Below are 144,179 nucleotides of genomic sequence, written 5' to 3' on the forward strand. Positions count from 1 at the left end.
CTGTAAGGTGTCAGCTGCCCAGGGATTATATCTGAACCTGTAACTGCTGAATAGTACCTACCCCGACCTGGCCTCTTGGGATTCTGCGCTAGCACATGTTGCTGGGGTCTTTGAGCCCAGCAATTTAGCCCCACTTGCTTCTGCTGGTCCCCTGACCTTCTCAGCACTGTTGCATTCCCTACCAGGGCATTTGGCTTCACATGGATCCTTTGCTATGTGTGAGCAGACCATGGAGAGCCAGGAGCGCATGGTCCATCTAACTGCCTATCACCTGCCAAACCTGTCTCAGGTTCTTCCATGCTCAAAGTAGCCACAGGTAGGGTTTCTACCCTACCTGTATTGTGTCCAGGGAAATGAGCTGCTAGCCCTGATGTCCTTGCACTTCCCAAAATCTATTTAGATGTGTAAGTGCCTGCCTGGCATATGTGGAGAGGAAAATAATAGGGATCCAGCACCTGACCTTCTTGCACTGCGTCAGTCTTTCTCCTTTGTTCTTTCACCTGAGCAGGAAAGGTCTGTCTTTGGATGTTCTGCTGTCTCTATATATGTATAAATATACACAGACGATATTATACAGAGACAAACAAAGGCAGATATTATATAACAGATTATATATTATATGTTACATATTATATAATAGATTATATATTATCTATATTTGTCTCCGTATATCCTCTGTGTATATATGGGCATATATATAAGTATATACAGAGGATATTATATGTATTATATTTTATAAATATATTTATATAAGTATATTTACATATATAGTTATATGTATAACTATATATGTATATAAATATATAAATTTATATATTACATTAAATATATTAACATATTTATATAAATATACTTATATATTAGATATATATTAAATATATTTACATAAATATAATTATGTATTATATGAATATATTAAATATATTTACATAAATATAATTATGTATTATATGAATATATTAAATATATTTATGTAAATGTATGTTTATGTAAATATATTAATAATAATATATTAATATTATGTATCTATTTGTGTTTATATAATATCCTCCTTGTCCCTTCTCTGTCCTAGACTATAAGGTTAGCAGACATCATAGTTTAACTGTTATAGGCAGAGTGAAACTTTCTTCCACAGTGAAAGAGACTACAGAAATTTAGAAATCCTGTTTCTTCTGAGAAAGTCTGTCTCTCCATGCTATAAAACCCAATTTTGGAGATCAGAAGCAAATTATTAACTCTTGTTTTTTGTTACGGTAAGACTTCTATCTGCCCCACCTGACAGCCTCCCACCCCTAATTCCTCTCCTTTCCCTTTACCCAACACAGATAGATTTTGTAGGCTGATCATGGTAAGGCCAAATGCATAGAATCATTGGCGGCAGGGCTGGGTGGGGGGAAGAATATTAATGTGCTTAGAAATATTACTCCAGCTACAACATCTTTAAATTGCAATGTTTTGGTAGTGACTAGGAAGATTAAACATTTTTTAAAACATCTCATGTTTTATAAATATGAAATATTTTATTACTTTATAACAGTTCTGTATATAGTAAGGCTATTAACTCTGCTTGGTGCACATTTTTGTCTATACAATGTTTCTGGTCTTATAAAATTTCCATTTCTTTCATAATTTTATGCTTAGAAAACTTGTCCCCAAACTATTTTCTTTCACATTTTTTAGTCACTAAAATTTTTATGATTTTATTTTTTCTCTTTAATATATTGGGAATCTATTCTAGGATATACTGGAAGGAGAAGATCTAACTTGATTACTTCTAAACTGCCAGTTTTCCCGGAATCATTTGATGAATATTCTAGAAACATAAGTATTTATATCACCGTATCTCATGCAAATGAACTTGTTTGTGCTTTTCATCACTTAACCGTTTTTGAATGGCAAGCATATGTATAACCTCTTCTTTCCTTTCCAAATGAGTGGTTCCCCTCCTGTGTAATCTTTTTAGAAGGTTACTCAATTATTCTAAGGATGCCTCCATTGATGGAAATTCTTTTCTGGTTTCCTTTGAAAATTATTTTTGGCAACAGCTTTTGAGCCATATAGAAAACCAGTCTTATAGCTTACTAATACTTTTTTATTGAACCCTCAATTACTGCAGCTTGATTACCTGATTTGCCAGGTAATGTGGCTCCAGATGACTCCTTCCTATTTCCAAAGAGCAAACACATTTTTAAAGCATGTTGAAGGAGAAAAGGATAACCTCAGTTCTGCTATGTTTGTTTTAAAATTAGTCTTATGACTTTTTAGTTGCATGTGATCAGGTGTATGTATGCACATACATGAATTAGGTTTAATCTTCCTGTTCTGCATATTTGGCTGTAACTACAAATTAGAGTCATGTGCACTTGGGAGGAAGATGACTTTCTAAAGTTACTGGCCTCTAAGCAAGCTCAGAGGGCAAGAAGAACTCTTCCCTTCTCCCTGCAAGAAGAGACTCATTGGATTCACCTCCTATGGTGGGATTCATCAATGGGGATAGTGAGTGATTCTTGGAAACAGATTAGCTCTGTATGTCAGTGGTAGAGGCCATGGTTCCTTTTAATTTTTTTTTCCAGTGCCCTGTGTATTTCTAACAACAACACTGACTAAAGGAAAGAAATGCCGAAACTGATATCCCTCTGGATTTTATAGATTTCCTAATTTTCTAATTGCTACACTCCTGCCAACAAAACACAGTGAAAGAATGCTCCATGAGGAGAGGTCTCAGAACACACCACAGGATGGGACTACAAATTTCAGTGATTACAAACAATTAAAGCAAGCAGCCAACATGTAATTTTCTTTTTGGGCATGGACATAGAATGAGAAACGACTTACTGGGTTGGAATAGATAGACACAGAGCTGTTTCCCTTTGTGTAAAAATCATACTTGATCAAGTAGAGATTATAGCTAATGTGCCCTCCCCCATTTGCCTTTAAAATTGAGGGATGTGGAAATTAGTGAAATTAAATTCACAGCTGCATTATTTGCAAATAACAAATATTCTATTTGATCCTGCAGACGCCAAAAAAGGAATGTTTTGGCTTGTGGAAAAAAAGAAAGAGTTGAACATCCAAACAATGGGAGAGGAAAGGATACACTTGAGTCTCTAGGAACAACTGGAATCATGACCCCAAATATAACTGGAACTATCTCCCTCTGTTCTGCATTTTGGCTTCTTTCCACACATTGACTTCATCCTGTCTCACTGCAGACCAGCCTTTTCCATGTATCAGAGTGGATGTCTGCCCTAAGCTCCTGAATTTTATTGTCTCTGTACTGGAGAGATACTGCCTGTCACATTGTTGGTAGTCTGAAGTTCAAAAATCCTGCTGTTGGAATTACTGCAAAAACCTAGGGGTGCCATATGCCCCGTAAACATTGTAGATTTCAACAGTTTCCTAACACAGGGTATAAAGCGTCTTGAGGAAGGCCACTTTTTTTCTAATTTACACAAAGGTGCCATATGGGCTCGTGGTGGCCCTGGGTAGAGTTCTGATGGACACAGGTTAGGTCAGATGCCCATTCCTGGACCAATCACTTATGGCCATACGGTTGAGGTCCTCTAAGAATATGGTAGTCCCTATAAGATTCTTATAAGCAGAAGAGGAACAGTTTATAGAGAAGGGAGACGTGGTTCCCTAAAGAAAGGAATGTGCTGGCAGGCAAAATATTAATTGTCCACTATGCCACAGTAGGAGTTTGGTGAGCCTATTTTACATTTTCTTTCTCCTTTGAAAAAATTTCTTGCTTCTGTTGTCCTTCTTTGCTAAATTTAAACTCTGATAGGGCAATGACTGAGGTTCCATATTTTTCCAGAGCCAGGGCAAATACTATTTGTTAAAGAATACACTAATTTATTTATTAGGTGGTGCTATGGTTTGAATGCTGGTGTCCCTCTAAAATTCTTCTTGAAATTTAATCTCCAATGCCATGGTATTAAGAGGTGGGGCCTTAAAGAGGTGATTAGACCACCTCCTTCTTAAAAAATGGCATGAACTTGAATACACTTTACCTATTGAACACTGTTCTCCCAATCTTCTTATTATTATTCAGAATATTAATTTACTCTCCCTTTTATAAGCATGGATCACCAGTTATTTTGATTTTTATTTCGGTCAATATTAATTAAATTTATGGAAACATATTTTCTTATTCTGTCCTCATAATATTTTCTTCTGCTCCATGTCTCTAGTTATCTTTCATTTTCTTCTTTTTCTTCTTCCTTTCTTATTTCTTTGGATTAAAAGGCTTAAGTGTTCTCTTTTAGTGAGGTTTGAGGGTGGTAAACTCTCTCAGGTTATGTGTATGTACCTATATTTTGCTATCTGTTGAATGGCAGTTTAGCTGTGTATAAAATTCTAGCTTGCCAAATATATTTCCTTGCATTTTGAAGATATTATTCCATTGTACTTTGTCCTGATTTTTTTTTCCAGTTAGAAGCCTATTATTAGTCTATCATTCATTGTTAGCTGATCTGTTATTTTCGTTACTAATTATTAAAGATTTTTGTTTATGTTCTGCAGTTTCACTATAAAGAATCTAAGTGGGGATTTAGTTGTATTCTTCCTACCTGGTACTTAGAACACACTTTCAAACCAAGGACCTATATCATTGCTTAATTCTGGCAAATTTTCAGCTACCACCTCTTCAGTTATTACTTCTTCCTTATTCCCTCTATTCTTCTGGAACTCTTATTAGATGTATTATGTGGTCTCTCAATTTATTCTCCATGTCTTTTAATTATTATTTAAAACTTTTTATATATTTTGTGCTGCATTCTGAGTGAATTTTGTAATACTGTAATTCAGTTCATTAATTTGTTCATCAACAGTGCCCATTTCTGGTCTATTAAATTTTTAAATCTGTATTTCTATTTCAAAATTTATAATCAATGTTTTGTCCTATCTATAGAGTTCTTATTTCTGCCTGTTTGCTTGCTTTTTTTTTTTTGAGATGGAGTCTTGCTCTGTCACCCAGGCTAGAGTGCAATGGCGTCATCTCAGCTCACTGCAACCTCCACCTCCCGGGTTCAAGCAATTCTCCTGCCTCAGCCTCCTGAGTAGCTGGGATTACAGGTGTGCACCACCATGCCCAGCTAATTTTTGTATTTTTAGTACAGACGGGGTTTCACCATGTTGGTCAGGCTGGACTTGAACTCCTCACCTCATGATCTGCCCGCCTCAGCCTCCCAAAGTGCTGGGATTACAGGCGTGAGCCACCACACCTGGTCGCTTGCTTTTTTAAATGGATTTTAGCATCCCAAGCATATTTTTTAGTCTTTCTCAGAATAACCCCTAAAATATATTTCTAATAAAGCAAATTGTATTTGAATAACTGACTTTTACTCTGGTCTTTCTTAGCGTTTTAGCTTTCTTCAAATGCCTTATAATGGTTTTAGTTTGTAAGATCATTTTGAAAGGGAGATTTGTTTCTATCTCTCTTCCCTATTTAGTAAGTTTGTGATAGCTTCTAGTTAGTTTCCCCCACCCTCATGCCAGTATTTCATTCTAGAACCAAGTCTTACATTTGCGGTGGGGGATTCCTGCCCTATAATGACACTGAGGATGCTTCAGATCCAGTCACTAGGCCAGAAGGCAGCTTGTTCCATTTCCTAGTTGTGGTGTTATGTTTCTGTCTTCTGCCTCCCTAGGCTTCCCTCCTGCTTTTTTTTTTTTTTTTTTTTTTTTTGAGACAGAGTCTAGCTCTGTCGCCCAGGCTGGAGTGCAGTGGTGCCATCTCGGCTCACTGCAAGCTCTGCCTCCCGGGTTCACGCCATTCTCCTGCCTCAGCCTCCCCCCCTCCTGTTTTTATAAAAGCTATAAGTTCACATACAAGTCAAGAAGAGTTTTCTTTTTCAGCTTCCTTTCATGACCAGGCAAATATTCCTGGCTTTAATACCCCATCTCATGTGGGATCCACTTGGTCCCTATTATTCTACAGGACTGAGCTCCTAGACATGACTACTGCCTCTGCACCAGAAGCCCCGAGCACCATGGTTTTAGCCCTATTTACTTTGTTTCTGGGTCATGGAGATTTTTATCTCGTTATTGAGTCCAGTTGTATTACTTTGGTTTCTTTTTTTAAATCATTATCTATTACTGCTATATTTTTTAGTAAAAGGAATGCTTCTGAATTTACCATTTCCAGTAAAAATTTAAACATTTTACAGTAAAGAATCATGCAAAAGGTGAAGGGATATTCCTCAAGTTGAATACTAGTGTGTGTACTTATTCTTTTCTTTATCTTTTATTTTATTTCATAAAGACAGGGTCTGCATATGTTGCCCAGGCTAATCTTGAACTGCCAGGCTCAAGCAATGCTCTCATCTGAGTCTCCCAAGTAGCTGAGACTACAGGCATGTGTGCCACCATGCCCAGCTTGTGTGTACCTATTTATTTATACTTTTCTTTATTCCATAAATAAGGATTTTTATACAGCATTTATAATAAATAGTAAAATTTAAATAATATATTAAAATTGAGTTTAAGGAAAATATAAATTAGAATAGATTCCCAAGATTAGGATGAAAACGTAAAATTTCCATACTCACATTGCAGATGATAAGATCCCACATGTTGGGCTGTATATTTGCCTCTGAGCTTCCATATAGCCGAAGTGAATAAACACAATTGATTCCTTAGTTCTCTTTTCACAAAGAAAACCCTTCCCAGTTCTTTGAGAGAAGTGAAGTTCTTCCGGCAACACATGCTAAAATAAATTTCTCCTGTGCGTATCATAGCGAGGATACTGACAGGTGAAGTACATGATGCCTTCAAAAAAGTAGCTACAATATGAGTTAGCAAGGCTGACTTTTAGAGATTCTTCAATGAAACCCTAAGGCACAATGCCCACTTCGTTAGCACATGGCAGAGTTGAGACAAACTCAGGTATGAGTCATTGTCAAATGTTCTTTAAACCTCACAGCACTCCCTCCTCTCTAGGGCTTTAAAGGATCTCCACGAATGAACCCTGTATTAGATCACTTTGGCCAGCCTGAGGCAAGAGGTGAATTCCCTTATTACTCATTTGATTGTTTTTATTGTTGTTGCAAATGACAGGAACTCAACTCAAATTAACGAAAGCATAAGAAAATTAAAATTTTTAGTTTTGTTAACTCTAAAACCCAACTGAATAATTGTAGGCAAAGGGTCTCCTGGCTGTAGAGACAATTGACTGCAGGGAAGTGAACACTGCCACGATCTTTTCCCCATCTTGTGTCTGCTTCCATCTTTGTGTTGCACGACCAAAGAGAAAAGAGAGCGCTTCTCCAATGGATCAAGTTACACAATCCTTGGGAGGGTTTGGTTTGGATCACATGCCCATCACATTTATTAGGCACATACCGTGTACCAAGCTCTGTACTCAAGCTCTTACATGAATTATATCATTCAATCTTCATGATAACTCAAAGGGAGAGGTAGAAAGCAACTGACTGAAACTAATCTCTGCCATAGGTGGTTTTGACCTTGGCCTTTCAGTTCTTTGATTCCTCACCTGCAACGATCATACCCTCCACCTCACCAAGTCACACAATCCTATGGTCATACCCTAAGGGTTGTCTTCAACAACTGCAGATCCCAATTTCAAGTGTCCTACTCTCCAATCACCACTGCCAGTACCCTAACTCCAACATTCATTGATCTCATTGGGTTTGCCAATCCACTGATCCCATCATTTTTCACTGTCTATCAACCCTCTCTTTTTTCCACCCCCACCCACACCATCATGTACTTAATACTCTTCTCACCTGGCTTGAAACTATGGTTCATCTGTGTCCTAGTTTAGTTCCCTCAGAAGCTGACCTTGAGACAAAGATTTGAGTGCAAGTCATTTATTTAAGAAGTGATCCCAGGAAGCATTGGGAGGGGAGTGGGAAAGTCACACAGGAAGAGAAGGAAGTGAATACAGGGAATTTATTAAGCAGGTGTGTGGAACAGTCCTTAGAATTATTCCCCCCTCAAGAGCAAGGAAATTGTAGTATCCCATCCATTGTTAGCTAAAGGTTATTCCTAGGGGCTTCCTAGACTTCTGGCCTATTCTAACACAGACCAACAAGAAGCCCTTCTACAGAGAGCTGCTGGGGCTTGATGTGAGAAGCCAACAACATGTGCTGTTATGGGGAGTGCAAAGTGAGGGTAGGGAATTGAGGACCATTATAGCCACTCTGTTGGAGATGCCCTTGCTCATATTTCCAGCCATTGTACTCCCCTAGTAAAATCCCAACCTTGGTGAAACCCAACTACTGCCTAATCTGAGCATCTGAATGCAGTTAGAGAAAAGCACACAAACATACTGACTGATCTCACCTTAAAGAGTCCATCAACATCAGGTGAGTCTTTAGTCAATTCTCTCTCCGACTCTCCAAGACATCAATTTCAAACTTTCTCATCTCTTGTCAAACCTGTAAAACTCCCTTTCTCCTTCTCATATTTGGTTCTTCGGGCTCCTTATTTCACTGGGAAATAGATGATATCAAAAGAGAGCTTCCACATGTTTCCAACATCTAAACACCTGCGCATCAGAACACTGATATCTACTCATATACTCTCTGCCTTAACTCTTGAGTTACCGTAGATCAGTGTTTCTCAACCTTTTCTTTTCATTATTGCCCCTTAAAGAGTCTTTTTAGATACCTTTTTCCTAATTGCCTCATGCCATAAGATTACGCACTAAATGTGTATCTGTGTTTTGTACATAAAAAGAGTAGGAGCCAACTTTTGTCCTTATTGAGGATACGTGCAATAGGTGAACTCTCCAAGTTGCTGTGTTAGGCTAAACCCTCCCAGTGCACTGGGTCCCATCTCCTTTCACCAACTCTAGAGCGCCATTCTCACTGTTATCTGTTCTCTTTCCTGTACTATCATTTCCCCCTTTCTACTGGTTTATTCCCTTCAATCTATAAAAATATTCTATGTTCCATTTGATTAAAATCTTCCCTTAACTGCATATCTCCCTTCACTGGTCTTTCCTGTTTCTCTATATCCATTCCCCTTTACCAAAGACTCAAAAGACCATGTGTAGGTGTGCTGGCCAGCAGCCAGCATCACCCACCAGACATGTGAGTGAAGATGCCTCCAGACAGCGCTAGCCCCAGCCCCAGCTCTCGGAAGGGCTTTTCGTCACTTTCCTTGGAACCAAAGAGTGGAGATGCAAGAAAGACCCCTGAAGGCTAGCTATAAGAGAATTCAAACCCATTTTCACTCAGTGGAACTGTTCGGTTGCCCATGTGACCACATTTGGTATATATTTCCTGGTTTTCACCTCAATTGGAAATGTCCACTGTGGCTTGTTGATCTTGGGTTATTTTACCTCTATGGGGACTTCTGTTATTTATGAGAAAAATATCTTCCTAATGTGGTTATTGGGAGATCAAATGAGATAAAGTGAGCTTTAAGAACCTGGCACAATGACAGGAGACAATAAACGCTCCCCCAACCTCCTTGATGCTACCTCTCGTATTCCCAGTAGAATTGGAATTTCATTGAGAAAAGGAACCCTACCTGCCATTCCTTTATATTCTTCATAGCCCATAGGACACTACTTTGTTTGTAATGTTTAATAAATGCTTTTTTAAGAAAATACCCCTGAATTGGACCAGAGGATAAAAAATTTCCAAAGCAAAAATAATTAAGAGCCTTGTTAGTTGAAGGCCCTTGGTGTAGGGCTCTTTAAAAAATTGAATTAATTATAATTGTGCCAATGAGGGACACTAATGTTGATACACTTTGAATTCTTTGGTGATGCCTCTTCTTCTGAATAAGAAATTTATTAAATATGTATAATATATGAAATATTATTGGTTTCTTTATGCACCAATTATGTGATTTAACACTTAATGCCTTGAAGTGAGGAACCAAGCATTGTGAAACATTTTGTAGCCTCAGAGATTGGAGTAATCTCTTGTACATAGGAGGGTCACACATATATTTGTTAAATAATAAAAAGAAAATAATCTTAAACATTACTATTATTACAAGTTGATACCAAATTTGAAAATTTTAATTAAAAGAGAAACACATTTACTTCTAACACGAAGACTAAAAAGTAGTATTTCACAAATTCCTTTTCATTTTGTACATTTTTCAATAAGTTTTTGTGTTTGTTTTGTGTTGAGAGGGTCAAACATTCAGTGAATGTTTGATCCGCTGATGTTTTTTTAATCCTTCCCCTTCAAGCAGAGGAACTTTTCCTTAGCGTGGCTTTCAAAGCCCTTAACAATGTGGCTCTTCTTTATTGGTTCAGCTTCATTTCTTTCCACAATTCCTCATGCCCCTCCCCTCTCTTTCCTTTCCTTTCTCCCTCCCTTTCATACAAACACGCTCCTCTCACATCTGGAACCTTGCTCATGTGTTTGCCTTTGCTCTCTTGGCTCTTTTCCTGGCTAACTCCCAGCAGTACCGCCCTGCCTACAGTGGCCTTCCCTGACCACCAAGACTGGGTGAGTTGCATCCCCTACAGCTGTCTCCTCTAACAGAATAGAAGATCCTAGAGGGCAAGGACTGTGTTCTAATTCTTGCCCTCACGGTACAGTGCACAGTCCCTAGCAGATAAGACTCTCCAAGAACATGGCTCCTTGGCATCTTTTTTTTTTTTTTGAAACAGTCTCACTCTATTGCCCAGGCTGAAGTGCAGTAGTGTGATCTTGGCTTACTGCAACCTCTGCCACCTGGGTTCAAGCGATTCTCGTGCCTTAGCCTCCCGAGTAGCTGGGATTAGAGTGGGCCACCTTATCTGGCTAATTTCTGTATTTTTAGTAGAGACAAGGTTTCACTATGTTAGCCAGGCTGGTCTCAAACTCCTAACCTCAAGTGATTCTCCCACCTTAGCCTCCCAAAGTGCTGGGATTACAGGTGTGAGCCACCGCACCCAGCCTTCCTTGGCATCTTTTAATAGGTCACAAAATGTCATTGGAGATACAGTTGTTTCATTAGTTCAGTGAAATATTTTCTATATTGGTAATAATTACAATAACAGGAACGCTGAATCTTTGCCAGGCAAACTTTAGGCCTTCAGTAACCATTAATAATCAATAATAAAAAGCCTAGAAGAAACTTGTAAATTACTGGAGAGCCTACTGAGAGACAAGAGCATCAGAGGGGTGGAGGAATTTTTGAAACAAAGTTATGATTTAAAAAGTAGTAGGGAAATATATGTGAATGTTTACAGCAGCATTATTCATAAGAGACAAAAATGGAAACAAGCAAATGCCCAATATGGTATATCCATATCATAGAATATTATTCAGCTATAAGAAGAAATGAAATACTGATACGTACTATAACATAGCTGGACCTTGAAAACATGCTTAGTGAATGAAGCCAGGTCACAAGAAAACCACATACTATATGATTCCATTTATATGAAACATTCAGAATAGGCAAATCTATAAAGACAAAAAAGTAGATTAGTAGTTGGCTAGGGTCAACAGTGGGGGAGAGAAGAATGAGGAGTGAATGCTACCAGGATGGGGTTTATTTTTGAAGTGATGAAAATGTTCTAAAATTAGATTGTGGTGATGGTTGCACAGCTCTGTGTATACTAAAAGCCACTGAACTGTACAGTTTAACTGGTTGAATTTTATGGTATATGAGTTATATCTCAATAAAACTAATTTTTTTTTTTTTTTTTTTTGAGACAGAGTCTCACTCTTGTCACCCAGGCTGGAGTGCCGTGGTGCGATCTTGGCTCATTGCAACCTCTGCCTCCCAAGTTCAAGTGATTCTCCTGCCTCAGCCTCCAGAGTAGCTGGGACTACAGGTGCTCACCACCATGACTGGCTAATTTTTCTATTTTTAGTAGAGACAGAGTTTCATCATGTTGACCAGGCTGGCCTTGAACTCCAGACCTCAGGTGATCCACTCACCTTGGCCTCCTAAAGTGCTGGAATTACAGGTGTGAGCCATCGCACCCAGCCAATAAAGCTGATTTGTAAAACTAGTACGGAACATTTGTTGCAAAGTTAAATATCAAGAGGCCGTGAAAAAAATAATTTTTTACATGACCTTTGCTGATATAGTTCTACTTTCTGCTTCTTGGTAAGTGAAAAGCCAAATCTCTAAAATCTGGGCCTTTGAAACCCTGTGCACACAGGCCAGAAAGCCCCCCACTCAGTGTTGACCAGCCAACTGGGTGAGAAGTCGCAATTACAGGATGCTAAAGATGACAGCAAAGCTGTTGCTGTGTGATGAACTGAAGGAAGAGAGCTGTAAATGAGGTGAGTGAAACGATTATTCAAAGGACATAGCATAATTAAGGGAAACAGCAAAATTACGTTTATAGTGTAAAACGTAAACATACACCTGGAAACTGACAGCTTGTAGAAAACGCAACTGTTTTTGTTGTAGACATCTCTCTGGCTAGCCGTCAGATCTGGAAAGCATTCATTTCTGGCATCAATATAGTTGGGTGTAGTTGGAAGGAATCTGGTCTAGGTCTTGGGACACCCAGGTTCCAGTTCTGGCTCTCTCATTTATTCACCATTCAACAAACAACTATTAAGCCTACTGTGTGCTAGGCACTGCAGCTAGCCCTGGTGACTCAAAGTTCAAAGACACACTTGTTCCTACCTCAAGGATCATAATGTTCAGAGAAAGACAATTCAAAATACAGTAAGTGCGTGCTGTGGCAAGGAGCAAGGTACATCTTCCATCTTGAGGCATGAAGAAAGAAGGAGTAGGTGTGAGGGAAAGGCTTGCCACAACTTGAAGTTGTATTGTTCCTTGTTAACTCTTTTTTTAAATATAGTTTTTGTAGAGACAGGGTCCCACTATATTACCTAGGCTGTTCTTGAACTCCTGGCCTCAAGTGATCCTTCCAGGCCTCCCAAAGCTCTGGGATTACAGGCATGACCAGCGGCCACTGGCAGCCACCTTGTTAACTCTGCTGTCCCACAAGCACGTCAGCTCCTTGAGGAAAAGGAAGCTTTTAAAATTACATTCATTTTTTATAAACAGCTTTATTAAGACATCACTCACACAGCACACAATTCACTCATTTAATGTATATGATTCAATAGTTTTTAGTACGTTCACAGAACTATATAATCATCACTGCAATCTAATTTTACAGCATTTTCATTACCACAGAAAGAATCCCTGTACCCATTAGCTGTCACTCCCCTTCCCACCCCATCTCCACTCCCAGACCTTGCCAAACACAAATCCACTTTCTATCTTTATAGATTTGCTTATTCTAGATGTTACATATAATGGAATCACACAGTATGTGACCTTTGTGACCGGCTTCTTTCACTTAGCCTAATGGTTCAAGTTTCAATATTCATCCATATAGCAGTATGTCTCAAAACTTCATTAATTTCATGGCTGAATAATATTCCATCGTATAGATACGCCACTGTTTATCATTCGTCAGTTGGTAGGCATTTGAGATATTTCTACTTCATGGTCTTATGAATGCCATGAACATTTGTGTAAACGTTTTTGGGTGGACATATGTTGCTATTTCCCTTGGGTATATACCTAGAAGTGGAATTGCTGGATCATGTCGTTACTCTGTCTAATCTTTGGAGGAGTTAATACTACCAGATTGCTTTTCAGAATGACTGCACCATTTTACATTCTTGCCAGCAACAGATGAAGACTCCAATTTCTCCACATCCTTAGGAATACTGGTTATTTTCTGTCTTTTTGATCGTAGCCATCTTAGTGGGTATGAAGTGGTCACTTTATTCATTTTCGTATCCCTGGTGCCTCGAAGACAACATGGCACAGGTAGATGCACAATTTATTTGTTGAGCAATTTTGAGAACATGGTGGATATTTGTCATTTAGGGGCTCCCCAGAACCTGGCCCCCTTTATTTTGTTTAGATAATTATCTGAGGGTTACTGGAGAGAAGCAGATCCCCAATATAATATAGAAGACTACCAAAATGTTGGCTCCTTACTTTCTCAACCCTGCCTGCAAGTAGAGCATGCAACATAGGCTAAGCTTGGTTGACCTAATGGATCTGCCCCGGGCTTCAAAGACAGGGCTCTAGTAATGCAAAATATGGGTGGTGGAGAAACAATTCTGGTGGCAGTAACAGGCACTGCAGTGACATCTGGTTGCCAGGAACAACAGTGCTGATAGTGAGAGTGGTGGGTAGCGAATGGTGGGTAATGCCCAGTGACACTGACTTGGAAGTGAAGGCCATGGCATCCTGTGTTGAATGGTGGTGGCAGTGATGGTTGCCTTCCTCCCCCAGTATGTGGTCCTGTGTCTTGGCTGTCTTCCTGGCTGCTGCCTAGCCTTCCTTGTTTCTTCTGCTTATTGTCTGAGCCTGTTTCTGCAGCCTTCCCAGCAATTGTGTCAGCCACCCAATATCCTTTCACCAAATTCTCTTTCTCCTTAAGTCAGCCAACATCAATTTCTTCTGTTGCTTGCAACTAAGAACCCTGTTACAATAAACACTGAATGGCTGTGTGTGTGTGTGTGTGTGTGTCTTTGTATGTATGAATAGAGAGGTCAATGAATGAATGAGGGTACTGAAGCTCTATACAGAGCTTCGAAGGGTGAGCAGAGGTTGGTCAGGCACCATAGGGCAAATGCTTTCTAGCAGAACAAAGAGCACAGCATAGGCACTGGGGAATGAGAGAACATGGTGATTAGGGAAACTGTCAGGAGTTCAGTCTGGCTGGGGAAAAGGGAGCAAGACGGGGAGTGTTGAGATGTGATGCTACAGAGACTGGCCTGGGATGGATCATTAAGGATCTTTTAGGTTAGGCTAAACAGTCTTGATTTTATCCTGAAAAAAAAAAAAAAAAACAGGAAGGACACTATCAGTCAAGGTAGTGATATTAGATTTACATTTAGAAAATATGCTATTAAAAAAATTCTGGCAGCAGGAAGGAGGATGAAGTGGAAGGAAGCAAGAGTAGAGACAAGAAGACCAGCTGAGGAGCTAAAGCAATACTTCCAATGAAAGACAGTGAAGTCTGAACCGAGGCAGTGAGCTTGGAGAGGAGGCATTGGATCTGAGATATATTAAAAAGGTAGAACCAATGGAAATTTTGTCTTTGATATACAGGAATTAAGAAAGAAGGAAGACCATGGATGACTCCAAGGTTTCTGTTTAAGTAGATCTGACAGGTGGTGGTGTCATTTATGCAGGCATTTATTCAACAGAAATTTAATTAGCACATAGTGTGGTAGGTGCTGTGTATAATGAAGTGGATAAAATAAACCTGGTTCTACCTTTGCTGTAGTAATGATTACCCTATGTCAGCCTTAATTTACATGTCTTCTCAGATTTTCTGGGCCTTATCATCTCTGGGACCCTTGACTTCTTCTTCTGTTTCAGCTGCTACCACTAGAGACTTAGTTAAGTCCCTTGTGGTTTAACTGCCTGAAGCCAACCAGCCACATACCCACAGTTTCCTCCTACCACTCTGAACTCCAGGGCATGGGACCCGACTTTCTGAGTGACTGTTAAAGAAAATGGATAACCCAACTGGGAAGTGAGAAAATGTTAACTCCCTGAGGGAAAAGCTATGACCAACAGGAGACAGGAGACACAAGGATAAAATTCCTTCCTTCTTCACATTGTTTCGTGGTGTGATTTCTTCATACTGCCTGTCTGGAGATGTCCTGTATGGCCAAGTGGCTGCACCTGCCCAAGAGACAGGCTGAATTTCTTTAAGGCTTTTCATGGAGTAGTGTTTAGCACAGTAATGCATTGCTGTAGCTTGTTCCCCATTTTTTCTTGTCTTTTTCCTCATACTGTTGCCCTGGGATTATACCTTCTAAAAAAAAGCATCAATACTTAATCCTTGCATCAGGGTTTGTTTTCTAGGGAACTGGGCTAAGACATACCCAGATAGGAAAACAGAAGGAGGTGATCAGTTCCATTTGGATATGCTGAGTTTGAGTGAACTTGAGTGAAAACTATTCATCCATTCAAAAATATTATATTGAGTGCCTCCATATATGCTTGAATTAGGGATACTATGGTGAACAAAACAGACATATTTCCTGCTCTTTTAGAGCTTACATTAAGTGTTAAGGGTTGACAAGTAATAATTCAGTACAGAATAAGTAGACGTGATGATTCTACAAAATGATAAAAGTTTTTAAAGAAAAAATTTTAAAGGTGATGTGGTAGAGTGTGACATGTGTATGTTGGGAGGGACATGTGTATGTATGACCACCCTAGACAGGGTGTTCAAGGGAACAGAGAGTAAGTGGAGGAAAAAGCTTCTCCAGAGGGATAGGCAAGGCTTTTGAAGAAAGTGGCTGGAAGGGTCGGTCTGGAGATGGATACATCTGTCCATCACTGGGGGTTCAAGCGTGGGTAGGAAATTTGCCTCTATTTTCACCACGAAATAGCTGGTGAGGACATATGCATACAAAGTAATGGGAACTTGGAGTTTTGTAGAGCAGCAAAGGTTCAGAAGTGTTGTTTTGCAGCATGGGTGTGCATGCAGACCAGGAACAGGAAGAAGAGTCAGTGGGCAGTGCCAGAGCAGAAAAGGCGGATACTACCTGCACAATCCATGGCACTAAGTGGTCACAGGACTTTGGAGAAGTAAGCCTGGGCCTCAGTTTCCTCAACTGCAAAATAAGAGCACTGAATCAGGCTCCACGATTTTACAAAGGCAAAGAGGAGTTGATATGAAACTACTATATAGCTATGCAATTTTTCCTTGAAACTCACCAGTGAAGTCTTTAGGACCCAGTAGTAATTGGCTCTCTCCCACCATTAATTACATTCTGGCCACTTGTCAGCTAACACAATTGTCAGACTCCTTCAGTAAAATGTCTGTTTCATAGCAAGGACCATTTACAGTAAGGACAAACAATTGGGACTCATTAATTCAATAATTAGGACACTGCTTATGCATCTATTGTCTACTCTAGTCAGCTATGTTAAGTAAGCTCTTCAGTCTTCATCAGAGCAATTATGCTAATAAGCTTGAAATTTTCCAAGAGTATTATACCTTCATACACTTATCCTGCCTAGCAGCAGCCTGGCTCAGTCAATATTGTCACCCACAGACAATTATAATGAAAGCATAAGGCCCAATTGTTTGCATATGACTACCAAATAATCTCTCCTCACAACAGAACTTCAAACAATTTGTATATTGTTCTTTCAGGGTTTAGACACTGGCCTCTGTTATTCTTTTCTCAAAATATGTAGATCTCAGACATTTAAATGCCTTTATGGGAGAGCTCATTGCATTGGAATTGTATTGTAATTTTCCAAGTAATATTTGAACAGTCACTGGGTTATCCAATGATCTATTCATCTTATCATTACTTATCCATTTAAGTGTAGAGATAAGAAATATAATAGATATTGATAGAGAATGATGAGAAATATAATGTTTTGCCATATATTTTTGTCTTTATCCGAGCCAACTTCTCTTTTAATCTCTTTCTCTCTTTAATTATAAAAAATCCTGTCTTATTTTTTTCGAGTGACTTTGGCCAAAGAGTGAGAATTTTCCACTATGATCAACCAATGCTTCTGTGGTAGCTGCATGACAGACACCTGACGAACGCTTGTTAAATTTGAAGTTTTTTTCTCATATATGCCTTATTCCTGTCTCCTGCATTTCCTATCAGATGTGAAATACTTTTTCTTTTTAGCAAAAACTAACGTGAATAAGGATTGTGTGTTGGGGGGGGCGCATATGTTCAAATCTGCAACATAAATTCATTTGGAACCTGAAATTTCATTGTATCAATATAAATATCTAGCTGATGTTGGATTTCTTCCTTATTATTTACAATAAAAGTAAGCCCACGCATTTGTTCTTTAAAATTTTTACTTATCTCATTTTAATCAGGGTCCTCTCAGTTGCAAATAACTGGATCTTTCCTTAAGATGTAGTAATGCTCACTGCAATTTAATCCCACTAGGATGAAAAGAGACCCAACAGCTGTATGGAGGGCCACTATAAATCGGAAGAATGGGCGCAAAGCTGTGTAGAATGTTTGCAGACCTGTGACATGTTTTTCTTTTATACAAATGCTGTATTTCATCTTTCTTCAATTACTTAGTATTTTGGTAAGGGTAGGGGAAGACAAGTGAAAATAAGTTGTCCTTGTCCTTCAGGAACTTACAATCTAGATGGGGAGACAATATATACACACAGGAGAAGCTAAAAAAAAAAAAACTGCTCAAGACTAAATGAATGGATCAAGATATTAATCAAAATGAAGTAATGGTATGTATATCATTGTAAGTATAAGAGAGAAAATTCATATGTGAATGGTATAGCTTTGGGCTAGGGAAGCCAGAAAGGGCTTTAAAGATTTACCAGAGAAGGGAGAATATGAGTTGTTTTTTTGAAAGATCATGACTGTGTGTGTGTGGTGTGTGTGTGTGTCTGTGTGTGTCTTTGTATGTATGGATAGAGAGTTCAATGAATGAATGAGGGTACTGAAGCTCTATACAGAGCTTCCAAGGATGAGCAGAGGTTGGTCAGGCACCATAGGTCAAGTGCTTTCTAGCAGAACAAACAGCACAGCATAGGCACTGGGGAATGAGACAGCATGGTGATTAGGGAAACTGTCAGGAGTTCATTCTGGCTGGGGAAAAGGGAGCAAGGTAGGGAGTGTTGAGATGTGACACTACAGAGACTGGCCTGGGATGGATCATTAAGGATCTTTTAGGTTATGCTAAACAGTCTCGATTTTATCCTGGAAAAAAAAAAAAAACTGGAAGAAGGACACTATCAATCAAGGTAGTGATATCAGATTTACATTTAGAAAATATGCTATTAAAAAAATTCTGGCAGCAGGAAGGAGGATGAATTGGAAGGGAGCAAGAGTGGAGACAAGAAGACCAGCTGAGGAGCTAAAGCAATACTTCCAATGAAAGACAATGAAGTCTGAACCAAGGCAGTGAGTTTTTTCAAAAAAATCAAACTACAGAAGAAATAATGATGAAATTTAAGTTTTCCACTTATGACCCTCAGGCTCTTTCCAGAAGCATCCACCATTATCATTTTTCTTACGTGTCTTTCCAGTGCACTTAACTACTTTTGAACTGGATTCTGAATTGATTTAGACGTAACTGATTTTGCAGTGTCATGTTTAATGAAGGGTTAAACTTGGTCTCTATCCATATAAAAATAAGACTCATTCAATCTAATTTATACAATAGGGACCTACTGATAGATCTTGAGGTACCCTAGTGGGTTTCCAAGCTGTTGCCATGGCAATCCCTGCTCTATGTGCCTTCAGTTTCTGTCTTGACCCACTTTGGTTTAGATGCATTTCTAGCAGAGGGGACAGTAGGCATGCTCCCATTTCTAAGCCCCTTGGGGACTGCATCGGTAGCCAGATTGTCCCTCCTCCCTCTTCCTCAATTATAGATCCTGGAAGGCTTCCTAAATGGAAGAGTTATGGATCCAAAGTCTGAGACTTTGGAGAAATGGTCTAACTTAGACCTCAAGCGTACTACCCACTTAATCAATGTAACCTCAAAGTACCTAACTCCCATATTAGGAGCACATTCTGGAATCCCAGCCAGGCCTGCCACCCAAATCCACACTCTGTTCACATAGGAGAAAATACTCGTGTGACCAGGGTAGCTTTTAATATGCTACTTCATATTACAACTGTTGACTTGTATTAGCAGGAAGACAGACCAAAAACCAGAAATAGCCTTCCTACTTGTGAGTTGAACAGCCTTTGCCCTGGACCGTCCTCCCTAGTGGCTCTGGAAAGAGGAAACAAGGCAGAGGAGGTGGGACAGCTCCACCAATTGGCTTCCTGGGTGTCCTTCACATACTTTTTTATTTTTATTAAGGGGTTAGTAGAGCTGCCTCTAAACTAACAATGGAAGAAACCACCCTGGAAGGGAATTTTTGGAGGAAGAATTTCTGCTGGGTAGGTTCGTCTTAGCATAAATGTTCGCACGCAATAGAAGAGAAGTTAATGATCACTGACTTTCCTTGAACTTCAAAGCCCTATGCTATTTACTTTCATATTTATTATTTAATCATCACACAACTATATTTAAGTAGGTATCGTTGCAGGTGAGTTCCATTTGCCAAAGATTACAGATCTGGAAGAGTCGTACTCAAAGCTACAACGTGCCTGACTCCTGCGTTTATGCTCTTCATCGCAAACTTCCCGTGAGAAAAGTTCCTCTATGTGTGAGGACAGAGACGGTGGAAAGGACAGAGATTTTGAAAGGACATCTGGAAAACTTGTATGACTCAGGGGATGGCCACATCTCTCTTAAGGTCCATTTGAAGGCACCCTCCTCTGGGACACGTTCATTTCTCAGAAGAAAGAGTATACTTCAAAAACTCTTATTGTTTGGAGTGCTCATTTGGTACTTCCTGATTACTGATTTGTATTGCTAGTGCTTCTTTCCCGCTTATCTGAAGTCCCCAATTAAATCTATAAAGTAAGCCACACATGAGAATGAATTACTGGACAGGCGCCAAAAAAAGTGTGTTCTAGTCTTGTCTCTGGCACCTGTGTGAAACCTGTTTCTTTTCAACTTTAGTTCTACGGTACTCCCTGCCTGTGTCACAGTGGGTGCATAGTAAACACCTGATGTGATTAGTTGGGCTCAATATTTTGTCAGCAGAGGCTTGGGTGTTCCTAAGGGTAAAAGCAACAAGGTTTTCCCTGGGTGCAGTTATGCCCTGGGCAGTCGTAAGTTTAGGGACTTGCTGCCTCCTGTAGGGCAGATGTGCAAGTTGGGGCCAATCGCCGCAACAGTGGAGAAGAGGGGAAGGGAAGATATCCCAGCCATTAAGGGACATCGTGACAGGCGTTTTAGACTTCACAAAGACCCTTCGGGACATGGATTATTGATATCATTTTTACTGAAGACGGAACCAAGATTTAGGTTAAACACTTATACCTGGTATCCCCTACCCAAGCCCTAAGTGCTCTCCAAAGACCCCACCTCTGGGCTTATTTACATCGCGAACCCGCCCTCGTTCGGCAGCACCAGGGCCTCGCCCACCCATTTGCATAGGGCGCGCCCAGTCACGGGCCGGGTCCTCGGGCTTCTCCCGAACCCCTTTTCTCTCCCAGGCGCGTCCTCCCGGCTGCCTGGGGCCTTCCCATGGGATGAGCACGTGTCCGCTGCCGGCCTCACGACGGACGGTGGACTAGGCGGCAGGCCCCCACAGGCCCCACCCCACGACGCTGGCGAGGGATCGGGCGGTCGCCGGGAATCGTCTTAATGCGCGGCAGGGCGCGGGCCTCTCCCTCCCCGCCCCCGAGCCCCGGTGGGAGCGCGCCGCAGCCCAACTCAGGCGAAACCGCGGGCGTCCCGCCCCGCCCGGCCGCGCCCCGCCTCGCCTCACGCTAGACTGGGGAGGCGGGACCAATCAGCGAGCGACGTCTCCCTTCCGATTCGAGGCCCTCGACGCGCGGCTCACACCCCGAGCTTCCCGCGTGCTGATTGGCTGCGGGCGCCGCCGGTCCGGCCGGGAGGCGGGGCGGGCCGTAGGCAAAGGGAGGTGGGGAGGCGGTGGCCGGCGACTCCCCGCGCCCCGCTCGCCCCCCGGCCCTTCCCGCAGCGCTCGGCCTCGTTCCTTTCCTCCTCCGCTCCCTCCGTCTTCCGTACCCGCCCCGCGCGGCTTTCGGCCGGCGTGCCTCGCGCCCTAACGGGCGGCTGGAGGCGCCAATCAGCGGGCGGCAGGGTGCCAGCCCCGGGGCTGCGCCGGCGAATCGGCGGGGCCCGCGGCCCAGGGTGGCAGGCGGGTCTACCCGCGCGGCCGCGGCGGCGGAGGAGCAGCTCGCCAGCCAGCAGCCCGCCAGCCGCCGGGAGGTGGGTGCGTGGCGCCGCGGCGGCCGGCGGCGGAGGGCGGAGGGCGGAAGCGGAGGTGGGCCGGCGGGGGAGGGCGCGGCCGTGCGGGCGGCCGGTAGGGCTGCGGGCGCGCGCCTGAGGGGAGGAGGGGCAGCGCGGGCGCGCGCGTCCTCACCCCCTCTTTCCCCGCGGGCGGCGGCCAGGCTCCCTCCGCTCCGCTCCCTCCCCGCCTCTCCCCTCCCCTCCCCTCCCCTCCCCTCCCGCGCGCCGGGGCCGCCGGCCGGGCCCGGGCCTGGGGCGGGGCGGGAAGACGGCGGCCGGGAGTGTTTTCAGTTCCGCCTCCAATCGCCCATTCCCCTCTTCCCCTCCCAGCCCCCTCCATCCCATCGGAAGAGGAAGGAACAAAAGGTCCCGGACCCCCCGGATCTGACGGGGCGGGACCTGGCGCCACCTTGCAGGTAAAGCCTGGGCGCCTGCGGGCCTCCAGCTAGGGAAGTGTTTGCGTGCGTCCGCGGCCGGGGCGATGGGCCGTGTCACATGGCCGCTGCGGGTGGGGGCTGGGGTGTGGCGAGTTCTGGGGCTGTGGGTGCGCCGGCCCGGGCGTGCGGGTTCGGGGCCGGAGAGCCGGGAAGGGACGGGGCTCGGCTGCACTGCGCTGCCGCCCAGCCTGGCGGGGGCGGGGGCTGCCTGCGTCCCTTACCCTCGCTGCTCTCACACTCCATAGTTTGTGGTTCTGATTTTTGAAGCCGAAGGGCCAGAGCTCTTGTTTCAGGAGTTGTGGGGAAGCCTTGTTAGGGGCGCGTAATACTTTGCTTCCACTTTTTATTTTGGTCTCGTAACCTTTGTTAACCGTGGTAGTCTCGGGTTTTCCATGGCTTGTGTGTACTCACAAACACGCACACAGCTGGTAACTCTGTGATCATCCTTCACTCACTTGTGAAAGTTGTTCTGCGGGTGGAGCTTATTAGTTTTTATCACACGCCTTTGGAAAGCCCTCGAAGTGATTTCTCGTATTTCAAACTTGGTTTTTAAAATTGCAACTAATTTTGTTCTCTTGGAGGGCTTGGGTCAGGTACTTTTGTCTTTTACTTATCCTTACGATTTCCTTTTGATCCTAAACAGAAAAAGAATGCCTGGGTTGGTTTTGTTATTCCTTCCTCTTGACCCTTTAAAAGCAAAATACCACCAGTGTGTTGTCAACCATACCTTTAAAAAAGAAATCTCCAGGTAAAACGAATTTGCAAGCAGCATTTTTCATCAAAGTCATGTCTTGTTTGTTACAGTTTGGACTATCTTAAATTTGGGTGTGTGAAACTTTTAAAACGACATGTGTAAAATAATTGTTAATAAATAGCTTGGAGTAATTACATCTTTTTAGAAATGGTCTTTGAAATGTGATTTAATTTCCAAAATTATTTTTCTCTCTTCTGACTTCATTTGAATTGAACCTGATAGTTTAGTATGAATGAATCGCTGATAGGATGTTTTCCTTGAGCCTAGTAATAAATTTGCTCTTATTATGCTGAAAATTTGCTATTGTACTTTAACACCCTTTAAAAAAGTTTCCATCTTACAGAGAAGTTAGTCAAATAGTTAATTGGAGTTTCAACAGTTTTAATACATTAATTAGTGAAGCAAATGAAGCAGAGATGGGAGAAATAATTTAAAATGGGCTTCATAAATGTACTATAGTTTGAGAGTTTTTAAAAAATTTGCCTTCGGAAAACCCATACAAGATATTTAAAGAATTTCCTCTGCCAGAGGGTCATTTAGCAAACGTTTATATCAAATTCAAAAGTAATACTTTTATTTTTAAAGTTCCTTAGCCGTTGCCGTAAACTTAGCTGTGGTAGTAAATATAAATAGTTCACATCTTTCGGCATTTCTAAAGAGTGTGCCCACTTTTACTATAAATATTAAACGCTACAGGATTTAATTGAGTTCAAGGCTGTTCACTGGCCAGGTTTAGTTAATATAATGTGATTGGAAACGTTCATTTGGGGGTTTAATAAGAAATTGCTCTTAGAGCTTGGTTTTTATACTTAGCCCATCTTGTAAAGTGCGGCCACAAGCATTGTAGGTGTTCAACAAAAGTTTGTGTTTTCAAGGTTGTAACCTACGTTTACTTAGTCATAAGTGGTCATGTCTCTACGCAGTCTGTAAGTTTCATGAAATAATAGTCTTTTAAGAAACTGTGCAGGGTAATTTCCTGTTGTTTGTGGCTTATCAGGCTTGGTATGTGTTTTAACTCTTGTGTAGGAATATTGGGGATGGTTTTGTGTATTTCAACAGAACTTTCCTTTAATAGGAACAAAGGTTGTTTGTATTCTACTTCAAGATGGCCAGAGGTTGTTGTCCCCTTTTCATTTTCACATTGTAAATATTAGAATCATGTTGGCTATAATTTTTACTTCACATTTGGGGGAATATATGTGAATGGAAAACTCAGTTTAGCTGTGTAAACTGCTGGCCTATTGAATTTTTACATTTTGGAAATACTGTCAGTTTTAAAAGTCTTCCCTTACTCTTGTTTGGTTTTGATTCTGTTGGTTTTGTGCTTTAGGGCTCCAAAAACCTCGTTTTGTAGCAGCTTTTTTATACAGGTGTTTTTGTAATGCATATAAAAGCTGTATTTAGTGCAGTCTGGCAGATGGAGATTTATTCATATTCTTAGGACAAAGAGTCATTTTTAGAGGGTAGAGGGGGGCATGTCTTTTAGATTCTTAGTCTTTTGATGGGTGTAGAAGAGCCATTTTTAGGCCCTTAGTTTCTGTGAGAGGTAAGATGTTTTCCCCTAAGTATTCCAAAGGTATGTCAGAAAATGTGAAACGTAAGGAATTTACAACCAGTTAAGAGAGGTTATGCATTTATTTATTTTATTTTAGTTTAGTTTTTTTTTTTTTTTTTTTTGAGACGGAGTTCACTCTTGTTGCCCAGGCTGGAGTGCAATGGCACGATCTCGGCTCACTGCAACCTCCGCCTCCTGGGTTCAAGCGCTTCTCCTGCCTCAGCCTCCTGAGTAGCTGGGATTACAGGCATGCGCCACCATGCCTGGCTAATTTTGTATTTTTAGTAGAGACGGGGTTTCACCATGTTGGTCAGGCTGGTCTCGAACTCCCGACCTCAGGTGATCCGTCCACCTCGGCCTCTCAAAGTGCTGGGATTACAGGCATGAGCCACCGTGCCCGGCCGATGCATTTATTTTCAACAAATACATTTATTCATTTATTCAACAAACAGCTTTTTCTGTGTGTCAGGCTCTGGACTAGGCAATAAAGTCTCTTAACAGCAAACAAGTACACCCCTGTTCCTTAATGCAGTTAGAAAAGTGGAAACTCATGTCCGTTGCCCGATTCTCCAGTGATTAGAGTAAGACAATTGTTAGTGTACAAATCAAGGGCACATGCATTACTGAGCCATTCCTAAAGTGAGCTTGCCTTGCTTCCTATCACATGTAGCAGATAGCACTAGGGAAGATGTGAAGTGTTAACTCAATGTCACTGGGAACAGTCTGTGTATTTTGGGGGGACCTTGGCACCAGTTTTGCACAGTCTATACAAACTGAAGATAGGCCAGTCTTTCAGAAACGTGTTTATTGCTGAACAGATGTACACTTGTAGAGCTAAGCTTCATCTGACCTTAATTTGATCACTTATTGCCCTTTTATTACAGAAACTGGTTAAGGAAAGAAAGCAGAGTTGAATAACTCAGTGAAAGAATCAGTAATAAAGTGTAAAAACAATTAGTTAAACCGAGACCCAGGATTGGACAGCAATCTCATGTAGTGGAAAGGCCTTGGGTTTTGGAATCAGAGAGCCCTAGCCTAATATTTTGTTTCTCAGTTACAGTATTGGGCAATTTACTACCAACCCCTGACCCTTGGTTTTCTGACAGAAAATGGAAGTAATAACCCCTTCCTCTTATTCAGTGATCACAATTAAAGTACCTAGAACATTGCCTGAGACATAAGGGTCCTCCCAAATGATTTCTTCCTCTCTTGTAGTTGTGGGTTTGTTACTTGGGCTCTAATCCAAATGATTTGCCTACACTGTTATTATTGACCTATTGTAAAATGTATTTGAGAAGCAGACAATGAACAACAAAGGCCGGGGATAGCCAGATTGTCCCAGTCCATAGCTTAAAGCTTAGGAGAGCCTTGGAGACCCTTAATAAGAATGTATTGGCATTTATTTAAAGTGTTTCTAACAAGCAAAATTATCTGGCTTCTAAACCTGCACTAGATTAGAAACAAGTAGATTATGGGTACTGTGGGAGGTTTAGAGGGGGTGTGGTGGGGGCTGGGGAGTAGGATGTTAGCCTAGTGTCTCTTGTAAGAAAAAACAGATAACAGCCCGGTGAGGATAATAGAGGTAATCTACAAGACACAAAAATAGTCAAAGCCTGACTAGCATGTCTGGGGCCATTGAGTGCAGGACCAGACCTGAAAGCATAGTAATGAATGTTCATCAATTAGCTTAAATCATGTTTGGGAAAATCTTTTTAAGAGTGCAGTAATCTACATAATATACTTTAGATTGTCACTCAGGATGATTAAGAAATGTTCTTGAAGGGGTTGAAGATTGTGCTATAGCTTATGGCTTATTTCATGAAAGATCCACAGTACCTGTTATGACCAAGATGTTTTTCATTTGTTTTGCCATTCAGACAGCCATTCAGATTCCAAGCTGAAAGGGTAGCCAGCAGTAAAGAAAGGCTGTTTCAGTGTGGTAGTACCCCATGCCACCCCTTTCTTCGGTGTAAGTAATTTTTTGTCAGTCTGCAGGAGTGTCATATAAATTTTCACTTGTGCTTTGACAGTAGCGTATGCTTTTCACTGTGCTTTGAGATAGAGTATGCTCGAGATTTCTAGGATAAAGCAAGAGTGGATAGTTGGCCAGTCTCTCTGTTGAGGGTTTCTTGACTCTTATAATGTGACTTCTGCCCAGTATTGTCATTGATAATTTTTTTGATCCGCTTTCTTGTAACCTTACCTCAGGGTTACTTTTTAAACCATCTACGCCATCAGATAATTATTGGTGACCTTGTAATATGTAGCCTTGGCTGTTTTTAAAAATCTGGGTTTTTTTTTAGCAGTAGTACAAAAGTACTAGCCTTTTTGGTTTAAAAATGCATAGAGGCTTATTGCTTGTCATTGATCAATTTTGATCATTTTTTCAGGTTGGTGTAATTGTGATGTATTTATTCAGTTAGGACATAATTCAATGTTGATTCTAGATTTACATCTCAAAGATAGCTCGCAGCTTCAGTTCAGCAATTTCATGTAGGGAGAATGTAGTTTTTCCAAGCCAGGTGGATTTAGACACTGCCTTTAGTTTGTTCAGATAGCCAGAAATATTAGGGCGATTCTGTGTCTTCTGTGCTTGCCTCACATTGTACAGTGTGAGTGGTTCTCCTTGGCTCCGTGGGTTCCTCTTATTTGTAACTGAGGCACATTGATAGGACAGTTACTTGATGTATCTTTAGGTTTGTACTCTTAAGAAAATAGAAATTCTGACGTGATTAATTCTTATCAAAGTTTTTGAATTTATTGTGAAATTGTCACTAGTTATCCTAGGTAACCCTGTCATTTTTCAAAATCTGGTTTTCCATTGGCCTCAAGGCTGTAGAGTAGTGGAAAGCGAGGATAGACTTTAGTTGCTTCTGTTTAGTACACGTGTCTACCTTAATGTAAAAATCTGCATTTCCTTGAATAATCTACAGTGTCATACTTTCCCTCATTTTGTGGGGAAGGGGGATGTAGTTTCACATTTAATGTATTCAGTAAGAATAATCTTGGGTGAACCACTGGTATTCCATCTGTTCATTAGTTTGAGTCTCATAAGTCAAAAAAGACTCTTGATCTGAGGAAGTAGCATAGTAAATCTGTGATCTTATAGTTTGCCTATGTTTAAAAGTAAACTACATTTTCATATGCTGCTTCAGCTACTTCCAGAAATTCTGTAAAGACATAATGGTTAAGGTCTTGTAAATATCAAGGAAATGTTCCATCCTCATCATGTCTTTCATTTAAGAATGTGGGGTGGTGAGGCCAGAGGCAGTGGCTCACACCTGTAATCCCAGCACTGGGAGGCCGAGGCGGGCGGATCACGTTGAGGTCAGGAGTTTGAGACCAGCCTGGCCAACATGGTGAAACCTTGTCTCTACTAAAAATGCAAAAATTAGCTGGGTTTGGTGGCGGGTACCTGTAGTCCCAGCTACTCGAGAGGCTGAGGTAGGAGACTTGCTTGAACCGGGGAGGCCGAGGTTGCAGTTAGCCGAGATCCCGCAACTGCCCTCCAGCCTGGGAGACAGAGCGAGACTCTGTCTCAAAAAAAAAAAAAAAAAAAAGAAAGAAAATGTGGGGTGGCGAATCTTTTTTGCAGAGTCCCCTATATAAAATCCTCATAAATGATGTAGTGGAAGCTGGGCCCATGAGCCTTCTGCCTTGACTTGAATGAACTATTGAAACTTTTTTGTTGACTAGAGATACTTTATCTGTGGTAGTGAATGCAAATTTTCCTTAGTGAGATCAACTTTTAAAATTCTTGTGTTTTTTTGAGACGGAGTTTTGCTGTTGTTGCCCAGGCTGGAGTGCAGTGGTGTGATCTCGGCTCACTGCAACCTCTACCCCCTAGGTTCAAGCAGTTCTCCTGCCTCAGCCTCCCGAGTAGCTGGGATTACAGGCATGCGCCACCATGCCCGGCTAATTTTGTATTTTTAATAGGGACGGGGTTTCACCATGTTGGTCAGGCTGGTCTCGAACTCCTGACCTCAGGTGATCTGCCCACCTTGGCCTCCCAAAGTGTTGGGATTACATGCGTGAGCCACTGTGCCCGGCCTAAAATTCTTAATAGGTAGTTAGGTTGTAGTTCATGTTAGCTGATCAATTAAACTTTTTTTTTTAAAAATGTTTTAGTTATCAGGAGGGTCCAGCTTTGGCCTGAGGTTGTGCGTTGGCCATTTCTGCTCGAAACCAGTAGTAGTCAGACTTAAAACATGCGCACACCTGCACACACAGCAGCAATTAGAAAGCCTTTAGAGAGAAATATGCAGGATTTCAAAATGTAAAACAGATAAAAAAGGAGTAAAGTTGTTTTGTGGAAGGAAGAATAGGCAGTTGTTGAAGTCCTGCCTGATCAGTTTTCCTCTCATCCTCACCACCAGGAAGCCTTTGAAGCACCACTGAAGAACAGTAGGTCTTGGAGAAATTTTTGCCGTAGACCTGCTCTATCTTAACAAGTAGCTGCCAGCCACATGTGGCTATTTAGCACTTGAAATGTGGCTGCTGTGACTGAGAAACTGAATGTTAAATTTTACTTAATCTAAATTTAGATAGCCATGTGCAGCTGATGGCTACTGTATTAGACAGCACAGATACCCAAGGACATTTACATCATTGTATAAAGTTGTGTTGGGTGGCACTACTCTAGACTTTGCTTTAATTGAACTTTTACGGCCTGAGGACCCCACTCACGTGAATTGACGTGGTATTAGTTGCTGCTTCAGAAGAGGGTCAGGATAGACTTGGGAATTTGAAGAGCAATTAGAGTACTTGTACTTTATATTTGTGCTGATTTGAGTCTGGGCCTGGGTAGTGTCATAGGTGCTTTTTTTTTTTTTTTTTTTTTAATAATCTGGGAATGATAAACCAATACGTAAGTTATATGTTTACAAGTTGATTATAGAGTTGTGGATTCCACAAAACTCATTATAGGTGATAGGAATATAACTCCTAGGTAAGAAAAAAAAATAGGTCGTCTCTTTACACAGCAGTCCCTATTTAATGTGGACTTTTGCTAAAATAATAATTTTCTTGAATTAAATTCAAGCCTGCATTAGGTTTGACAGTCCATAAAGTTGAACACATGAATGTTTTCTGTTTGTTTTTTGTTTAAAAGACATCACCCATCATTCTCCATGGGGACCAACCTAGGTTTCCAGTTGGCAGTGTCTTTCCTTACTAGCTTATGCTTTGGAAAGAACATAGTTATCGTGAGAATTGAAAAATCTGTTTTTAAAAAATTGGCTCTTATGTATTTTAATTTTTTTGAGGTTTTCTATTATCCTGGTTACTAATGAATTATTTATTTGACTAAAACAGTTGTAAAATTCCAGGTCATTGATGCTGCTGCTTTTTCCTCTGCCTTGTAGTATGTTTGAGTGTAGATTGCTAAAAGTCTCGATCTCCAGGAGTCTCTTCCAGGCACCAGAATCTGAGAACGCTGAAGTCTCTTGTATAAAATGGTGTAGAATTTGTTTTATGCACATTTTATTGTTATTCTTTAAATCATCTCTAGATTACTTAATATCTAATACAATGTAAATAGTTGTTATTCTATATTGTTTTAGAAATGATGAGAAAAAAGTCTGTACGTGTTCAGTACCGTCACAGTTTTTTCCTGAATATTTTTTATCCATGGTTGGTTTAGTCCATGTATTTGGAACCCACAGATAAGGAGGATTGACTGTACAGTGATTTAATATTATTTCTAGTGGGACCTTAGATGTTCTAGATGAGGCAGCACCATCATATTTAAAGTATTTTTGTTGAAATAACTGGTTTTCTTTCGAAATAAAAATTCACATAGGTATTTGGGGGAATATTTTGTATTTCCTGCAGTTTGAAGATCTGAAATTTCTCTTCCCTCCATACCTTTTAAAAGTGCAATCTACATTTGCTTTCTACATTTAATCACTATCTGTTCTTGACTTCAACTTTGCAAAAGTATTTTTTAACCATTCTTTTTCACATTTCCCTTCCTACTGGCCTTCCAGATGAACTGCCAAGTTTAGCAGTCTTTTCTCAATGATCATACTTTCTTCAGTGTTTGCTGTTATTGTTTATACTGTCTTTATCTAAATTTCTTAAAATGACACAGACACAAGTTAGGCCCATTCTTCCTACTGTAAACAAATGAAAATGTTGGATAAAATATTAAAGTTTTCTCTTATGTATATAGTTGATCTTAAAGGGAGAGAGAAAGTGCCCACATACTAGAAACTTAGAAAAATCAGTCAACTTTAAGGAAAGTGTGGCCTTGGGGGATTTACTAGACATAAGATTCAGTAGTTGGGGCTGAGGTTATAATGCCATTCAGTGCAAGGAGACAGAACTGTGGGAACTGTGTGCTTAAAAAAATTAAAAAATAAAAACCGTTCTGATATCATTGCAACATCTGGGGCTTCTTGGAGAAAGAAGCCTCACACCTCTCTATGGAGGAACTGGAAAAACAGTAGGCTTTAGATGGATTTTAATATCACAGCAAGGCAAGGCAGGGTACATGAAAACATCTACAGCTGCACGTGGAATAGTGAATTTTTGTATACTTAATACGTGACTGCAATCCAAAATTCAGGGATACGCAGTGAAGAGTCTCTTTACTGGTCTGTTCTTTGCCGTACAGTTGCCTTTTCAAAGGCAAGTAGCTTTACTAGGTTTTTGTGTGGTGTTCCAGAGATTTTATGCATCTATGAACAATTTTGTGTGTGTATTACCTTTTAATACAAGTGGTCACATATGTCACTTAATAGTACATCTTATTTTGTGTCAGTATGTAATGAGTGCCTTTCTTCCTTTTTGGAGGAGTGGGTTGTATAATATTCTTTTGTATGGGTGTCTGTAATTTTTTTTTTTTTTTTTTTTTTTAACAGTGTCTCACTCTGTCACCCAGGCGGGAGTGCAGTGGTGCGATCACAGCTCACTGCAACCTCGACTGCCAGGGGTCAAGTTAATCTCCCACCTCAGCCACCTGAGTAGTTGGGACTGCAGGCACGCGCCTACCATATCCAGCTAATTTTTAAAATTTTTTGTAGAGATGGGATTTCGCCATGTTGCCTAGGTTTGTCTTGAACTCCTGGGCTCAAGCGATTTGCCTGCCATGGCCCCTCAAAGTTTTGGGATTACAGGCGTAAGCCACTGTGCCTGGCCAGGTGTCTGAATATATCATCAGTCCTCTGTTGAACGTTTGGATATTTCCAGTCTTGTGGTATTAAAAACAATGCTACAACAAATAATTTCGTTTATATAGCGTTTTGCTCCTTTGCAGGTATGTCCGTAAGATAGATTTCTAGGAGTAGTTCAAAGAATATCTACATTTGTAATTGATTTTAGAGAATGTACTTTATTCATTTTTTCGAATAACACATGTACATGGTATAAAAGTCAAGGGGAACAAAATAGTAAATACTGAAAAAGTAAGCCTCCTTTACATCTCTTACCTCCTGCTGCCCAGTTGTGCTTTCCAGAAATGTAATCACTGTTACTAGCTTTTCGTTTATCCTTCTAGAGTTGCTCTGTCCGGTATGATAGCCACTAGCCACACGTGACTATTGAGCTCTTGAAATTGAGATGGACCACAACTGTAAAATACACACCAATTTTCTAACAGTACAAAAACAGAATGTTAAATATTTCAATGGTTTTTAATACCGATTGCTAATTGAAATAGTATTTTGGTTATATTGGGTTAGATTAATAAAATTATTAAATGATGATTTCATCTTGTAATTCCCGCTGTGATGGCATCAGGAAAATGGGATCTTTGGGAGATAATGAGGTCAGGAGAGTAGAGCCCTCATGAATGGGATTAGTGCTTTTATAAAAGAGACCCTTGTTAGCATTTTGTCCTCCATGTGTAGATACCCGAAAAAAGCGGCAGTCTGCAACCCAGGAGAGGGCCTTTCTTGGAACCTAACCATGCTGGTACCCTGATCTCGGACTTGCAGCCTCCGGAACTGTGAGAAATAAATTTCTGTTGTTTATAAGCCACCTAGTCTATAGTACTTTGTTATAGCATCCTGAACTGACTAAGGCACACCAATTTTTACTTTTTTAATGTGGCTGATAGAAAATTTGACAATATGTGGTTGCATCCTGTTCCTGTTGGGTAGCACTGGTCCGAAGAAATCCATACATATATAAACATGTACTAATATAAGAATTCCACTTAGGCAAAATTTTTTTCTTTTGCATTGTAATCTTTGGAATCAGAAATCTGCTGAGATGTTGGTAAAGAGTGGTACAAAGCTGTTCTTTATGGCCCCATCAGTCACCCTCATCCATTTATCATTATGGCTCTAATCAGTGAAGGTTATGCTTCCATTGACTTTTACAGTGTTCACTTTGGAGAGAAGGCTGCCATTGTTTTGACTTCGTCTTTTTTAACTTGCTCCGATTTGCACTAGTTGCCTATACACCTAGTACGCAGCAGTCATCCTGAGATTCCCCCTCACTAGCATATTAGGGATTGCCTTCATTTTTTCTTCTTTGTTAGATCTCCTATTTTTTCTTTGTGTGTGTGTGTGTGTGTGTGTGTGTGTGTGTGTGTATATTTTTTTTGAGGTAAGGTCACACTCTTGTCTAGTTGGAGTGTAGTAGGGTGATCATGGCTCACTGCAGCCTTGCACTCCTGGGTTCAAGTGTAGATCGTATTCCTTTTTGTTTTACTAGTATCTCCTTTCGATGAGACATATTCTTCAGGACCTTCCTGGAGAGTGTGTTGGGGGTGGGGCGGTAAATACTTGGAGATGTTGCATGTCTGAAAATGCCTTTGTTCTGGGTAACATAAGTCTAGGTTGGAAATTTTTTTTTTTTAAATTATGAAGCCCAGAATTACGAAGCCATTGCTCCCTTGACTTTATTTACAGTGTACTGTTGACAGAACGAAAGCCATTTTGATTGTTTTCTATATAACCTATTTTTTTTTCCTCCTTGGAAACTTTAGGCCCTTTCTTTGTCCTTGGCATTCTGGTTTTGCTACCATGGGCCTTCATGTAGGTTTGTTTTCATCTATTTTACTGGGGTCTTGATGGGCCCTTTCCATCTGGAAACTCCCATCTTTCAGTTCAGGGGCCTTTTCTTAATTTATCTATTTGACTCCCCTACTCTGCATCTCTTTGTTTGGAACTGCTGTTGGGACATTGGACCTCTGGAACCAGCCTTCCAATTTTTTTCACTTTTCTCTACTGTTTCCCATCTTTCTTTTTTACTTTCTGGAAGATTTCTTCTACTTTATCTTCTAGCACTTCTATTGATTTTTTTCCCCCGTTTCTGCTGTCATGAGCTATCAAGCTATGCAAGAGCTGTTAAGTTCTCTGAATGCTGCCTTTGAGAGCATGCTGCTCTTTCTTCAGGGTTGCTCAGTCTTATTTCTCTGGCCATGTTGATGTTTTAAAAATGTTTTCTTTCTCTGTATAGTCTTTTCTTGAAGCTGAATTTTTCTGGTTTTGTTTGACGTTTTTCCTCAGATAATCAAAGTAATTCTTAAGAAGTGGGGATCTAAAAAGCTGATCAAAAACTGAACATGTGGGTGAAACTTGTCTCCTTTCAGTTTCACTGGAGAGGGATCTGAGCAGGCAGGCTGTTTGTTGGTAAACTCCCAATATTAGCATCTATATGCCTTTCCTCCTGGGTTGGTCAGGTACCCTAGTGAAGTCTTTTGATCTGAATAACTGGGCGGAGGTCTGGCTGCTAGTATTTGGGAGCCAGAACCCAGTGGAGGAAGGGGTTTGGGAGTCGACATTTAACATAGCGTGCTCATGTTCATTCACACCCTCTTTTCTTCCTACTTATACCCAGGCCATCTCCTAGTCCAGGGATGTTGTTTTCCCCTTTGCAGAAAGTAAACGTTGAGGCAGAGGATTAGTTATCCAGAGACAGTAGGGGCGGAAATCTAAGAACTGAATTCCTTTCTACGAAGCTCTTAAGTGCCACCTATTATTCCTTCCCCCGCCTGGCCCTGAGTTCCTGCTGTGGCTTGCTGTTGGTTCCTTAACTTTTTGAGGATTCTGTGTTAATCAATGGTTTTCAGCTTTCCCTACAGCTAGCATAGTTAGTAATTTCTGATCTGTTCAATTACTACTCACCCATTTTCCAGCCATTAAAATTTTGCTTCTGTTTTCTCCTTACCTCTTCTCCCTATCCTCATGAGGTTTCTGGTTTTTAAAAATTCCCTTGGTCAGGCGTGGTGGCTCATGCCTGTAATCCTAGCACTTTGGGAGGCTGAGGCAGGAGCATCGCTTGAGTCCAGGAGTTCAAGCCTGGACAACATAGGGAGAACCCATATCTTAAAAAAAAATTCTTTATTATGGTTTTTAATAGGCTGTTTTCATCTACAATGCAATAATGAGTTAAAGTTTTCCATTAAAAAATGTTTACCAGTAACTCTCCAAAAGAATTGAAATAGAATAACGTATAACTCCAAGTCAGTGGGGATAAGGGTTGGAAATAAAGAGAATTTGATCACTCCAGTATAAGGCAGGGAAGAAGAAAAAAGCAAAGAAAAATGCATAGGTACTAGAAAACACAAAATAAGATGGTAGAAAATAAGCTGAAATATCTCCATAAACCCAATACGTAATCTCAGATTAAACTTGCTGGCTAAAGGAGAACAAAAATTTAAAAAATCCAACCAACTGTATTTTACAAGTGGAGATACTCCTAAACGTATGATGACACAGTTTAAAAGCAGAGGAATGGAAAAGATACACTAGGTGTAATTTATAAGGTAAAATTGGAAGAATTACAGGGATAAATCAAATCTATAATCGTAGTAGAAAATTTTAATATACCTCTCAGTAATTTATGAAAAGGTAGATTAAAAAAACTACAAGGTTATAAAGGATTGGAAGAGTACAATTAGCAAGCACCCAACAATTACAGAAGATACATTCTGTAAGGAGAATCGCTTGAACCCAGGAGGCAGAGGTTGCAGTGAGCAACCACTGCACTCCAGGCTGGGCGACAGAGCGAGACTCCGTCTGAACAACGACAACAACAAAAATAGTATCTTTGATTTAGTGTGTGTAACTAAGTTGAAAAGAGTGCCAAGATTGATAGAGGAGAAAAAATGTACAAATGTATTGGAAATGAAGGGGTGGTATAACTGCAGACAAACTGAGATTTTAAAACTGCAAGAATACTGTGAACAGTTTTATTTCTTTAAATTTGGAAACAGGTAAAGTAGACAATTTCTAGCAAAATAAATTACAAAGTTGGCTTAGTAAGAATTAGAAACTTCACTAGATTATTATTTAAAAACTTAGTCATGTTTAGAAATATACCTTTACCAGGCTGGGCGTGGTGGCTACCAGCGGGCGGATCACTTGAAGTCAGCAGTTTGAGACCAGCCTGGCCAACATGGTGAAACCCCATCTCTATCAAAAATACAAAAATTAGCCAAGCATGGTTGCAGTCGCCTGTAATCCCAGCTAATCAGGTGGCTGAGGCGGAGCCCAAGAGACAGAGGTTGCAGTGAGACAAGATCGTGCCACTGCACTCCAGCCTGGGCGACAGAGTGAGACTGTGTCTCAAAACAAAACAAAACAAAATAAATAAATAAATATACCTGTACCAATATAAAATTTTAAGTCCTCAAGCAAAACACCAGACTACAAATGAAAACCCCGTATGGACAAGTGCAACCAAACGTGAGGGATTAACTCCAATCTTACACAAAATGTTAACAGAAAAATTATTTTGCAAGGCTACTATAATCTTGATACCCCAACCAGATAGTGTGAGAAGGGGATATAGGCTGCATTCTCACCAATGAACATGGCAATAAAAATTGTAGTTTGTAAAATGTTAGCATTTACTCAAAACAAAAATACCATGACTAATTAGGGTTTGTCTCAGGAATGTAGGGATGATTAAGCATTAGAAAACTCGTAAATGAAATTCACCATGTTAACACATTAAAGGAGAAAAGCCATATGATAATTTTCATGGACAACGGGAAAGCATATGATAACATTTAGTACTTGTTCATGACAAAAATTCTTAGAAAACGAATACAAGAGAACTTTCAAAAGGGTGTTAAAAAACACAGAAGAATACATATGGTATAATTCCATCTATATGAGTTTCTGGAACAGGTAAAATTAATACTCAGTAATAGAAGTCAGTAGTTGCCTGACGGGGGAAGGTGGATTGACTGAAAGGGAACATAAGGGAGACATCTGAGATGCTGGAAATGTTGTCTCTTTTGGGATTGTGGTTACATTAGTGTTAACATTTGTTAGAATTATTGATTTCATGCCCACTCATGGTTCATGACCCTCAGTTTAGAGAAATTGCCGAGTGCAGCATATGGTGAAATGTCTCTTTTAGTGTGTGTGTATATACTAGGTTGCGTGTAAAATGTACTTTTCACTGTGGGACTTTTTTTGGTTAAAAAGTTTGAAAGTTTCTGCCCTAGAAGATCGTTTACATAGTATAAAATGATATATACCAGCCTATTCATAGCAGGTTGTGAGAGAGGAAAATTGGAAACCTAACTAGTCATTCAGAGTGAATGGACAGTGAATTGTGCTAGTCATCAAATGGAATGCCATGTGACAGCTAAAATGAATGAACTAGGATTTAGGATTATGTGTGTATCAGCATGGACTGAACAGTATCAAACTTTCATATAAATTTGTAAAATGTACAGAACTGTATTGTATGGATACAATATGTAGCAAAACTGTTAAATGACCATGGGGGAACATCAGGATAATGATAATCTCTGAGAAGCAAGAGGGAGGGAAATGGTATCAAAAAGGAATATATGGGGGGCTTTAGCTGTATCCATATCTTATTTCTTATATCTGATCAAGTACTGCAAATGCTAAGATATGACAGCTAGATGGAAAGTACATGAGTGTTGAGTGTAATATTTTTGTATAATTAAAGTCCCCATTTACAATAAAAACCAAGATACCTGGAGAAATAAGTAAATTTGACAAGATGTAAGATTTTTTATGGATAACATATGCAACTTATCAATAGATAATAATAAATGGAAATACTCATTTGCATAGTAGCAGTACTTGATATCATAAATATGTTCTCCATAAACTAATATAAATTCATTGCACTTCCAATCAAAATCCTATAGGATTTTTGTAGAACATGCTAAACTTAAAGTAACCAGCAATACTACACATCTGAAAAATAAGGAAGGGGGCGTACCCTGGCAAATATCAAGACTAACTAGAAAGCAGTAGTAATTAATATTTTCTTACATTGATGTTCAGTGTGAACAAATAACAGAGTGTGTGTGATCAGACCTTTAGTAGGAATTTGCTATGCAACAGAAGTGGCATTATGACTTAGCGAAAGGTAAACTTTAATACACAGGCTGTCCTTATGAGAGATGGTTAGATCACTATCTCACTTCTTAAAACCAAATTTCTGATCTTTCTTTTAGAAACTTAATATGAAAAGTAAACTAAAGTGTCCATAAGAATATCTGGAGGGGATTCTCTGTATTACGTCAGGATATTTATTTGTGCCTCACATTCCTCGTTTGTAAATAATAGTACCTAACCCCAGTTGGTTCTTAGGATTCGGAATTCTTGCTTACTGGACTCTTAGGCTTAAGCACTCAATAAATGTTTCCTACTATATTTAGAGGCACAGCAAGATTTCTTTGAAAAGAAGCAAGGTTGTGGCATAAAATATTTTTAATTAAAATACAGCTTTGTGTATTCCAAAAGACAACATAAAATGAAAAGTCATTCTAAGGATTTGGAGATTTTTTTGTAGTACATACTTAGTGTGATAGGGTTTATGTCAGAGTAAAAACAGTAAGAAAAGGACCACATAGTTGAGGACTCTGGAAAGAGTATACACTGTTTAATTAAATGTGCAGAGAATGCTATTTGTCAAACCATATTATAGAGTTAATAACTTGAAGGCTTTACTGCAAGTTCAGGATAATTAGACCTCTTACCTTATTGAAACTTTCCGGTGAGTAATCTTAGAATCCTAATTTTACTCAGGTATCATTTGGTAAGCTGACTTATTCAGCTGTAAAGATAGTCTTTGTGTTCTTTTGAAATCTGCGTTATGTAAGTATCACTTATTGCTGGAATTAGAAATAGTGTCTGAACTTAGATTTCAATTCTTGCAGATGTTGAAAATTTATTTCAGTAGAGAACTTGCTGCCACACCATTGAAGGAAATCTGTATATTCTGTAAATGACTCATTCACGTTTTGATAGCAACTTGATCATAAATCTAGTTTCCTTTTTTGTATTTCATTTGTTTTTAACCTGGAACACATTGTTACCTGTTCCTTGTCAGCCTACATTCAGTCTATTTACACTTCAAAAATATTGGCTAAAAATACTTCAGTTTTTAAAATAAAAGCTTAACTAATTGAGATGTATTATCAGCATTACTTACAACAAATGCTATTTTATTACATAATTTAAAAATTCTCTGGAGATATTAGACAGATGTCAGCCAACCATGGTTACTGAGACATGCAAAGGTAAGGCTGGTAACTTTAAGTGTTCACTTAGTTCCAAAATGGTTTTAACCCTTCTTCTAAGACATGGGACACTGACATCATGTGGCAATACCAGGTCATGTGACCATTCAGATGACCCAGAATAGGCCTAAACTTAAGTTAGTTTCATTTCAGTGAAGAAAACATATTGTAAAGGTTTTATAGAAAACTTTTAGATCCCCAGGAATACAGCTTAACTCATAAGAAACATTTCTTCTAACGAAAGTGTAACAGAGGCTGGGCGTTGTGACTCATGCCTGTAATCCCTGTGCTTTGGGAGGCCGAGGCGGATGGATCATCTGAGGTTGGGAGTTCGAGATCAGCCTGGCCAATATGGTGAAACCCCATCTCTACTAAAAATACAAAAAATTAGCCGGGCGTGTTGGCGCGTGCCTGTAATCCCAGCTACTCCGAAGGCTGAGGCAGGAGAACTGCTTGAACCCGGGAGGCAGAGGTTGCAGTGAGCTGAGGTCACGCCATTGCACTCCAGCCTGGGCAACAAGAGTGAAACTCCGTCTCAAAAAAAAAAGTGTGGCTGGGCGCGGTGGCTCACGCTTGTAATCCCAGCACTTTGGGAGGCCGAGGCGGGCGGATCACGAGGTCAGGAGATCGAGACCACGGTGAAACCCCGTCTCTACTAAAAATGCAAAAAATTAGCCGGGCGTGGTGGCGGGCGCCTGTAGTCCCAGCTACTGGGAGAGGCTGAGGCAGGAGAATGGCGTGAATCCGGGAGGCGGAGCTTGCAGTGAGCCGAGATTGCGCCACTGCACTCCAGCCTGGGCGACAGAGCGAGACTCCGTCTCAAAAAAAAAAAAAAGTGTTGCAGAAACTGTTTACTCTCATTCCTCCTAATGCTGGAAATCACTTTTATTTTTGCTGTTTATACAGAAGTTTCATTTTTTATTCTTTTTTTAGGCTAAATTCTTATGAATGGAATAATTGAACAAAAGATATAGACATTTCTAGGGAGATTTCTTCTTATATTTTGCTTTTTCTATCAGTTTTTCACAAGGAACAGAGATATTACTCATGCTAAGTCAAAAAGAGGTTTTGTTCTGAGGATATAATTGTGGAGCTGGAACAGGCCTGGACAGTCCTCAGAAACCAAGCCTAGAGATTGGCTGCTCTGCTTTTCTTCAAGACACCAGTTGTCTCTGCCTAGCTCGGGCTCACACTCTTACTTGTACACTGACTGCTAGCTCCCCTGAGTCTACTATATTTTATGCTGCCTCCTGGCCGTGTGATGAACATAGTTACTTACATAAAGGCATGTATAAAACTGACCCTCCGGCCTTCAGGGTTGCTTCTCTTTCCTCATTCCAAATAGTGATGAATGTACCATTACATGCCACTCAGTTACATTAGGTAGTCGGTCACATTAGTTGTGTTTCAATCCTTTTCCCTAAACTGCACTTCCAGTAGGTCATTCAAAATGCAAATTGTCACTGAAATAAATGAAGTAATACTCCTATCATTAGCAGTAATTTTTGTCTTCAGCTCTTTAATCTGTACTGGCCTTATTTTCCCCTCATCTTCTGCCACAGTGCTTCCTGTGCACCATATTTTAGTGGTAACCTAAATTTTTCGTCTCTCCTAAAACGTTTCCTGTCTTTAGAAAACATGCTGAACTTTCTGCCTGGTGTACTCTCTCAATACTTGCGCTCTGGTGTCAACTTTAGTGACACCTTTCCCTTCCAAAGGTTGAATTAATCCTGTTCTCTGTGCTAGGATAAGACTGTGTCGCATGATATTACGGTGTCTGTAGTTGGCTCCTCTAGAGCATACTTTGTGGCACAGAGTAGGAATCCAACAGGGACCAAAGGTAGCCAAGTATACTTTTTGCTGCCTGATAGTCCCAGGTTATTAATTGGTAGATTATTACATGTGTTTGATGGAGTTTTGTGCATTTGCTTTATTTTATCAAGTTACATACTACCGTGCTTTTTTACGTGTCATATTATAGGTCTACCACTATAGACAGTTTAACCAGGCTACTGTTAAGTTCACTGTTGCTCTTTTATTTGCATTACAGTTCCCTAATTCTACGCAAACCTCACTTTCCCACCATTTCTACTATATTGCTGAAGAAAGTTACATAATCCTATTATTGACTCCTTTCAAATTTTTAGTGTTTGAACCCTAGTTGGATTCCCAAGGTTGCCAATGCAGTATTGGTATGTGGCATTCCATACATCCCTAAAAAGTGTTGACATAGCCAAATTTATGAAATTTATGAAATTTGGCATGCTGTGTTGCCTCTTCCTGGAGGGAGGCCTTTGGGGCCAGTCTCCTGAATTGAGCTTGAGGACACATTGATTTTTTTTCTGTTTTGAGGGGCGTGAGTATGATTATATTAGGTTATGACCATTCTTTTCTTTTCTTTCTTTCTTTCTTTTTTTTTTTTTTTTTTCAGACGGAGTCTCGCTCTGTTGCCCAGGCTAGAGTGTAGTGGCGTGCTTTTGGCTCACTGCAACCTCTGCCTCCCAGGTTCAAGCGATTCTCCTGCCTCAGCCTCCTGAGTAGTTGGGACTACAGGCACTCGCCACCACGCCCAGCTAATTTTTGTATTTTTAGTAGAGATGGGGTTTCACCATGTTGGTCAGGCTGGTTCTCAAACGCCTGACCTCGTGATCCACCCGCCTCTGCCTCTCAAAGTGCTGGGATTACAGGTGTGAGCCACCACGCCTGGCAGTTATGGCCATTATTTTCTAGCAAATTATACCAAGGGCTGAATATCTTCAGTTTGAGGACCTTTTTTGAGAACATTCTTTTGATAATTTAAAGTTCTTTTTTGAGCTTTTACTTAATGTTTCTTTTTTAGTAAATATACAATTGACCCTTGAACAATGGGGTGGTTAGGATGCTGTCCTCCTGCACAGTGAAGAATCTGTGTATAACTTTTGACTCTCCTAAAACTTATGACCTACTGTTAACTGGAAGCCTTACCAATACATAAACAGTTGATTAACCCATATTTTGCATGTCACATGCATGATAAACTGTATTCTTTAAGCTAGAGAAAAGAAACTTACTAAGAAAATCATAAGGAAGAGAAAATACATATACTATTCACTAAGTGGAAGTGGATCTTCATGAAGGTCTTCATCCTCATTGTCTTCACTCTGAGTAGGCTGAGGAGTCATGCTGTCTCACAGGTGGAAGAGGCAGACTGGGAGTCAGGCACATTCAGTGTAACTTTATGAAAATAAGCAATTTTTGCCTGACTTTGCATTTTCATTTCTCCGAAAATGTTTCTGTGTGGTACCAGTCCTCCTTACGCCTTTTGGTTTAGTTTCAGTGCCCATGTCATAGAAGGATCTGTGTTATAAAAGAAGTCAAAAGCAGCCTTGAATAACTAGAACCCTGTATATATATAGCTAGATTGTCCTATGTCAATTTGTTTTCTGGCACTGCTTCTTCTGCATCTTCTTCCTCATCATCTGGAGCTAGTTTAGAAGCACTGATCTCTGTTATGTCGTCTTCTGTTAATTCCTCTGATGTGTGGAGTCTGTCTGTTAGCCCTTGAATTTCTGTACAAAGATCCATCTCTTGAAGCCCTTCACTCCTTTTTTTTTTTTTTTTTTTTTTTTTTTTTTTTTGCCATATCCACAATCTCTTATGATTTCCTCGATAGGCTGTGGTGTAAATCCTGTCAAGTCAGGCACATCTGGACACTGTTTTCTCTAGTAGGAATGTATCATTTTGGACTTGATGGCTTTCGTGGTTTTTTCTATAACAGCGATGGTATCTTCAATGGTGTAATCCTTCCATACTTTGACATTCTATCAGAGTTCTTTTTCGTAGCATTGACAGTCTTTTCCATGGAGTACTGTGTGTAATGAGCCTTAAAGGTCCTTATGACTCCCTGATTTAGAGATGTTATTAATGTGTTCAGGAGCAAGTAGATCACTTTGACACATTTGGTGTTGGAATCATGGGGTTGTGGGTTACCAGCGGCATTGTCCAATGTCAAAAGAATTTTAAAAGGCAGTCTTTTACTGGCAGGGTACTTGACTTCAGGGACAAAGCATTGATGGAATGAATCCAGAGAAAAGGGTTCTGGTTGCCCAGGCCTTTTTGTTGTGGCAGCCGGTGTTTATCTTTTCCCTTCAAGGATTGGAGGTCAGCAGCTTTATAGAGAAGGGCAGTCCTGATCATAAACCTGGCTATATTTGCACAAAACAGTAGAGTTAGCCTGTCCTTTCCTACCTCAAATCTGGTGCTTGTTTCTGTTTTTGCTAATAAATGTCCTTTGTAGCAGTTTTTTCCCTTAGAATAGAGCACTTGGGTCTGCATTAAAAACCTGTTCAGGCAGATACCCTTTCTCCTCAATGATTTTCTTAATGGCGCCTGGGAACTCATCTACTTTGGTTGACAGAAGCTCCTTTCCTGTTACCTTGACATTTCTTAAGCCAGCCTGTTTCTAAATTCTCAACCATCTTTTACTTTCATTAAATTTTCCAGCTTTAGATCCTTCACCTTAATTTTGCTTTAAGTTGTCATATAATGTCTCCGCTTTTTCTCAAACCATATAATAGTCTATAGGTATGCCTTTCTTTATAGCAATCCTGTACCTACATAAAACCTGCATTTTCAATATGAGATAAAAAGTTGTTTCACAAAAGGTGTAAGATCTTCACACCTGCTGGCCTAGCTGCAGTGGCAGCTTCACAAATTTTCTTTTTTTTTTTAACAGTAGTTCTTACACTGGGTTCATTTATCTTGAAATGGCGGGCAACTGCAGCTGCAGACCTCAGTCTGTGGTACATACCAAGCAGTTGGAGTTTTTATTGTAATGTCATGATTTTTCTCTGCTTCTTGGGAGCACTTTCAGCATCACTAGTGGCACATCGTATGGATCTCATGGTATTAGTCAAGGCTTATGGTATTGCACTACACATGGTGAAAATTACATGAGAAATGTGAGAGATCACTTTTTACTGTGATAATTTACTGGAGAGAAGAACTGCTCATGCAGAGATGATTAGCCTCACACGGTGGATACTCGCAACACTTCCGCTCACCATGATAGCAACAGGAGGTGGCGATGAAATTATTACAGTAGTACAGTATATACTACCTTTAATTTTATGTAGTTATGACTTAATACATCATCTGAATGTTTATATTTCTGGACTGTAAATGGCTCCATGTATGGTCTGTGTTTGTGTAAGTTTTGATAAATTTTAACTTTTTATAGTAGATTTTTGTATTTCATGATGGTAAATGATAGACTAGTATCTACATATCTTTTATGCTTTATAACCTACCTTTTTCTTAGTTTTTTTTTTCAGTGTTTCTAGGCTACCTGGTTTATCTGAGTTTTTTTCAGATTGTCTCAAATCTCCAAGACATTTTGCAATGTTTCTTGAATAAAATCTGTGTATAAATGGACCTATGCAGTTTAAACCCATGTTGTCCAAGGGTCAATTCTATAGCTCTGTTACAACAACCATTTTGTCAGTGCCTCATTAAGTTTGTGATGGCTGTCATTTGGGCTCTCAATTTTTGTCCTCAAAACAATACCCCTTCCACTCTCCATCCACGAACATTTGCCTACATGTACTTGCGGAGGCTATCTGCATGTTATGGACGGAAACTTCTAAGCTTACATCTTTGGTCACTTGCAACCTCCTCCCTTCTGAAATTTGCAATGTGCATTGGCATGTTGAAGCTTTTGAGAAGTTCTTCAGTAAAGTCTATTTAACTTAGTTTATTTAGGAACTTCTTAATGTGTTTGTCCAGGCACCTTTTTTTTTGAATTGTAATTTACATTGCTAAAATGCACAAACTTTAAATGTTCAGTTCTGTGAGTGTTTTTGAGATAGAGTCTCACTCTGTCGCCCAGGGTGCTGGAGTGCAGTGGCACGATCTCGATTCACTGCAGCCTCTGCCTCCTGGGCTCCAGTGATCCTTTCAAGTAGCTAGGACTATAGACATGCACATGGCTAATTTTTTTCTGTATTTTTTGTAGAGACAGGGTTTCGCCATGTTGCCCAGGCTGGTCTTGAACTCCAGAAATCAAGCGATCTGTCCGCCTCAGCCTCCCAAAGTGCTGGGATTATAGGTGTGAGCCACTGGGCTTGGCCAGTTCTGTGAATTTTGGTAATTTGTACTCATGTGTGATTACCTCTCAAGATAGAAAACATTCAGGAATTCAACAGTGGATTTACAGGAGCGAGGGAATAAAACAAAGATAGAGAACACTTTTATCACCCTAGAAAGGTACTTTGTGCTTCTGTCCAAACATTTTCACTTCTCTTCCTCACTGCCTCTGAGACGATCATTTTGACTTGTCATTAGATTAGTTTTGCCTGTTGTGGGAAGCCGTGAATGAAATCAGTCTATATTTCTTTGTCTTTTGCTCAGCATGTTTTTGAGACTGATCCATGTTGTGGAGTGTATAAGCTCATTCATATTTGTTCCTGAGCAGTATTCCTTTTTATGAGTACATTATAATTTTTTGTTTTCTTTTGATATTTTGGCTGTTTTTAGTTTTTGGCTATTACTAACATGGCTACTATGAACATTCTTATACAGGTTTCTTTTTGTGGACATATGTATTTATTTTTCTTGAATGTGTGATACGGGGTAGATCTATGTTTAACTTTTTGGAACTTGCCGGTTTTCCAAATGTGCTATACCATTTTATACTTTCATTTCGGCAGTTTATGAATGTTCTAGTTGCTTGATGTGGTAGACTGAACCATGGTCTCCAAAGATATTCGGGTTCTAATCCCAAGAACCTGTGAATGTTTTATATGGCAAAAGAGACTTTACAGATGTGATTAAATTAAGGATCTTGAGATGGGGAGATTATCCTGGATTATCTGGGTGGGCTTTAAATGTAATGCCAAGAGCTCTTACTAGAAGGCCGTAGAGGGAGATTTGAATACAGAAGAGAAGGCAGTATGACGATGGAAGCAGAGATTGGAATGATGTGCTCTGAAGGTGGGGGAGGGAGCACAAGCTAAGGGAAGGGAGCACAAGCTAAGGACTACAGGTAACCACTAGAAGCTGCAAAAGGCAAGGACGAACTTCCCCTCAGACACTCCAGGAGGAATCAGTCCTGCCAACACTGTGACTTTAGTTCATCGAAACTGATTTTGCTAAATTTGTGCTGTGATTGTGATTATTTGTTACAGCAGCGGTAGTATACTAATACACTCCACATCTTCATCAACATTTAGTAGTGTCAGAAAAATTTTAAACCATTCTAGATGGTGGGAAACGGTATCGCATTATGATTTTAGTTTGCGTTTTCCTGATGATTGGTGATACTAAATACCTCTTAATGTACTCCCGTATCTTCTTTTATGACATGCCTGTTATTCTTTTCCTGTTTAACAAAAAAGCTGAGCTTACCTTTTTCTGTGATTTTTAAATTTTGGTGGTTTACGTTACATACACAGGTTTGAGTATCCCTTATCTGAAACGCATGGGACCTGAAGTGGTTCAGATTTTTTCCAATTTTTAGAATATTTGCATTGTAGCTGTATACTACAATGACCATTTTTTGGGGGTGTCATGTTGGTATTCAAGAAGTTTCAGATTTTGGAGCATTTTAGATTTCAGTTTTCAGATTTGGGATGCTCAGCTTGTATTTTTTTTTTTTTTTTTTTTTTTTTTTGAGACTTGCTCTGCCACCCAGCCTAGAGTACAGTGGAGTGATCTTGGCTCACTGCAGCCTCCGCACCCCTGTGCTCAAATGATCCTCCACCTCAGCCTCCTGAGTAACTGGGAGCACAGGAGGCACCATGCCCAGCTATTTTTTTTGTATTTTTTGTTTTTTAGTAGAGATGGGACCTCGCCATGCTGCCCAGGCTGGTCTTGAACTCTTGAGCTCAAGCAGTCCGCCTATTTTGGCCTCCCAAAGTGCTAGGATTACAGGTGTGAGCCACCATGCGTGGCTCAACTGTATTTCTCTTGTGGTTAATGCTTTTTATGTTTTAAGGTCGTGAATGTATTCTGTGTTTTCCTCTAAGAGCTTAAGATTCTACTTTCCCATTGAAGATGGTATGCACTTGTGGTTGAGGCTTGTTCTTTTCCATGTTGTGGAAAAGTTGTTGAAAACTAGATTGACCTTGGGCCTTACTGGAAAATGAGTTGACTGTATATGTGTGGGTCTATTTCTAGACTTGTTCTGTTCCACTGATCTTTTTTTCTTATGCCTACTCTATACTCTTGATTACTAAGTCTTTTTAGTAAGCCTTGAAATAAGGTGGTGTAAGGCCTCCAATTTTCTTTTTCAAGAATGGTTTGGTTATTCTAGTTTTTTTTTTTTGTTACCATATGAATTTTATATCATGAATTTCTTAACTCTGCTGGAATTTTGGTAGGGATTACATTGAATCCATATATCAAATTGGAAAGAATGGACATTTAAGCAATATGAGTCTTCCAGTCTATGAACATGGTCTCTCTTTGTTCAGTGTTTTTCATTTTTCTTAGCAATATTTTGTAATTCTTAGTGTTGAGATCTTGAGTATCTTTCTTTAGATATGTAGAAAATATCTGTTGTTTCAAGCATATTTGTTGAAATTTCATTTTCCAAATCTTGACTCTTTATCTTGAAACCTTGCTAAATTTACTTACTAGTTCCAGTAAGTAGATTACTTGTAGATTCCTTGCACTTTTCCATGGAGACAGTCATATCACTGTAGAATATAAAGTCAGTTTTATTTATTTCTTTCCTGTCCATCTTTTCTTTGTTGTGTAGTTTTCCTGTCTAGAATATCCAATGCTTTACTGAAAAGAAAGGGTAACCGTGGACATCTTTGTCTTATTCCTAGTTGTAAGGGAGAGATTTAACGTTTCTTTATGACATATGCTAGCTCTAGGTTTTTCATAGATGTCCTTTTCAGATTGAAGAACGTTCTTTTCTAGTGTTGCTGGGCGTTTTAAATTATAGATGAGTGTTGAATTAACATTTTCAGATACCTTTTTTCTTGCTCATTTGAGAGAATCATAGGCGCGTTTTCTCTTTTATACTATAAATGAGGTGCTTGATTTTTGAATGTTAAACCAATTTTGCTCCTTGGGATAAATCCTACTTAGTGATGATGACCTTTTCTATTATGTTGCTGGATGTGATTTGCTAATATTTTGTTAAGGATTTTTACATCTAGTAGTAACAGACCTTTGCTGTGTATTAGTACGGGATCTTGGGCCCAAGTGGGTTTGTTGTCCCTTTTTCAATATCAGACAGCTGTTGATTCTCATTCCTCAGCATCTGTGTGCCTTTGTCTGGGACTGGTGGTAGCATTGTTTCCTCCCTTCCCCTGGCAGTAGAATATGGTGTTTATTGTTACAGAGTGAAAGGCATGTTTGTGTGTGGGAGATGGGCAAGTAAGTTGTGCTCCACAAATCCCCCAACTCAACAGCACATGTCTTTTGCTCTACTCTTCCCTTTGAGGCAGGGGATCTTTGCTTTCCCTTGGGTTTGGTAGACTTTCCTGCATCTCCCATCATAGTTGAAGGCATTTGCTTCATACGAGATGCCACCAAGTGGGAGGAAGGAGCTCTCCCATTTTCTGCCTTTTTTCAAGAGCACTCAGTTGAGGCCCTTGGAAAAGAGCTTGTGAATGAGTGCAGATTCTCTTTCTATCGGGGACTCCCAGGGATTCTTAACTGTTATCCTAGCTCGGCCTTTCATCCTTACTTTTATCTTTAATATTCAGCAGGTTGACCATGAATGTGTTTTCTTTCCATATGTGGATTAGTATCTGTCATCTCTTGAAAAGTTTGTGGCCATTATCTCTTGATACATTTTTTTGTTCCCCATTCTCTTTCATCTTTCTCTGGCACTCTAATTAAACCCAACTGACATTTGGTTTTGGATATTCTGAGTTTTTCCCCCCACACTGTTTTTTCCCTCTTTGTGTTTCAATTTGCATACTTTAATTTGGCCTGTCTTCAAGTTCACTGGTCATTTCTGTTAAGCCCATCTAATGATATCCTTAATTTCTAATGCTGTATTCTTCATTTCTAACGTTTTCCTGTGATCCTCTTTTGTAACTTTGATATCTGTGATGAAATTTTTTCATTATTCATGTTGCTATCTCTTCCATCAGTTTCTTTAACATTTTTATTATAGTTATCTGATTTTATTCATGTTCTGACTGTTTGCTACTCCCTGTATCTTGTAATTTTTGATTGAATGCTGAACATTTGTATAAAAACAATGGAGATTGAAGTAAATAATATTTACTTTTAGAAAATGGTCCATCATTTCTTGTGTTGTCCAAGCGTGATTTCGGATCTCTTTTTGGTTTATAGCTGAGCCATCAGCTTTCTGAACCATGAGAGATTTCTCTATAGCTCAGCTGTCAATTCATTGGTCATTCTTTTTTTCTTTCCCCCACCCCCTCTTTCTCTAGTCCTGCCTCCAAGCTTTTATGCCCAGTGAGAGATCTTTCTGCTATTAATACCTTCCAGAGGTTTCTTTTAGCAATCCTACCCTGTCTTCAAGTTCACTACTCATTTCAGCCTTGGTAGGTCAACGTCCTGAGTATCTGGGTGAAAGTTTTTTTCATCTTTCCTGTCCTACCACAGTCCTTGGCAGCTCAATGTCTAGAGTCTCTTGGGATCATCTTTTTCTCACCTTTCTTGCCTGTCCCTCCCCTCATCCCCCATTGATGAGGGTAGATTGTTTGCATTTGTGGGAGATCTTAAGCTCCTTAGGGGATCTCCCTCAGCTTTCCAGCCCTGTTCCCCAACCTTTGACATAGTTTTTGCAGGTACTTAGTGGAAACCTACGGGAATGAGTGGTTGGGATGGATGCACACTTGCTCTGTGGGATCCTTGCAATTTAATATGTCATGTCATGTACATGTAGGCTGGTTGCTTCTTACTTTCATTTATGGCAGGATTATTCCTCACTAGCCACTCCACCAGGAAAGAGACCATCCATGCAGCCTCTCTCCTCTCAAGGCTCAACACTTGGAATTTAGTTTTTCTTAGGCTACTTTGTATCCTTAACTCTCTGGTTCAGAGATACCATGATTTTGTAGCTTATCTGGCTAGTTTTGATTATTAGAATGAAAGTGATGCCCTGTTGTAACTTTCTACATCCTAATCAGAAGTGGAATTCCTTCTATGGAATACTTTTTAAATATATAGTCTGATAATATATACCTGACACGTTTTCTGTTGTTTCATTATGGTTGATTTTCTCAGGGCTAGGTTTCTAAATTTTTTCCTGTTCTTCTCAAATCTTAACTCTCCATCTCTGTCCTCAAGTGTTAAGTGATCTTGTGTCTTATTTTGAAATTAAAGTCATCAACAAATTATTTCAACATATAGGTTTATAGTTGTGGAAGACTCACTACTCAAATGGAATGAGAACGTTTTGGGGGATAGGATGCAGTAGTTCTTGGTAGTCCAAGACTCTTAATAAAACAACTAGAAAAGCCAGGTAATTTACAAAATTTATATATTTAGCGATACAGAACAATGGGTGTAAAAATGATTAAAGAAAGCAAAATTTTGCACCCTGGGGGAATACCTTTCACAAGTGAGCAGAGAGGTCTGCAGCTGATCATTGTTTTTCCTGGGTACAGAGTAGAGGAGGCCTTTGGGCTGCAGCCTGAGTGGCAGATTGGAAATATGAGGGGCCTTTAAACACAGAGAACCCCCTCAATATATTCCTAAATTCCGTAGTTCAACTGGGCGGGAGAGATAAACCAAAATCTCAGAAAAGGAGATTGTGATATTTTCTAGTCCTGTGGTGTTGAGATAAAGATTCTCTAGGGGAAGCGACTTGAGAACAATAGGTGAGAGTTGAAAGCGTTTGAGGAAGTGGTGAATACACACTGATGATTTTCAACACACCCAATTTCTTCCCCCGTAGACATTTGCCAAATTCTGAAGCTGCTTAGGCTAGAGAGCTAAACCAGAAATCTCTTAAAAACAAAGCAATTCTTATAGTATCTAGGTACCTAGAAGATAAGGATCTGCTAGCTTTTGAAATGAAGGCTCTGCAGAGTCTCATCCTAGGAACAGGGACAAACCAGAGGTAGTCTGGTTCATAGCAAAACTGCTACTCAGCAGTGTTCTATGATTCTGGCATTATAGAGGAAGTAGTAAAAGTCTATGTATGAAATTGTGTTAAGTGAAGGATGAATAAGAATATCTAGGGTAACCACTAAAAGAAAAGAATGTGTAACAAATGAATACGGAAAAAAATTGGATGTAGAATATGTGATAAATTCAGAAGAAGACAAAGAAAATGTAAAACAAGCAGACAACTAAATTAGTAATTATATTACATGGAAATGGGCTAAATATTCCAAGTAAATGGCAAAAATAGACTGGACAAATAATAATTACCTAAATATAAGTACCTAGAAAGATTGAGAGAAAATGATGCGAAAAGATATACCATCCAAATGCTAACTGAAGGAAATAAGTGTGGCTATACCAATCAGGCAGAGGAGACTTTAATACAGTAAACAGTAGTAGAAAAAGAGAACTACATTTTATAATGTAAGGGGATTGATCCACCAGAGTTATCACAATCCTTTATCTGTACCCAGTAAAATAGCCCAAACATCTATAAACCAAAAATTTTATTTTGAACTAAAAGAAACAGACAAATAGGCCATCACAATGGATGCAGGTGTGTAGGACATACATACATCACAATTAGCAGGCTTGATCTAATTGTCATACGTAGAACATTGAAACTATTAATGGTGGTATTAACCATCTTTTCCCTTGCACATGGAAATTGTACTAAAATTGACCATAAGCTGGGGACATAAACAAAGCCTCAGCAAATATCATTGATTTTAATAATTGAATATGTTGTTTGTATTATAGTAAATAAAAATAACTAGAAAATTCCTAGCTGCCTAGAAATAAAATACCATGCTTTTGAATAACATATGACTTAAAGAAGAAATTATGATGGCTATTAGAAAATATTTTAAACTGATTGAAAATGAAGGTGAACTACAATGATCTGGAATGCTGCTGCTGAAATGCTAAGATAAAATTTATAGCCTTAAGTCTATGCATTGGAAAAGAAAGCTTTTTTAAGGAGGTAGAAAAGGAATAGGAAATCAAACCTAAAGACAGTAGAAGTAAGGAAATAATGAAGACAAGAGCAGAAATTAGTGAATAGAAAGTAATCTTAGAGAAAATTGACAAAGCTAAGAAAAAGTTGGTTCTTTGAAAAGATTAATGTAATTGACCACTTAGCAAAACTGATCAAAAGAAGATGGGGAGGGGGAGAGACACCATAAATTTACATAATAGGAATTGAAAAATGTCACATCACTACGGATCCTACAGTCGTTAAATAGAGGCATTTATGAACAGTTTATGGAGAATATGGGATAGGGAGAGTATGCAGAAATTTTTAGTTAGGGGTGGACCATTCAATATGGGTAGGCAGTACCTTTGTGTAGCTATTGAGTACTTGAAATGTGGCTAGTCCTAGTTGAGTTGTCCTGTAAGTGTAAAGTACTCAACAAATTTTGTAGACTTAGTATGAAAATTTTTTTTATATTGATTGCATGTTGAAATGATGGCATTTTGGATATATTGGATTAAATACATCATTAAAATGTTGCCTATATCCTTTTACTTTCTAAAATGTCACTAGAGAACTTAAAGTACATATGTAGCTCATATTACATTTTTATAGAGGTTGTTATATTGGCTTTAAGATAGGTACTGTTATCCTTATTTTACAGCTGAGAAAAGTGGGGTATATAGAGGTTGCCATGCAGCTAGTAAGTGGCATCCTTGGGATTTGAACCGGCCAACTGGCTTCAGAATCTGTTCTCTGAAGCATTACACTGTTTATGTGTTCTTAAAGGATATTAAGTCATTTTACTGTTATTTTTTGCAAATACTGAAGGATTTTTAGTAGTAGGGTGACATGCAGTATGCATTTTAGAAAGCTGTTTGCATCAAAGAAGGTAGAAGGTGGTGACTGAAAGACTAGTTAAATGATTTGTAGATTGAGAAAGGAGTTGGAGCTAAATGTGTCATTCTAATCCTATCTAATGGACTAATTTGTCAGGCACAGATAGCTCTGTTATTGTATAAAGAGCTCAGCCTTTAATGGCTCTTTTTAGGTCTCCAGATTAGCTCCAGATTGTTAGGTGCAACACAATACATTGACACAGTTAAGTACTTGTTCTCTGGCATCATGCTGCTTGATTCAAATCCTAGTGTTGGCACTTAAAAGTTGTGTTATCATGTTGTGTTGCTATAAATTGTCCTTTATATTCATGACACCTTTCTCCCTAATCATCTACTTTTTTTCCACATTTGATAACTCCTTTATATGTATTTCTTAGAATTTTTTTTTTTTTTTTCACTGAGCTTGGCGCTTTCTGAGTTCTCTCGTATACCAGCGTTGTGTTTCATTACCACGTGACCGTTTGATCTCTGCTAAGCTCTAAATCTTTGTTTCTAGTTGCTTATCGGGCACCTCCTTCTGGAATTTCATAGTCATAGCAGATTTAGTTTGACTAACACAACACTTATGTTCCCCAAATACTTCATATTTTGGCGAATTGTATTTTCATTCAACTGGTTTTTCAAGCAAGAACCTGTAATTTGTAACTTTTTCTTAGTAAACTCTGTTCCTTCTGTCTCCCTAATATCTATTCTTTCCTTTTGTGTATTGCAATTCTCTGCCGGTTGATCTCTCTGCCCTTAGAAATTTACCCTTTCTCGATTCCTCGCTCCCAATACCTTGCTACAAAGGATTTCTCTTGTCCTACCCATCCCAGCTCAACAGTGTAGTTTGCAGATGAATAACACAGACTGGATTTGAGAATAAACAGGTAAATACAGGCACAATAGATGGGCAAAAAAAAAAAAAAAAAATTGTTGAATGCAAAAAGGAATGAATAAATGGCAAGCTGCCAAGGAAGTGCAAATATTTCCTCAGGAAAATCTTTCCTGACACCTAAGGCAAAGTTAGGTGGTGTTTCTTTGTGTACCTGTAATCCCCATTGCAATTTCTCTTACTTGTCATGTGTATTTTAATCATGGCAGTCTTCTTCACTAGTCATTGACCATCCTGAGAAGAGGGAATATTTTTTAAAAGAAATTATTTTTCCATGTGGTGCAAACCAAAATAATGGAATTATGGAGAGGTTAGAGCAGGAATGCAGTTTGTGTACATTGGAAATGAATCTTAGCATATAATATATGAAAATTAGCCATGTTCTTTGATGGGAAATAAATTTGCATCTTGTGTTCGGATCTTCTTTAACGTTAAAAGTATGTGCAAAGTGTGTTTAAAAACTGTTTTTTTTTTTTACTTTAAAAATGTTTTATCCAGTTTCTTGTACACACATACACACAAACATACACAATGGCCATATCATTCAGCCTTTTTCATCTTTTCACCCCCTTTTCTGCATATTGGTATATCTGCAACCCATATTAATATCCTAGATTTTTGTTTATACACGTATAATCCTGTTACTAGTTGTAACACATGACCCATTGCCAGATGACTTAGAATAAAGCTGTCACATTTGACCTTTTCACTAGCAATGTGGAATGATAACAGTTTCTTCACATCTTCTCTAGCAGTAGGTATTTTAATTAACTCAATTTTTGCCAGCTAGATTGGGCATGAAATGATGCCTCATTATTATTTTAATTTGTACTTCCTCCTCTATGTTTAATAACTATTGTCTGATCATTATGATTATTAAGGAACAAACTAATGAAAATGTAAGCATCATTGTTTTCATAAAGATACACTTTGAAAACTACAATTTCAGTATTTGGGGTGTGTGATGTAAAGACTACAGACCTCTTTACTTTCTAAAAAGGATGCTTTTGGGAACTTTATTAAATATGGCAAATTGAACACATTCATTTTCCTTTTTCCTATATCTCACTAAAATTGAAGGCAACGGAAAGAAAAGCGTAAGAGCTAAGATATTAAGAGCTTCTGAAGCGAAACAATTTTTAAACCCCAATTAAAGGATCAGGAATAAAAGTTATGTGGGACTTACCAGTATCAGTAGTGGAGTCTAGAAAATTGAGGGCACAGTGCTTTCTAAATTCTGTGTGAACTGATAAGGAATGACCTACAGGGAATTAAGCAAAAAAGTAAAAATAAAAAATTTCAAGATATACAAAATCAAGGAATATTATGCTACTTTTGTACAGGAATAAGGTGGTGAGAATGTGGTTAGTTGTATGTACATATGTTTATATTTGTAAAATGACGCTGAATAGACAAAACAGCTTAATAAAAATGATTCCTATGGAAGAGAAAAGACAAGGTACAGTTCCTTAAATTGGGAAGAGAAACTATCTGACTTTACTCACCATGCAAATTGTTATTTAGATGAAAATGAAAAAATATGTGTTAAAAAATTCCTCTCAAGGGCAGGTGAAACCGGACTACAGCTTTTCTTCACAGACTCTGTTTGCCATGTTTATTTCTTTGTTCTTGATTACTTCACACTTGATGCATTTTTCCCTTCTTGTAACTGTAGATTTTGCCTCCTAATAGTTATGAAAGTTTAAAACCTGGCGGAGAGTGGGCTTACAAATTTTCAGTGTATTTTTGTATAGTCTTTTGAGAGTAGATTGAAGTTCTAAAAAGTAAGAAAACCTTTTGTGAAAATATTTTAATGGACACTATTAAGAGTTTAAAATAGTATTGGTAGTGAAAAATCGTTAAAAGTATCTGATTTTACTTGAAAAATCACTGTATTTTCCCACAAGAAGAGTCCTTATAACATTCTTGTTTTTAGAAGGGTTTGTTTCCATCATTCATTTAAATTCATAAAGATAACATTTTCATGGGTGGAGAAGTCTGTTGGGAAAGTCATAATTTGAATTTCTATCTTGTTTTGCAGTTTGCTTTCTGTGATAAGTTGAAATTATTACTTGATGTTCAAGGTAGTCTCTACATCATCCTTTCAATATCTTTGCTAGGTTCGATACAAGAGGCTGTTTTCCTAGCGTGGCTTGCTGCCTTTGGTAAGAACATGTCGTCCATCTTGCCATTCACGCCGCCAGTTGTGAAGAGACTGCTGGGATGGAAGAAGTCAGCTGGTGGGTCTGGAGGAGCAGGCGGAGGAGAGCAGAATGGGCAGGAAGAAAAGTGGTGTGAGAAAGCAGTGAAAAGTCTGGTGAAGAAGCTAAAGAAAACAGGACGATTAGATGAGCTTGAGAAAGCCATCACCACTCAAAACTGTAATACTAAATGTGTTACCATACCAAGGTAAGTTTTGTTAGATCCCATGTTTGATCAAATTATGTCAAGGAATCTGAAGGAAAGTTACTGAATTTGTGTTCCTTTCAAGTCACCTGTAAAAAGTGATGATTGAAATACGACTGTTTTTAACCTTGTATAAATTGTTTTTGCTAGCTGTCTTGTTTTATAAATTTTCTTGAATAGTGAGAAGGTTTAATCAAGCTAAATAAGATACTTAGATTTATTATCTTCATTGCCTAAATTTGTATGTTATCCTCATTTCTGTGATCGAATGATACTTGAATAAAGAATTGAAGCTTTTTCTATCACTAACATAGTAGCAGCCTACAGTTTGCTCCTCCCTTAGTCAAAGCTTTCATCAGGGGTGAAAAGAGGCTGCTCACTTTTTAATGAATTTTATATGGTTTTTCTTTGCATTGCAGCATTGCTTCCAAGAAAGAATAGTGTGTTAGGTGGCTTCTTAAATGTTGTAGGCGTCAGAACCTGTCTTAAAGACCTGCCTCTTAGGTTAGGAGGACCTGTTACTTTAAAAGTCTGAAGTTTTCTGAGGATAAATTTAATCATTTACAGATAAATAGCACTGTCATAAGTATTGTTTTTTAATAAAGTGGCAGGTGTTTTAAAATATGTTTTACTACTTGTGTACATTACAGGTTTTGGGGGGAGTGTTAAGAAATTTAAGAATTCTCTAAAATGATTGTTTGCAGTGTCATACCGTGGGCTAGCATATAGCATGTGAAACCATTCTACTTGACTTTGAACTTTGAGAAGTACACTTTTGATGCTTGTAGATAACAGATCCCAATAACACCAGTGCAGCCTGTCTAGTTGCAAATACTAACAGTAGAATGTTTCTTGCCTTCTTTGGTAGACCATCCATTTCTTTCCCTTACTTGTTTTATGTATATCTTAAAGGTTGCTTTTTTGGTTTGTTGATTTGTTTTACAAATGCTTATTGAGTGTTTGCTATGTAGAAGACACTGTTTCTAGACATATGGGGATACAGTGATTAACAAAACACAAAACTCCTGCCTTCCTAAGGGATAGAAATACACAATAAACAAGTAAACAAATTAATTATAATTTGATATGGTAATGAGTGCAAAGAAGACAACCAAATGCAGTGATAATGATAGAATGAAGAATTAAAAAGCTGCTTTGGGTTGGATTGTGATGCTTGCGTGGAGCTTTGAGAAGCAGCAGCCAACTGAGGGAATAGTCTTCTAGGCAGAGGGAAGAGAGGGAAGAGCCAGAGTGAAGACACTGAGGTGAGCTTCTTGTATTAGAATATTTAAAAGGAGCCCAGTGTAGACAGAGGACAAGACTTTCCCAAAGCTTATAGAGGGCATCCTAGGGTATGGTGACAGTTTGAATGTTAGTCTAAATATAACAGGATGCAAGTAAGTTTATTCTGATGGATTTTAAAGAGGATCTTATGCATTTTTACAAAGATTTTTCTGGCTGTGGGAGAGAGGTATGTGTGTACTAGGGTAGATATGGAAGCAGGAAAATTAGGCTGTGAGGAATCTAAATGCAAGATGATAGAGGCTGGACTGGCGTGGTGGCTGTGCTAGCACACCAAGTAAACAGATTTGGCATAGTTTTAGAAGTGGAACTGGGAACTTCCTGGTGAATGGGCTGAGAAGTCAAGCTATATTTCATTCTTCATTGTGTAGTGTGTGAGATTTCAGTTAGGTAACCATTTATCATATGCCCACTACGTGGCTGGTGTGCACTTCCTCACTGGAGTTAAGATACAGTGTTTGCTTTTAAACTACTTACTTTCTAGTAAGGGAGATAAACTTAGAAAAAGATGGTTTCATAAGGCTTGGTAGATGTTACAAAAGAAGTATACTTGGGGCTATATCCAGAGGAGGCTTGTGGAAAGTTTCCTTCAGGAGGAATACTGGTGCTTTTGAGTTGAGCGGGGTAAAGAAGGAATTAGGAGAAGCCTGTTTCATCACATGTAGAGCGGTGGTGTGGAGATTGGGAGGTTGGGGAGCATTGGTGAAGTGTTCCAAACAAGTTGGGTATCCTTAGAGTATAAAGTAAGGGGTGGCAAATGGCCAGAGTGTGTATAGGTAGTAAGGAGTCACTGCGTGCTTGCCAGCGTTCACACTTAACCTGAGGGTGACTGGTGAGGTTGGGGCCATTTAAGTGCGGTCTGAAGGCTCAGAAGTCAGATTAATTTCAAGTGCAACGTGGGTTGCAGCGAGAAAACTCCTTGTGAGGCTGTCAAGAATGGAGGCCGGGAGACTGGTATCACTTGATTGAAGGGAGCTGTGTGATACAGCAGAGATAGAGCCATGTTTTTGTACGACTTCAGCAAGGCTCAAGTTGCCATTGCAGTGAGGTTATCCACGGAGCAGAGCCTGAGAGAGTCTAATCTTTTAGGGAGGTACAACAGTACTAAAATTGGCCATTGCTGGTATTTAACCTGTGGAGGAGTTCACCTTAGTCATAGCTCTTTTCCTTATTTCCCATTCTTTTTGCAGCCTCTTTTGGAGATAGAGATCTCTGAGAGCTCATATTCTGGAGCTGCTTCATCATTAAAAACATTTTTTTCTGCTCTTTTGCCTGATTAATGAAGTTGAAGTGATAATTATCCATTATCTTGTTTTTCACTATTAAAGTTCCCTTGAAGCGTAGAAGTTTGCCTAATTTGGTGGTTTTTTTAGATGTTCCAAAAATGGAGATTTGTTGTTATTGATGGTCTATCAAAAAAATCTTAACATTTTACACACTGTAGCTTGGTGCCATATATTTTATAAAGCTTGTTTTTAGTAGTAGAACAATTAAATTGTGTCAGATTATTAGTCATTTCTTAACTAAATATTCTTAAACGTAAGAAATTTAGTTGGAATTCAGGGAACTCATTTATATGTAAAGTGTAAAAGATGGGAAGTGGGATGGAAAAGTTTTGTTATAGATAACAATCTTAGCTTAAGCAGAATTATTCAAAATGTGATACACAATGGATTTGTAAGCACGTTTACTCAGAATTTCAAGAAAAATGTTAGTAAAGTGCCTTTATAGTTTTATAAGCCAGAAAATACAAGTAAGTTCAACTGATGAAGAACAGGAAACAAATTGTTTAATTTTAAGAAATGGCAAATGTTTTCTGTTGAAATGTTTACTGAACAGTTCCTCCTCTACTCTCAGCCCCTTAATATTAGAGTGGGGTTAAAGTTAGGGCAGAAACATAGTCCTGGCCTTGTGTCCCTCCCACTCCCCTCATCTCATTACTCTTGTTGCCTCTGGCAGTTTAAAAGCTGTAGTTATAGATAGGTCACTGTTGCTCCCTTCCCACCATTTTCTGTGGTGACACAGCGTAATTTATAGGTAGAGCTTAACCTCAATAAAAGCTGCAGTGAGCTAAATAATAAAAAATTTCAGGAAGCTTTTTCATCTCAAACATTTTTGAGTCCGAGGGATGGGAGACAAGTTGGTCGTGAAGTCAGAATGGCAGTTGATATTTAGGTAAAGAATCAGACATAAGGAAAAAGCTTTCAATATATTATTATCCACAATAAAGTAAAATTGAAATTGCAGTGGGGATGGAGTTCTGTAAAGTTAAAAGTAAGGGACTCTGAAGTGTTAAACATTCTGTAAAGTTAAAAGTAAGGGATGGAGTTCTGTAAAGTTAAAAGTAAGGACTATGGGGTCTAAAATGGCTATTTTATAATATTGATTATACATAAATGTATAGGAATGCAAAATTTATTTTCGTAAGCATAAATTAAAAGGACTTTCCTAAGGTGCTACTCTGACCATGTAATCACATTTTTGATCTTTCATCCCAAGAAAATAATCAGAATATTGTCAAAGATTTCTGATGTTTGTTTCAGTATCATTATTTCTTTTTTTCTCCCAGTCCGTTGGAATCTGTATTGTTTTTAATATGAATTAGAAAAAAACCCAGTCCTAACTTTTAGTTTCTTTAACTCTAATAAAGAACACTTAAGCTGATTTTATACCACAATTAAACAAGAATAGAAAAGTTTATGCCACTCTTTATAAACATAGATGCAAAAGTCATAAAATATCAGAAACTAGAATTCAGTGGTTTATTAAAAACAAAACCACAAAAACATAACTAGGCACGGTGGCTCATGCCTGTAATCCTAGCACTTTGGGAGGCCGAGGCAGGCAGATCACCTGAGGTCAGGAGTTTGAGACTAGCCTGGCCAACATGGTGAAACCCCGTCTGTACTGAAAATACAAAAACTAGCTGGATGTGGTGGCATGTGCCTGTAATCCCAGCTACTCGGGAGGCTGAGGCAGGAGAACTGCTTGAACCTAGGAGGCACAGGTTGCGGTGAGCCCAGATTGAGCCACTGCACTGCAGCTTGGGCGACGAGCAAAATTCCATCTCAAAAAAAAAAATGACTAGGTAATGTTTATTGTCATTCAAGGATGACTCAACTACAGGAAATCTAGTAGTATAAGATACCACATAATCATATTTAAGAAGCACTTTATGATCATCATGGATCCAGAAAGGGCTTTCTATAAAATTTGCTATTAACAAATTAGAAATGAGTTTTCTTAGCTTGATAAAGCATACTTCTAAAAATGTTAACACTTAATTATGAAACTTTTAGAGATTAATTGGCCAAATTTTTAGTAATGAGTATGGGTGACCCAGAAAAGTCTTGTATTTTTTCCTAATATTTATATATAAAATATCACTTTTATAGTCAGCACAATTAAATGTTTAAATAGGACTTTTGGGCAATTCTTGTCTATTTATGACAAGACTATTCTTGTCTTTTTTCTTTGAAGTCAGTTTTTTCTGTTAAAAGGCAATTCTATTTTTTTAGCATTCTCTTGATATTTGCATGTTTATGACTGTTTTTGCCTTTAAAAAGCATATTTCTAGCCAGACATGGTGGCATGCACCTGTAGTCCCCGCTGCTTGGGAGGTTGAGGCAGGAGGGTCACTTGAGCCCAGAAGTTCCAGGCTGCAGTGTGCAGTGATCACATCTGTGAACAGCCACTGCATTCCATACCAGGCAACATAGTGAGAGTCTGTCCCTTTAAAAAAAAAAAAAAAAGAAAAGTTACTTAAAAACATAAAGTAGCATGTACATAACTGAAAAATCAACCATGATTTTACGGTGGAAAAATCAGTCTCCCTCCCACCCCTGTTCTTTCGTCACCCAGTTTTCCTCTGTAGTATTACTAGTGCCTCATGTATCCTTCCAGGATGTTTCTTTTTAATGTTGCCATTAACATTTGGATTTTGTTTTGCCTCTTAGAAACATTTTTTTTTTTTTTGAGACAGAGTTCCGCTGTTATTTCCCAGGCTGGAGTGCAGTGAGGGGGTCTCGGCTCACCGCAACTTCCGCCTCCCAGGTTCAAGCGATTCTCCTGCCTCAGCCTCCCTAGTAGCTGGGATTATAGGCATGCACCACCATGCCTGTCTAATTTTGTATTCTTTAGTAGAGACAGGGTTTCTCCACGTTGGTCAGGCTGGTTTCGAACTCCTGACCTCAGGTGATCTGCCCGCCTCGGCTTCCCAAAGTGCTGGGATTACAGGCATGAGCCACCATGCCCGGCCACCTCTTACAGACTTTTAAACATCAGAGTAATTAGTAACTTTATGCAGACTATCTTGGAATAGAGCAGTGCTAATTAAAAAAACTGTCATCTTTTATTTCTAACTTCATGTTCATACCGTTTTGCTTCTCTAGGTAACCAGGAATAGCTAAAGAGAAGTCTTTTTGAACCCAAACTGTGGTATTCTTCCATTCTTAAGCGAGCGCTTTTTCATAATAGGATAATTCTTTCTTTTCATTCATACATAGGCATGTGTGTGTGTCTGTCTGTATCGTAATGTGTATGAAGCACTGTGGTGGAGGGAACTCTGAATTTCAGGTTTGATAACCTGTTTCTGTGTCAGCTTCTTTAGTATCGATGAGTGTAGATCTGGGGAATATGACTGTACTTTTTACTGTTCACAGCTGTGAAAGGCAGTAGTGCTATCTGAGTACTTCCACAGTATGACTTTTGGGTCTATTGAAATAATCTAAATGAGCTTCATAAACTATAAAACATTATAGTTAGGAATGTGATTTATTGGAAATATTCAGATATTCTAGGTCTTCGTTTTCTATTTTTGTTTTTCAAGAGAACTGACATTAAATTGTAGACATTAAAATGTATTGTCTCTGCTTAGAAAAAGTTTTTGCCAGGCAACATTGCATGATGTATAATTTAGTTTATTAAATGTATAAAATTTGTTGATAAAGTCAGAACAATAAAACTTTACAAATATGAATTAGAACTTTGAGGTTGTGGGGAATAGGGACCTTTTAGCCTTAGCATCCAGTTTGTCATATATTGTTTATAAATGTGAAAGCACTTGTGATGAGGTCAAGTATCATGTGAAACACACTGTGGAAGGCACTTTGCTAAACCCTGGACCTTATCTGGTGCCTACATTTACAGTTAGGTATTTTGAGGGGGCTCTGCTCCAGGACCTCTGGTATTCAAAGTCCCTTGTGTATATGGTATATTGCATGGGACATTTTTATCACTTACTTTATCAGGGAAAATACCTACCTGCCCTAGGACCTTTGTCCCTTTATAAAAATTACTGAATTATACCCAAATTAATCAATTTCTGTAATTTTATCATGTAACACCTGATGCAATGAACAATATACCCGCTTTTCTCGTCTTATTAGTTTAACATATTAGCGTCAGGAAAGAGTCAACCTAGCTAAAATAGGCATTTAGAAAATTACAGTAATCTTGTTTTCCCAACATCCTTGGTCTGTTTCCAGTCTTTTTTTTTTTTTTTTTTTTTTTTTTTTGAGACGGCGTCTCGCTCTGTCACCCAGGCTGGAGTGCAGTGGCGTGATCTCGGCTCACTGCAAGCTCTGCCTCCCGGATTCACGCCGTTCTCCTGCCTCAGCCTCCTGAGTAGCTGGGACTACAGGCGCCTGCCACCATGCCCGGCTAATTTTTTGTATTTTTAGTAGAGATGGAGTTTCACCGTGTTAGCCAGGATGGTCTCGATGTCCTGATCTCGTGATCCGCCTACCTCGGCCTCCCAAAGTGCTGGGATTACAGGCGTGAGCCACCACGCCTGGCTGTTTCCAGTCTTACTTGGAACCATTCTAGGCTACCCAGGCTTTGTTTTTTTTTTTTTTTTTTTTTTTAAGTATTTACCATCCAGCCCAAAATGTGACACCCAGGACATTCTTGTGTGACTACATTCTGGGGAAAAACCATACTGTTTACTCCTTCCCCTTCTCTTGTAGTAGAGTTCTTCCAGGCCTGTGTGGTCCTCACTGGCAGTATAAGTAAATGTATCACTATCCAAAGTGCCTGAGATAGACAGTACCCACACATGGACTATGGAGAGTGGTGAGATAATAGTAAAACAGCAGTTTAGGATATCTTGCTTTAAATCTTCTCTTGTACTTGGGCTAAAATCAAAACGTCTCTTACAGTCTGTTGTTTTCATTTCCTTTTTTTCTTTTCTTTTTCTCTTTTTCAATTTAGATATTTTCTGTTGATCTACTTTTGAGTTTACTGGTCATGTTTTTGTGCTGTATTCAGTCTGTTAAGCCTACGTAAGTTCTTAATTTCAAATATATCTTTCAGTTATAGTATGTTCCTTTGATATTATAGATCCCAAATCTGTTGAAATTCTCCATCCATTTTGTCTGTTTCCTTAATATATTTATAATAGTTACTTTAAAGTCTTCTGTGTAGCAGTTCTAATGTCTGGATCATTATTGGTCTGCTTCTGTTATTGTTCATTCTTTCTCAAATTTTCCTGCATTTTCATGTCATACAACTTTTATTGTATGCCATATGTTTTGTACATTATGTAAAATTCACTCATAAAGATCTTGCAAATAATGCTCTCCCCAGAGTATTTGACCTTTCTTACCTTTACCAGGTAGATAGAGAGGATGCTCATCTTAATCTAATTAGCGATTGAGCTGGGTGGCGCTAGACTGCCATTTTAATTTGGTTTAGTCTGCCACTGGATTATACCTTCCCTGCAAACAAAGTGCTCCAGGGATTTTGATTGAAAGCTTGTTAGACTGTCACCTAACCCCTGAAACACTGGGAGATTCACTTCTACTTTTTCGAAGTATGAGGTGACTTTGAAAGTATGAGCTCTTCAGCCTCAGCTTTAAGATCTGATAAGCGTCTTGAGGGGGAGTACTCATGTGACTGTCAAAAGTTCTGCTGTTTTATTCCTCAGAGCTTCTTTTCTCAGACCAAGCCTTTAGCCTGCACCTAGAATCTGCACATGACCCCAGGGGAGGAAGTGATAGGCATTTGTCAGTTCACCTAGAAAGCTGCTTTGCTGCAGTTTTAGTTCATCTGGATCTCATTAGTTTGATAGCTCTCCATTGTCTTTTGAGCAAGCTTTTTTCTTTTTTTTTTTTTGTTTCCTTTTTTTCCCCTCTAGTAAGAACATTGGACTGCTGTGACCTGCTTATATTTTACTTGGAAGTGGAACTGTAGCAGAATGTTATAATAGGAAATGTTCTAGTATTTACCAAATCTGGTATTTACCCCAAATCTGAGAACAGTAGATTGCCAATAACCTGCATTCAAAATTGAGTTGCTACAGTGTTCATGCAGGACTTGCAGAAAAGATACCCTGAGTCAAGCATTGCTACAGTTAAAACCTGTTACTCACCTGTAGGCTGTATAAAGATTGTGAGTTCAGGAGAAGGACCCCATAGTGAAAAGATTTTTGGCGAGACTAGTATATGTTAAGGTATTTCTCCCTTTTGTTAATCCAATTTGAAGGACTTGACGAGAACTTCTCAGTTTGACATGTGTCTGCTGAGGTTTGAGAGATAAATAGACTGGTACTTGACTTCTATCTGAAAAAGCCTAAAAAGTGAGATCAAGGCTGGAGCTGCCCCTGTATTGGTAGAACGAAGAAAGGGCACAATGGGAGTGGCCAGTACTTTGTCAGAGTTTGATGGGTCAAACATGGAAGAATTACCCCCATGGACTAAGTAGACTTTAGTAAGACGTAATAGTTGAAGTTGGCTTACCTTGAAAGGATCAAGAGGCCATACTTGGTTGGAGGGTCACCGTGATCCAAGCAGACAAGCCTGAGAAGCTCCTGCATCAGGAACTAACTGTAGGTGAGAGAGTCCACATTTAGACTTCCAACCTCCACAGGACTCCATCACACATTACTGTCACATCAGATTACAGTCCAGCCAGCCACATAAGATCGTGCCCCTTTTCTCTCAGACTCCCTCTTCCTGCTGTTTCAGAACCGGGAGGGGCCTTAAAAATAATAGCTAGAGAGTACTGGAAGAGGTAACGTGAAAAGAATTAATGAGATAGTAAGATTTTGGCTTTGCTGTGGCTGGATTTTTAATTTCTGAAGACATCTGTTAATACAAATATCTGGATGTGACTAGAAAGTGTTGAAATCTTTTTGGGATTTTGTGCAGACAGGATAAAAGCAGCTTGAGAAGAGCTTGTTGTAGAGCAATGACCAGAGTGGTTGCGGGAGGGAGCTCACTAAGTCTAGTTTGTTTTATGAGCTGTCTGTATCCTCTTTTTGAAAACTGAGAATTCCAAATTTAGTGGTTGCTGGGGACAGGGAGAATATGTGGGGAGAAAAGAGGGATGTTACGTGTGTCTGCATGAAATATGTGCCATTTTAACAAAAGCATTTTTTTTTGCATATAATCATGATACTGGTTAAATTAGCCAGTGATGCTTTATTTTCAAAGAAATGTTACAACTTTTTATAAAAACTGAAGATTTCGCTCTTTTGTTACCGTTTTCTTCTGTTACCGTCATCGTTTTCCTTGAAGCGGTAGGTTAGTCTTTACTCTCAAAAGCCAACTTTTAACTCTGACTTTGGGTTATTATGGGAAGTGCTATGAAATGGTCTTGGTGCTCTTATGAAACTGTGATCACTAGTAATACATAAATTAGAACTGAAATATATAAGGAGACTTCTCACTAACTTCTTCACCCCAGCCTTTTGTCTTTTAGAACTTTGCTTATCTTTACGGTATATATATATATATATATATATGTAGATATAGTTTCTCTGAAATTTGCTAGGACAGTGGGGATTGGGGGCAATGAAAGAAGATTTTATATTTATATTTAGGATGATAGGGAAATTGAGAGATACTGAACACAAATTTATAATGAAGTTAAGTAATTTAAAAGGGTTTTCCTGTAATTTTTATATGATGCCTTATATAATTTGCATCCACAGGTATAAAACATTAATCTATGTGCTTAAACATTTGCCTAGACATTTTAACATGTTATCTAAACATCTCTTTGCATAAAAGCAGTTTATCACATTCAGAGTGCTATACAAATTTGAGTTGATTTTTATTTTGTGGGATGCTAATTGTCAAAAATTGTCAGATTATAAAAACTTCTACAGTCAATAAGTCAAGCATTATAAAACTGTATAACTTAAAAAGTTGAATTTCATGTAATCACATTCTGTATTGCAATCATTGTTTTATGTTTGATGTAAAGTCATCCCTTGGTATCCTTGGGATACCCTATATCTCCAAAATCTGGAGACACTCAAGTCCCTTATATAAAATGGCATAGTATTTGCATATAACCTATGTACATGCCCCCCATATACTTTGTTTTGGAGGCGGTGGGGAGACAGCGTCTGGCTCTGTCATCCAGGCTGGAGTGCAGTAGTGCATTCTTGGCTTACTGCAGCCTCTGCTTCCTGGGCTCCGGTGATCCTCCCACCTCAGCCTCTTGAATACCTGGGACTACAAGTGTGTGCCACCATGCTAGGCTAATTTTTGTATTTTTGGTAGAGACAGGGTTTCATCATGTTGCCTAGTCTGATCTTGAACTCCTGGGCTCAAGCGATCTGCCTGCCTCAGCCTCCCAAAGTTGCTGGGATTACAAGCGTGAGTCACCATGCCCAGCCTGTATTCTTCATTGTTGTATTGTTATTTTATATAGTTTTTCCTCCAGTATTTTCTATCCATGGATGTGGAGGCCACAGATACAGAGACCAACAATGTATTCCAGATTTTATGCACTTATTTTAAGATTAGAATGACATGTACTTATATTTTATATTTGTTTATTTTGTCATTTACGTTACTATTTTTTTTATAATTGTTAAAAACAGTATATATTGGCCAGACACGGTGGCTCATGCCTGTAATCCCAGCACTTTGGGAGGCTGAGGCAGGTGGATCACTTGAGGTCATGAGTTCGAGACCAGCCTGGCCAACATAGTGAAATCCCGTGTCTACTAAACATACAAAAATTAGCTGGGCCAAGTGGCGTAATTCCAGCTATCCGAGAGGCTGAGGCATGAGAATTGCTTGAACCCAGGAGGCGGAGGTTGCAGTGAGCCAAGATTTTGCCACTGCACGCCAGCCTGGGTGACAGAGTGAGACTGTCTTGGGGGGGGGAAAAGAAAAATATATATATATAATATATATATAAATATTTATATATTTATATAAATTATATTTATAATGTTATATAATATAAGTATATAATATATATTTATATTATATAATATATGACTAAATCTAGAAAATCGATAAGCTATGTTATTAAAGTAAATGTACCTGAACCCTTTCAGTGTTAGCTTTTGTTTTTTTTTAAGGAAAAGGTTTGTATTTGGAAGAGCTTGAAATACTTCAACCATTTTTAGAATTGATATTTAAATCTTTTCAATAGTAGAGACTATTTTATGCGTGGGAGATATTTTGTTTTTTCAGGGGCAGCAGAAATATCAAACAGTATCTCAGAGTAGAGTTTTTAATACAGCATTTGGAGGTGGAGGTGGAAAATATTGAGAAAGTTTTTTTCAATCATCACCTGGTCCTTCTTCTAAGAAAGGCTATACTATGTCAAAGATGAGTAGAAGTGTCAATTTTATTCTTATAGGACTATGTGACTTATAGGAGGGTGATTATGGAAGTTCTGTTGTCTCCCCCTATTTTTTATTTAGTTATTAATATTTGGAAACCTAAGCTGCTTATTTTAATTTGGAAGGGGCTTTCTTAATTTACTTGTCCAAAGAAATTTTATTTCCTGAGAAAATGTCTCTTAGAGTGAAATCTTCAGTTTTTATAATTAAACATGTTCTGTAAATGTTTTACATACCTAGGATATTATACCAGTTTTATTGTTTTAGCTTTGATTTGCTATGTTTATATTACTTGTTTCTTTTTAGTAACTATATGTGGGGCGGAATAATGTTAATAATTAAGAATGTGGCCTCTGTCTCTTCCACTTGCTGGCTGTAGGACCTTAGACGTGTTACTTTGTCTCTGTGCTTCCATTATCTCATTTGTCAAATGGGGACAACAGTGCCTGATTCATGGCACTGTTGAAGGATTAAGCGGTGTAATATGTGTAAGTTGGTGCTTAATAAGTGTGAACTATATGTGGGATGGGATTTTATATATAAAATTTGATTTTGGTGTGAAACTGATGATGTCACCTGTATTACATGCACCAAGAGGGCGTGAAAAGGTTTATTACTCACATAATGATGCTGTCTGAGTAGAGCATGGCAGGCTTCCAAGTTGGTCCAAAAATGACTTGAGAGAGCAGTGATAGGAGACTGGCTTGGGGTTTTATGGTGATTAGGGAATGGGGCTGTGGGCTGGGTTTTACAGTGTACATATGCTGAGACTTGCCTGGTTTGAAATTTCTCTAATAACAACAGGTGGAGCACCTCGACTTTCTTACCAGCTTGTCCAGATTCCAGGCAGAAGGGGAAGAAGAAATGGTGGGGCTTGAAACCTATCAGCAGTCAAATATCAGAAATGGAGTCGGATTTCCTATTCAACACAAACAGGATAAATAAAAAGAAAACCACACTTAGATGTATCATGGTCAAACTAATGAAAGAAGGAATCTTAAAGCAACTGGTGAAAAATGGCATGCAACATACAAATGACAGGTGATCAGCACAGAGAATATTGTAAAGTGACATCTCTAAATCACCAACATCAGGGAGTCATAACAATAAATTGTATCTGCTTAATAAAGGAACTTAAAAATACATGCAGCAAAACTGGGTAGAATTAATGGGACAGAATCACAAATCCACAATTGAGAGTTCAATTAGAACAAAAAAATCAGTAAAGACATAGAAGTTTTAAGTTACAATTATCAAGTTACATTATTAACTACCTGCATGATATTTATAGAATACTAAACCCAACATGAGTAGAAATACAAGCGTTTCAAGTGTTCATTGTAACTTCACCATGGAAAGACTGTTTACAGGGCACAAGTCTCAATCAATTTTATAAGATTGAAATCCAAAGTATGTTCTCTGCCACCTCTGCCAACAATAGAATAAGAAATTAATACCAATAAGACATCTGTTAAGAATCGGAAATTAAAACTTAAAATTCTGACTTACGGGTTATTTAAGGGAAAAATGAGGTAAAATATATTTTAAACCAAATTATAATGAAAATACAGCATATCACATATGTGGGATGTAGCTGAAAGAGTGCCTAATGGAAAATTTTATAGTTTTAAATAATCTGCTAGGAAAGAAAGTTACCTTAAAAGATAAAATAGAAAGTAAGTAGAAAGAAGAAATAATAAAAATAAGAGTAGAAATCAGAAAGCCAAAAGCGGGTTCTTTGGAGAGAGAAACGCTTATTAGACTGATCAAGAAAAAGACAGAGAGCCCACAGTCACAAATGACCTATATTAGTACTGAAAGACGGATTGTCATGGTAGGTCCTACAGACAGTAAAAAGATTATAAGCAAATATTATAAACAATTTTATGCCATTAAATTTGATGACTAAATGTAATGATGAAATTTAGGTTACCCCCAGCTGATGCATGAAGAAATACAAGATCTGGGTAGCCCTGTAACAATGAAAGAAGTTGACTTCATAATCAAAAGCTTTCCTGCAAAGGAAACTTCAGGCCCACATGGTTTTACTGGTAAATTTAAGCATTTGTGCAACAAATATCACCAATCTTATAGACAAAATCAACTCAGAAAAATGTTTTATGAGGCTCACATAACCCTGAAACCAAAACCTGACAAAGATGCAACTAAAAGAAAAGTTAAAGATTAATATATCGCTAACATACATGAGAAAAGAATACATCGTAATTGAGTTCTATTCCAACAATACAAGGTTAGTTTATAACTTTCAAAAATTAATCAGTATAAGCCAGGCACAGTGACTCATACCTGTAATCCCAGCACTTTGGGAGGCCAAGGCAGGAGGATTGCTTAAGCCTAGGAGTTCAAGACTAGCCTGGTCAACAAAGCAAAACCCCATTTCTATAGACAGATAAAATTACCCACCCAGGCATGGTGGCATGCCCCTGTGGTTTTAGCTACTCAGAGGCTGAGGAAGGAGGATCACTTGAGCCCAGAGGTTCAAGGCTGAAGTGAGCTATGATTGCACCAATATGATTGCACCAATACACTCCAGCCTGCATGAGACATTGGGACCTTGTCCCCCACGCCCCAAAAAAGAAAAATTAATCAGGTCAGACGCGATGGCTTGTGCCTCTAATCCCAACACTTTGGGAGGCCAAGGCGGGAGGATTGCTTGAGAGTTAAGGAGTTTGAAACCAGCCTAGGCAACATAAGACTCCGTCTCCACAAAAAAAAAAAAAAAAAAAAAAAAAAAAAAACCAAGCGTGGTAGTACATTCCTGTGGTTTCAGTTATTTGGAAGGCTGAGGTGGGAGGATTACTTGGGCCCGGGAAGTTGAACCTGCAGTGAGTAGTGATCACACCACCACACTCCAGTTTGAGTGACAGAGCAAGACCCTGTCGGGCAAAAAAAAAAAAAAAAAAAAAAAAAACAAACAAAAAAAACTATGTAATTTACTGCATTAACCAAGGAGGAAAACTGTAGGATCACCTCACTTGGTCAAAAGCGTTGGACAAAATTCATCATCCATTCATGATAAGCACTTCCAGCAAATGAGAAACGAAGAGACTTTCTCAGTCTGATAAAAGGTATTTAAGAAACACCAATAGCTAAGGATATACTTAATCATGAAATACTGTGTTTTCCCTCAAGAACAAGACAGGGATGTCTACTCTTGTGTCCTTATTTTAATAGAAGACCTAGCAAGTGCAGTGAGTCAGGAAAACAAAATATAAGAGGTTTAAAGATCTGAAGGAATGTTTCAAAATTCTATTTGTAGATGACATGCTTATTTATGTAGGAAATCCTAAGGAATCTATAAATACAGCCACTAAAGCAAATGAGTAAATTTAGCAAGGCTGCACTTTATAGATTCAGTGTCTAAAAATCAATTGTATTTTTGTAAATACTAGCAGCAGACAAATAGGGGTGTTAAGAAAATTCATGAATAGTAGCATTAGTACTAAAATACTTAAGAATACATTAAACACACACACAACCTCTGCTTAAAATGCTAAAACCTTGCTGAGAGAAATTAAACAAATGAAGAGGGAGTTGTGATTCTCATATGGCCAGGTATGCTCTTACCAGACTGACACTCCCTCAATAACAAACTGCACAAAATTCTAAAAATAACATGAAGTACTGGAGAATAAACAAAAATAGGCATGTTTTAGAGGGGATTGACACTTGGAAGAAGGAAATGGCATAGGCGAATTTTCTTTTTTACAGCTTTTGTCCATGCAAAGTGTGCAGGGTAGCTAAAATTCCAACACAAAACCAAGTCTTCCTGGCCTTGAAGCACCATAGGTCAGACTTGGGAGAATCACAGCTACTGGAGAGTGAGGCATGAATATCAGCAAGGAGAGTTTCAGAAAGAGAGCCCTGGATTCTGCCTACAAACTCTGCCAAAATCACCTGCTGACACCACATGTGTACGGTAGACAGTACAGCCAGATAATCAGCCTGATTTGAATTGCTCCAGGACAGAGTTTGTGGTTTGAATGCAACCAGGTTAACTGTCTGGTGAAACAAAAGTGAAGACTTTTGGAAGATTGTAACAGAACCTCTAACTACCATCAGATAAAATTCACAGTGTCTGGCATACAATCCTAAATTACTTAACATAGAAAGAACAAAGGAAATGTGACCCTTTATATTGAGGAGACCAACCCTAGAAGACCTACATGTTGGAATTACCATGCAGTAAACTGACGGATACACTTGTGAATTGGAAAACCCAGTAATAAGTTAGAGTACTTAAATTACCTGACTTCAAGACTCACCTTGAAGCCATAGTAATCTGTACAGTGTGAGACTGACATAAAAACAGATAAGATAGCGCCACATAGATAAACACTGTGTGCCTATTTGATTTTCAACAAAGTTGCCAAAGCAACCCAGTAGGGAAAGGAAAGTCTTTCAACAAATGGTGCTAAAACAGCTGAATATCCATGTGGAAGAATGAACATGACTCCACCTTACACCAGTGAAAACAAAATAATTCTGGATAAATTGTAGTGTAATTAAAGCTAAAACTATAAAGCTTTTATAAGAAAATATAGAATATTTGTGACTTGGGGGTAAACAGAGAGTTGTTCAAAGTATATAGAAAGCAGTGACCATGAAAGCTGCTAAGTTAGACTCCATCGGTATACAAAGCATCTTATTAAAATACATTGTTAAAAAATAAGTCAGAGTGGGAGAAAATATTTGCAAAACATTTCTGAAAGGATTGAATCTAGAATTTATAAAGATTTCTATAACTCAGTAATGGAAAGATAGCTTAATTTTAAAATGGACAGTAGTTGGCTACTTCACTGAAGATAAAGGTCCAGTAAAGAAATGGAAAAGAGTGTAATATCGGTAGGCTTCAGGAAAATGAAAATAGAAACCACAATGAAATACCACTGCACAATCATCAGACTACCTATAATTTAAAGACTGACCACACCAAATGTTGATGAGTCTTTGGAATAACCAGGAGCTCTCATACATTGAAAGAGGGAGGACTGTAAAATCGTACTTCCGCTCTGGAAAAAGATCTAGCAATTCATTGAAAAGCTAAACACGCATCTACCCACTGACTCAAGATTTTCACTTCTAGGTATTTACCCGAGAAAAAAAATCATATTTCTATAAAATGACATATACTTTCTTGAATGTTCATGACAACTTTATTCACAATAATTAAAACCTGGCAACAGGTCAGGTGTCTGTCAGTATAAGAATGACTAAATAAATCATGCTTGTTCAAGTAATGGAAAACAACTCCACACACACACACAGACGCGCGCGTCATATACATTAACATGGATGAATCTCAGAATCATGCTGAGTCAAAAACCCAAAATAATATGTACCATATTCCATTCATAGACTTTCCAGAAGACACCACACCTATGGTGAAAAGATCAGATTAGTGGTTGCCTCTGGGTATGAGGGCATGGATGCCAAACATTGAGAAATGGACATGGATGATGATCTTGACAGGGTTGAGAAGTGTACAATGTATGCATCGGAGAAAACTCAAATGGTACTATTAAGATATGTGTTTCATGCTGTGTAAATTTCACCTAAAGAAAAAAAGAACAGCAAACTCTAGTTATATGCATTCTTAAGTGTCTAGATTTGTGGTATCTACAACTTTTTTTTCCCCTCTGAGACAGGGTCTAGCTCTGTCATTCAAGGTGGAGTGAGTGCTGTGGTGCAGTCTTACTGCAGCCTCCACCTACTGGGCTCAAGCCTCAGCCTCCTGAGTACTAGGAGCATAAGTGTGCACCAGCACACCCAGCTAATATTTTGTATTTTTGGTAGAGATGGGGTTTCACCATGTTGCCCAGGCTGCCCATGTACACCCTTATGTTTAATGTTCCAAAAAGTAAGAGATGGATAGAGAAGTTAAGTAGATACATGATAGAGCAAAGGAAGACCCAAATTGCAGAATCTAGCTGATGAATAGGGTGCTTACTCATAACTTTAATGGATGTTTGAAATTTTTTATCATACAGAACTCAGGAGAAGATGGAAAGCTTGTTCATGGAAGTATCTGAGAAGTTGGAATAAATACTTGGAAACTGTTGAGTTTTTCTTTTCTGAGATATTCCTCTCCAAAAGTTTGCTTGATTCTTTTGTTTTGTTTTGTTTTTTAAGATGGGATCTCACGGTTACCCAGGCTGGAGTGCAGTAGTGCGTCATAGCTCACTGTGGCCTGAAACTCCTGAACCCAACCATCCTCCTGCCTCAGCCTCCCAAATAGCTGGGACTGCAGGCACATGCCACCGTGCCTGGCTAATTTTTTAATTATTTTGTAGAGATGGGGTCTCACTTTGTTGCCCAGGCTGTTTGCTTGATTCTTAAGAACGTATAGGGATCCAGCTGTACAGAGCTTTCTGCAAACTTTCGTAATAGAATTAGTTGTTAAAATTGTACTTATTACATGAGCATCAGAGACCTTGGAATAAAGCTATTCCTCACATATCTGGACATATATTTGGACTTAAACTATGTCACTGATTAGGAAGACTTGGTATTAGTTTATTTTTTAAAATTCTGTTTCATGGGTGTTCTTATAAAATTATACAAATAACAGTACCACAGCATTGTGTGGTGAGCTCTAAGAGCTGTGTACAGCTTGGGTATCTGGAAAGTAGACAATGCTCTGTTGTGATTTGAAACTTAGAATGAAACCCTGACATACCGGAATGCATATTTGGTGACTCTGTTTGTTTTTGAATGGTTACTATTTCATTGCTACAAGATAAAATCGAAAAACATTTTCTATACAGAGTGAAGGTTTAAGCCAGTTAAGGACCCTGTTAAACTGTCTCCAGATTTAATTACTGCCCAATTATGCCTTAATTATGAAGGAATGTGAGCACTTACTAGCTATTGTTGATGATTCAACCTTTTTGAAATAAATTTCTTACTATATTTCTTTTATATTTTCAATTTTTATTCAGGAATATCTTGAATTTTCAAGAGATAACAGCTTTTTGCATCTGTAATGCAGCAACTTAAAAAATCATTTGCACCTACTTGTTTCTCAATCAGGATTGTCTACATTTTGTGAACAAAACATAGGGAAGAGACTGGATTCTGAGGCAAATAAAAGGCTGTCATTCTTAATCATTGATTAAAAATTAAAGTTTAATCAAAGCAGTCACATTGTTTTCAGTGATGTGATAAATGACATTTAAACATTTGTAATTGAGTACTACAATCTATTTTGTGACTTTCAATTATATTTGTAGTGAAGATAAAATATACAGCCACACGTAGTACTTGTAATTATGGAGACTTAAAAAATTATTACAATGATTAACTCTTCATTCCTGAGTTGTTTAAATCTAAACTTTTAAGTCACATATAAAAACGAAAGGATTATTTTAAGTAGAAATAATTATGGATGCATAGTTACAAATTACTTCCCTAGAAGTCTATATTAAATGAGTAGATCAGTAATCAAGAGCTGGAGCCTCAGGAAAGTTACTTTGTTGATAGTATTCTGCTAATTAACTAATTTTACTGAGTGTTCAGCATGCTTTAATCTTACCAAGGTGACAACTTAGGTTGTTATCCCTTTTGATTTGTTAAAAAAAAAAAAAATACACTGTTTAGGCAAGAAGATCAGGAAAAATAATAAATTAGTAAAACAGTGGGGTTTATTACTTTTGATATTGGTTGTCTAACTGCAGCAGTAAATCTTGCAGATATGGTAGGAACAGTAAAACTGGTTTAAAGGGTTACCAGATTCTGTGATATGAGCCACCTTTTGCCCAAAGTTGGTGGTGTTTTCTTCAACTTAATTCTCACTACTTCTCTTTTCTTTCTCCATAACAAAGATGTGAATAAATATCTATATCCTTAATGCAAAAAAAGTAGTATATTGACATAAACATAATATCTGGATGATTGGAACAAAGTGCAAAACGTTAATTTAGATGTGTATATATGTAGGCGAGTGTATACTTTGTAAATTGTACACTAGATATTAAATGTTAATTTCAGTTTTCAAAAGTCAGCTTATTAGATGAAGAAAATCTTTGATGTGTTTTACTGAAATACTTATTGTAAAAGTTATTACTAGGGAAATGTGATAAGGATTTATATTAGATTTATTACCAAGTCATCCTGTTAGTTCAGTGATTAATATACTGTATGCCAACAAATGTAGTTGCTATATTAGTATGTTTATGACTTTAATAGCTGTTTTACCTCTCCTCCCCACATCTTTTTAATTCAAGCTAGATATATAAGCAAGAACATTACACAGTTGATGGGGGATAATCTGTCTTTAAGAAACTGTTCCATGCAAAGAACTTTGAGACTTTGCGTGAGATAACATATGTATGCTTGTTTATCTGTATATTGATGCAGGGACATCATTGTAGTTAGTTAATGGTCTGCTACATCTTATTTCAACATATTGTAATATTTCACATTAATTTGTTAGTAAACAATATCAAATTTGTTCAGGCAGAATTTATGAGACCAATTTTTGCTGATACTTTTCAATATATAAGAGTTTTAAGAATATCCTGAAGTTACATGGTCAAATAAATTTAGGAAATGTTGAGCCAATGTGTTTGGGATATTGCTATCATTGTTATAATAATTTAATAATCTCTTTAGGATATGTTGATTTTACATAGCAAGTAGTCTAACATTTTCAGACCTATTTTCTATCCTTAGTACTTTGTAAACAGCTTGATGTTGTACAGGTTTATGTTTTTCACATTTGAGTAATGTACAGACATTTCTTGTGGACTTCCTTTAATATTATTTAAATGTATAGAAACATACTTGAGTGCAAACTTACGCTAACCAGAAGACAAATTTATACTCAGTTATATAACCCACAAAATTCCAATTAACATCAATTTAATAGGTGGTGGATACTATTTTTACATAACTTGCAGGTTACTTTGAGGTCCCTAATCCATTTAGTCTTACGCAGTGCTTGATATAAAGTAGCTAGCTTATGAAGACAATTGTCATTAAATATTTGTTTGTAAGATGCACATTTTTTTCACTTTGAGATGCCCCTTATAAATAAAATTGAAAGAGGGTTTTCAAGTGTTACACAAATAATGTTGCATTTTAAAGTAGATAATCTTAGATTAGTGAAATCTATTGAATGTGTAAAAGGCTTTTTATATAGTTGTTATAATCAGTGCTACTTCTCTAAAATTTTTCCTGCATTTGTTTCTTTTAATATTTTTTAGAAACTGGCCATACTTGCAAGTTATAACTTACACTTTTTATTAACAAAATGAAAACCTGGGAGATACAATTTTTCCCCAGTGTTATTTAGGATGTTATGATTTAATGTGACTAGGAATATTATAATCCACTTCTTGTACTATGAAAATACCAGTTGGATCACCAAATATGTTGTTTGCTGGGTGGTACACAAAGGTCTTTGGGAGCTCAGGGTGTTGTGGGGAAATACGTTGTGGTTAGACAGAATCTTTAAGGAAGAGTGGGTGATTAAAACTGCCTTATTAAAACCTACCAAAGGCATCTTAAAAATTGACCTCGTTTGCTAGACATATTAAAGAATTAGTAGTAAAGTTAAAAGGTGGCTAGGAAGGGGCAGTTAACATAAATGCACGTGGAAGAAAATTGGTACCAAAGGTTCATGTGAGACAGAAAGGACATTGTGTGAGAAAAGAATGATCAGGGCTCAGGCTGGCATGTTATTATGTGTCTCTTATAGTAATGCCTATACTGTGCTTTAAATGATGCAGTATAGGAAGTAATGTGCCTCTGATGTTTTAGAACCATATCTTTTTATAGAAGTGTCAAGATGACATTGACTTGCATTTTATTCTCTGGCAATATTTTCTTCTGTTTTATTTTTACAATTTTGGTGAAAGGCAGTACACTCACATGGCTCAAAAATACATATGTTTATGTATGTATACACATACAAGCATGCATATACACAAACATACATTGGAACCTCTCCCTTCCCACTCTGCACTTCAAGTAACTACTGTTAATAATGTATGTGTGTCTTTATGCATATATTAGCGAGTAATTACAGATCTTTTTACCTGTCGTTTTTTAATACAGGGAGTAGCATATTTTAGACCTTTCCATATCAATTCATAGGGTGCCTTCATCATATGCTAAATTGTCCTATGAATTTTTTGTTGGGACTTTTTCTGTTTTGGTTTTTACTTTTCTTTGCATTCTTTTATGTTTTTCCTTTTTTCAGGTAAAATTTTTATGTGGTGAAGTGCACAAATCATATATTCAGTTTAGTTAGATTCAACAAATGTGTATACTAGTGTTTTAAGATAAAGAAATTTCAATCATCCAGAAAGTTCTTTCATACTCTTTCCTAGTGGTTCTTCTGGAAACAACTACTGTTGTTTTTCACTTTGAATTTGTTCTGCCACTTCTAGAGCTTCATGTAAGTGGAGTCATTCAGTGTAGATACTTTAGTGTTCAACTTCTCTTGATCAGAATATTCCCAAGATTCATCCATGGGTCAGTAATTCTTTTTCAAGATTGTTTTGCTATTCAAGATCCTTAGTATTTCCATATACATTTTAGATCAGCTTGTCAGTTGCTACAAAAATATTTTTGCTGAAGTGGCCACTGTAATAGATATAAAACAAATAGGCAACAATCATTAGGGAATTAGGTCAGATGGACATCTTAGTATTGACTCATCTGTGAATATGCTGTATCTCTATATACTTAGCTTTTAAAAAATATCTTTGAGCAAAGTTGAGTTTGGGCAGAGTTCACAGTCACATTTTGATGTTTTTCCCTTGTGCCTTTCTTTACAGGGTATCTTCCTTTTTTCAAACTCTCTGGCAGCCCCAAATGTGTCCTCTGATTCTAGGTCAGTAAAACTGCAGTTTTCTAAAAACAACCCCCCTGCAGTATTCTGTTTGAATTCTAGTTGCCCTGCCTAGCTGTGGCTGGGGAGTGCCCTTGGGTACACAGCCACAGAAATGCAGCTCTCATCCAGTACAGTTTGCAGCTTTGACAGGTGGACCTCCCTTCAGCTTCTGTCTGTTTTTGGTTTGTCTCCACTATTTTCAAATAGTTGATTATTTTGTTCAGAGTTTATCATTGTTATATGAAGGAAAGTTAGCCTAATTGAGGCTGCTCTGCCATTACTGGAAGTAGAACCTCCATTCTGTTTTGTGTATTCTTTTACTAATTGCATACTGTTTTAATTATTGAGAATTTATAATGTGATTCAGAATCTGGTAGGACAGGTCTTTACTATTAGAATTTTTCTGGTCACACTTACTTGTTTTGGCTTATTACAGTATTTGGACTAATACCTGGATTTTAAAAACATTTATTTTTATTGAGATTGCATCAAATATATAAATTTGGTAGAATTAATACCTCTATGATGGTATCTTCCTGTGTAGGGACGTATGTTTTTCTTTTTGCTCAGTGCACTTTTGTGTTCTTTAGTTATGTTTCAAATGTTTCTTTGTATAGTTTGACACAGTTATAATTAGATTTATCTAGATACTGCTTATACAACTCTCACTAAGGGGGATTGGTTCTAGGATTTCCCACTCATACCAGAATTAGTGGATGCTCAAGTCTCTGATATAAAATGGCATTGTAAGGCTGGGCACGTTTCTCACTTCTGTAATCCCAGCACTTTAGGAGGCTGAGGTGGGAGGATCGCTTGAGTCCAGGACTCAAGAGACTTTGTCTCTACAAAAAGTGTTAAAATTAGCCAATTGTGGTGACACACGCCTATAGTCCCAGCTACTCAGGAGGCTGAGGCTGGAGAACTACTTGAGGCTGGGAGGTCAAGGCTGCTGTAAGCCTTACTTTAAAAATAAAATGGCATTGTATTTGCATATAATCTACGCACATTTTCTCATACTTTAAATCGGCTGTTCCCAACCGTTTTGGCACCAGGAGCCAGATTCATGAAAGACAAGTTTTCCACTGACTGTGGCAGTGGTTTTGGGATAAAGCCGTTCCACCTCAGGTCACCAGGCATTAGTTAGGTTCTCTTAAGGAGTGCCCAGCCTAAAGCCCTCGCATTCGCAGTTCACAATAGGGTTCTTGCACCTATGAGAATCTAATGCCACTGCTGATCTTCCAGGAGACGGAGCTCAGGTGGTAATGGTCTCTCCCCTGCTGCCCACCTTCTGCTGTGTGTCCTGGTTCCTAACAGGCCGTGGACCGTTATCAGTCTGTGGCCTCTGAGACTTCTGCTTTAAGTCATCTCTGTATTCTGCATAATATGTAATACAATGTAAATGCTGTGTAAATAGTTGTTATACCATATTGTTTCTAAATTTTGTATTTTTCAATTGTTGTATTTTTTAGTTTTAAAAATTTACTTATTTTTACTACTTTTTGATCCACAGTTGGTTGAATCCAAGGATGTGGAACCCTTGGATACAGAGGGCTCTATGTTTTATTATAAATTGGCTTATTTTTTGAAATATTTTTTATTATGTAAACAGGCAATGATTTTACTAGCTAGAAGCAAATTTAATATTTTAAAATAAACCTACCAATTTTGTTAGGCATGATAATGATGGAACTGAGGCTTAAATATACCCTATGGCAGCAGTTGGAAAGTGGCCGAATTAGGGTTGGGGTCTAAATCTATCTGCCTCTAGATCGATTGCAAGTTCTTAACAGTTACTGTTTATTCTTCTCTGATTCCTTTCAAGGATTAAATAAAGTACAACTTAAACTTCATGCTCTATTTTAGATTCTGGTTCTCACGTCAGTCCCAGAATAACTTGAGTGAAATGTTCTGATAGCAGAGCAGAATAGCCTCTTGTGCTACACTTTTGTTAATTATTTTCAAAGAATAGTCTCCTGTATACCATTTCTTTAATAAACTCAGACTCAGAAGTCTGTAGAATTGAGGTGATTCTATTGTGATTTAAACTACATTGTGCTATATGTTTCCAATAGATACTTGAAAATATCTTTTAAATAAACCATTAATGTCATGGTTTTTAAATCAGTATATCTTTGGAAAAAAGGGAAAGGTTTAAGCCTTAATTTACCTGGCTTTTTCTGACTTCTATAGTCTGGTAAATTTTGCAGCCTGAAAAAGCAAGAGCGTCTGTAAAATACTTAATGAGGTACTGGAAAATTTCTGAACAGGTTTTGTTTTGAACTGTCCGGTCACTGTAGCCCCCAAAGCAGGGCATGATGTGTTCCTGCAGCCTGATAGCTATGTGACAGCACCTGTAGCACTAAAGCCAAGGATGCCAGGTGGTTCTGTTGCCTGGCCACAGGAAGCCAGCACTTCTCACCATTGCTCTTTGAACTGTTGATCCAGTTAAGCTCACTAACAATGTGTAAATTTGAAATTTAATCAATTGCTTGATTGATTTTCAAAAGATGTTTTGAAATACTCCTTTATCTGCATTGAAGTTTTGATGATTTTGTAACATGTAAGAAATGGACTTTTCAGAAAAGTACAACTTAGTACTTGAGACATTGGCTGACAAAGTTGCATTCCAAAACTTCGTTTTAAGCTCTCTTTCCCTTCTCCCACTGACCAGAAGTTACTCTGAAATGAAATAGAGGTAGGGAAAAAGGGAGAATTATCTCAGCTGCCCATATTCTGGAGAGAAATGTGGGAGAAAAATTTTAAGGCGGTATAGTAAATTACAGTGACTTCAAAGTCTATTTATTCTAGAGATGAGAGCAAAATAATTTTCAGTAAAACTTAAAAATATCATGACCAAATAACCTGAAAATCTTAACTGTGGATATATGTCTATTTTTATTGGGATTTTTTTCTATATTAAAAATCAGTTGACATCTGTTTTTAGATAATTTTTTTAAAAACTGGATTATAAAATGAAGCACTGTTAGTAAAGCTGATGGCAGAGGTTTTAGATCTTTTGAATACAGGAAAGTGATAAGGGCATTATAGGTATGATTCATTGAGCTAGAGGGCATTGGTGTTCACATTTTAAAAACATAATCATGACTTATCTGGAGTCACATGTTCCATTTTATTGGCTTCCTTCATATAGAAAATATAGTAACCAGCACTACATGCCTGTGAAAAAGTGAAGCAATTGTATATTTTCTGGGTGAAGGAAGTATTCTGTACATTCTCCATGTTTTACATCATGGTATTTTGAATAACCATGCTTCCATGTTCACATCAATTTTTTGTTTTTCAATTTATGCACAGCACTTGCTCTGAAATTTGGGGACTGAGTACACCAAATACGATAGATCAGTGGGATACAACAGGCCTTTACAGCTTCTCTGAACAAACCAGGTGAATATTCTGCCCTCTGTCGAATCCTAGAGATCTTGTGGGAGGGGGGTATATTTTGAAAGACCTATATGGGGTTGCTTAGTATAATTTTGCCTAGGATGTTTCCTTAATGTAAAATAAGGCATAGCATTTAAAATATCTGCTTGCCAGTATACAAAATATATTAAATGTTTCAGCTGATGTTTTAATCAATGCAATTCTAGTTTGAATCTTCTTTAAATTACTGTATCCCCTAAAGAATAATAATTTTGATAACAATATATTTATTTTAGCTTGAGATCAGATTATAATCTGTTGTTGGCCTAATTTTTAAGTAGATACATTATCAGTTTTGCTAAATTTCTTGTTATCAGAATCTCATCTTTATACTAATAAATACATATTTAATGAACCCCTTATATCACAATTAACAGTAGGTTAACTCATTTTTATGTTACTTTTTTAAATCACTTCATTCTCTTTTTTGCGTATATGGTATTTGTTCATTTCATCTCATCATATTCATCACCATCCACATTTATTTGTGAACTACATAAATAAACCTCAGTTCTCAAAACAGTCACAACTGGGTAAAGAGTTGCAGTAGTCTGAGGAAGTTACTATCACATCATTGTTGGTATTTATCATTCTTCACACTAGTTCCTTTTCTGACTATTCAGTCACCTCCAGAATTAATATCCTTAGAAGCATCTCTAAAATGAGTTTGATTTACTAAACATAGAAGTTGACAAAGTTTTTCAAGTATAACTGCATAAACTCTTTCTTAAAAAAATCAGTTTTTCCCAAGTTGTTAGCCTTTCATTGGCATTTGAGTCATTTATGTGACATATTTATAAGAAACATCTGCTAGTGCTGCTGCATACTTTTATCAGATCCATTAAATAGTACATTTTTCTTCTTGATTCTCACTAAAACTAACTAGATGGCTGTCATTCTTTTCTTTATGCTTTTACTGTACTAATTTAGCCCATTTGACTGCACTTTTTTTTCTTTTTTTTTAATTAAAGTTCCCTCCTTTCTTTTCCCCTTGCTTCCCAATAGGTCTCTTGATGGTCGTCTCCAGGTATCCCATCGAAAAGGATTGCCACATGTTATATATTGCCGATTATGGCGCTGGCCTGATCTTCACAGTCATCATGAACTCAAGGCAATTGAAAACTGCGAATATGCTTTTAATCTTAAAAAGGATGAAGTATGTGTAAACCCTTACCACTATCAGAGAGTTGAGACACCAGGTAGGAACATTGCAAGTTTTTTTCTTGGTTTTGAATTAAATGCCTGAACTTCAGTATATTTAAGTACTCTTGTGACCCAGGAAAATTTTAGTGTAAATTCTAATAAATTACCTTAAATTGTGCATATTATTTGGTGGTAATTAAAATTTTTTTATTTTTAAAAATTTTTAATGAGAAAACATACCTGTTTCTTGGAATAGCATATGATTTGGCATGAAAGTGCATATCCAGGAAATGCTGTAGATTGGCAGTCTGCTCAGAGCTATGCTGATGTGCTTCTACATGTCCCTGCGGCAGTAACTCATTTTCAAGCATTTTGCACTTGGAGTCCTTTTAGAACTACTTTAATGACATCATTTGTATGTACACCGTTTAGTAAAGCTTGTAACAAGACTTTTCATTTAGTTAGCTGTCTACCTGAAACTATTAAAAAATATAGCAGTAGCTGTGTTTTTGGAAAATTTCCTATATCTTGATTTTACAGATAAAGACATTTCCAATGGGGATTTGTGAACTTTTATGGTAATATACTATTACCAGGATCACATTGTTCCCAAAAGTTTGAGATAAATTAGAACTTGGAAATTTGGATAATAGACTACCTGAGTTAAAGCCATAATCAGATTTGTCATTTTCTCAAAAACTAGTATATATCGAATAGGTGGACCCTAACTTTAAAAATTAAGCTACAACTTCTCTTCTTCTTGTTGAAAACTTTAAAAAAGGTTCCCCCACTCCCTTTTGCTCTTTGCCATTAACTTGGATTTCTTGAACTTTTTCAGTTTTGCCTCCAGTGTTAGTGCCCCGACACACCGAGATCCTAACAGAACTTCCGCCTCTGGATGACTATACTCACTCCATTCCAGAAAACACTAACTTCCCAGCAGGAATTGAGCCACAGAGTAATTATATTCCAGGTATTTTTGCCTTCTGAATCTCCTAAAACTTGGATAGATACAAATTTTGTTCATAAGCATTCAAGTTTTAGTAAATTGTGGTTTCACTTTTTTAAAAATGCTTTCGAGTTTTTAATAGAAAAATCGGATTTGTTGGGTGATTATTTTGTGAAATGTATAAGCCTAGTACATTAAACAGTTTTGTTTGGAGAAGAGTTTTACTTTATATTTCATTTTCTTTTGCAGTGACTTTAATCAAAGTACTGTGAGAAGCAGAAAAGATCTTAGTAAGTTTGTCTTAGTTGTTGAAGCTAAACGAGATGCAGAATGTAAGCAAAACAAATGGTGTAGGAGAAAAGTACCCCCGAAACACATATAACTGAAAATCTACCCAATGATCACTTTTTCTTAGATAACTTGGTAATATTTAACAGAAATACAACATTTCTATAAGAAATATAATACTTAGTTCTATAGATGTAGCAACACTTACATATTATACTGAACATCAGAAAACCTCTTTTAGTTATGTTTCGTCTACATCTCAGTAATTCCTGATGAAAAATGAATTCAGCTACATGGTTCTCAAATTTTGTTCTGATGTTTTATGTCATCCGGTAATACTCCACAATATGATATCTGGCCTTTTCGTTTTTTATGGGTTTTTTTTTTTTTTTTTTTTTTTTGAGAACAACTAATACTTTGTTAGTTTTGTTGCATGTTTTCCTTTTTGTTTGATTTTTCTTCCTAGCAGAAACAGCATGATGTTAGGATAAGGATTAAGCTGTAGTGTCTCGATTTCTTTCTTCCTTTTGTAATATTCTTCTATTCCACTCTTATTTTATACACTAAAAATATGTAAGGAACTTAAGACCATTTACAAAATTCTTAAAATATAGTTTTAATACATTTAAACAATTACTTCTTTTATGTATCCATCATAGAAATAATGCTTATTCATTGAAGATAATTTTTAAAATGTAAGGAAGAAAAAAAAGAAAAGAAAACTAAGATAAGTTTTTTTTTTAAATCGCTGGTTTTACAGATGGGAAGTGGTTTTTGATTGTTTTAATGTATATTTCTTTGATTACTGTTTTATTCCAGAAGAGGATTTAAAGCTGCTTTTTGGGTTGCTAGGAAATACAAACTTACTGAAGTTAAGAGAGGGAGAGGGTGGGGTATAGTATGATATACTAGGAGGAGGAAAAACCCAGGACTATGAAACAGGGCAGTTGCTAGGTAGAAAAGGGAGTGGAGTTTTGTGAACATTGGTGTGGGGAAAGGGAAGCATTTTAAGTCGTTAGTGTGGAAATTAGTTACTCAGCCAGCAATGCTAACCTTAGATATAAGCATGCAGTCTTACAACATGAATATCCAGTAATTATTTGGAAGGATATTCACCAGAATGTTTAGTGGCTTTCACTTGTGAAGATGTTTGGGCTCATTTTTCCTTTCTTTTTTATTCCTTTAGTTATTTAGATTTGAGTATTTTATAAAGTAGAAAATCAGAAGTGGATTATACCCATTTGCTTTTCTGGACAGTGGGGCTTTATCCAGTTTCAAGCAGCAGCAAAACCAAAGGGTTCACGTTTTATTCCACTTAAAAGAAATTTTAACGTTTTCTCGAAAATGCTAATAGCTTTATTATTTATTACAATAATGGAAAAAATAAACAGTAAGATAACGTATTTTAAGGTTCAGCATTTCTTTCTGATTAGATCTTTGAGATACAGGTTAAACTCAAAGCTTAGCACCGTTTAACTTTATTAGCTTTAACTTTTAAAATATGCATAATATATACACTTATTTTTATGTTATTTATTGTTTGAGTATATGAAGATAGTTTATTCTTAGAATTTTTGTTTTAAAAATTTGGGGGTATTGACACTTAAATGAAAAGTTTGATACTTAAAGTTTGTGGTTAGTTTATTGAATAGATACTGTAAAAGGTTATTGAAGGAGACCCTTAACCTGTATCTTCTCTCCCTCTTCTTTTTTTTTTTTTTTTTTTTTTTTTTTTTTTTTTTTTTTTTGAGGCGGTGTTTCGCTCTTGTTGCCCAGGCTGGAGTACGATGGTGTGATCTCAGCTCACCGCAGCCTCTGCCTCCTGGGTTCAAATGATTCTCCTGCCTCAGCCTCCCTAGTAACTGGAATTACAGGCATGCACCACCATGCCCGGCTAATTTTGTATTTTTAGTAGAGATGGGTTTCTCCATGTTTGTCAGGCTGGTCTCGAACTCCCGACCTCAGGTGATCTGCCTGCCTCGGCCTCCCAAAGTGCTGGGATTACAGGCATAAGCCACCGTGCCTGGCCTCTTTCTTTTGATAATTTTAAAATTCTGTTTGGATATGTGTCTGTGTTATCTTGAATCGCTCAAAACTGTTCAGCAGTGTAAATGTTAAACTGATGAAAGTCTTTTGAACTTATTTTTCCTCCCTGGAATTGCAGTTGATTAAATTGTATACATGTTTTTATTTTACGTGCAGTTTATTCAGCTATTCAGATAGCTTTCTGAACATAAATGTTTTATTCAGACAACATGTTGGAAATAACATATTAGAATCCTAATGGTTATTTTCAGGGAGCATTTTACCTCTTCATACAGTAGTCTGTATTTGAATTGAATTTTCCGCTTCAAACACTTAGACTTTACCAGTTAGGAATCCTTGGAGAAACATACTTTTTAGGTAGAATTCAGCCTGGACCAATCCAGAACCATACTCCACCATATTTTACCCTATAGAACTTAGTGTAAGTTGTAAGCCTGTATTATTGAATACTTTTATAATCCAAAATCTTGTGTGTTTTTTAATTTTCTGAGTACTCATAAAATAACGATGTTCATTAGATTAAACAACAACAACAAGAAATTGTAGTTACTGATGGTTTTGCAGCCTACTGATTCAGATCTGAAGCATTTTTGAAGTTACGTTTTTGGCTCTTGCCCCAGAATATATACATATAGGAATGAGCAAGATACGTATGTAGTGTGTATGTCCAGAGAGTAGGATTTTATTAAAAGTAGATGTTAAGGATTCGCCACAGAATTTGGACAAGATCCTGAATTATACACCCTCAGTATGCAATATTACTTTTTATAATAATGTTATATAACATTATTATTTGTTATTTGGAGTGATTCATTGGTTCTCTCTGGTAGCTGAGAGAAAAGGTAGTGAGATTATGTTGCAGTTATGCTTGATTTGTTTTAAACTTTTGTAGAAACGCCACCTCCTGGATATATCAGTGAAGATGGAGAAACAAGTGACCAACAGTTGAATCAAAGTATGGACACAGGTAAAAAAAAAAAATGTCTTTGAAAATTCCTCAGTTATTAGATATACATTTCTTGTATTGTTTGAAATTCACAAAAGATGTTACTCTTAAATTTAGAGAAGTTGAGAAGCATACCAAAAAAGGTGATCTTCTATCTTGATTTAACATATCTGAGCTACCAAAGGGGTCCATGTTGTCACTGAAAAATTAATGTATGCTACTCTGCAGAATAATTGTTATATTTTTTTATTAGAGTAAATGAAAATTTGAAAACATGCACGTGCTTTTATTTCTTTTTAAGTATTTGCTTCTGTTGAAAATTGTAGTTAACCCTATAACTAAATATTTCTCTGTGATAAAAGACCATAATTACTCAAATGACAGATTTTCAGAGGAATTTGGGGGTGAAAGATGGGGATCAGCTTTTCACTGCTTTTTTAACCTAATAGTGAGTTTTGAATTACAGTAGATTAATTTCTTATACTTAGCTATCAACTCCAAACAGTGATGAAGAAAAAAATTAAAGCTTTAAATCACATCTTATGTAATAAAATGTGTAACTCAGCAGAAGTAATAAACTACCAGTGAAATCACTTTGATGTCATTGTAATTGTCCAGTTTGATTCATTTCACCTGTCTGTATCTTAACTATTGGACACCTTAATATCACAACCTGACAAAGTATACCATCAGTCTTTCTCCACATCTTAACACTAATGCATTCTTGGTTATGATAATCTAAATTATTTTTAAATGGATTAACATTGGTGGGGGAGGGAGGGGTTACAATAATTCTGTTGTTGGAGTCCGTTTTTTGGACTCCCAGGTGAAGAAGTTTCTGCTGTAGCTAATCATACATCTGGGTGTTTAGGAGTACCAGATAACTAAGAAAGGTAGATAATCTAATGAACACTGGAAATAACATGTTATACATCTTAATGCAAATGATATTTGACTTTCCACATATGTTTTACTAAAATTAGATGACACTCTTCTTGAAGCAATAATATTCTTTTTTGCGAAAGCAATAGTATTCTTTTGTGATGGACAGCTGTTACTGTGACATTTAAAAGTGAATGATAGGAAAACATACTGAACATCATAAACCACAGTGAGCTACTACCTCATACCTACTAGATGCTATAATCAAAAAAGGACAATAACAAATGTTGGTGAGGATGTGGAGAAATTGGAGTCCTCATATATTGCTAGTAGGAATGTTAAATGGTTCAACACTTCCGTAAAGTTTGCTGTTCCTCAAAAAGTTAAATATAGAGTTAACATATTGTGGCCTGCTATGTACCCAAGTGAATTGAAAACATGTCTGCTCAAAAACTTGTACATGACCATTTATGCAGGTGTTATTCTTAATATTCAAAGTTAGAAACAACTCAGATGTCCATCAAATGAAGAATGGATAAATAAAATGAGGTATGTTTCTACAATAGAATTATTCAACCGTGTAAAGGAATGATAGTATAGCATGACGTGTGGCAACATGGATGGACCTTGAAAGCAGTATGTTAAGTGAAATAAGCCAGAAAAAAAAGGCTGCAGGTATTCTAATTAGTGCACAGACACCTATTCAACAATGTAACTGAAACACAGGAGGAGCAGTAATACGAGTATTCGTTATGTATGATAAATTAATCAAAGTACAAAAGTGGAGAATAAGCTGAATCAGCCAGTTAAAATAATTGCAGTGTTGGGGCTAACTTTGAACTCAACCTAATATTTCTGTTTCAGTGGAGCAATGTTACTGGCTTTCTGAATGACACGTTTAAAATTACTGTATGGCAATAGGAATTTGTGATTCATGAGATGCCAACACTTGGTTTGGCTGCCAGCCTCTTACCCAGTATCAGTTTCTCTCTCGGGGCCATGGCAAGAAACACAATTCTGACTGATGCAGGGCTCCAATTTAGAACAGAGTTGGCCACCTTTCTAACTCTGGTTCATACCTTCCAGAGGGAAGGACATAATTAAATTCATCTTTCATAACCTGCTGTTAAAAATAATGAATTGAAATCTTTTAAAAGGGCAACCAGAGGATAAATTAGGCATAATAAGTAACTGTACGAACAAGCACTTGTTACTTTTTTCTTTTTTTTTAATTTAGATTTCGCTGGTCAAGACTTTATTCTTCCTTTATAGTCTCGTGGATATTAGAGATCAGGCTGGACATTGTTAAGAAATTTTTAAGTTCGATTAACCTTTGTAGTATTGTATAATCAGTCCCTTTTCAAGTCATGATTTTTATGAACATATTTGTTCAAACAGGTATATAGAGAAATAGAATATAATAGATCATAAGATGTGGATTTCATAACTCACAATTCAGTTTTGTATCTTCTACATATGCTGTGCTTAGTCTAAGATACACAAAGAGACTTAAAGGGTTTTTTAATCTGCCTGTGTCCCAGAAGATAAAATGAGGTCCTAACCTCCAATACCTCAGAATATGGCCTTGTTTGGAAGTAGCATCTTTGTAAATGTAATTGTTTAAGATGAAGTCATACTGAAGTATGATGGGCCCTAATTCTATATGACTGGTGTCTTTATAAGATAGGGAGGAATGTGCCATATGAAGATGGAGGCAGGTAACTGGAGTTAGCACCTGCAAGCTGAGCAATTCCTAGGATTGTTGGGAAACCCAAAAGCTTAAGAGAAAGGCATGGAACAGATTCTCCCCTTGAGCCTTTGAGAGAGCATGGCTTTGCTGACACCTTGACTTGGGACTTATGTCCTCCAAAGGTCTGAGAAAATAAATTTCTGTTGTTTTAAGCCACCCAGTTTGTGGTATTTTGTTAGAGCAAGCCCTAAGAAGTATTACAGTGAGTATTAAGATTTTGAGAGTATCCTACTAATATGTATACTTAATTATTTGTAAGTTATATACAGGCACTTCATGTACATTTAAAAATATATACAAAAATGAGAAATTGAAGGATGAGATTAAATAAATAGAAAATACATTTTAATTTTTTTGTTTTTGTAAACTAGTAGTTTTGTGTACTTCTAGACAGTGTTCCCATACACTCCACTTACAAGACTTACTCCTCTTAAGTAAATGCATATAATCAAAATAGCATAGTGAGACTCTGAGCTAGACAACCTGAGTTTGAAATGTTCCTCCTACATATGCCAGCTAGGTAACCTAGCTTTTTAAATCTGTAAAATAGGGACAATAATAGCATTTAACTCATAGAATATTAATAGGGCTAATATTTGTAAGGCATCTGTGTGTTCCTAACCTGTAATAAGCACTGTATGAATGTAGTTAAAATGTTAAGAGGAGTTAACCATTAAGAAAAAGGAAGATAGTGGATTGCACAAAGATTTGAAGGAAAGCGAAGAATTGAGATCCAGACACAGAGGCACTTGATTTTTGTGGTTTAGGATCATCTCTATAAAATAGGAAAGTAAGATTTTTGTCAAAAATGAGGGGTCAGGTTTGACAGCTTCAGGATGATAGTCTTAATAACAATGCCTTTTCTCTGCCATGTGTTAAACAGTTTTTGATGTAGATGTATAGCATGTCTTTCATTAGATAAATTTTTTAGTATTTTATACTTTTAGTGCTGTTATACACGTTTTTGTTTTTACATTTTTCCAGTTGTTCCTAGGATATGGGAAATACTTGATTTTTGTATATTAATCTTTTCTCCTGCATTCTTGTTAAATTGACTTTTTGGTTCTAGAATTCTGTAGATTCTTGAGGTTTTTTGCATACACAGCCATGTCATCTATTGATAAGGACAGTTTTTTCTTTTTTTCTTTTTTTTTTGAGACGGAGTTTCATCCTTGTTGCCCAGGCTAGAGTGCAAATGGCACGATCTCAGCTCACTGTAACCTCCGCCTCCCAGGTTCAAGTGAGCCTCCCGAGTATCTGGGTTTACAAGCATGCACCACCACGCCCAGCTGATTTTTTTGTATTTTTAGTAGAGATGGGGTTTCTTCATGTTGATCAGGCTGGTCTCGAACTCCCAACCTCAGGTGATCCGCCCGCCTCGGCCTCCCAAAGTGCTGGGATTACAGCTGTGAGCCACCGTGCCCGGCTGACAGTTTTTCTTTTTTTCCCCAGTCTTTATGCGTTTTTCTTTTTCTGTCCTAACTAAGACCTACAATAAACTGTTGAAGCTATAAGAATGGACATTTTTGCATTGTTCTGATTATAGGAAGAACACATTTCACAATTCCCCCTTTAAGTATGATGTTAATTGTGGATATTTTGGAGATTGTATCTGATTGAGGAAGTTCTTTTTCCTTTTTGTTCTTAATGTTCTTTTTTTTTTTTTTTTTTTTTTTTTTTTTTTTTTTTTTTTTTTTTTTTTTTGAGATGGAGTCTTGCTGTCGCCCAGGCTGGAGTGCAGTGGCGTGATCTCGGCTCACTGCAGGCTCCACCCCCCGGGGTTGACACCATTCTCCTGCCTCAGTCTCCTGAGTAGCGGGGACTATAGGCACCCGCCACCTCTCCTGGCTAATTTTTTTGTGTTTTTAGTAGAGACGGGGTTTCACTGTGTTGGCAAGGATGGTCTCGATCTCCTGACATCGTGATCCGCCCGCCTCGGCCTCCCAAAGGGCTGGGATTACAGGCGTGAGCCACCGCGCCCAGCCTGTTCTTAATGTTCTAATTGTGTTTTATAAATGGCTGTTGAATTTTGTCAGATGTTTTTTCTGCGTTTATAAAGAGGGTCATATAGTTTCATGGACTTGAATTGTTTTATTTTTGAGAATTTTTCCATCTGTGTTTATGAGAGATTGGTCTATAGGGTTTTTTCCCTTGTAATGTGTTTAATATCATAAAATGTGTTGGAAAGGGCTTTCTCCTGTTTTCTCAAAGAGTTTCTTTAAGGTTGGCATTATTTCTTTCTTAATTTTTGATAGGGCTGGGCATGGTGGTTCTTGCCTGTAATCCTAGCACTTTAGGAGGCCAAGGCTGGAGAATTGCTTGAGCACATGAGGTCAAGACCAACCTAGGCAACAAAGCAAGACCCTGTCTCTACAAAAAAAAAAATTTTTTTTAATTAGCCAGGGGTAGTGGCATTCACCTGTGGTCCCAGCTACTTAAGAGGCTAAGGTGGGAGGGTCACTTGAGCCCAGGAGATTGAGGTTGCATTGAGCCATGTTTGCGTCGCTGCACTCCAGCCTGGGCAACAGCGAGACCTTGTATTCAAAAGAAAAGTTTGATTTTTCCAGAGAAACCATCTCTTGTAGGAAAAGGTTTTTTAAATTGAGAATTATTTAGATTTTTAATTTTGTGTATGTGTTTGATAAACTTGGATTTTGTTAGAAATGTGTTCATTTCATCTAAGTCATAGGATTGATTAACTGAGACAGGATCTCACTTTGTTGCCCAGGCTGGAGTGCAGTGGCCTGGTTGGCTCACTGCAGCCTCAACATCCCAGGCTCAGGCAATCTTCCCCACTTTAGCCTCCCGAGGAGCTGGGACCACAGGTACATGCTACTGCGCCTGGCTAATTTTTGTGTTTTATGTAGAGATGGGATTTCACCATGTTGCCCAGGCTGGAGAATTTATTGATATTAAGTTATTTCTGATATTTGTTATCCCTTTCATATATGTGAGATCCATTTTAAAATTTATAATGTTAGTAATTTGACTTTTTAATTTTTTATTAGAATGTCTTGTAATGGATTAATCAGTAGTCTCAAAGGACTGATTTTTTGTCTTGTTCATTTTTTGTTGTCTTTGTCTCTTTTCTGTTTTGTTTGTATTCATCTTTTTGTCTGCTTACTTTTCATTTAATCTGGTCTCTTTCTAACCTCTTGTGGTATACATTTAGATCATTGATTTGTTTATAATGTACACATTTAAAGCTATACGTTTCCCTCTAAGCTTTATGTTAGCTCTATATTACAAATTTTATATTGTTTTTAAATTATCACTTAATTATTTTCTAATTCTTCTTGATTCATGAGTTATTTAGAAGTTTGGGTTTTTCTTAGGAGTGTGAGGATTTTCTAGATACTTCATTGATTTCTAATTTAATTCTGTTACAGTCCAGCATATAGTGTGTGTGACTTTAGTCCTTGGAAATCTATGAAAATTATTTTATGCTATAACTTGTAACTTATCTTGATAAGAGTTCCATATATAGTTGGAAAGAATGTATATACTATAGTGTGCCAAATGTCATTTAGGTCAGGGTGGTTGATGGTGTTTAAATCTCAATTCTTTATGATTTTTAAAAATCTCATTATTTTGTCAGTTATGATAAGTGTTAAAATCTTCAGCTCTGATTTTAGAGTCATCTGTTTGTGCCTTTAGTCCTGTCAGTTTTTGCTTCATGTGTCTTTAACCTCTGTTATTAGATGATACACGTTTGGAATTACTACATCTTCCTAATGAATTTACCCTAATTATAAAATGCATTTCATATTAACATCTCCATATCTTCTTTCTTACCTCTGGTTACATGATATATTTTTAATTGTTTCAATCTATCCGAAATCTTTATATTTATGGTGTGTTTCTTGTGGACAGCATTTTTTTGGTTTTATTTAATCTAACAATTTTTGTCTTTTAGTTGGAAAATTTAGTCAACTTATATTTAGAGGAATTATTGATACTGGGTTTAGGCCTCCATTTTGCAATTGTTGGTCTGTCTGTTCTCTCTGGTTTTTATCTGTTTGTTTTCTTGCCTTTTAGACTAATCAAATAATTTCTGTTTCATTCTATTTACTCTCTTGGCTTTTTACCAATAACAGTATTACTTTCTCAGTTGGCATTCTTGTGACTACATTGTACTTATGTTATACCTAGAAGGTTATTTAAGTTGTAATATTTTACAACGTCATGTAAAATTTAAGAACTTTGCACCACTCTAATTTCATTCATCTACTTCTGTTGTTTGTACTATTATTGACATGTATTTTACTTAATAAAAATATATAAACCCCAAAGTACAGTGTTATTTTTTGCTTTTGATATCAAGCTGATTTTTAAAGAAAATTAGAAGGGATAAAAAGTGTTTTATATTTACCTACATATTCACCAGTTTTGCTCCTTTTTATTCCTTTACTACAGACATTTCTTTCAGTTGTTTTAGCACCATTTTGCAGAGATGTTCCTTTCTCCATTGATTTACTTTGGCTCCTTTTTCGAAAATCAAGTGATAATATGTATGTGACCCTGACTTTGGATGTGCTCTTAATCCAATTAAATGAGTTTTTAATTTCAGATCCTTTATTTTTTAGCTATATAATTTCCATTTTAAAGTCTTTGATAATTTGTGTCCAGTTAATATGTAACATGGCCTGCTTTTGTTGACAGTTTTATCTCTTGATTATGGGTCATTTTTTCCCCCTCAATCTTTGAATATCTCTTGTTTTTTAATTGGATAGTGAGTGTTGTATATGAAATAATATTAGAGATTAAAGTAGATAACACTTTCTTTGGAAAGACCAACTCTTTTCTCTCTCCATTTGCCAAGTTGAGGAGCTGATCCTTTCCCTGCCCTTAGGATTTGAGTTGGAAAGGTGATAATTTGGTGCTTTAATATCACATCACTCAGGTTTCAGGGAGGGTCAGTTCCCTACCTTATCAGAACTTTCAGATATGAGTATGGCAAGACTGCATATTCTTATTTCTTTCCAGCCTTGCCCAAGACTTCCTATGCTACCATGTACTCAGCTAAAGACATGTATTGGAACCGACTGGTGAAGAGGAGCTCTGTGCTTGCAGCTTCTTAGATTCCTGTCATCTGTGCATGGCCATTGAAATTTTAGTTGGCTTCTCCTTTGGCAAGCTCAGTCCTTTGTCTGTGTCCTGACTTGGCAGATGCTGTCAGTAGTGTCTCTGTTAACCGGGGAGGAGCTCATCCCTCTCTGTAAATTAGTTCCTGTGGACTTACTTGGATCTATATCTGTGTGATAACTTCAAAGAAAAATAGGATATTTTTTTTTGTTTATACACTATTTTCTTACTGCTATTTCAGAAGCAAAGGTTTTCCCCAATCTTCTACATACTAACTATAAGGGGAACTCTGTAGGAGTTTCTAATAAAAACAAAAGCAGCCTTTTTTCTCATTATGAACAGAATTATGCTCTCATAGAAAAATTGGAAATATATAAAACCTAAGATGCTATCGCATTGGGGATTAAGTTTTTTAAAACAAGAAATGAAAAAATGGTCATTTATGCATTATGTATTTCATAAGCTGAATTTGATAATTATAATGTTGTATCACTTTGGCAGGGAAGCTCAATCTCTTATTTCTACCATTATTCTGTGTCAGATAAAAGTTAAACAGTGTTCTACACTTAAGATTATGACACAGCATTTCGAATTATACAACAAATGGTTGTTCATTATAAAAAATTAGGATAGTTAGGCAAAACAGGAAAACTTAAGCATTACATGTAATTGCATCTAGCAAAAAATTAAAATTTTAAAAGGTTCAACTTTTACCAGAAATTAAAAAAACAGTGCTGTAATGAACCTCATTATTTTTATAGCTAGAAAATGACAAGAGAAATTCAGTAGGATGTCAGATTCTAGAGTTCCTGTTCTTGTTTATTACACTGTATCTCTGGCTGGTTTTAGGTGACATGGGGGAGAAGTGGGTGCTTTTGATACATATTGCTGAGGCTTAGAATATGACTAGTGATCATACCTGGGTTAAGGTTGAAGAAGCAACCCAGGATGATTTCCTAGTTTTCTGGAGGGTTTGTGAACACTTTGGTCTGTATTCAGTAAATTAGACTTTTTAAAGCATACATTTTTATTGTGTATGTTTAAGGTATATAACATGGTATTTGGTGTATGTAGTGAAATGGTTGCCATAGTCAACTAAATCCATCATCTCACATAGTCACCTTTTTATGTGTGTGATAAGAGCACCTAAAATTGACTCAGTAAATTTCCAGTATGCAACACAATATTGTAACTGTAGTCCTCAGGTTGTACATTAGATCTCTGGGCATATCTTACATATCTGCAACTTTATACCGTTTGACCTATAATCTCCCTATTTACCCCCCAACCCGTAATCACCATTTTATTATGTTTCTATGTATTTGGCTTAAGAAAAAAAAACCCACATATGAGATTATGCCATGTTTCTTTCTGTGTCCACCTAATTTCCCTTAGCATAATGTCTTCCAGATTCATCCATGCTAAAAGTGGTAGGATCTCCCTTTTTAAGGCAGGATAACATTCAATTGTGTGTATAACCCTCCACTTCTTCATTCATCTGCTGATGGGACACTTGGGTTGCCTTCTGTATCTTTGCTAAAGCAGCAAGAGAAAAAGCAACGTGCCACATAACAAAGGATCTTCATTAGACGATCAGATTTTTCAGCAGAAAGTTTGCAGGTCAGGAGAGATGGATGGTGTATTTAAAGTGCTGAAAGAATTAAAAGACAAAACTGAAATTAGCTGGGTGTGTTGGTATGCACCTGTGGTCTCAGCTACTCAGGAGGCCAAGGTGGGAAAATTGCTTGAGCCTAGGAGGTGGAGGTTGTAGTGAGCCAAGATTGTGCCACTGCCCTCCAACCTGGGTGACAGAGTGAGACCCCATCTAAAAAAAAAAAAAGTACACCTGCCAACCAAGAATACTATAACCAGTAAAGCTGTCCTTCAGAAATGGAGAAATAAAAAATTTCTCAGACAAACAAAAGCTGAGGGGTTCATCAGTGCTGGTGTGGTGAGGATGGGGAGCAACAGGCACACTCATTTATTGCTGGTCAGAATGAAAAATGGTATAGCCACTTTGGAAGACAGTTTGGTGATTTCTTACAAAACTAACTATATTCTTACCATATGGTTTAGCAGTCTTGCTTCTCCTTATGATATTTACCCAAATGGATTGAAAACTTAGGTCTACACAAAAACCTGCAGATTGATGTTCATAGCAGCTTTATTTATAATTTCCAAAACTTGGAAGCAACCAAGATGTTTTTAATAGGTGACTAGATAAATAAACTGATATATCTAATTAATGTACAACAGGTCCTCAAGTAATGTCATTTCGTTACAATGTTGATGATTGGGGAATGTTGGTTTTGTTGTACAATTATTTTGCTTAAGTCAGTTTCCAAAAACCTATGGAAAATGTTAAATGAAGACTTACTATATATGACATTCTGGAGAAGGCAGAACTATGGAGACAGTAGAAAGATAAGTGGTTACTGAGGCTTTGTGGGAGGGAAAGAGGACTAGGTGGAGCACAGGGCATTTTTAGGGCAGTGAAACTACTCTGTTCAAAACTGTAAATGGATACACGTCATTATACATTTGTCAAAACCCAGAGAATGTATAACAGTGAGCCCTGATGTAAATTATGGACTTTCGGTGATAATGATGTGTCAGTGTAGGTTCATTATTATAACAAATGGACCATTGTGGTTTGCGGATGTTATAGGGAATTTGGGGAAGCAGGGCAGGGGTCATATGGGAGCTCTTTGTACTTTCTGTTCAGTTTTGCTGTGATCTTGAAACTACTCTAAAAAAAAGTCTATATTTTAAATTAATACAATTTAATGTCACCTTAAAAGATATAACAGATTTTTTTTTAAAAAGCCTGGGTGAATATTTGCAAATAGATGACAAGCCTAAGAACTGATTTTTAAGTTTAAAAACTTACAAATCAAGAAGAAAAAGATAGTTAATAGAATTGGCTAAAAGAACAGGAATACACTATTTACAACAAAAACAAGAAATTAAAAAATTGCTCCCTTTAAACCTGTCATTGGCAGATGTCAACATGTAGTGACACAGTGTGAAGAAACACTAGCTTATAAATTCTTAGTGAGATGAAACATTTTTGAGAGGGTATTTTGGCACTTATAAAAGTTTAACACATTTTATTTGACATTTGTTAATTTGTCAAACAAAGGTTTGACAAATGTATCCCAGAAATATATGTAAATTTGTATGCAAAGATGCATGCACAGGGATTTCTGTAGTTGGTTTAGCTGTAAGTAGACACTGCTAATTCACGCTAGATCTCAAATAGGATATTTATAATATTTCTCCTAAGTGGAAGGCCTTTGGCAGGTGAGACTCTAGTAGCAGCATTTATGTGTGAATAATTCATAGGCTAATCATCAGTTCCTTGCCTCTGGGTTTTTTTTTTTTTTTAAGGCTTCTATTAATTGTTAGCTTATTTTAAGTTTTTAAAATTTGTCTTTTTTGTAATCTGTAATTCTAACCTGTCACATCTGACTGAACGCCTGTTAATTTAAGTGATCCTACTGGTCATTTCTAAGTATTTAATAGAGGAGTAAACAGTTAAAAGATATGAATAATTGGGCAGATTCCTCCATTTCTAATAGTGGCTTTGTTTATTTTATATTGGCTTCAGGAAACAGCAGTGAATTTTAGCTCATTGTTCCAAATGTATTTTGACCTTTCTTAGTTGTACCTGTTGTGACTTGCCAGCAGATTTGTGACTTGCCAGCAGATTTTTAAAACTGAGAAAAAAGGAACATAATTATGTTGTGGAAGACCGTTCTGTCTTCTAAAAATTAAGCGTCTCTTCTCTGATTCATTTATTTATCTAGGGGCTACCATTTCACCTTTATTGCCTGGTATTTTATGTCATGGTTATAATAGTGTGTGGTAGGGAGGAGGTGTGTAAGATGGTCTGACCTATCTTACTCTTTTTTTTTTTTTCTCTTGAGACAGTCTTGCTCTGTCACCCAGGCTGGAGTGCAGTGGGATGCCCTCAGCTCACTGCAACCTCCACCTCCTGGATTCAAGCAATTCTTCTGCCTTAGCCTTCCAAGTAGCAGGGATTACAGGTGTACGCCACCATGCCCGACTAAGTTTTGTGTTTTCAGTAGAGATGGGGTTTCACTATGTTGGCCAGGTTGGTCTCTAACTCCTGACCTCGTGATCCACCCACCTCAGTCTCCCAAAGTGCTGGGATTACAGGTGTGAGCCACCATGCCCGGCCTGACCTCTCTTATTCTACAATTATGCTCTTGGTATACATTTGAAGCTTGGGTCATGCTCTTTTAGATAACTTTCCCTAAACGTGTAGAGAATGATGATCATAAAATAAAATATATCTTATATATTTAATAAGATTATTTAACAACGTTTATAGCAAACGTGTTTTAAAATTGAGTTGCATGGAATTGAGCAGACTAGTCACGCCATGATTTTTCATCTGTTGTCTCTGGTGGTTGTTATTTTGTATATTTGTGCCCCCTTATTTTCTTGATTAGATTTAGCCTGTTTACCCAAAAGAAGAAACAGATCATTTTCTAAGAAAGTGTAATTTACCAGAACTGACTCCAGAAAATAGAGCTATCTGAACAAGTCACCCTTCATAGAATAATGTCTCACAGTAAACCCTAGAAAGTTACTAACTATAAATAATTTCACAGAAGAATTCTACCAAACTTTTAAAGAATATACTGTTATAATACTATTTAAACCTTTGCAGAGGATAAAGCTGCTAGATTGTCATAACATTGACCACAAAGCCTTACAAACACAGCACTCATGTAAATCTTCTGGCTCATATTGCTTGAGACTATTGATGCAAAAATCCTAAATAAATATTTTATTGCTGTTAGCCTCAAAGCCAATGCCATGCTTAATGGGAAAATGGTAGAAACATTACCCTAAAAGTCAAGAGTAAGATATCCACCGTCATCACTGTTTTATCCCAAAGTGTGACGCTAACCCAAAGATGATTGATAAGTCATGTAGAAGGGCTTTTATTTTAGTGCTGCATGATCAAAATTAGGATTAAGAGTCATAAGACCAATGATTAAATATTTGTAACTCATACCATAAGACTTATATCCCTAATACGTATAAAGAGTTTTCAAACGATCAGTAAGAAAATGATCAACATCGCAAAAGAAAATAATAGACTATTACAGAAAGGAAATACAATAAAAACGTGTAAAGCTACTCAAAATTAAAACTGTGCTTGTGACCATGTTTTCATCTAGAAGCAATAACACCTCAGGCATCCCTTTACTATGTTGTGACTGGGAATGTAAACTGGCACAACCTTGATGAATGATAATTTTACCCAAATCTATCAAAATTGCAAAAACACAAACCTTTCGACCTGGCAGTTTCTTTAAGAATGTATCCTTCAGATGTGATTGGAAAAGCATGCAAAATGGTCAAGATTAGTTATTGCAGTCTTAAAGCGTTGGTTCTTACAGCAAAAGATTGAAAATAGCCTGAATATCCATCAGTATGGGATCCCGATGTTATGTGACTAATTGATATGTAGACAGACAAATAAGGAAACACATTGTGAACAATCTGATAGAATAATATAGAAGATGAAAAACGGTTACCACTTGTGTATGAAAAGAAAGGACACAGAACGAAAATGTATTTGCTTATGTGGTTCATAGAATATTTTGGAAAGATACCCAAGGAACTGTCAACATTAGATATCTTTGGGAAGATGAACTGGTGGGCTAGAAGCCAAAACTGTTGCACCTTTTATACTGGAACCCCCCTTCTCTCCCCCCGACCCCCTACAAATTAAACTAAATTTAAGCACTTACATATTCTGAATTCTTGGTATTTAAATTATCTTTGTAATATTGTTGATAATTATAACCAGATAAAGCTAGTTTTATGATTACTTGATCAGAAGTTCTGGAAATACTTCATTTATTTTTAAATTAAATCCTTTTGTTTTAGGCTCTCCAGCAGAACTATCTCCTACTACTCTTTCCCCTGTTAATCATAGCTTGGGTAAGTTGCAAATATGTTCCCCTCATCATGTTTATACTGTATCACTTACTTAATAATAAAAATCATCTCTAGGAGTTATTTTTTATATATCCGAGAAAGGGATCCTAATGAATAGCCAAATAATTATGTATGTGGTTTACAGTAGTGCTTTTTAAAAAGAATATTGACACCATCCCTCAAAATTATTAAAAGTCTTTTCTGCTGGCACATGTAAGAAATAGGTATAATCTATTTATTATTGAAATCATATTCCTCATAGAAAATTACATAACGGCTAGATTTTTATGGTTATGTTTATTTTATGATGTAATTAATAAAAGAGGTATGTGTATTACATATATATACACATTGATGTAAATATGTATACGTGTATACGTAGTATGGGGGTTTCATATACATATATATATGAGAGTGTGCACGTATATGTACAAATATGTATGTGTATGGTCCCTTCATAACCATGAGTTCAGCATCTGCAGATTCAACCAACTGCAGATTGAAAATAATCGGGAAAAAATGAAAATAACAGTACAACAATAAAAACTAATACAAATTTTATTTATTTTTATTTTTTTGAGACAGAGTCTCGCTCTGTCGCCCAGGCTAGAGTGCAGTGGTGCGATCTCGGCGCACTGCAACCTCTGCCTCCTGGGTTCAAGCAATTCTCTGCCTCAGCCTCCTGAGTAGCTGGGACTACAGGTGCATGCCACCACACCCAGCTAATTTTTGTATTTTTAGTAGAGACGGGGTTTCACTATGTTGCCCAGGCTGGTCTCAAACTCCTGGCCTCAAACGAATCACCCACCTCGACCTCTTAAAGTGCTGGGATTACAGGCATGAGCCATCGTGCCAGGCCCAAATTTTAAAATACAATATAACAAATATTTGTATAGCATTTACATTGTTAGGTATTATAAGTAATCTAGAGATTATTTAAAGTATACAGGATGACGTGAATTTAAGTTACATGCAAATACTACGCCCTTTTATGTCAGAGACTTGAACATCTGAGGGTTTTTAGTTAGGGGGAGCCGGTCCTAGAACCAATCCCCTGTAAATGCCAAGGGATGACTATATATACATGTCTGTATTACTATTATTATTTTTGCCCTGCTATTTCACAATTTCTCTTCGGTTGTTACATGTTTGGAATTTATTCTACAAAATTGTGAGGTTTTTTTCTTTTGCAGTATTCCTTATGATGTGTTTTAGTCAAAACTGCAGAAGCTAAATATATAGTTTTCCAGTGAAATAAGTAGTCTTTTGACTCTGTGGGCTGTTTCCACTTTCATGATCTTTGTGTGTTACTGCTTTCTGGTTCTTATGTATGAGTGGGTTTTCTCTTTTTGTACCTAGGGTATCTCACCAAGAGTTTGATGTTAAAATAGACAAATGTCAAAAATATGTCATATTTTGTATCCTTTTATTATGACTGTTTTGTTGTGTGTGGCTTTTGACTCATTAATCTTTGCTCTGGCTTTATCTTACCCCACATTAGCTTTTTTATGTGCTTTAGAAATGCACCAAGTATGGCAGGTTGACTGACTTTGCTATGATTGTTTTGTATTAGAACAGGAGCTAGACTAAAACTGTTGGTAAAACAAAGAATCCAACATAAAGTGATTTAATGACATGGGGGAAATTTGAAAAAATCTGGTACGATCTGTGAAACTGGAGTTTTGTGTGAAAAATACTGAAAATCTGGTATGATCTATGGAAACCGATATAGATAATATGTCTACTTCCTGAGCTTTTGCCAGTGCAGGCTGGCATAGAGCATGTAAAGATGATTATATTAAATCTATTTATGGCTTGAATTGTTCACACATTTCTTCCTTTTATTATTTTTTTATTTTTCAGATTTACAGCCAGTTACTTACTCAGAACCTGCATTTTGGTGTTCAATAGCATATTATGAATTAAATCAGAGGGTTGGAGAAACCTTCCATGCATCACAGCCCTCACTCACTGTAGATGGCTTTACAGATCCATCAAATTCAGAGAGGTTCTGCTTAGGTTTACTCTCCAATGTTAACCGAAATGCCACAGTAGAAATGACAAGAAGGCATATAGGTATGTTTTATTTTTCTTGTTGTGAAAAACCAATGCTGTATACTCGTAATGTAGGCATTGCATGATGTGCCACATCAAGAGCTTGTGTGCAGTAAAACCAGCTTTCTCTCTGGTGTAAGTGCCAACACATTTAAGTGCACAGGCTTCACTGCTTCTAATAGATCCTGGTGATGCTTCAGCTGCAAACTCTTCAACTTTTATTTGGCACCCTTGATACTGGAGAGTTCTTCAATAAATATGTGTTAAGATAAGTTTAATTTGCTGAGTCTCTACCAGTCATAAAATTGCCATGTTCAGATTTGGGGTTTAATGCTTTTTTATAAATCATGATTTTTTTTTTTTCAGTTTCTTTATATAGCTCCCAGGTTTTTTCCCCCTTTGGTGAGTTTATATGTTAAATGAAATCTGCTTGCTGTTCATCTGAAATGAGATATCTAAAACAAGAACTGCATTTAATATAGTTCAAAATATAATTCAGGGACATCTCAAAATGTGGTCTGGGGACTTCTGGTAGTCCCAAAAACCCTTTCAGCTAGTTTGTGAGGTCAAAGCTATTTTCATAGTAGTACTGAGATGCTGTTTGCCATTTTTACTCTCATTCTCGTACAGTGGAGTATTCCAGAGCCTACATGCATATGATTTTGCAAGAGATGAAATGTAGATTTGATAATGAGACTCCAATTCGGTTACACTAGACATAAATGTTGAAATGTTGCCACTTTTTTTTTTTTTTTGCTTTGGAAATATAGTTGTTTTTCATAGACAAAAATGGTGAAATGTTGCTACTTTTTTTTTTTTTTTTTTTTGCTTTGGAAATACAGTTTTTTATAAACATTGTTAATATGTAATAGATTTGATTTTTAAATGAATTTTTTAAATCTCAGTTTTTATATCTAATATGGTCATTTTCCATAATATTCACATAAACAAAAGCTCTTTGGGGTCCTCAGTATTTCCTTAACGATGAAGTGAAAAAGTGTGAGAGCCATTCATAATTGAACATCATTCGCATCACCTTAACTTCTTTTAACAATAGTTTAATTCTGTTTTTTTTCTAATTAACCATCACCTCCTGTGAGAAGTAATGCTGGTTATCAAAGTGTGATTTTGATACTGCAAAGTGATAGTGACTAAAAGATCTATTACTTGGTTCCAAGTGGAAGTTCTCAAATCTTGCTTGATGTATAAATTTGGATAATCTTATTAAGATACCCAGTGTCGCTGTAGGTGCTTTAACTAAAATAGGTAGTTTTTTGTTTTTGTGTCTTCATTGGGGTTCTGCAAAAAAATTTAATGGGTTTTCTCTGCCCTATTCTCTTCCCCCTCCAAAGTTTTAGATTGCTGTCATCATTAGATTTTTTTTGTTTTTGATTTCTAGTTTTATAGGTGATATTGATCAGGGAATATAGCCTGAAAAATCTCTACTTTTGGACTTAGTGTTTTCCCAATGACCACATGCATGACTGTTTTACAAATATTCCATAGTCTTAAGAGAACCAGCATACCAGGTTCTGTATTAAATCTGGAATGTTAGTTGTTTTATTAGTTTTCTTTTGCTGTGTAACAAATTAACACAAACTCAGTGGCCTAAAGCACCAATTTTTTACCTCACAGTTTCTGTGGGTCAGGAGTCCAGACATGGGTTAGGCGGTCTTTTCAGGGTTTAACAAGGCCAAAATTGAGGTGTCAGCTGGCCTGTATTCTTATCTGGAGCTTGAGGGCCTCTTCTAAGCCCACATGGTTGTGGCAGAATTCAGCTCCTAGATGTCACCTGAATTCCTTGTCACATGGTGCCATCCATCTTCAAAGTCAGTAATGGAGAATGTCTCGTGTTGAATACCTCTCATGCTTTGAATCACTTTGGCCTATGACAGTCTAGTCCCTTTTAAAGGATTGCCTGATGAAGTCAGGCCCACCAAAGATAATCTCCCTTTCTTAAGGTTAACTGATTTGCTACCTTAATTACATCTGAAAAATTCCTTAACAGCAGCATCTAGTGTTTGATTAACAGAGAATGTATGTGCACCTCAGGGCTGAGACTCTTAGGTGCCATGTTAGAAGTCTGCCTCTCACAATTTTTTTTTTTTAATTCTTATATCTCATATTATTTTGCATCTGTGATCTCTCAGATTCTGAAAGAAGTATATTAAAAATCTCCCAGTAGAATTTTTTCTCACCTAATTATGCTTATACATCTAGAGGTTTGGTTTCCACCATAATATATAGTTTTTAAAATGGCAAATGACTCTTAACCTCTTGATGTTTTTACATCTTTTTTTCTTAACATTAGTGGGATCTTTAAGAAAATACAGTTGTAATGAAGATATATTTCTCCAAACATTAGTGAATTCCTTCAAAATTAACTCAATCTTTTACTTATCTTAATATATATCATTTGTATGAAACTATTTTACTATCTGTGTACTTTTTCTACATTGTTTAAATACTTTCAGTACACATGTATTTTAAAATCAATAAAATTATTGTTAGAAAATACTTGGGAGAAATATACAGTAGTATATTTAAAGTTAGACTTCAGAAAGACATTATCTGTGAAAAAGATCCTGGAAATACCTTAAATCATTTTAGAATTTTTCCAAGAAAATGCTTCCAAAGTCACACTGAAATAGTAAATGTTACAAAACTAATCTTATTTGTATTTTGTTTCAGGAAGAGGAGTGCGCTTATATTACATAGGCGGGGAAGTTTTTGCTGAGTGCCTAAGTGATAGTGCAATCTTTGTGCAGAGCCCCAATTGTAATCAGAGATATGGCTGGCACCCTGCAACAGTGTGTAAAATTCCACCAGGTATGGATTCAATAATGTAAATAAACCTGTCATGTCAACTTGCTTAGTTTTTCTTGTTGCTAATTTTAGGAATCGGTAGATGATTGCATGCTCATATTCTAAAACTTGTAACCCTTTTAAAATTACTTTTTAATAATGATACTCTTTTGACAGCTTCTTTTACCTTTTTTAATCATAGGCTGTAATCTGAAGATCTTCAACAACCAGGAATTTGCTGCTCTTCTGGCTCAGTCTGTTAATCAGGGTTTTGAAGCCGTCTATCAGCTAACTAGAATGTGCACCATAAGAATGAGTTTTGTGAAAGGGTGGGGAGCAGAATACCGGTATGAAATACATATTTGGTTCTTAAATTTCCACAGTGTAATTATGTTTCATTGCATTCTTGCATATTCTGGAGTTCATTTGTATCTGTTTTCATTGAGGTTATAGAGTCAGCTGATCTTTATGTAAAATAAAGTTGGAGGCCTCCAAATTCAAAACTATTGCAAATTACTGAGCTGCCATTATGGAAGATATTAAAACATGCACAGGCATGCATTTTAACGTAATTCAGAGTGTTAAATATCATAAAAGGGGTGTATATGAAGGGTTATGTCAGTTTATGGAAGGAGAGATGTTTGCACATGGTGCTCAAGGAAAACTTGATGGCACATGATCTAGTTGTAAAAGATGCATTGGATTTCAGTAGTCATAAATGGGGTGGGCAGAGTTGCGAAGTGATAATCTTGACGATAGCATAGCAATTCAGTTTGGAGAATAGAAAAAATAAGGCTGAACAAATAAATTGAGACAAGCTAGATGTAGGTTAAGAGGAACTTCATTCAGAAGTAGAAGGAATACTTGCTAATGTGCCAGGCACTGTGCTGTTTTAAGTGTAGTATCTAAAAATTACTATTTCTATTGTCAGTTCATTCTTTGTAAGGTTGAAATATATGAAATTGCCATCGTTGGAGGTAACAAGTGGTTCAAACTAATACATATTTGGAAATAGACATAGAAAGCTGATAATTTGCCCAAGGTTACATTATAAGTGGTTGAGATGGGAGTGGAAGATAGTTCTCCTGGACTCTTAACCTCTTCTATAAGGATAGTAGTAACAATTATATGTTTAAGTTTTACAAAAACTAAATTTGTCATCAGTGGATAAGATAGTCTAGATTATTGATGAATTAAACAATAGATTGGATTTCACACCCTAGACAGAGAAGACTTCTTTACCATATTTAAGAGTAGGAATTATGTAAAATACTTAGTCTACTTTCTTCAATTCATATTGCTTACTCCGTATGCCTGCTTAAGAAATACTCATGTAATATAGTGATTGTATTCCTGCTTCTTCCAGCAATGTAGTCCCTTCCAAATTTATTTGTTTTGGACTTGCTTGTCTATCTTAAGTTTTGTCAGAAATCTGACTTTGAGATTGTGAAATGTGAGGTCTACTTGTTGAATACATTTAAAAATATATGTTATATATTTATATCAGAGAATGAAGACTTGTCACTATTTTTTTCTGAGTTATATTGGTAGAATAATTCATTTTGTGATTTTGCTGTACTTCTGTTTTTATTATTACCCTTTTGAGATGTTGTTACCTGTTAAGAATGCTGAATGCCATTTTTTAAAACTTTAGACTTGACCTGAGTTGATAGCAAAATTAGATTTAAATTATATTGTTTAATAAGATTTCAGGTCAGACTTTTTTCTTCAAAAGGTTAGAATAATGCAAAATATGGTAGGAATTTAGTGGAAGTAAGAGTGAATTACAGAGGGAATTCCATATATATCTATAGATCTGCTAAGAACAGTTTTACTTGGTAAAGATACTGCCCTTCATTCACTGTGGACTCTGCTATTCTTTAACTCAGAGATAAAGTAAAATCTGTAATTACAGAAGCAGTAATATACAGTATGTTTTTATAAGTATTGGGAGTCAGGTACATCCGACTTTGGAAAATCAAGTAGTTTCCTGTAACATTTACAAATCAAAATAGCAAATATCCATCTATCTGTGGATATGTGGGTAGCTACCCGGAACTTATTGTCTGTAATCATTCTGGAGCTGAGGAAATAGACCTAATGTTTAGGTTTCTAAAACTATTTTTTTTTAATTTCCTTAATGTCATCTTGGTTGTTAGCACAATTGGGAAATGTAGTAAACAGGGAATTTAGATGTATGAAGAATTCATATTTAATTGAGTGGCAGTCTTCTTAAACCTACTCCCCTTGGGTGACCTGGATTATGAATTATTCTAGAAAGGGAAGTGGGACAGAGGAGAACAGGGCAGCCAGGACCATTGTTAAGCCATCTATCACAGTGGGTGGGTCACTAGAACTGACACCCTTGGGGAAACTCTGGGAAACAGTGAACAGTCTACAGAATTATCCTACCCAGAGGAACAGAAGTGCTGGGCATGTAAATGTCAATTTCTGTTTCCTTGGTTGAGGGCTGCTCCTGGGGATGCTAATTTCCTGGCACCTCTAGCCTTTTAGGGTATATCAGAGAGGTTCCTGGGCACAGCAGTGCAGATACATGCAATTTGAAGTTGTCTGGAGCACACTGAAAAATCCAAAGGGTATATAGTGGGGCACTGATACCAGCTGCCTCAGAAAATGACATCCTTGGAAGTACAGTTTTAAATTATATTGAACATGTGTTGCTTGGAGATGAAGAGTTGGTATTGGGCTTTTCTCCTATTTGAAGGGCTGTTTGTAGAAGCAAGTGGATTTATTGACTTATTCTGTATAGCAAATAAGATGGAACTAAAATCAGTGCATGGAAGTGACAGGATGTCATCGAATAATTTGTAATTCTCATAGAGTTGCCCCTTTTGTTGAAGCACTATTAAAAGCCCGAATGGTGTTGCTAAGAGGGATGTTCATTGGCTTTGGCAGGGAAAGTTGAGTTCCAGCTTTTAACACTCTGTGGTGTGGGTTTAGCTTTGGCCAAAATTTTGTTTTTGCTTTGGTATGCTTTTATTTAGATTCCATTTGATATTTGAGTATCTACTATTCTGTGGTTGATTCGATAACTACAGTTACTTTATGTCTTGGTTTGCTTGGACAATCCTGATTCACGTGTCTCCTTTTGGCCTGATTTTTTTTTTTTTTTTTTTTTTTCGAGACAAGAGTCTCGCTCTGTCGCCAGACTAGAATGCAGTGGCATGATCTCGGCTCACTGCAGCCTCTGCCTCCTGGGTTCAAGTGACTCTCCTGTCTCAGCCTCCTGAGTAGCTGGGACTACTGGCACACGCCACCACGCCCAGCTAATTTTTGTATTTTTAGTAGAGACGGGGTTTCACCATGTTGGTCAGGCTGGTCTCAATCTCTTGACCTTGTGATCCGCCCACCTCGGCCTCCCAAAGTGCTGGGCTTACAGGTGTAAGCCACTACGCCTGGCCCTGGCCTGATATTAATAGTATCTACATTCTCTCTCAGGTGTTCCATTTTGGATGATGGTGAATAATACCACCGTATTAATTTTAGTTTGATGAGAAAAAGATGTTCTTGTAAATCACTTCTGAAACAAGGTCATCAGAAGTACTTTGACTTTGAGGATCAACCATTTTTCGGAATAATCGTGTCCAAAATTATAACACAACCTTTTAATTTCTGTAAATTTTTAATGCAGTGTACCTAAACATAGCCATTTTCCCTGCCTGTGGACTTGAATTTCATAATCATTTTCCTGTATTCTTTTAAACAGAAGGCAGACAGTAACAAGTACTCCTTGCTGGATTGAACTTCATCTGAATGGACCTCTACAGTGGTTGGACAAAGTATTAACTCAGATGGGATCCCCTTCAGTGCGTTGCTCAAGCATGTCATAAAGCTTCACCAATCAAGTCCCATGAAAAGACTTAATGTAACAACTCTTCTGTCATAGCATTGTGTGTGGTCCCTATGGACTGTTTACTATCCAAAAGTTCAAGAGAGAAAACAGCACTTGAGGTCTCATCAATTAAAGCACCTTGTGGAATCTGTTTCCTATATTTGAATATTAGACGGGAAAATTAGTGTCTAGAAATACTCTCCCATTAAAGAGGAAGAGAAGATTTTAAAGACTTAATGATGTCTTATTGGGCATAAAACTGAGTGTCCCAAAGGTTTATTAATAACAGTAGTAGTCATGTGTACAGGTAATGTATCATGATCCAGTATCACAGTATTGTGCTGTTTATATACATTTTTAGTTTGCATAGATGAGGTGTGTGTGTGCGCTGCTTCTTGATCTAGGCAAACCTTTATAAAGTTACAGTACCTAATCTGTTATTCCCACTTCTCTGTTATTTTTGTGTGTCTTTTTTAATATATAATATATATCAAGATTTTCAAATTATTTAGAAGCAGATTTTCCTTGTAGAAAAACTAATTTTTCTGCCTTTTACCAAAAATAAACTCTTGGGGGAAGAAAAGTGGATTAACTTTTGAAATCCTTGACCTTAATGTGTTCAGTGGAGCTTAAACAGTCATTCTTTTTGTGGTTTTTTGTTTTGGTTTGTTTTTTTAACTGCTAAATCTTATTATAAGGAAACCGTACCGAAAACCTTTCCAAGCCTCTTTTTTCCATTCCCATTTTTGTCCTCATAATCAAAACAGCATAACATGACATGATCACCAGTAATAGTTGCACTGATACGCTGGCACCAGTTAATTCTGGGGTACAGTAAGAATTCATATGGAGAAAGTCCCTTTGTCTTATGCCCAATTTTCAACAGGAATAATTGGCTTGTATAATCTAGCAGTCTGTTGATTTATCCTTCCACCTCATAAAAAATGCATAGGTGGCAGTATAATTATTTTCAGGGATATGCTAGAATTACTTCCACATATTTATCCCTTTTTAAAAAAGCTAATCTATAAATACCATTTTTCCAAAGGTATTTTAAAATATTTCAACAGCAGACCTTCTGCTCTTCGAGTAGTTTGATTTGGTTTAGTTACCAGATTGTATTATGAAATGGATCTTTTGTAAATGTAATTGTTTCTGCAAAATACCTAGAAAAGTGATGCTGAGGTACGATCAGCAGATATGGGCCATCTGTTTTTAAAGTATGTTGTATTCAATTTGTAAATTGATTGTTATTCTACACATAATTATGAATTCAGAATTTTAAAAATTGGCGGAAAAGCCATTTATTTAGCAAGTTTTTTAGCTTATGTTACCTGCAGTCTGAGCTGTTCTTGACTGATCCTGGTTTTGTGATTGACAATACTTTATACTCTGTAGTGAGAGGAGATTTCCAAAACTCTGTTGCTAGTTCATTCTGCAGCAAATAATTATTATGTCTAATGTTGACTCATTGCAGTTTAAACATTTCTTCTTGTTTGCATCTTAGTAGAAATGGAAAATAACCACTCCTGGTCGTCTTTTCATAAATTTTCATATTTTTGAAGCTATCTTTGGTACTTGTTCTTTGAAATCATATCCACCTGTCTCTATAGGTATCATTTTCAATACTTTCAACATTTGGTGGTTTTCTATTGGGTACTCCCCATTTTCCTATATTTGTGTGTATATGTATGTGTTCATGTAAATTTGGTATAGTAATTTTTTATTCGTTCCACAAATATTTATTGTTCACCTGTTTGTACCAGGAACTTTCTTAGTCTTTGGGTAAAGGTGAACAAGACAACTACAGTTCCTGCCTTTGCTGAGACAGCAGTTACACTAACCCTTAATCATCTTACTTGTCTATGAAGGAGATAATCAGGGTACTGTACTGGAGAATAACAGATGGGATGCTTCAGGTAGGACATCAAGGAAAGCCTCTAAGGAAAGGATGCATGAGCTAACACCTGACATTGAAGAAGCAAGCCAAGTGATGAGCCAGGGGAGATAAGCATTCCTGGCAAAGAGAATAGCATCAAATGCAAAAAGGTTCACACTAAAGGAAACTCATGATTAGGTATTAATGCTTTATACAGAAACCTCTATACAAATCCAAACTTGAAGATCAGAATGGTTCTACAGTTTATAATATTTTGAAGGTGGCCTTATTTTGTGATAGTCTGCTTCATATCATTCTAATACATCTTCTTCCTCAACCTTTGCTGTAAAAATTTCGTTTGCACCACATCAGTACTACTTAATTTAACAAGCTTTTGTTGTGTAAACTCTCACCGTTTTAGTGCCCTGCTGCTTGCTTCCAGACTTCGTGCTGTCCAGTAATTATGTCTTCTACTACCCATCTTGTGAGCAGAGTAAATGTCCTAGGTAATACCACTATCAGGCCTGTAGGAGATACTCAGTGGAGCCTCTGCCCTTCTTTTTCTTACTTGAGAACTTGTAATGGTGTTAGGGAACAGTTGTAGGGGCAGAAAACAACTCTGAAAGTGGTAGAAGGTCCTGATCTTGGCGGTTACTCTTGCATTACGGTGTTATGTGAAGCAGTGCCTACTATGCTGTTTCAGTAGTGGAGCACATCTCTACAGTTCTGGTGTGATTTTTCTCTACAGTATGAAATTGGGACTCAACTGTTTGAAAACACCTATTGAGCAGTTATACCTGTTGAGCAGTTTACTTCATGGTTGTAATTACATTTGTGTGAATATGTTTGATGCTTTTTAATGAGATGATGTTTTTTGTATTTTATCTACTGTGGCTTGATTTTTTTTGTTTTCTGCCCCTCCCCCCATTTATAGGTTTGGTTTTCATTTTTCTAAGTGATAGAATCCCCTCTTTGTTGAATTTTTGTCTTTATTTAAATTAGCAACATTACTTAGGATTTATTCTCCACAATACTGGTAATTTTCTAGGAGTGATGACCTGAGAACTGAATGGCCATGCTTTCTATCACATTTCTAAGATGAGTAGTAGTTTTTCCAGTAGGTTCCACAGAGACACCTTGGGGGCTGGCTTAGGGGAGGCTCTTGGAGTTCTCACTGACTTTGGTCTAGCCAGTGGCATCTTTATTCTGTACTGAAGAACTGCATGGGGTTTCTTTTGGAAAGAGTTTCATTGCTTTAAAAAGAAGCTCAGAAAGTCTTTATAACCACTGGTTGAGATTAGAAAATATAACTGGATTTAGGCATACCTTCTGGAATACCACTGATTGCGCTCTTTTTATCCTACTTTAAAGAAGCTTTCGTGATTAGATTTGAGCTATATCAATTATACTGATTATACCTTATAATACACATTCAGTTAGTAAAGATTTATTGATGCCTGTTGTTTGCCCAGCCACTGTGATAGATATTGAATAATAAAAAGATGACGGATGGGGCCCTGACCCTTGAGCTGTGCTTGGTCTTGTAGAGGTTATGTTTTTTTTCTCAGGACCTGTCACTTTGGCAGAAGGAAATCTGCCTAATTTTTCTTGAAAGCTAAATTTTCTTTGTAAGTTTTTACAAATTGTTTAATACCTAGTTGTATTTTTTACCTTAAGCCACATTCAGTTTTGCTTGATTTGTCTGTCTTTTAAACACTGTCAAACGCTTCCCTTTTGTTAAAATTATTTTAATTTCACTTTTTTTTGTGCTCTTGTCAGTTTAAGACTAAGACTTTGAAGGTAAAACAAACAAACAAACATCAGTCTCAGTCTCTTGCTAGTTGAAATCAAATAAAATGTATACCCAGTTGGTTTCTCTACCTCTTAAAAGCTTCCCTCCCATATATACCTTTAAGATCCTTCTCTTTTTTCTTTAACTACTAAATACTTTCAGCATTTATTCAGTGTTAGATACCCTCTTGGTCTGAGGGTGGGGTAGGTTTATGGTGGGATATAAAGTAACACAAGACAATCTTCACTGTACATAAAATATGTCTTCATGTACAGTCTTTGCTTTAAAAGCTGAACATTCCAATTTGCGCCTTCCATCCCAAGCCCCTGCCCACCAAGTATCTCTTTAGATATCTAGTCTGTGGACATGAACAATGAATACTTTTTTTCTTACTCTGATCTAAGGCACTGATATTTAGACATATCAAACATTTCTTCCTTTCATATACTTTACTTTGCTAAATCTATTATATTCATTACCTGAATTTTATTCTTCCTTTCTACCTGACGACACACATCCATTGGTACTTGCTAGTTATCCTCTTTCTTGTTAGCCATGTTTTTGTTTGTTTGTTTGTTTGTTTGTTTGTTTTTTGTTTTTTTTGTTTTTTTGAGAGGGAGTCTTGCTCTGTCGCCCAAGCTGGAATGCAGTAGTGTGATCTTGGCTCACTGCAAGCTCCGCCTCCCAGGTTCACACCATTCTCCTGCCTCAGCCTCCCAAGTAGCTGGGACTACAGGCGCCCACCGCCACGCCCAGCTAATTTTTTGTATTTTTAGTAGAGACGGGGTTTCACCGTGTTAGGATGATCTCAATTGCCTGACCTCGCAATCTGCCCACCTTGGCCTCCCAAAGTGCTGGGATTACAGGCGTGAGCCACCGTGCATGGCCTAGTCATATTTTTATCTGCATATATCAGAATGTTTCTCTCCTTTGAACTTATTAACAAAAAAGGAATGTGCTTTTCATACCTAGAGTCCTAATTTCTTCATCATGAAGTTTGCTATTCAAATTGATCATTTTAATTTTACAAGTGGCTCAAAAATTCTGTTCAGTAAATGTCTTTGTGACTGGCAAATGGCATAAATTATGTTTAAGATTACGAACTTTTCTGACAGTTGCAGTCAATGTTTTCCCTACGATACCAGATTTCCATCTTGGGGCATATTGGATTGTTGTATTTAAGACAGGAATAATGATAGTGTGTGGTCTCCAGAGGTAGTCAGAATCCTGCTATTGAGTTCTTTTTATATCTTTCAATTTTTTATTACCATTTTGTTTGTTTAGACTACGCTTTGTATGTGAGGATTGAGGGGCAAATTATCTCTTGGAGTGGAATTCTTGTGTTTTGAGCCTTACAACCAGGAAATATGAGCTATACTAGATAGCCTCATGATAGCATTTACGATAAGAACTTATCTCATGTCTTCATGTAGTTTTTTTGAGTAGGAACTGTTTTATCTTGAATATTGTAGCTAACTATGTGTAGCAGAACTGCCTCAATCTTTTTAAGTAGGAAATAAATAATGTGTGTGTATGAATTTATATATACATATACACTTAACAGTTGGGGTCATTCTAACAAACTTAACAGTTGGGGTCATTCTAATAGTTAAAACAATTGTTCCATTGTTTAAATCTCAGATCCGGGTAAAATGTTCTTAATTTGTCTGTATACATTTTCCTTTCATGGACAGACTATTGGAGTACATTAATTTTCTTAATCTGCCATTTGGCAGTTCAGTTAGTATACCATTTTTTGGCAACTTGGTAACTAAGAATCACAGCCAAAATTTGTTAACATCAAAGAAAGCTCTGTCATATACCCCGTTACTAAATTATTATACATCCAGCAGACTCTGGGATGTACTAACTTAGGGTTAAGTTTGTTGTTGTTGTTGTTGTTGTTGTTGATGATAATACTAGATTGCTCCCTCTTTAATTCTTCTTCTGGTGCAAGGTTGCTGCTTAAGTTACCCTGGGAAATACTACCACAAGGTCAAATTTTCTTGTCTCTTACAGCCTGATGGAAGGTGATTCAGATCTTTGCTCAGCATAAATGGATTTTCCAAGATTCTCTGGGCCATCCTTGACCCACAGGTGATCTTGCTGGAGTATATTAACTTAATTTCAGTGCCAGTTGGTTTGGTGCCATGAGATCCATAATGAATCCAGAACTTCACCATTGCTTAGATGTAAGAGTCCCTTGGAAGAAGAATGCCACTGATGATGGGGGTCAGAAGGTGTATTAACTCAACATAGAGGGCTTTTAGATTTTTCTTCAAAAAAATTTCAAGAAAAATATTCTTTTACCCTCCAAACAGTAACAGCTCTTTAGTTTCTCCAAAATATGCTCTTTGGTTTACTTATTTTTAATAAAGATGGTAATTTATTGAACAATGAAATCCGTAATATATTGATTTAAGGACAAAAGTGAAGTTTTAGAATTATAAAAATACTTAAATATTATATATTTTCCATTTCATAATTGTTCTCCTTTCTCTGTGGCTTTAAAGTTTTTGACTGTTTTACAATGTTAATCACTAGGTAACTTGCCATATTTCTGGTTCTATGTTAAGTTCTATCCTTTATAATGCTGTTATTATAAAGTTGGTTTTTAGCATTTGTCTGTAGCATAGAAATTTTACTAAGTCTCTGTTCTCCCAGTAAGTTTTTTCTTTCCTCAGTAAGTCCCTAAGAAAACATTTGTTTGCCACTCTTACTATTCCCAATCTTGGATTGTTCAAGCAGAAAAAAAATGTGATGAGAAACAGGAGGGTCCTTTTCTGGTGAATATAGTTTCCTGCTTTAAGAATGTGGAAATCCATTGCTTTATATAACTGATATACACACAGATTAGTTAAAATTGTGAGAAATAGTTCACACATAACAAGTAGGTAACATGCATGAGTTTTGAATTTTTTTAAAAACCAACTGTTGGAGAAAATACAGAACCCAAATTGGTACTTTCTTAGACCAGTGTAACCTCACACCTCATTTTTGCTTTTCCAACCCTGACTTGAAAAGCATATTTCTATCTTTTTATTAGTGATAGTGAAGCTGTGACACTAACCTTTTATACAAAAGAGTAAAGAAAGAAAAACTACAGCGATTAAGATGAGAACAGTTCTGCAGTTGTTGAACCAGATCACAGCATTGTAGGCAGAATAAAAAATGTTCATATCTGAGAATATTCCTTTTGCCATCTTTTCCCAAGGCCAGACCTCCTGGTGGAGCACAGTTAAAAGTAACATTCTGGGCCTTTGTAATCGGAGGGCTGTGTCTCCAGTTGGCAGCCTTTGTTTTAATATATAATGCAGGACTGTGGAAAACAGTTGGCATAGAATATTTTCACCTAAAAAAAAAGAAAAGACACACAAAACTGGATTAATTGCAAAAAGAACACAATGAAATACCATATAACTGGACAAAGCTAGAAGAACCTTTAGATTTGTCTGAAAACAGGTTTCAAGAGTGAGCTTTTATACACTTCTCACTAATTTGCTTGATTACTACCAACTCTTCTTAAAGTTAACACCTTTAAATAAGGTATTTCTGGACTTCTAGCCTTTTAGCAAGCTTAGAGGAACTAGCCATTAGCTAGTGATGTAAAAATATTTTGGGGACTGATGCCCTTAAAGGTTATGCCCTTGAAAGTTCTTACCTTTTCTCTAGTGACACTAAGGAAAGAGTGAGTAGTGTTCTCAGGGTGACCAGCTTCTCTAATGTGCCTGGGACTGAGGGTTTCCGTGGATGCGGGACTTTCCCTGGATACAAAATTTTTAGCAGAGTTTTGTATATTTGTGGATTTTTCTGATAAGCAGCAAATCAGAGGTCTTAACCACTGCCCAACAGCAATTCTCCATTGAGAGTACGTATCTTGAACTTAAGAAATACATTTGCTCTGATTTTTAATCTTGTAAAGTTTTTGCTAAACCCAAGCAAGTCCCAGGCACACCAGAAGGAGCTGACCACCTTAGGTGTTCTTGTGATTTACCCTCACTTCCTTATGTTGTCATAGTTGCTTCTAAACTCAGCTGCACTATGGCTGTCAACATTTCTGATACTTACTGGGATATGTGCCATCCAGTCACTTAGTACTGTGAATGGAACATGAGATTTATAACACAGGTAATAGCTGAAGGTGCCAGTATGGTGGTGAGACTCACGCTTAGTGATCCAGCTAAGGTAACTGATGTTTTAATGGAACAGAGAGGAGGCCAACTAGATAGCTAAGTTATTCTGAACCTATGTGTATATGTAAGTACAAATCATGCGTCCTTAACGGGGTTAAACAATCTGAAATTTACATTTTTCATAGTAAAAGGAAACCAATTGTGGTCGCAGATTTCTTTTCTTGTGAGGAAATACATGGCCTTTGATGCTCTGGCATCTACTGCATTTCCCAGTCGGCTCTGCTCACGAAGCCAGAATGTGTTGTTATATTTTTCCCTGAATGTTGTGTTAAAATGATTAAATGCATCAGCCAATAGCAAGTGAAGGAATTGGGTGTCCTGATGCGGACTGAGCAGTTTCTCTCAATTCTAGCCTCATACTAATAAGGTGCTTACCAGCTAGAACATTGAGCACGTGAGGTGAGATTTTTTTCTCTGATGGCATTAACTTTGTAACGCAATATGATGGATGCAGACCCTGTTCTTGTTTCCCTCTGGTAGTCCTCAGTGGCTGCATCCTTGGTGCACTGTGATGGAGATATTAAATGTGTTCTTTGTAAGCTTTCGTTCTATGATTGTCAAAAGTACGATGTGGTTCCTTTTTTTATTTTTATTAAACAATGAGCTGAGGCTTTATTACAGCTGGTTTTCCCGTTAAAATTGTTGAATACTGATGTCTTTCCCCCACCTACACCAAATATTTTAGTCTATTTAAAGTACAAAAAAAGTTCTGCTTAAGAAAACATTGCTTACATGTCCTGTGATTTCTGGTCAATTTTTATATATATTTGTGTGCATCATCTGTATGTGCTTTCACTTTTTACCTTGTTTGCTCTTACCTGTGTTAACAACCCTGTCACCGTTGAAAGGTGGACAGTTTTCCTAGCATTAAAAGAAAGCCATTTGAGTTGTTTACCATGTTATTATGGGACTAATTTTTAATTGTTTTAATTTTTATTTAAACTGATCTTTTTTTATATGGGATTACATTTTGGTGTTCGCTCCCTAAATTATATGGAAACCAAAAAAAGTGATTGTATTTCACATATGGACGTATGATTTTAAGAGTGCACGTTTTTGCTTTTTTAATTTGGTGTTATATAAAAGATTATCTTATCCCCCTGGGAGATAAATTTATATTACTTAATACAGCCCCACAACAGGCACACACCACACACTGCACAGTGCTATTTATACATTTTTATTTATTTCAGAGTTTGCCTATGCCACATTAGCGCTCTAATACATAAGATCTATGCTGTAAACAAAAACATCTTCAAAGTTGAAATTTGCTAAAATATACTTTTAACAAAATAACATTTTTAAGGCTCCATTGAAAAATACAAGGTAAGATATAATCTCATATAATCAGTATGAATAATTTTAAAACTGAGAAATATTTAGGTCAGCCACACTTCCTTTGTGCCTTGCAAGAATTCAGTTCTGTGGATGAATCAGTACTGGTTAGCAGACTGTTTTCTGCAAACCATTTTAAACATGCTTTAGTGTGCAACAAAAAGGGACCTCAAATGCTAAAATACACTATTTTATGTGGCATTGAATAGCCTTGGGACTGGTGCAGTTTTGTCAACACTTTTTTATTAGGAGGAAACCCAAGAAAATTTACTGTAATTGCTACCACCTGCCACTATATAAATAAAAGGAACTTCCCAACATTGAACAACAACATTGAGGGCTGACTCGAGGAGATCCTTCTGCATTGTCGCCTCATGCTGGCATTGCCTGCCACTGCTTGCTTGAAGTAGTGACACTGTTCTGTATCAGGAGATTTTTATAATGGCCCTAGCATCCATAATTCCACACGTTCATCAAGTGGCTGAAGAGTATGAGAGAAGTATTAAGGTCTATGTTGGGCTGTCTCCCCACTTGGCATATTCTGTTTTTCACTCTTAGTGCAGGAAGCAGGCATCAGTATCAAACTGATGTCATCCAATGCAATTATTTTAAGCTCCAGGTTGTCTAAGTTTGGGTGAAGAATGTTCATGAACGTGTTTGCAACATACAGTTATCCAGCTTCCCCTTTGACAGATTCACCCTTCCCATCAAAATACACAGTAAGCCCAACCTAAAAATTATAAGTTTACAAATAAAGGAAATGAAAAACCCAAAAAGCTAATTTACACATAAAAATTATCTTTTGCTGCAATAAATAGGTATGGAAATATTTGTAGCATTGGTTTAACTGATTTTGTAAAACAAATGTCATCGTATTTTGCCATAGTGAGACATGCAGTAATTCTTAAAATCACGTCAATAGAAGGCAAGAACATTGAATCAGACCTAGCAGATAACAGATTCAGTGATAAATGAACAATAGACTAAGCATGGTCTTTAGGAAGCTACATGAGAACAGAATATTACTGTGCTCCCGTCCAAACTGCATGACTTTATTGGTTGTAGAATAAATGGAACTTGAGATGGGGATTTGCCAGTTTTTACAGTCTGTCTTCAGTAGTTTTGTTGGCTGCCTCTGCACCTTTCTAAATGTTATGTGAAAATAAAATTACTTAAGTTCTAAAGTAGTTTAGGAAAGAGATGTGATGACAGGAAAAAGAAGTTAACTTCTGAACAGTTTGGTCCAGGAAGAAGATGGGCAGAATACAGTACGCCCAGGGTTGAAGAATACATTCAATTTGGAGAGATGGAGAAGACCTTTGAAGAAGGTCAAAATGAGATCTTGGAACAGAACTGTCACCTGTGTGTCTGGATATACATGAAAACTGGACAGTGTTATTGAGCTACTGCTTATATGGTGAGCAGAAAATTGATAACCACAAGCCTAGTAGGTTCTGTTATGAAGCCCACATACAATCACAAGGCCTAGATAGCTTGGAGTTAAAAGCCAAGGATAGCTGTATAGTTTGGGTTCCATAGTTTACAGTGAGATTGTGCTACTGAGCAGTCATTTGGGGGCAGTGGTTCTGAGATTACAAGCCATAACCCAGCCAAGAATGGGCTACATGTGGAATGAGGATGAGGAAGTTGCTACATATAAACCCTAGTGTGTGTTTGTATTTAAGTGAAACTTAGTTAACTTTTTTGCTCACAGCCAAAGATTATTCATCTAGAGAAGCCATTGGAATTTTAGCAGAGTTTTGTATATATGTGGATTTTTCTAATGAGTAGCAAATCAGAGGTCTTAACCACTGCCCAACAGCGATTCTCCATTGAGAGTATGTATCTTGAACTTAAGAAATTCATTTGCTCTGATTTTAGATCTTGTAAAGTTTTTCTTCATGAGAGGTCTAATCTCTAAACTATATTGTGGCAGTATTTGATCAAACTACATAAGTACCGTGTAAATAAGATTTTAATACAAATGATGACTCACTTCTAAATGGTTTGCCGTTAAAAAATGTGCTGCTGTGAGAAAAATGAATTTTTTTTTTTTTTTGGAGACAGAGTCTTGCTCTGTTGCCCAGGCTGGGGTGCAGTGGCGCGATCTCAGCTCACTGCAGCCTCTGCCTCCCGGGTTCAAGTGATTCTCCTGCCTTAGCCTCCTGAGTAGCTGGGATTACAGGCACACACCACCACGCCTGGCTACTTTTTGTATTTTTAGTGGAGACGGGGTTTCACCATGTTTGCCAGGCTGGTCTTGAACTGACCTCAGATGATTGGCCTGCCTCGGCCTCCCAAAGTGCTGGAATTACAGGCGTGAGCCATCGCGCCTGGCTGAAAAGTGAAAATTCAAGCCTAGCTTACCACCTGGAATAAAAATGTTTTATAGGAATGTCTAGATTGCTCTTTTATATTGAAAAAAAAAAACTTATTATCTGTTTTACCTAAGAACCACAAGCTACTTCATTTCAACTTTTAAATCATGAATAATAGCATGTGTTATCACCACATTTAAAAATGTACATAGTCAATCACAAACACATATTCTAAGGAATTTTTTAGAGATAATTGAATGCTTTCATCTGTAAAAAGAATTAGTGGCCTGCAAACCACTGTGGATTCTTGCTATGCTTTGAAGTTGTCAGTGGGGGAATTTGCTGCTGCAAGTTACTTACACTTGTAGGCAAAGGGAAATTCAAATTTTTAATTCTGAAATGAAAACCACTGACAAAATTTTATACTCTGAAAGTTTGGTTATTAGCTTAGTCATTATTTTTCTGTTCTTTATCGTTTCGGGATTCAGATGCTTAAATTTAACATACAAATTATTTGTTGGTAAAACATACAAAACATAAAAAGCTACATTTGGTAAACTAAATTTTAGGATTCAAAGTCTCTAACAATTTCTATGTGACATGTCATATGGTGCAATTTTTATTTGCCAAAATGTCTACTTCATACTGCCTATGCACTGCTTCCCGTTTTTACCTCTCTACCCCTAACCCCCTGTAATTAAAGAAACCCTAGAAAACTGCCTTTTTTTAGAACACCTAATTGATTAAATATTTTTTCAGAATCAAAATTACAAAAGAGAGAGATACCTAAGAATCTGGCTTGTTTATATTCTTTAAAAGATCGCATTTGATTGAAGGTGGGTGCATATTTTTTATATCCGTTCTTTCCCCATTTGTATGTGACCATTGTAAAAATGGATGTGCTTTTTTTCTAACCGTTATTGCCACCAAGTAATAATGTCTCAATTCACAATTTACATAGTGATTGGCTGGAGAGAGGTATTGAACATAAATTTGTTTTTAAGATTAAACTGGGAAATGGATGATTTACATGATTTTAGTCTCTTTAGTTGTCTGGGTATTTCTCGACTGGGAATAGCAGTATCTTAAAGGCCATTTTTAACAAGAATGCTAAGGATGGAACGCTTGAAGGAAACAGTCCTGTACAGTCAAATACTTCAGTTACCTTGGATAATAGAATGAAAACTCAATTGCCTACTTTGAACAATTTTTTTTTTGGATTTTAATGGCTGGACAGAATAACATTCTGCTAATTTTAATCCTTGGTCATTTCCGATGTAATGGAAAATGCAGTTTGACTCAGAATCAGAGGCCTGGGGTTTGGACCCTGATCGTGCCAATTTGTGTGACTTTAGATAAATCTTTTCATCAGTCTGCCTTAAAGTTCTTCATTTCCTCCAGTTCCCTAAAATGAGGAAGTTAGTTTTCAGGGTGGTTATGAGAACTAAATGAGAGCACTTGAGAGATCGTTCAGCCGAAAGTGGGTACTCAGTATTAGATGGCTAAATCTGCACAGTCTAGAATACCAGGCAAAGGTTACTCTGAAGGTCTTTGCTAATAACAAATCTTTCTCTAGGAAAGTTTGCAAATGTGATGTCAAACTCAGAAATGTCACATAGAGCATATTGGAGGAATTATTGCCGCAAAAGTAACTCGTAGCAACCACAAAAACCCAGTGGTGTGCCGCAGTAAACAGTTTATGAATTAGATAAGTGATTTTGGCTAGGTGTCTCTGGAGCAGTTGTAGTCTTCCCTCGTTCATGAGGGAGTTGGCCTCAACTGGAAGGACTTGGCATTTTTCCACATGCCTCCTATCCTCCATTAAACAAGCATGTTTTTGTGGAGGTTGTTGAAGGCAACAACAGCCAAGCCCAATCCCATAACTCCCTTTCACGTCTGCGTGCTTCATGCTAACCAGCATTCACCAGAAACAAGCCACATGGCTAAACCCAGTGTGGAAAGGCACTACAGTTATTAGACCAAGGGAGAGAGAGAACACGGGAGGGGTGAAGAATTGGAGGCTTAAATGCAGTCAATCTACCACACCCTTGCTTTGTATTTTTAACAGGTAACTGTACTAGTTTGCCAGCAAACAATGGAAAATATGGAGAAGCTGAAGAGTGCTCAAGCTGGGAATAGAGCAGCCTATTTGGTTCGAAATGTTTTAACTTATAGAGCGTTGAGTAGAAGCCTAATCTAATATACATAAGGAAGACAAAAGCAAAGGAATGTGTTTTCTATCTAAAAGTTAATCATTGTGGTTGCTCCTGGCCATTATCACATGACTGGAAGGTAACTCTCTAAACGCTGAGCCTATCCTGTACAGCACTAGAAAGTAGAAAGAATCACTCAATTCAGGGAAACCGTTTTCTCTTAAGGTGAACATTTACATTAATGCCATTTCCAAAACCTTTCTGGGACTTCTTAAATGCAAAGATGCTATCTGCTTTACTTCATGCTGGCGGTTTTTTTTTTAGAAGCTTGGAGTGCTTTAGGAAGCTTCCCAATACTGGTTTAGCAGTAATTTGGTTGACTGATTAAGGCATGTTTTAACTTTGACACTGAAATTTGAAAAAGACAACAGTTACCTTGCCTGGAGAGTCAAGTTTCTGCTTCCAAGGAGGTCAGGAAGTGTTCTCTTTGGTGATGTGGCTGTGCTTGGTAGCCCTTGAAAGTGGAGTCGACATCAGTCCTCAGCTTTTGTGTGCCTGTCTTAGTCTGTTTTGTGTTACTATAACAGGATAGCTGAGGCAGGGTCACTTACAAAGGAAGCTCACAGTTCTACAGGCTGGGAAGTTCAAGGGCATTGCTCTGGCTTCTGGCAAGGGCTTTGCTGCTGCTTCATAGCTTGATGGAGAAGGTCAGAGGGGAAGCATATGTGCAAACAACCCACTTGTTAACAACAACCAAACAAGTCTCTTTTTAACAACCCACTCCTGGGGACTAATCTAGTCTTGAGAGAGTGAGAACTCATCGCAAGAGCAGCACCAAGCCATTCATAAGGCATCTGCCTCAGTGAACCAAACATCTCCCACTAGGCCCCAGCTCTCAGCACCACCACAAGATAAAATCTCATGATACATTTGAGGGACAGTTTGGGAGACAGACCATAGTAGTGCTCAGTATTTCTACCCAAATGTTCAGGTAACTTAATATATTTTTCCTTGAATATATGTTTAAATGGGCTTCCCTTCCCCACACTCATCTTGAATGGTCCCACAACAACTTTTGATTATCCCATTCCTGTAAATACACAAAAATATTTTGCGGTCTTTTACTGGCAGCCCAGTGGATGGGACTTTAAAAAATCACCCAGATTCCAACAACCAGAGAAAACGACTGTTTGGTGTATATTTTTTCCAGTCTTTATTTGGATGTCTGTGTATATTCAATGGAAAATGTCTGAAGCTCCACTCACAGCACATTCCATTAGAGAAAGCTACTAAAATCATAAGGAAAATCTAAAATGCAGTAAGCCAGTCAGCAAGCCATAATGGGCATATGAAAACAAAAGTTTTTTTGCCATGATTTGTGGACCGCAGAAGATCTGTGTTATTAGTTCATTTAAGTTTGGTGTTTGAAATTAAATATAAAAGTGTTCGACATACTTTTTGTGTTTTTTTTTAAATGTATACTGTCTATATTTAAAAGTGAGTATACTGTACTTTAGTGTGTTTGGAAGCAGATGTCCCCAAATAAAAGTATACAGTAGAACCAAAGAATTTTATTGATCAGCTAGAATTTAGTTTTCAGGTGTAATAACTGTCAACCTAAATAACAGGCTTTCTAAAAGAAAATGATGTTTATTTGGGAATAGGGCATTGTGAAGGCAATATGCATGCCATAGTAAACTGTGTGTATTCAGGAAGATAAAGGAAGACAGGTTTTTAAAGGACAGATAAAGATTATATAATTGTCATGAGATAATTATTCTTGGCCACAAGGATTAATAACAAGGATGCTGCCAGTTCGGGGTTGGACAGTCGGCTTCTAGGCAGATGTCCCAAAAGTACTTTCTGTGTAAGGTTGCGAATAGTGTTTGTGCAAGCTGGCGTGGTTTCTTTTGGGTCTTTGAGGTAGTGCGTAAGAACCCTCTCTTCATGGACTTCCCTGGCTCCATTTGTCAGGGCTTTTGGAAACATGACTCTGTTTTGATTCTGACAGCTTTCACCTTTCCCTCTCTTGATCAAGATCTTTTTCCAAAAGTATCTATGATCAATCATCTTGTAGTTAGGCTTTGATTGTCCCTTGGTGACAGAATAGACCTTTCCCGGATTATTGGTCTGGTCCTGCATCCTGCATTGGCAGGAGTGATTGGCAACTAAAAGTCAGTGTTAAAACCCTTTTAGCTGCCTTTGAGGGTAGGGAGGCTTTAAGGGAGTGGCACTCAGGCTAAGTCCACCTGGAGTCTATTATTAAGTTCAATTTTTTCCTTAGTCCTTTGTTGTCCCCTCAAAGTGCTGGGCTAGCATTATTCTGTTAGGAATTGTACTTCTTTCTGCAGAAAACTTGGCAAAGAACAGATACAAAGTTTAAAAAGGAAATACACAAAGTAAAATTAATAGTAATGTGACAATCCCCGTTTGCATAATGATTTTGAGCCCTGAACCTAGGCTTAAAGGCAACTAATTGAGTAAATCAAGTTATAATACAATTCTTGCTCTGATGTCTTAGGAAAAATGTCTACAGCCTGAAATCATCAACGTTTTGTCCTGGTTTGCAGTTTGAATGTCTCTAGCTATGGCATTGGTTGGTGTGGTGAACTTTTGTGTGACCCATACATCAGCATGAGACTTGCTCCTTTAAAAATTCATCACATCTTAGCTTATAGGCCTCAGAGCATGGGAATAGTTTTTTTTCTTAGAGAGTCGTAGCCAAATATTGAAGGAAATTAGGAGGATTCAGGAGCAAATCCAGTCTGCAGGTGGATAACAGGAGTTTCAAAACGGTACAGAGCTGTGATCTAATAACAGGAACGTATAGCTTTCTTCAGAAACTTAAAGTTATCCTGATTTTTACCAAAGATGTTCAGAATAAAACAGATTTGTAAAATTTATCAGATTTTGTCTGCAAGAATAGTAGTATGGTCACAGTAATCTCAGATTTAAAAACCTCCTTGAGGCTAGGAAGCTAAGTCAAGGTAGACTTTAGATTTTACCTATAGTTTTAAGGTTCCTGGGCCTGCCAGGAAATGATAATTTTTAATTCAGTGTAATGCTGAGAACCATTGAAGCCAGGCATTCTACACATTCTCAAATATGACATTTCAATCAAAGCCTTGGTAATATAACCAGTGTTTCCAGTTGTATCCTGTTATAATGAGAGCCGATTTTTATTGAACTTAAGCAAATCATATTGCCTTAAGAATACTCACAAATAGGCTGGGCACAGTGGCTCATGCCTGTAATCCCAGCCCTTTGGGAGCTAAGATGGGTGGATCACCTGAGGTCAGGAGTTTGAAACCAGCCTGGCCAACATAGTGAAACCTCCCCCCTGCCACCGTCTCTATTAAAAAATACAAAAATTAGCCGGGTGTGGTGGCACATGCCTGTAGTCCCAGCTAGTTGGGAGGCTGAGGCAGGAGAATTGCTTGAACCCTGGAGGCAGAAGTTGCATTGAAACAAGATCGCGCCACTGCACTCCAGCTGGGGCAACAGAGCGAGACTCCGTCTCAAAGACAAAAACAAATGAATACTCAAATAATTTGTTTCCAAATTGGAGGGATCAAGAAGAAAGGAAAAGCAAGTATTTCCACTTTTGTTCGCAAAAAGTATTCCAAATTGCTGTAAACTATAGATAGCATGAGAGAATTTCCTTAAACATGGAAAACAAAACATTTAAGTAAAAAACCAATAATGCTTCAAATAAAAGTCACAAACACATCTTCAGTTACTCAGTCTCGTAACTTTTTTGTTGTGGTTCATCTTAATTAGTAGTTACATGGATTCATCCGTTTAAGTTCTGAAAAAATATTTAGTCCATTGGTATTAAAGTGATTAGTAACCTGTATTTAAAAGTGTGTTAGCATCTTTTCCATGAATCTGATTGCAAATGCTGAGAGAAAAAGCAATAACTGGGAATGACAAAAACTTAGAATAACCATGATTAAAAATCTGATGAGAGTTTACCATAACCAGAAATAGACAAAGAGTTTTGGTTATTTTTGTGGCAAACAGCGTAATCAGAATTATGACTGATGACAGATTTCTAATGGCATCATACGATTTTGGAACACTCATATCAACAACATACTCATAAACGTAACTGTGTCTAGTATTACATCATTAGACAATGCTTTTCATACAATTTAATACATCAAAGAAGCCTAATTAGCTAACATCTCTACCAGATGGCATACACATGCTCTGAGGCTTTCCAGAGGCCCAAGTGGAAAACTCCAAAGGTAATTTTAAGTCAAAAACACTTAATTTAGAACTTGACCCTAGAGAAGCCTGTCAAAGATGTCAAAAGTTTAAAACAGGATCACAGGTCACTGTAAAATATTTAACAAACGATAATCAAAAGACTTAAGAAGCAATGTAGAAAGTTACATACATTAAAAAACCTTCATCTTTTCAAAGCTTCATTTTTCCCAAGGAAAAAAAAAAAAAAAAAAACAAGAATTCATCTTGATAGAACATAAAATTTTTCTTAGGCCAGTTACCAAAATGGTAAAGAAAAATCTCTTGCAGTGTGACTGCCTTTCCTTATGGGAAGCCTATTTGGATATACTGAAAGTTGAATCTGATGAAAAGGTACTTGAATTTAAACAGACAGGAAGAGTATTTCCAAGGTTATGAGTGTATGCCTTATAGAGGAATGTAAATAAGAAAGCTAGTATGTTGAGCAGAATACATGGCTCTTGGAAAAATTACGAGAAATTTCCTGGTTGCGTGGAACAATTCAAACATCAAGAAAAGCCAAGAATTCAGAATCAAGTTATACTGGAGGAAAACATTGCTTTTCTAGGCCTTCTGCAGAACATTTCAGTATCAAGTTATAACAGCAAGAGTTAGAACCAGAGGAAAAAAGTTACAGGAGCTAATGAAAAAGTTACAGGAGCTAATGAAAAAGTTAAGAGTTATCACCCCTGCCAAACAAAAAGTTGTACCTTCTTAAGGGGAGAAAGAGCTGAAGGCAATGATGTGTGACGTGCAAATAAGGTGCAGCAAGATACAGCAAAGGTTGAACTTGTGAGATATAAATCAGGATCTTCAAGAAGAAAACTACCTCAAGAAATGACCATCTTAAATGAAAAAAGACAGCCTTTCTAACCTGAATCTAGGGGAAATTAAACGGATCTCGGAAGGAAATACGGCAGAAATTTAACCGCGGTTTAGAAGATGGCTGATTTTAGAATTAAAAATTAAAACCTCTTTCAATTTTATTAAGGCCAGATCCTTAAAAAGAACCTTGTTCTAACATTGGGGACCAAATTGTGTGTGTGTGTGTGTGTGTGTGTGTAGTGCATGTATAACATTTACACTATAGTGTATATACAAATATATAGCATATATATAGAATATACTGTATTACATATGTATAAGTGTATATGTAAGCTCAATGTCTTATGATTTCATTCTAACCTATAGCCAACTTCATTACACACAAAACTCCTTTCATAAATGTATCCTTCATGAACCTTTCATGACCTGCACAGACCTTCAGTTACATGCTTAAAGTTTCTGCTTTGTTTTATACTTCCCCTTAAACAACTGGTCATCCTGCTTTAGGACAAAAAGTTACTATGCAAGACTCATACAGAATTATTCTGTTAACTTTGTAACCGTCCTTACCAAAGGTACATTCTCACACCCATTAACTTCCTTCATATTTCTGTCCTCCTCCTACTTAGTGGTTCCTTTCTATCTTGTTTCCATATTTGAAACAACCTCTAATAAACTCTAAATTTAAACAACTATTTTTTCCCAATAAAAAGCAATTTTTATGCCTTATAACTTTTCTCATCAAAACACATCTTTTTTTTGGTACACTTTATATATGGAATTGTGTATTTTCAAATTTTAACTTATTAATCTTAATTTTTAGTGAAAACCCAGGAAGCAAAATTTTGAACTGTTATATCTGCATTTTATAGATGAGAACCATATTATAATTTTTAGAAACATGTTTCCTTATAACTTTGTGTATTAATAGGCCCAAATATATTTAGTCTTTCTATAATTTAGGAAGCCAAGAACAAACTAATATTTTCACGAGTTTATTTGGAAATGATCTAGACACTTAATGAAGATTATAAGATTTCAAATTACATGAAAAGTTCACTAACATTCTATTTTTAAAAACATTCTTTTGGTTTATTTTTTAGAGACAAGGGCTTGCTGTATTACCCAGGCTGGAGTTCAATGGCTGTTCACAGGCACAATTGTAGCACACTGCAGCCTCAAACTCCAACTCACACAGTCCTCCTGCCTCCGTTTCCTGAGTAGCTGGAACTATAGATGCATACCACTATGTCTCACCCTTGCTTATCCCATTTATATCCATCCAATTCTTTTCTTTTTTTTTTTTTTTTTTTTTTTTTTGAGACAAGAGTCTCGCTCTGTCACCCAGGCTGGAGTGCAGTGGCATGATCTCGGCTTACTGCAAGCTCCGCCTTCCGGGTTCATGCCATTCTCCTGCCTCAGCCTCCCGAGTAGCTGGGACTATAGGCGCCCGCCACCGCGCCCAGCTAATTTTTTGTATTTTTAGTAGAGACGAGGTTTCACCGTGGTCTCGATCTCCTGACCTCGTGATCCGCCTGCCTCGGCCTCCCAAAGTGCTGAGATTACAGGCGTGAGCCACCGCACCTGGCCCGCAATTCATTTTTAACAATTATTCCTCGATTACTTATAAAAACTGAGATATTAGAGCTAGTCATTTCAAGTTATTTTCCTGTTAACCATTTTTATTACCTGTATCATGTGTTCAATTAAGAACCATAAAAATACGTGGGTATTTTGCCAGTAACTCAGAGGATACAGCTGTTTTCATTAAGTCAATAATACTAAATTAGTCCAACTTACAGTTATACAAAGATCATTCTGTTTTTAAGTTGAGTTTATAGTTTTATGACCTTAAAAAGTCTTAACAGAGACAAATATAAAACTGAGTAGTAAATGCAGGCAAAAATTTTAAAGACACTAATTTTTGATTTACCAATTATTTTAAAACCAGCTTATCAAATGTTTACGTTGTATTAACTAAAAGGCATTTGTGTTAATTACTATATACTTTGTATTAGCACTCATTTATCTGATGAATAGAATTCCTTAAGGGATTTGTGACCAACTATGCCAGATTTTACCATGTAGACACAACATACAACAAATATGTACATATGTGTAAACACCTAAACATACACATACACAAACATAGATTTCATTTTAGAATTTTAGTCATACGACAGTGATACAGACTTGCTGGTTTATAAAAGACAGTTATTGGATTCAAATTATATTTCTGAGAAAATGGGACCTGCTCAGCTGGGTAAACATGCAGAATAGGTAATCTTACGAAGGCTGTGAACCAAAAGTTTCGGTAAATAGCAGTTTGGATTTTTAAAAAATCTCTTATCCCACCTCCCCAACCCCTTTTTTCCCTTTTTTCAGTTTCAAATGAGTTTAATGTTAATATTTAAGTGCTTACATTTTTAGCTAGGACTGGCTGAATTGTATAAGAAAAAACAATCTCCAAGTGGCCTTGCATTTTTAGTAACAAATTGTTTGCCATTCTGGTTTTTTTGACTAGTCAGTGCAGGCAGGGAAGCATTTTAGCAGTTGTTTTTGTTTTTTTTAGCCTTTGCATAGCAGGCAAACAATTTTTATGCTATACCAGAGATACCTTATATTATTGCCCTGAGCTCGAGATTTTGACCCATTTGAGAGCCTAATTTTTATACATATTTATCTAGTTCTTTTAGGCTATTAACCCTTTAATTAACTGTTCACCCTAAGCAGTTATTAGGCAAACCTAAATTTACATTAAAAGGGATACTTCTTAATTCTAGGTGTTGGTTGCCAGGGAGCTATTGTAATTTATAAAGCCATTAATTTGAAGGCCCTTTAAGACCTTTTTTTTTCTTTTTGTTCTTGGCTGGAATGCCATAAGGAGTGAGTTTTATCTCAATACCGGCAGAAACTTCAGCAAATTTAAAGTAGGCAGAAAAAAAATAGAGAGCTTAGAAGACTCTACATATCAACTCTGTAGCTGTAGTCTCTTGGTACTAAGAATTAAAAATCTTGGGGAGTTTAATCTCTGTGATGGTCATTGATCCAAAAACATGCATGAGGAAAAGCCACATAGCTGACCTGAAGTCCCAGAAAAGTGGGCATGCCTTAATGTTTGAGAATTTCCATTTTGTTTCTTCTCAATCTCTTTTAAGAGCAAAGAACATTCTATAAATCCTGACAGATAAGTCAGGTGTTTGGACCGGTGTTTTAGTTGGTGGCGACTGCCCTAGTGGCTTTTAACGAGCCATCCTGTGCCCAAAATTTAGAATGTTTATTTTCACTCTTGGGAGATGTTCAGAAACAAGGGAAAAGAGCCAAATCATTTACAGATGCATGTAACCAAACCAAAATGAAACCAAAATCAGTGTTCCCAAAAGTGTTAGTCATGCAGATTAAAAAATAATAAAAACACAGAAGAACCCAAAGCAAATTTACCAGAAAAGGCATGCCTCAGAATCCAGAGTACTCCGCCAGGCGCAGTGGCCCACGCCTGTAATCCCAGCACTTTGGGAGGCCAAGGCAGGAGGATCGCTTGAGCCCATGAGTTCAAGACCAGCCTCAGCAGCATAGTGAGACACCGTCTCTAAAAAAAATTGTTTTTAAATCCAGAGTACTCAAACCAGAGGAACACTTGTCTTTATATCAAAAGGGACTTGCCAGGAAAGACGAAAAGTCTTTGTCATCCCAGGAGGGATGTAAAGTCCTTTATTAAAGTGGACTTAGAACCAAGACAAATCCAAAGTCAAGTCAAAAAGCCTCTGCCAAAAGTGGGAGGCTCTGCCTGAGAGAAGACTCACTGGGGCAGAACAGACAAGCTATGTAAGCGGAGAGCCCAAAGGGCTCCTGTGAGTACTGCATACTGGTTCTGAGATCACCAATTCTCTCTGAAATGTGTCCTACTTCAGGTCCTACTGCTGAACACTATGTCAACACAGAGAGAGGCTCTCTAAAAGAAAACTCTATTTGGGAATACAGCATTGCAGTAGAAATACGCATGTCATGGGCCGTGCACGGTGGCTTATGCCTGTAATCCCGGCACTTTGGGAGGCTGAGGCGGGCCAGTCACGAGGTCAGGGGTTTGAGACCAGCCTGGCCAACATAGTGAAACCCCCTCTCTACTAAAAATACAGAAAATTAGATGGGTGTGGTGGTAGGTGCCTGTAATCCCAGCTACTTGGGAGGCTGAGGCAGGAGACTCGCTTGAACCTGGGAGGTGGAGGTTGCAGTGAGCCTAGATGTGCCACTGCACTCCAGCCCGGGCGACAGTGCAAAACTCCGTCTCAAAAAAAAAAAAAAAAAGACCCATGTCATGGTAAACTACGTGTATATTCAGGGAAGTAAAGGAAGACAAAGATTTTAAAGAAAAATGAGGAGGGTTGCATAATTGTTTTGAGATAATTGTCCTTGGTTACAAAGATCAATAGCAATGGTGGTGCCAGTCTGAAGTTGGACAGGCAGTGGCTAGGCAAAAGTATTTTGTGGGTAACCTTTGTGAAAGGTTGCAGTTTTTGTAACACAAGTTACTTTATTTTCCCAAAAGCTTTCACAGTACATAGAAAATATATTGGACGTGTATTAAATGTGCCAAATTAATCAGCAATATTACATTAAAATATGTGTTATTACTTGTTAATGTTCTTAATAAGTTGTTCAGGCAGTTATACCAGACTCTACCTTTTCTCATTTTCCACTTTATAAGTGTATTATCCAAAAATGTTAGTTTTAGGGTGACCACTGTATATTTTGGTATTTTTTAAAGCTACCCAATTGTGTATAATTTATAAAAATCTTTTTTTCATAAGACCTAAAACTTCTGAACAATACATAGGTGCAAATAAATAAATTCCTTTTTATCTCGAACTCACTTCCACTGCCCTCCCTGAAGAAAGCCTTTTTATTATTGTTGTCTTGACTAAATGTGGCATGGGAGCTAACATTTTCAAGGGAAGCTGATCTTATCTCCGGGCTCTAGAAGCCAAGACATGAGGTACGTCTTTACCATCTCTTAGGTGACTCTCCAGAACTTTCATTCTCAACCTCCTCCCTCACTGCCAGTTCCTCCTCAGCTTCTTAGCCAAGTGTCAGAGGAAAAATGGTCTCTTATGTCAGGACTAAGCCCTGTGCTCTGAGCCCCGGGTAAGTCTGCAAGGCTCCTCTAGAGCTCATACATATGTCAATTATTCCTCCTCTGAAAACTTAAACTCTGGCACCACTAGCTTTTTCCTACAGCGTGCATGGGCTCAGTAAATCCTCTGTTAAGACAACAGGAAAATTAAGACAACGTCCTTGCAAGCCCCATAACTACTTTCTATCCCTGCTATTCACAGCCAAGTGTGTCGAGACCAGTTCACACAAACCATGTTGATTTTCAGTTTCACCCCCTCCTTACTAAATCACCCCTCCATTTGCTGCAATTGCCCTTAGGTGCTGTACTCAGACTTGGAGGAAGTGATGTCTTATTCAAGGCCAGTTTTTGTACTAGTGGTTAAATAGGTGGTTTCCAAATTGGAGTCACAAGGAGAGCTTCTAAAATGCAGGTTCCCTGGCCTCAATTGTGAGATTCTGATTTAGCAGGTCTGGAATTGGAGCATTGCGATCTGCATTTTCAGAAAACCCAAAATGATTATCAGCCAGGACTTAAACCTCTGCTTTAGACCACATTCCCTGTGGGCTTTCAGATTTTCTATCAATGTTCTTCCCTCTTCCCAGCTCCCACACATTAAAACTCAGATCATGCAGAAAAGAAGTTACAGTTCCTTCATTTCACATCAATTTCTCATGCATCCCATCTGGCTTTGGGAAGGTGTGGGAAGAGGTGGATGGCCTTAAACTTGCCAATCAAAGATAACGTTCTCTCGTTCTCTTTCGATTCAAATAGCCTATCTCAGGCTTAAAACCATCTCTTTGGATAAATGCTCAGCTTTTCAAAGGTTCTTCTTAGCTTCTTCCTCATGATGGCATCTAGTGGGTGAGAAGAACAGTCATCTCCAGGTGACACAGGAAACAGTTTCTCTAATGTATGTGCTGAGGTCCTTGACAGTCCTGCTGCTGGTGCTCATCCTGCCATCGTTGCTGGATGTCACTGAGTCTACTGGGTAATGTAAGTGGGTCCCTGGCTTTTGTTCACTGCTGTCATGCCCTGCTCCTGACCACAACTCTGCCATTGCCTTTGATCTCAACTACCTTAATAGCTTCCATCTCCCAACTATGGGACTGTTAATCTGCTGGGCTTTGGAGTGGGTGGGAAGGGATGATGTTGGAACTTTGGGATGTACTGAACATCTTGCTCAAGCTTTGGGAAGCCAACATATTCTCAGACTGACTAGACACCTCCTTCCACCAATGCTGAGCTAGTGCTCCTGTGCCATACTGGGTAAGCCTCTAAGTCATGAGCAGGACTTTTCTGAGTGGCTTGCAGTCTTCCCCAGGCTATGCCAGGAAAGTAGTTGACTAACCGTGCTGCTCCAAGACTCGCATTCCCACCCTGAAGTTTCCGTTTATTTCCCAACAGGGCAATTGCAATCTCAATCAATCTCTCCCTGCCCTGGGAGTCATTCCACTTCCTGCCTAATGAAGAGACTCTTCTCACATCATATTCTGAGTTTCTCTTATCCATGGCTCGGAGTAAAACTCATGTTCAATTGTCCAAGCTTTGCTTTTAGTATGTGAATGGAGCTCTTAACATGTAGAACTCCCTTCTCATTCTCAGTAAAGTCTGACTTTGAAGACTACTTATCATCTTCCTAGAGATGCCAAAGAATAATCAAGATAATAAAGGCAGGCTCTGAGGTTCACAGCTGAGTAGCGACTGTGCTGTTACTCTAGTACACACCCTCTCCTTTTCTGTGACTGTGAGGCTTCAGGGCTTACCTTTATTGGAAAGACAGCAGGGGGGCATATATGATGAAAATGGAATCTTCAATATTGTCAAAGTTTTGACCCAACAGAGATGTTCTTGCCCCAGACTCTCTTGCTTCAGTGCCTTTGCCTGTTCTGGTCCTAAGTACCTTGAATATCCTTCTCTTGATGCCCTGATGTAAAACTGTTTATTCCTCAAAGCCAAGTTCAGGTTATCACCTCCACCACAGACTTTTCCTTCCCTCCCCAAACTTCATTGCCTCTTCTCATCACTCCCTTTGTAATTTGTTTATACTGGTAAGAGAGCATTCATCATATTATAATTAGGCCTATCTGTGCCTAAATTTCTTGTTAAATTATGAGCTCCGTTCTGCCTTGGAAATCTCTCTGGCCTTTGCTCTGCACTTCCAAATGTATCCATTATTCAAGACCCAGGTTTCCAGCCTGATCAACATAGCAAGACCCCATCTCTCAAAAAAAAAAAAAAAAAAACCATGGTGGGGCCGAGTACAGCGGCTCACGCCTGTAATCCCAGCACTTTGGGAGGCCAAGGCGGGTGGATCATGAGGTCAGGAGTTTGAGACTAGTCTGGCCAACATAGTGAAACCCCGTCTATACTAAAAATGCAAAAAATTAGCCAGGTGTGGTGATGTGTGCCTGTAATCCCAGCTACTCGGGAGGCTGAGGCAGGAGAATCGCATGAACCCGGGAGGCGGAGGTTGCAGTGAGCTGAGAGCGCACCACTGCACTCCAGCCTGGGTGACAGGGTGAGACTCCATCTCAAAAAAAAACAAAAATTAGCTGGGCATGGTGGCAGGCACCTGTAGTCCCAGCTACTCGAGAGGCTGAAGTGGGAGGATTGCTTGAGCCCAGAAAGTTGAGGCTTCATGAGCCATGATTGTGCTACTGCACTCTAGCCTAGATGGCAAAGTGAGATCCTGTCTAAAAATAAGGACCCAGTTTATTTTATTTAGTTAGTTATTTAGTTATTTTTGAGACCAAGTTTCACTCTCATCACTCAGGCTGGAGTGCAATGGCACAGTCTTGATTCACTGCAACCTCTGCCTCCTGGGTTCAAGCAATTCTTCTGCCTCAGCCTCTCTAGTAGCTGGGATTGCAGGTGCCCGCCACCACACCCAGCTAATTTTTGTATTTTTGGTAGAGACGAGGTTTCACCATGTTGGCCAGGCTGGTCTCGAACTCCTGACCTCAGGTGATCCACCTGCCTTGGTCTCCCAAACTGCTGGGATTACAGGTGTGAGTCACCGTGCCTGGCCAGAACCCAGTTTAAATTCCATGCTCTCTGCAGAGTCTTCCTTAACCACCCCTATTGAAAGTTACCCCTGCTTCCTACAGGAAGTGGTACTTGGATGTTCATGAGATACCTGCGCAAGGCTCCTGTGGGGGTCCTGGGGAGACAGTGACACGGACACTCATGAAAGAAACCTTGGAATACCGAGTGTGTGTGCTACAAAATGTGCTTTAGATTTGATTACCACCACTTAAGTTATGAGCTCTGATACGGTTTGGGTCTCCATCCCCACCCAAATCTCATCTTGAATTGTAATCCCTACACATTGAGAGAGGGAGGTAATTGTATTATGGGGGTGGTTCTCCCCTGTTGTTCTCATGATAGTGAATTCTCACAGGATCTGATGGTTTTATAAATGGTAGTTTTTCCTGTACTTTCACACACTCACCCTCTCTTCTGCCACCTTGTGAAGAAGGTGCCTGCTTCCCCTTCTGCCATAATTGTAAGTTTCCTGAGGCCTCCCCAGCTGTATTAGTCTGTTCTCACACGGCTAATAAAGAGATACCGGAGACTGGGTAATTTATAAAAAAAAGAGGTTTAATTGACTCACAGTTTTACATGGTTGGGGAGGCCTCACAATTATGGCAGAAGGCGAAGGGGGAGCAAGACACATCTTACATGGCATCAGGCAAGAGAGAGCTTGTGTAGGGGAACTCCCCTTTATAAAACCATCAGATCTCGTGAGACTTATTCACTATTATGAGAGCAGCACGGGAAAGACCCACCCCCATGATTCAATTACCTCTCACCTGGTCCCTCCCGTAACATGGGGAATTATGGGAGCTACAATTCAAGATGAGATTTGGGTGGGGACACAGCCAAACTATCTCACCAGCCATATGGAACTGTTGAGTCAATTAAACCTCTTTCCTTTCCTTTATAAATTACCCAGTCTCAGGTATTTCTTTATAGCAGTGTGAGAACGGACTAATACAAGCACCTTGGGGTCAGAGGCTAAAATCACTTTTTCCCAAACATTTGCTTTTTATATATGCTACATCTTTGTGTCTGCTTCAACATTTCCAGTGGTGCTTTATATATGGTAGGCATGCAATAAATGCTTCTTGATCGACTGACAGGTGCTCAGAAGATCTAGGTTGGTTGATTCTTTTGTGATGCCATCTTTTCCTGAGAGCTCATTAATTTTTAAGTTGTTTTCCTTGAAACGCATGGTATGTTTCCTCCACCCTGCTCTTTGCCTTTCATAGGGTTCCATCTTGATCAGCTGCTCTCATTGCCTGTTTTGTGATCAAAGGTTCTGATGAACTTTGGAATATGTGTATGTTTGGAGTGAGGATGGGGCCTGGAGGAGATGCATGGTTGAGGACCAATTCACCCAACCTGGCTTATAGAAGTAAAGTGGCCCCTAAGGAGGACCGAAGCATTGCTATGGATTTCAGAATTACCTTCTTTCTTTCTTTCTTTCTTTTTTTTTGAGATGGAGTCTCATTCTGTCGCCCAGGCTGGAGTGCAGTGGCGCTATCTTGGCTCACTGCAACCTCTACCTTCCAGGTTCAAGCGGTTCTCCTGCCTCAGCCTCCCGAGTAGCTGGGATTACAGGCACATGCCACCACGCCTGGCTAATTTTTGTATTTTTCGTGAAGATGGGTTTTACCATGTTAGCCAGGATGGTCTCAATCTCCTGCCCTTGTGATCCGCCCGCCTCAGCCTCTCAAAGTGCTGGGATTACAGGCGTGAGCCACCGTGCCCGGCCAGCTTCTTTCAAATCAGCATAGGCCTTCCAATGTGGCAGGCCATGAGATCTGAGATTTTTCACCCTGTTCCTGGAAGCCAAGTGGACAGCAACTAATTTTTACTTTCTTTATTGCACATTTGGGGCTTGGGGGATAGAGTCAGATGTGTGTCAGTTGAAACTGTAGCTACTGCATTCCACTCCTTGGGGGATCGTAGTGCTCACGCCAACAGAAAACTTCGAGGCTAATAATTACTGTCTTCAGAGTACAAGACAGGCACGGAAGTTGTTTTGGCATAAGAAAACCATGATTTGCATCCCACAGTGTAAGGAAGACAATGCTGAATTCAGAAGATGGTGCAAAATTGTGACAGTTCAGCTGTGGCAGCTGTTGCTGATGCATGGGGCTATTTTATTTACATTTCCTTTTTTGTTTTTTAACAGAGACAGAATCTTGCTGTGTTGCCCAGCCTGGTCTTAAACTCCTGGACCCAAGTGATCCTCCCGCCTCGGCCTCCCAAAGTGTTGGGATTACAGGCGTTGAGCCACCATGCCCGGGCTTTATTTATATTTCCAAGTCACATGTTAGTTGGTCAATCAGTCTTTTTAAGCACCAATTTTGTGCCTAGCCTTGTGGGAACTGTAGGAAAAAGATACTCTTTATTTGGCAGGACCTTGATTTATTGTCACAGGTGCCACTAATGCCAATTATAAGGCAGTGTGGAATCAGGTGATTGAAAGCCCAGTCTGTACCATAAACTGCTGCAGGGTTCCAGTGCGGGCAATTAAGGTGGTCAGGGAGGGTGGATAGCATTTGACTTTGACAGCATAGCCTGAGCAGAGGCACAGTGGGGATGGTGAGTGTGCAGTGGGAGGAGGGAGAGAGGTAAGTGGTAGGGAAGAGGTGGGAGGGGGCAAGGAGAAGGCTCAGGAGGTTTTGGGACAGGGAAATGACTTGGTTGGCGACCACTTAGTTTCTTCTCACATGTGTACAATTTGGAATTCACTTGGTTCTTAGTATTTCTGGGTCAGATGACTTCTTTCCAGTATGAGAAACCATTTCCCAGGCCGGCTACCTGGGCTGTGGTATCTTTCAGTGCTCCTCTGTGATTGTACTCAGATCAGCTCGTCTAGGCAGGCAGGAGGGCAGTAGCCCTCTGACTTCATGTCTGAAAGAGTATGTGTTTCAACTCTATAATTACAGCAATTAACAGACGATATCAGCCCTCTTTGGGATGGCTTTTGGCAAATGGGCTAGAAGTCTATTGTGCATTTAAATGATACTGCATCTTCTCTTTAAAAGGTTTCTCAGTGAGTCCACCCTACTCTGTATCCAAGTATGTCTCAGGCCATGAGTCAAAAGGAAATGAGTAGTTCTTTTGGTTGGAGAATTAAAAAGAAATCTCCACCCAAGTAACAGGTACATAGTGGGAAAAAATAACATCTCCCTGAAAGCTTAATCTTCAGGCAAAGAGAGGGTCAGGGGATGGGGGCTTAGCGATGGGGAAGCCTCAGAAGATTTAAAGAGAATTACAGACAGACAAGGCTGAACATTGGCTGTCATCCAACAAAGCTCTTATAAGATTGGAATCACTGCCCGGTTCTTGAGCTCCGACCTGGAGGGAAGAGGAGTCTGGAAGACTTGGCGCAGGCCCGAGTGCTTCATTGTCTTTCTGGTTCCAAGTCCTCCTTAGCTCACTAGGAAGGAAGTGGGGTGGAGGCAGGTAGGCCACTCTGCATAAGTACACACATCTACACTGGCTAGTCTACTTCACAATTTCCCCGCAGGTTATCCTCACCTCTACCTGGTTCCAGTTCCAGATGGGAGGGATATAGAATGCCATCCTCACCCCTCACCTTGCTTGCTCTGCCTGGAAAGCTGTCATTCCTTTACCACCAGCTGGCATCTGCCATATGCTTCAAGGAACTGAATAAAGAGGAAGGGGGAAAGAAGAAACTAGAGAAACTGGAATGCTTCCTATCTGACCCCCAAGTACAGGGACTGCCTCTTTCCATAACAGCACAGAACATCTCCATCCCTTTGACCTCCATTTCCCCGGAGATGCCCAAGGAGGACAGCCTTGTTTCTGTGATCTGTTGTTGAGAACTGCTGGCTGAAAATTCTTCCTTCAGCACCGCCTTAGGCACCATTGGTTTTTCACTAGGTCCGCTGTAGGAAACAGTCAGGAATTACTTAGTTGACTACCATCTGAGGTGCTGTTTGGTGTTGGTAATAAAGAATAAAGGTGGAAATGAAGCAATGAGACTGTTTTTCTTTGTCAGGCCAAGGCGGGCTGATCACACGAGGCCAGGAGTTCAAAACCAGCCTGGCCAACATGGCGAAACCCCTTCTCTACTAAAAATACAAAAATTAGCCAAGTGTGGTGGTGCACATCTGTAATCCCAGCTATTTGAGAGGCTGAGGCACAAGAATTGCTTGAGCCTGGGAGGCGGAGGTTGCAGTGAGCCGAGATCACACCACTGCACTGCAGCCTGGGCAACAGAGCAAGACTCTGTCACAGAAAAAAAAAAAAAAGAAAAGAATAGGAATAATGAATTAATTGATAAAGATATAGAAAATTTTAGGAGAAATATGGAAACTGTTAAAAAACTATTATAATAGTCTAAATAGTGAGGAATAATAATGTCTCACAAATAGAAGCCCCAAAGTAGCCCAGGCCCTGTATTGCAAAGGAGTGAGTTACTTCCTATCTCTGTGTTCCACTGTCCTCCATTCATTTGTTCATTCAATGAATATTTATCGGGTGAATACTTCATGTCAGGCACTGCTCTAGGGGCTGGAGTCCTATCAATGAACAACCAAAATCACTTCTCTTGGCATTTACTTTCTATTTTGGAGAGACAGACAAATAAAACACGTGGTGATAAATTATGTAAAAAGCTGGGCAAGGACTAGAAAGTGACAGAAACTAAGGAGTCTCTTTTACATAGAATGGTCAGAGAGGACCTCTCTGATAAAATGGCATTCGGGCAGGGACCAGTGGAAGCAAGCCAAGTGAGTGTCTGGGAGAAGAACCTTCCAGGCTGAAGGAAGAGCAAGCACCGCGGCTGACGGCAGAGTGGCTTGGTGAGTTTGGGACATCCGCATGGCTGGGGTGCGGCAGGTGAGGTGTGCTGGGAGCTGAAGATGGGAGGTGGAAGCAGTGGGCCAGCTCACACAGGCTGTGGAGGCCATAGTAAGGATGCTGGATGTACTGAAGCCCTTTCAGGATTTTGAGAAGAGGTGTGCCTGGATTGACTTCGTCTTAAAGAATCACTCCCTCCTGGAGAAGGGCAAGTGCAACAGCAGGAAGCTTAGTTGAATGGTGCTTGCAATAGTCCAAGCCAGGCGTGGTAGCATGTACCTGTAATCCCAGCTACTTGGGAGGCTGAGGCAGGAGGATTGCTTGAGCCCAGGAGTTTGAATCCAACATGGGGAACACAGCAAGACCCCATCTCTAAAAAATAAATAAATAAAAATAAAACAAAGGGCCAGCACGGGAAAATAATAGCCCAGGTGAAAGATGATGGACCAGGGTAGTAGCAGAAATGGTCAGATTTGGGATATATTTTGAAGGTGGGGCAAACAGAGTTTGCTGATGAATTGGATTAATTGAAATCTCAAGGTTTTGGACCTGAATGACTTGAAGAATGGAGCTTCTAATAACTGAGGCAGAAGACTGGGGGGCAGTAGGGGAGTAGTAGATTTATGGGTTAAAATAAAGAGTTTAGTTTTGGATGTTTTTAAACCTTTGTTCAAGAGGAGCTATTGATTAGGCAACTGAAGATGCAAATCTGAACTCTGGGGAGATGATGGGGCTTGAAACCTAAGTTTGATGTCTGTAGGATGCAGGGGTGCTCAATGTTGTGTGACCGATGTGCCACACACCCAGGACCTGAGCATGGGAAGAAAGAAGGTAGATTCCTAGATTCTCCCAAGTTTAAGGATTGGAAAGATTAGTCGAAACTAGTAAGGAGACTGAATGGAATGACCAGCAAAATAGGAGGGGAACAAAGGGTCTCAGTGCCATCCCTGTGACCAAGTTTCAGGAAGATGGGATTTGTCTGTGTCTAAATGCTGCTGGTGGGTGAGAAAGGTAAGAACTGACTATTAGATTAACAACGTGGAGGTCATTGGTGACTAGACAAGACCAGTTTCTATGGGTGGTGGACAAAACCTCCGAATGGAATAAGCCAAGAGAGAATGGAAATTGAGGAATTTGGGATGGAGCACAGAGATTTTTGAAGGGCATTTTCTGCAAACAGGAGCAGAGAAATGGGTGGCAGCTGGAGAAGGAGGTTGGTCAAGCAAGTATTTTTAAAGATAAGGGGTGAGGCAGCATGCTCAATCCTAAGGAGAAGGGAAAACGGAGGATGTCAGGATATTGGGGTGATGACCGCGAGCAGGTGATAGGAGATGACTTGAGTGCCCACATGGAAGGGCCTTTGAGAGGAGCGTGGAGACTTCAAGCACAGTGAAAGGAGAGCAGGCCAAGGGCATGCACTCAGGCGCAGCTGAGCGAGCAGACTTTGTGGCCAAGGTGAGTGAAAGCTGTCTTGTGGTTGTCTCCTCAGGGACATAAGGTGAGTCATTAATTAGCTAGAGTGAAAATGAGGAAGGAGGTGCTGGGCATTTGGGATAAGTGGAGAAGGCATAAAGTAGGGGTCAAGGAGTTGGGGAATTGAGTGGACTGGGCAAATGGAAGAGAGTTCCTTAAGGCATCAACAGCCCATTTGACGTGAGTGGTCACGCCTTTTAGGCGAGACAGTATGCTTGTTTGCTAGACTGTTATTATTCTGCAAAAAAATTCACCAGCCCTCTCTGGAGGAGAACTATATTTTCCTTCTCTGATGACATCAGGCTTGAGCATAAGATTTGCATTGATCAACAAAACATGGATGGAAGTGATATGTGTCACGTCTAAGTGGAAGCTTTATGAAACGGCATGTCTTTACCGTGTTCTTTACCCCTTGGCCAACTGGCCATATCCCAGGGGAGCTGCTCCATCATCCTGGAGACTGGAGTGAAGACAATGAGCAGCAGAGCCACAGCCAGTTTGCAGTGAGCACATTCTACAAGTGAAAGATGCATCTCTGAAGCAGCCGGGCCCTGAGGCTGAGGTTGGTTGTTACAGTGGCATGGTCGGTGCTGACCGATACAGCCCACTGTGTGCCTTTCTCCAGCTGTCTTCCCTCTGCCTCTCTGCAGGTGCAAAGAGGATCGACTCAGTTTAATTAGCACTGGGGCTTTGAGAGGGGCAGAGCAGGGAAAGCCGAGGGCCCAGGAAACTGAGGGTGTATTTAAAGGAGCCTGAGTTGGGGAGGAAGGGAAGCAAGGGACATGCTAGAGTCATCCTTGGGTTCATTTCTT

General features: G+C 38.1%; 1 protein-coding gene across 5 annotated transcripts; it reads left to right on the forward strand.

The window, feature by feature from the left end:
• The first annotated feature begins 21,407 nt into the window (after positions 1-21,407).
• SMAD2 (SMAD family member 2) lies at positions 21,408-113,942 on the forward strand. Of its 5 annotated transcripts, XM_030810481.1 has the most exons (12): positions 21,516-21,750; positions 22,102-22,187; positions 55,935-56,223; positions 82,287-82,376; positions 83,418-83,611; positions 84,394-84,528; positions 87,731-87,805; positions 101,433-101,486; positions 103,347-103,559; positions 106,230-106,367; positions 106,546-106,690; positions 110,071-112,959. In XM_030810481.1, exons 3-12 carry the CDS (start codon positions 55,988-55,990, stop codon positions 110,192-110,194), a joined length of 1,404 nt encoding a protein of 467 aa, XP_030666341.1. In that variant the 5' UTR covers positions 21,516-21,750; positions 22,102-22,187; positions 55,935-55,987; the 3' UTR covers positions 110,195-112,959. The 5 variants fall into 5 exon arrangements, with proteins under 5 accessions (XP_030666342.1, XP_030666344.1, XP_030666341.1 ...); XM_030810482.1 differs by lacking the exon at positions 22,102-22,187 and having other exon boundaries at positions 21,408-21,750; XM_003267566.4 differs by lacking the exon at positions 21,516-21,750 and having other exon boundaries at positions 21,990-22,187.
• Positions 113,943-144,179: the final 30,237 nt, after the last annotated feature.

This window comes from Nomascus leucogenys, chromosome 4, assembly GCF_006542625.1.
Source record: "Nomascus leucogenys isolate Asia chromosome 4, Asia_NLE_v1, whole genome shotgun sequence".
Lineage (NCBI taxonomy): Eukaryota > Metazoa > Chordata > Mammalia > Primates > Hylobatidae > Nomascus > Nomascus leucogenys.

Coding starts and splice junctions, on each gene's coding strand:
- SMAD2 (XM_030810482.1), top strand. CDS start 55,988: ATGTCGTCCATCTTGCCATTCACGCCGCCAGTTGTGAAGAGACTGCTG. Junction 83,612..84,393: donor TCAGAGAGTTGAGACACCAG/GTAGGAACATTG, acceptor GAACTTTTTCAG/TTTTGCCTCCAGTGTTAGTG. Junction 103,560..106,229: donor AATGACAAGAAGGCATATAG/GTATGTTTTATT, acceptor ATTTTGTTTCAG/GAAGAGGAGTGCGCTTATAT.